Consider the following 139,398-nt stretch of genomic DNA (forward strand, 5'->3'; position numbering starts at 1 on the left):
TTAAGAAACAGATCACTCTCTTAAAATCACATTGGGTCAGGAGGCTGGATGAGGGCTGTAATCTGTGGATCTAGGCAGCTGAGGGTGTGTGGGGCCACTCTAACTCTGGTCCTGTGTGAAGTATAGGCTGTCACCCCTCTATGGACCCCCTCCAGAGCCATGCACTCCGAGGACTGATCGCCCCTGGGTCATTTTACCACCACACTCCCCGTCACTGTCTCAGTAATGTGACAGACATGGAGCTGTCTGTCAGAACATCTCTAGAGCTGCACCTGGGTACCCTCTCTGCTGTGTGCGGATCTGGATTTCGATTCAAAAGTGAGGCCATAAGCTACTTGATTAATTTATGTTGTACCTTTATTTTTAGGCGCATGATGAGGGAAGGGTCCTCCACAGTCCCTGAAAGGAGCACAGAGAGACCACATTTCCTTTCTCTGCCTCCTCACCTCTTTTTATCGCACCGAAGGTCTGTTCTGGAAGACCGCAGCTATCATGGGTTATATTAACAAATCATGGGGGAGCGTTAGGATTGCCTGAGGTTCTCATCTTCCTGTAACATGGGCGGATTTAATGTTATGATTCAGGCTTGTTTCCCAAGGGCACTGGAAACTAACCCCCGGTTAGCTGAAGTGTCCCTGGGGTCGGGAACCAGGCCAGGCCAACCTCGGCGGCCTTTGATCTCTAGGGGCCCAGAGATTGGCTTCCGCAGGAATCTGCTGAGAGAGAGACAAGAGTAGACCCTGCTCTGCCAGCTGGGAGCTGAGTCAGGGGCTGTGCTGGGGGCGGGGCCGAGAAGAGGGGCCCCTGCTTTCTGCCCGTTTTCTCCCGGATTCAGAAGACCAGTTTCAGCCCAACTGCACTGGAGCTTCTGTACTCTGAGCGTCATAACCTGCACCATGCCCATGATTCTGGGTTACTGGGACATCCGCGGGGTGAGTGGGGGTCCCCCAGGGTGGGGAAGGTGGAGGCGGGTGGGGAAATGCTGCGCCCCCTGGGAAAATGCTGCAAAGCTGAGGCCGGTTCAAACCAGAAACTTCCACAGGACTTGCTGCTGCGGAGCCCCTGTCCCCTCAGCCCGATCATCTTCTCTGGGTGCTGGCATGTGTGTGTGTGGCGTGGGTGGGCTGGTGCAGGTGACGGTGCTGAGGGAGTGGGAGGTGTGGAAGTGACCTGGAAGAGTGAGAGTTCTGCAGTCAAGACTGACGTCTGCCCTCTGTCCCACCATCTCTCGCAGCTGGCCCATGCCATCCGCCTTCTCCTGGAGTACACAGACACAAACTATGAGGAGAGACAGTACTCGATGGGAGATGGTAATGAAATCCTTTTTCTGTTGTAACTTCTGCTCAACTCATGCTGATTTGTTGCCAAGCAACCCATGTTCTGCCTTTGTTGCTCCCATCCCTTAAACTCCACCAGCTGGAAAAGGGACCTGCCTCTTGCCAAACCCTTTGTGGGTGCAGCTGTCCTCCAAAGCAGGCCATGAGAGCCCCTGTGGCAGCCTTGGGCTCCATTTAGTGCTTGCATTAGCTCTCTGTAAGCCTCAACTCAGGAAGGTTCCAAATCCTTCTACGTGTGCTTTCCCCCAAAGCTCCATGTGAGATTAGAATCCAGTTCAGAATCCATATCCATCAGTTCAGGGGGTCTTGCCTCTGACTCCTTGGTAGGTCCCCCGGGAAGGAGGGTTGGATTTGTGGGAGATTGTTTCACTGCATCTTCGTTTTCTCAGCTCCTGATTATGACAGAAGCCAGTGGCTGAATGAAAAATTCAAGCTGGGCCTGGAATTCCCCAATGTAGGTGCAGGGGTTGGGGTGCTGGGAGGGGGAGTGGACAGTGTCTCCATCCATCACCTTTCCTGGCTTAGAGGTTTCAGGAAGAGGTGCCTTCTGCTCTTGTCTCTCAGCTTCCTGGTTCTGTTTTCTCCCTTTCCATAATGCTCTGTATCCCAGCTCATCCCTCCATTTTGCAGCATATTATTTAGTGCCCACCATAGTATTTAGGCTCTGTGAGTGCCAGGTTTCATCCCTTGGTCAATGGAAGGGGGTACAGGGGAGTCTGGTGGTGCAAATAACAAGACTCTGTTATACTTCCAGCTGCCCTACTTAATCGATGGGACTCACAAGCTCACCCAGAGCAACGCCATCCTTCGGTACATTGCTCGCAAGCACAACATGTGTGAGTGGGTCTGGGGTTGAGGGCAGGGGTGCAGGTCGTCATGCCTGGGCTGGGCTGGAGGAGATACTGAGGTTGAGTCTCTGTTTTGTGGCCACAGGTGGGGAGACAGAGGAGGAGATGATTCGTGTGGACATTTTGGAGAACCAGGTTATGGATGTCCGCTTGGCCATGGTCAGGATCTGCTACAGCCCTGACTTTGTGAGTCCTCTCACTTGGGGGGACAGCGTGTGAGATGCTTGTCACAATCTCATCGACTGGTCTTTTAGATTTTTACTTCCTTAGAGCTACTTATCCACCAAGACATTTTCTTGGAAAATCTGATTCAGTTCCCACCAATCTTAAGAGTCCAGCTTCTCCTGGATGGAAATTCACTTCCTAGACAGGATATTTTCCTCCTTACCCCAATACCTCCTCTCTGCATCTAAGGCCGAAACACGTGTCCAGTGGGCAGCTCAGGCTTAGACTTTATTCCTCTCCCTCCTTCCTTTCAGCTTCCAGTTCTCTCCAACTATCCAGAAACTGCTCAGGCGTCCACACCATTCTAGTCTCCTACACTGGAACATAGGACTTCTTCCCTGGTCATTTTAGTGTTGATCAGCCTGAGGTCTGAGGCCCAAGCTCCGCCAGGTCTCACAGCACTGCTGGTCTGACCCAGGGCAAGTGTCTGGAGCTGAGTGGTGACAGGTCCAGGAACAGTCTGTTCTGCCCTTTGCCTTCCCATTGCTTCTCACAGATAGGAGATGGTTCCCATAGGAGTCTAGTGAACACAGGTGGGTTGAATAGCCCCTGGGCCCTGACTCATGTACAGTCAAGGGACATGAGTGGTCCCCTGACAGCTGGGATCAGACACAGCCCTGGGAGGACTGCTCTCTGCCGGGGGGTCTGTGTGTGAGGGTGGTGACAACTGTTTTGTGTCTCAGGAGAAACTGAAGCCCGGTTTCTTGAAGGAGATCCCTGAAAAAATCAAGCTGTTCTCAGAGTTTCTGGGGAAGAGGGCTTGGTTTGCAGGGGACAAGGTAAGTTGGCCGGCTGTGGGGGCGGGATAGCTGTCATTTTTTCCTGGTTCAGAGTTCAGTGCGCATTCATGCTTTGTCTTCCTGCAGCTCACCTATGTGGATTTCCTGGTTTATGACGTCCTTGACATGCACCGCATATTTGAGCCCAAGTGCCTGGACGCGTTCCCAAGCCTGAGAGACTTCATTTCTCATTTTGAGGTGATTCCCTTAAACCCCTTGTATTTACATTTTTCTTCTCTTCCTTATTTTCCCTGATTTTGTAGTTGGAACTACAATGAAGAATAGCATTTATGGAGAATCTTGTTTACCAGAATCTCTCCTCAGTTACTGATGTGTATTGTGTCACATTTAATCTTTATAACATTCCTACATGTGGAACAATTATCCTGTCCATTTTACCGATAAGGAATTAAGCTGAAAGGATAAGTAATTTCTGAAGGTCACACAACCAGTCCAGGCTGTGCTGGGCTCCCAGTCAGACCATCTGGCTTCTACAGGCAGCAGTCGGTGCCTCTCTGTTTCCTGTGCTGAAATGAAAAGCTCAGGTCCTTTTATTGTCTGGGTTCACAGTTCTGGAAAGTGTGTAGGAAGCAGAATATTCAGGAGATGGTATGCAGCTGGCATTAGTAGAATGGGACACAGTAGGATTGATATCAAGTACTAAAAACAGAGACGATATATTCTCCTGATCTCCAAAGGGCTCTGCAGCAATTGAGCCTCCACCTGTTGTTCTGAGATTGTCAGATCTGTAGTTGGTGCTGGGATTTGGGTACATACAGAGGAGTCCTGTGCAAGGATTTCATCTTGACACCTCTTATGGTGGGCAGTTCCTTTACTCCTCATCTCCAGTCCCTTTTTCCTTCCTGTTATCCCAGTTTCCTTCCCAGAGATGCAGTAGTACATCATTTTAAGTCACATTCACTGATCTGATCCTCTCCCCTGTAGGAGACACTGTGTCAGGCACAAGTGGGATACAGAAGTCATGTAGTCCTGGTGCCCAGCCTCTTGGGCTCAGTGCAGCTGGGGAACTATAGGAACCCTGAGCAGTGTGGTATGGGTGGAGCCACCTTGGTTCTGGAGGAGCACAGCCTGACCTCACCTCCCAGCTCATCATTCACCAACTGGAGAGCAGCAGGGTCTGCTTGGTGACAGATATGGGAATTTGGAGCTCTCGTCCAATAGGTTTTTTGGCCTACAATCTGTTTTGTATTCCTCCTTCCCATACTGAAATTTGCTTTCTCAGCTAGTTCTCATCAGCTCTGGTTTTGGTCCAAGGCTTGTTGCCTTGATAATTTTGCAAGAGCTGGGGTGACTGCCCAGCAGGGAGGATGGGGACTGATGTGGCCTGCAGTGTGGCCTGTTGGGCCCTGGGCTGTGGGGCACAGGCAGCCCTGGATCTTAGAGTCCTGGGCACTCTTGGGCACTGTCTGTCTTGGTAGAGTGGTGCACAGGTACACCTGAGTGTCTCACTGTCTGGTTGGCTGTAGCAGGACTGAGGATGATGTAGGCTGAGGCCAAGTGAGAGTGGACTCAGGTCCCATGCCAGGCAGTTGGTCTGTGTCTTTTAAGTGGACCAGTCTTGCTGCTCCACACCTTCCTATCAGGTTTCATCCATGTTTTGCTGAGTAATTGGGTGAAATGTGGTCTCCTCTTTATGTTGCCTGGCCGCTTTCTGAGCCCTTCAGTTTTGCTAGGCATTCATCCCTCTGTGGGCAAACCCTGTGAAGTAGGAGCCTTTTGTGAGGCAGAGATTATTTTTTGCTTGATGAGAGGAACAAATACTCCTATGATGAGATGTCAGTGGAGAAACATTTGACACCGCTTAAGAGGAGTGAGTTTTGACTTTATTTGGAGACCTTCAATTTTGTTTGGAACCCAGGAGACAGCTTCTGATAGAGCTCTGAAGATGTAGGGTAGGAGACAGTAGGTCTATGAATTTTTGGCTGAGATATACATATAGTCAAGCATGCATCTTGGTAAAAGATTAATGCTAATTATTGAAAAGCAAACATCTCAAGTCAATGATCTTAGTGCTTTTCTCTGTGTAGGAAGATGGGTAAATCTGGAGTCATGAAAATTCTTTTTTTGAGATGCATCCTAACTCTCTGGGGACCCCAGGTCTGAAACACAGAATGTTTCATCCTGGTTTTCTTCATCCTGAAATCTCCTCAGGGTGGACTGTCTGTGGTTGATGTGGTAGATTGAAGCTTACCCCTTTCTGTAACCAGTTAAGGGGGACTATCTTCAGGCTTTTACTGGTCATGGAAACGATGTAAGATTTGCATTCATTCTTTTATTTTCATAAATTTTTTTAAAGTTGTTTACTTAGTTTTGGCTGAGCTGGGTCTGCGTTGCTGGGCCTGGGCTTTCTCTGGTTGCAGGGAGCTCGGTCTACTTTCTAGCTGCGGTGCTCCGGCTTCTAACGCAGTGGCCTTTCTTGTTGCAGAGCAGCAGACTCTCAGCACTTGAGGTTCAGAGCTGTCGCTCTCAGGCTGTGGAGCACAGGCTCAGTTGCCCCGGGGCATGTGAAATCTTCCCAGACCAGGGATTGTACCCATGTCCCCTGTTTTGGCAGGCAGATTCTCAACCACTGAGCCGCCAGGGAAGTCCTTCATTCTTGACAAATCCTTTAAAAGGCTGTAAATTAGATTTTGGGTGAAGTTAAGTTAATCAGGCTTAGTCTCAGGTCATTTGTGCTATATTTACATATCTGACATGAAGAGATTTTTTAAAATATATAATGTTTTTGGCTACATTGGGTGTTGGTTGTGTCATGTAGAATCTTCCGTTGTGGCATCCGGCTTCTTCTGCTTGTGGTGCATGGGCTCCAGAGCACATGGGCTCAGTAGTTGTGGTGTGCGGGCTTAGTTGCCCCAGGGTATATGGGATGTTAGTTCCTTGACCAGGGATTGAACTGCCTTCACTGCACTGGAAGGCAGATTCCTAACAACAGGACCTCCAGGAAAGTCCTCTGATACGTGGAGATTTGCAAGACAAACACAGTTGCTTTCAATTCCCTGAAGAACTGGGCTGCTACCTAAATGATATCAAAAGATGGATTTGACCCACTACATTTATTAAAATTTTGCTTTCTTATATGAGTAGGTAAATTTCCAACTAAAGTGGAAATCAAAAGATTTCTATATTCTAGAACTTTAGGGATCAGTGTATCATGTGTTCAAATGTTTGCAGAAGGCCCTCTTTCTGAGTGCACAAGTCAAACTCAGTCCTGTTTACCCTAGGTCAAAAACAAAAGCAACCAACCAAACAAAACTCCCAAACCAAACTCCAGTATTGCTTTTATTAAGTACCAGGCACCAGCCTCAGTTGGATCCAGGGTATCGGAAGCATGGACGGCAAGGCAAGAGAGATATATAGATATAGAGAGAGATAAGGGAAGAATTTGCAGTTAAGAGAATAGAGGAGAGAAAAGAGGCTGATATTCCTTGGTTTATGCGGAAAGCCAATAAAGCCTCAGACAAGAGACTTGCTCTGTTCACATAGGCGGCAGGCGAACTCTCGAATAGCGGAAGGTGCCCTACCTTGGGCACCTTCTCGACTGGGTCTTAGAAGCCCAGGCAGGAAAATGAACTCAAAGGGCCCCTGCACTCCAGGGAATTTGCCTGAAAAAGAGTGAAAGAGAGAAAGAAAGTACGACATGGGGAGGCCAAGCTTGTGTAAGACCCGTAACTTTATTTTCAAAAGGAGCTTTTATACCCTAATTTTTACATAATGGAAGATGCAGAGTCATGCAGGGGCAGCAGTCCTGACCCTTATCAATACCAGGCTTTCTTTCTGCATACCTTTCTGTATACAAAAGGTCTCAGGTGATTTACATTATCTTCTGGCCAGGAGGCCTGTTAACATTTTATGGCTCTTTTCCTTGATAAATGTTAATCAACCAAAAACCTCATTTTCCCTTAAAGTGTTTTTTCTTTATTCTGCATCACCCTCAAAGTACTAAATAAAGTTACATTCCTAAAGAACGAAGGTGCAGTGGGTTACCACAAAGAAAGTACTTAACTCACAGATCTAATGTTGTTAATGCCAGGGCTACTACCTGTTTTTTCTATATACCAACTATATCAACAAATAAAAGATATGAAAACTTGGCAGCTAGTATTGGCTCAACAATGAAACTGTTAACCAGTTCTATTCTAATGATTTTTAACTTCTTGACAGGCTCTACATTCCTAGAGTATTTTAAGCTTCCTATGCCTCTTGCAGTTGGGAGGCTGTAAACAATCACATGCGTAGTTGTAAAAGTCTAGATAAACTTGTCAGGCAGGCTAGAAAGCCATCAGAGGGGTTTTTGGATTGAAACACTCTTATTATGCCCAGGAGACTTATTAACCAAAGCTCTAAGTTGATTTTCTCTGAGAAAGGTGGTCGGGGATAGCCCCCTGTTAATGTCAGAGGAGTTGGTGAAAGTCATAAAGTAGTAAGACAGACAGACTCTGGTTTTTGGGGTAGATGCTCGAGCAGTTCCAGGGGATCCCTTGAGTCCTGATCCGCCTTGCCCGTCAGGTCTCTCCACATAACCTTGTCATGGGTGGGATCTCCCGTGCTGGCTCCCGGCAATTAGGCCCTGAATCTTAGATTGCCTTTTTAACCTTATGGTGTGTGGGCTCAGGTAAGCCTGTTGGTTTCCTCTGTTATCTTTAATTAACATTTCCTGAGAGGCAGATGATATGCCCTGTCTTATGCCAGGCAGGGGCGCATTCCCCAGTGAGACATGTTTGTATATCCCCACAGTATAATCAGGTAACAGAGATATAACCATCTTACATAAGGCCTGTTCAAATATACCACTTTTTAGCATGTTACTGAGTCCATGTTTAGTCTGCTTGCTGCACAGTGGGCCAATCATCTGAGAGATGAGGTGCAGACTGAGAAGCTGGCAGACTAATGTCTCAAAATAACCATCTTATCAGGGTCTGATGCCAGGCTCTTTTATATAGCAGAGAAGGGGGAGGTGAGGAAGTAAAGTAAAAAGGTCATTAATATTGCAAACATCTCCTGGAATTGCCAGTTGAGGGGGGGGTGCGGGGGATATGTTAATTTTTTCCTTCCTGTAGCCATCCACATGTGGACAGGGTCCTGAACAAGGGCACTCTGGCTTAACATTCAGGCACAGGGGTAGGGTTCCCCAAGGCAGGCCGTTATGTATGGAGGGTATCCTTGTAGTGAACAAAAGCAATGGGAAGCAAGGTTTAAAGTAAAAGAAACAGATCTGGCCTTCTCTGTGGGTAGAGTGGGTAAGAATCTGCCTGCCAATGCAGGGGACATGGGTTCACTCCTTGTTCTGGGAAGATTCCACATGATGCAGAGCAACTAAGCCTGCACCACAACTCATGCGCCTGGCTCTCGGGCCTGAGAGCCGCAGCTACTAGTCTGTGTGCTGCACCTGCCTCCTGAAGCCCCGCACCTAGAGTCTGTGCACCACCACAGGGGGAGCTACGGCAATGAGAAGCCTGTGCATCATAATGAAGAGTAGCCCTCACTGGCTGCAACTAGAGAAAGCCCAGCTCATAGTGAAGACCCAGGGCAGCCAAAAGAAAAAAGATACAAATCTTAAAAAAAAAAAAGAAACATCCAACATGGAGGCAGATTTTGTTCTTCCCTTTAACAAATAAACTTTCATCTCAATTCTATCAACTATCAATATTTTACCTTTAACCATAGCCCTTGTAAGGATCCTGTTAACAAGTCTTGGTCTTACAAGGAGTCCCAGAAACCTTCGTTTTTATTCCCTGGCCATTTACCCAGTTCTGTCCCCAGTGAGGGGTTGAGCCAAGGGACCCAGGCTTTTTTTGTCAGTCTTTATTGGATTGTTTGGCATATTGCCCTGAGCAATTGCTGGTGAATTTTTGTACTTTCTTCCCTTTAAATTTTTCCTACACTGTGGTAAATAGAGTGGATTTGTTTGGGTCTCTTTAACATTTATGGGGACTGATAAGGGGTCTTTTTGGCTCGTCCAAAACATCTTTTTTGGTAGTGCTGTATCAAAATCTTTAATTTCATGCCATCAAAGTCTGTTTCATCTTTCATACCTCTTAATAGGCATCTAAATATTTTCATCCTATTGGGACCAGTCCCTTTAAAATTTCGAGTTTGTAGGAAGAACTCACTTGACTTTCCCCTCAGCTTTTAACTATTCCCTTGTTAATTAACCTAATGAACTTTAATTATTCTTTTGTTTTTATTAGCATCTGTAATATCCATTGAGGGGAAGCTGAGACCATAAATAAAACTCTAGGAACAATGTTTGTTGGTTGGTTGATTGGCTTGAAACTAAGGAAGTTCTTAAGTTTAGCCACCATTATATATCTGTGTATCCACCCTTTAGTTTGATTTTTCCATAGGGACCAGCTAAACAACTGTTTTCAATGAGAGATCTCTAAAAATTTACCAATTTGGCAGGTTTCCCAGTTTAAAGGATCCATTGTTAGAATTCTTAGTCATGATTCAAACCAATAAGAGGCAAGAGGAATCCCCACAAGAGAGTGCGAAGGATGCATCCTTCTCAAGAGCCAGGAAGCTTACTCACAAATATCGTCTAAGAGAGTAAAGGACTTTGTTGTGCAGGGAGACACAAGGAGCATTGAAATAACAAAGACCCTTTATGAACTGGGCCCCCTAATGACACATTTACCTAATGCTAGCGTAGCTGGACAAAAAGACCCTTGGAATCACAGTCTATGCAACTTGCTGCCAACCATACACCGTATGTGTGCCTTCACGATTAGAGAGACTAAGCTTTCAAAGTGCACTGGAAGATGCCTAAGAAGATGAGGTAGAACTTTTACGTCTCAAGGCTACAGGGAGACGATGCAAGTTCTTCCTAGAAGGACTTTTGTTCCCTTAAGGTCAGCATTTGAAAACAAAACTTTTTTTGGCCAAAATAATCACAGTTTTACCAGGCCTTCTAAATCATTCAGTCTTTTTGATCTTAAACCCCATTCCTCTAGCTGTGTACTAATAAAAAAACCCTAATTTTGAGTGTCAAAGAACCCCTTTTGACCATTTTTAGGATGAAATCTCCTTGGGATAGTTTGCCCAATTAAGTAAGTATCTGCAAGTATAAACTCCAGTCTTAGGTTGGCAATCTGTCACCCCTCTTTCTTTTGTTTATAAAGCTTTGTTTCCCATTTCACAGTATGTTTGTCAGGATAAATTTCTTCTGATAAGTGTGTGTGGTGGGCCGTTCGGCTGTTTGTGAGCTTAACTCTCCTCGTTGTCACCCTGTAGTCATTTCAGGTCTTTGATATGTCTCAGACAGTCTGAAAACATAGTGGGCATTGGGAACATAGGTTGGCCAAACCTTTGTGTGTGTCCCTGGATGAGCAAGTTTCTTTAGAAAGTGGGATTCCCTATGGGATTGCTGTGTGGTATGAGGACTTGCCTCCACCACTCCTGCAAGTTTCTCAATTGCCTGAAAAAGCCTTGCTTGGCCAGGAGGAGCCCTGTCCCTTATCTATGGAGCTAAGAGATCTCGTGTGGTATGTACACTATATTCCAGCCAACTCTGGTAAATTAGTCAGTCCAAGGAAGGACACCAACCAGTCCCTGACCTACGCACCCAACCTGAACCTGCCCAGTGTCTCAGCTGGGTACTTTCTCAGTATCTCTAAAATGAGATGGCAGGAAGCTTTTTCATGTATCAGTAAAGAAAACTCAGGACTGTCAACCAAGATGGTAAATGGCAGATCATGAGAGATTCACCTAAATTCATATGATCACATACAGAGGTGGACCGCACAATGGGCCTTGCTGGTACCAAGGCTCCAGCTCCTTGTAAGCTTCCAATCCCAGTAAGAAGTCTCATTTGAACTCCTTTGTGGTCACTATAACTGTCGACTGGAAACAAAGCCCACACAATGTAAGAGCAGTGAGTTTCCCTTTTAATTGGAGACCTGTATGCTAGGAGACACCCTCTCAGATACCTCAGATCTCTGGGAAACTGCGTTCAGGAGGTGGAGGAGGAGGTCTGGAAAATTGGAGTAATCAATTATACATCTTGGTAAAGAGTACTGCTAATCACCAAAAGCTAGGGATCTCAAGTTACTGATTTTACTGCTTTACTCTGCATAGAAAACTATACAGACCTAGGTTGATTATAGAGTACTTCTTTAGATGCATCTTAACTAACTGGTGTGTATCCAAACCAGAGAATGTTTCATCTGTTGTTTTCCCATCCTGACTTCCCCTACGGGCACACTGTTGGTGGGCAACTGTCAGGACTGGTCACTTAACTGTTTGTATAAGCGGATGATGAGTGAGTCTCCTTGTTTTTTTTTCCAACTATGAGGAAGGGGGTGCAGCAGAGAGACCTCAGAATTGAGAGGGAGAGCAAGCAGGCTGCATTCTAGCCATATTACTTCTGTGCAGTGTGAGCATGAGGGAGGTGCTTATCTTCTGTGTGCCTCAGTTTCCCATCTGATAAGTGGTCTCAGTAGAACCCATCTTGCAGGGGAGTCATTTAGAGATTCTGAACCTATGTCATCATCTCCAGCAACAAGCACTGGGTGGAGTCTCCAAATGTCCTGTTTTATCAAGATATCACTTGAATTACAGATAATTGGCAGAGCTAACGTTCCAGAGCTGGGGACACGAGGAGGATGGTATTTTGTCCCAATATTTGACTCCATGTGGAAGGGCTATATCTCGGTTGCAAACTTAGGGAGACCTGCATGAACCATAGTGGGGCAGTAAACCTGAAGCCTGACCTTTTTCCCACCCTCAGGGCCTGAAGAAGATCTCTGCCTACATGAAGTCCAGCCGCTTCCTCCCAAGCCCTCTGTTCCTGAAGCTTGCCATGTGGGGCAACAAGTAGTGCCCACAACCAGGAGATGGGCGTGAGGAGCCAGTGCCTTGGAGACCAGGTGGACCTTCCTGCCTGCGGAACCATCTGTCTTTTTCTTTCTCTTGTTCACTCTAGATGGTGCCTTAACCCCCTTATCTCCCTCCCACTCCCCCTTTCCATCCATCCTTTAATTCAGTTTCCCATTTTTTTTTTCTTTTTTCTTTTTTTTTTAGCAAAGATCCTCCCCCACCCCACATTATCCCTCGTGCACTAAAGCCATGTAGACTATCCTTCCCTTCCATGGTTGCTCCTTCATTGAGGAGCCCAGTCAGGTCCCTGGCCCATGGAGCTGTGTTCTGAGCTCCCAGCGTTGCCCTGAAGACCAGCACTGGCCTGGTGTGAAGTCCGTGCTTCCCAGTGTGGTTCCTGCCCAGCCTGTCTGATCCCAGTAAAGCCTTATCACACCTGCTGTGTCCTGTCTTATTCCCTCCTGACTTCCTGGAGTCATGACCTACTATGTTGGGTGTGTGGTGGTGTCCATTTTCCCTTCTGTTGTGCTCTGCAGGGCTGCATGGATGGGCGTGTGTGTGTGTGTGTGTGTGTGTGTGTGTGTGTGTGTGTGATGGGAGGTTGGGCACAGGTGGGATTATACTATTGCTTGTTCATTCCTATCTCCACTTCATGCACCTCTGTTTCTTGGCGTGAGGTGTCTACAGAAGGGGGGCCCTTCTGTGCCTGGTTCCCTCTTTAATTCAGCATTCATGGGCTGCCTCCTTTCAGCTTGTAGTACTCTGTGTCATGGTTCAGGGGGCTCTGGGGTGCTGGGGAGGTCTGAGTAGTCTACTGATGGAGTGGGATCCTGTTGGATTCACTTCTGTCACCTTCTCCTGGAAGTTTTCTCTGCTTTAGATACTCTTCATCTGTGTTCTTACAACATATATCAATAACATTTGCTTCCAGTGTATTATAATCATTGTTTTGCTTGTTTTTTCTCTAACTTGGTCATAAAGATATTGAGGAGAGAATCCATTTCTTATTTGACTTTATATCTCACATCTATTATACTGCCTTGCAACAGTAAATGTTCAATAAATGTTGGAAACGTGAAAGAAGTATCTCTAGTTAAAACCCTGGGCATCTCTAGAGGCATTTCATGGACTTAGAGCTCTGCATAGAGGTGCCTAGCTTCCTGGTGGTGCTAGTGGTAAAGAGCCCTCCTGCCAGTGCCGGAGATGTCAGAGATACAGGTGCGGCCCTTGGGTGGGGGAGATCCGCTGGAGGAGGGCATGGCAGCCTACTTTAGCATCTTTGCCTGGAGAATCCCATGAACAGAGGAGCCTAGCAGGCTACAGTCCATGGAATCGCAGAGAGTCAGACTCAACGGAAGCGACTCCACACTATATAGTTTCTTGAGCCACTTAATATAAAGAATGAACATCAGAAGATTTGAAATCTATAGGTCTATGGGAAAGCCATTCGGTCTCCCTAACTGAAGCATGTAGTGGGCTGTAGCTGGCCCTTAGATAACTTGACCTGAAATGAGCAGGGCTAGTGTGTGGACCAAAGTGTACCCGCTCTGTGCAGTCAGGAGGGAGAATGCCATTTGAGGTAAAGTGTAGGCCTCATCAGATAACAATATGATTGGCAGGTCCTTGAAAGAGTGGCTGGATGGTGAAGTTGGGCTTGTTATAGCACAGCCTCAAGTCTTGACTTGGCCTCAAGTCATCGCCCTCAGGTTCTTTGGAGAAGAGTCTTGTTGGGTATTTGTCTCAGTGGTCATTTCTTGTAGTTATTAAGCAAAAAATATTAAGCAAATGTAGGAATAATGTGAAATAAAGATTTTTTAAATAAATGTTTAAGTAAAACTGCTAACATAAAAAAGTCCAGTAAACTAATAGTTAATGAAACTTATAAGTCAGTAAATATTTTTGGTTTTGCAAGCCATGTGGTCTATATCATCACAATTGTTCACTTTTATAAATATAGTGTGAAAGCAGCCATGGGACATACATAAATGAATGAATGGGGCTGTATTTCAACAGAACTTCAAAAACAGGTGAACTTATTTCTCTGACTCCAGATTTATATGCTCAAATTGAGAGGGCATAGCTAGTGTGGGAGGGAGGGTTAAGACAGAGGGGACATATGTATACCTATGGCTGATTCATGTTGATTATATGACAGAAATCAACACAATATTATAAAGCAATTATCCTTCAAAAAAATAATAAATAACTATCTAAAAACTTAAATCTTAGACTCAGACGTAAGAGGTGACCATGAAAAAAACCCTAAAGAACAAAATAACTCAATCCTTTTTAAGAAATGAGGCAACATGTGATAATGAAGTGGAGAAGGCAATGGCACCCCCACTCCAGTACTCTTGCCTGGAAAATCCCATGGACGGAGGAGCCTGGTGCGCTGCAGTCCATGGGGTCTCAAATAGTCGGACACGACTTCACTTTCACTTTCACTTTCACTCTCATGCACTGGAGAAGGAAATGGCAACCCAGTCCAGTGTTCTTGCCTGGAGAGTCCCAGGGTTGGGGGAGCCTGGAAGGCTGCCGTCTCTGGAGCTGCACAGAGTCGGACACGACTGAAGTGACCTAGCAGTGATAATGAAGACAGTTGCAAATAAAGGTTGAACACATTTGTTTAAATGTGAAATATTTCTTCTTAATAGCATTTCTTGTTTTCCATACTGTTCATCGTAAACTTGGCTCCTTTTGTAAATTCTTGGAATCCTAGTTTGCATTTTGTTATTCAAAATGTTATAAGCAAGTGGAAAATTTTTGTCCCATATATAATTGGTATCTTGTCTGTCAGGAAGCATTTAACAGGAGGCTTGTAAGTTTTGATTTTATCTTTGCTGAAAATAGCTGCCTTGTAAGACAATACAAATACACAATGTTGAATAAAACACCTCTGCTCCATCAGAGCTTTGGTCCCCATGTCTTGCTTTCTCTCCCCACCCCTCTCTCCCTCCCACCCCCCCTCTCTTTTTCAGGCTGATACCCTGGAGCGCAGAGGCCTTCTGGGTTCACTTTCCTGCCCTGGCTTCCTTCCCCGCCTCGAGAGGGCGCCTGAGGCCTTCATGAACAGAGCAAGCCCCGTGGAAGGGTTTTTTGGCTTTCTGCATAAACCAAGGAATATCAGCCTCTTTCTCTTTCCTTTACTTTCTTATCAGTTGACTCTGGACCACCAGGTTCCGGTCCATTAAAGGACCTCAACATTTGTCAATGGTTATTTCTACTGTCTTCTTTTAAGATTAAAAAATGTTCTCTATAACCTAAAGTTACACAGACAACACTTACAAACTCAAAAAAAAAAAAACCAAAAAAACGAGCAAGATGAAGACACATTTAGATTCTGCTCTTTGTATTTATGATACTATTAAGCTTGTGTTCTGAGGCTATTTCATACAGAAACACTGTTAATTCACTGAGAATTCAGAAGGTCAGAAGTAGAGCTGGAGGGAATTATGGAAGACCGCACAGAAGAAAGACCACAGGCTAGACCTCTCAACTGGATACTGGACACTGTAAGTTTCGATGTCTTGCACAGTGTCCTCTAAAATATTAGAACCTGTCAACATTTACAGTCAAGAGAGAGAGCACATGTAAATCCAGAAGACGACCACACTGACACTGAATATCAGTGAGGCAACCACCAGCTGCATCAGGCCCTTCAGCCCCCTCTCCGATTTCCTGAGTCCCCCTGCCCCCTGCCCCCTACTGCCTTTCACACATCCACTGCCCCCACTGGTGGGACCCCTGAATCTGGAGGCCGAGTCTGAGAGCCTGCTCAGCAAGCCCTCCTCCTCCTCTTGCAGAACTGACCTCTTCCTCCTGACCCCATCCTCCTGATGGGCTGCCTGTGCTCGGGGCCCAACCCTGTGTCCCCAGCTCCTTGTCCCAGCAGGCACCGCCTTTTCTCCTGCCTTCAGCCTCCCTCCCTCTCAGTGCCCCTTGGGGTTTGAACACTGAAAATCTCTTCCATACTTAAAAATTCCTCCCTGTATTTCCCAGAAGACTTCCAGCCTTCATTACCCAGGATGGTCTTACTTATGGTGCTGCTATATGTCAGGATCATAGTGATTGTTTTTTCATAAAGGAAAACGATACATGGATGAATTAGACTGCATTATGTGTTACAGCATCTGCTTTACCTATTTTAAACATTCCTATTGTGCTTAATGTAGCTTTGGAAAGTCATTTTCTCAGTGAAATCTAGTGGTGTTTCTGTCAGTTCAAGATGCAGAAAGGTGAGAATTGTAATTCCTCATTATGTTATGAAATGTGTAACTATTGTGAAGGTCAGCACGTTTGGTGACCATAGTCACCATCGCTTCCCTGTGGGCAAAAGGACAAGAGAATCCACTTGACCCTGAGCCACATCCTGAGTCTGGAGCCAGAACTCATCCATGAGGACAGGCAAGGAGGGAATGGCTGGGACCATCCATAGAGGGACTGAGCTCTGCTGGTCTCTGCTGACACACTCTGTCTGCTTCCAAAATTAGCAGAGATGTGCAAACTCTAAGTCTGTGATTTAACAGGGATTTGAGAAGGAAATGGCAACCCACTCCAATACTGTTGCGTGGAGAATCCCAGGGACGGAGGAGCCTGGTGGGCTGCCGTTTATGGGGTCGCACAAAGTCGGACACGACTGAAGCCACTTAGCAGCAGCAGCAGCAGCAGAAAAAGTCTATCTGTCTTCCAAGCCCCACTCCATACTATCCCATGGTGATTTGAATCTTCTTGGAACAATGGTTCATGCCTTTCTATCCTACAAAGTGTGCTGTGCTGTGCTGTGCTTAGTCATGTTCGAGTCTTTGGGACCCCATGGACCGTAGTCCGCCAGGCTTCTCTGTCCTTGAGATTTCCCAGGCAAGAATATTAGAGAGCGTTGCCATTTCCTCCTCTAGGGGATCTTCCAAACCCAGGGATCGAAACCATGGCTCCTGAGTCTCCTTCACTGGCAGGCATATTCTTTACCACTGAGCCACTTGGGAAGCTCTGTTTTTAAACATCTATTTTTGTAGTATACCAACTTTGCGTTTTTGGAGAAAGGCATGGCAATCCACTGCAATATTCTTGCCTGGAGTTTCCCATGGAAAGAGCGCCTGATGGGCTTGTTGCAGGAAAGGGGACCCCTTCCAGGGCCTGTAACTGGGCTCTTGTCTAACTCTCGGAAAAGAATTGTCTGAGGAGACACGTGCTGACAAAGCAAGAGATTTGATTGGGAAAGGGCACCCGGGTGGAGAGCAGTAGTAAGGGAACCCAGGAGAACAGCTCTGCTGCGTGGCTCGCAGTCTTGGGTTTTTTGGTGATGGAATTAGTTTCCGGGTGGTCTTTGGCCAATCATTCTAATTCAGAGTCTTTCCTGGTGGCACACGCATCACTCAGCCAAGATGGATGCTAGTGAAAGGGATTCTGGGAACTGGACAGACATGCAGTGTCTCCTTTCGACCTTTCCTGAACTCTTCCAGTTGGTGGTGGCTTATTAGTTCCGTATTCCTTATCAGGATCTCCTGTCATAAAACACCTCATGCAGCTGGTTACTATGGTGCCTGGCCAGGGTGGGCAGTTTCAATCAGCGTGCTTCCCCTAACAGGGTTATAGCCCATGGGGCTGCAAAGAGCCAGAAATGACGAAGCAACTTAGCACATAACACATAGCACAGCTTTGTGTTTTAACTTATAAAATGTGTTTGTTTTTCAAAGTTCCTCTCATTTGTTTCCTACATCCACTACTTTGTAACATCCTTTCAATAAACAAAAGAAACCATATCCACCCAATGTCCTATTCTGCTAATTTTGAAATAACCTTCTTCCTCAAAGAGGAAAGTTGGCAGGTAGGACATTGTCCTCGTGTAGTTTGTACTGCAAGTCATAGATCACAGACTGACTTCAAAGGACACCGAGCCCACACACTGCTATATATAAGACAGATAATCGACAAGGACATAGCATACAGTACAGGAGCTCTGGGCGTCCCTATGGCTCAGATGGTAAAGAATCTGCCTGCAATGCAAGAGACCTGGGTTTTGATCCCTGGGTTGGGAAGATCCCCTGGAGGAGGGCATGGCAACCCACTCTAACAATCTTGCCTGGAGAATCCCCATGGACAGAGGAGCCTGGTGGGCTGCATATAGTCCATGGGGTCACAAAGAGTCAGACACAACTGAGCGACTGAGCACAGCACAGGGAACCCCACTCAGTGGTCTGTGATAGCCTAGAGGAGAAGAGAATCTGAAAAAGGATGAATATATGTTTATGTATAATTGAATCACTTAGTTGTACACCTAAAATAAACCAGGATTATAAATCAAATATACTTCAATAAAATATTTTTTAACAGCAAGCACAGATCACTCTCTTGAAATCACCTTGGGTCATATGTGTTATATGCTAACATATAACATATCCCAGGGTGAGGGCTGGGACTGCGGATCTAGGCAGCCAAGGGTGTCTGGGTCACTCTGACTCTGGTCCTGTGTGGAGTCATCCAGGCTGTCACCCTTCTCTGGACACCCTCTGGAGCCACCCACTCAGAGCACAGGTCTTCTCCCCTGGGTCACATTCCCACCACACTACCCCTCACTGTCCCATCAATGTGAGAGACATGGAGCTGTCTGGCAGGACATCTCTGGAGCTGCACCTGGGTACTCTCTCTGTTGTGCAGGAATCTGGATTTAGATTCACAAGTGAGGCCATAAACTACTTGATTAATTTATGTTATATCTTTATTTTCAGGCTCATGAGGAGGGCAGGGCCCTCCAGAGTCCCTGAGAGGAAGACATGGAGGGCACATTTCCTTTCTCTGCCTCCTATCTACTCTTCCTGCTGCACTGATACTCATTTCTGGAAGACTGTAGCTATCATGGATTGTAATCATGGGGGAGCGTTAGGATTGCCTGGGGTTCTCATCTTCCTGTAACCCGGGCCGATTTAATGTTATGATTCAGGCTTGTTTCCCAAGGGCACTGGCAACTCCCCCGGTTAGCTGACGTCTCTCTGGGGTCGGGAACCAGGGGAGCCCGACCTCGGCGGCCTTTGATCTCTAGGTGCCCAGAGATTGGTTTCCATAGGAATCTGCTGAAAGAGAGACAAGAGTAGACCCTGCTGCGTCGGCCAGGGGCTGAGTCAGGGGCTGGGCTGGGGCGGGGCCGAGAAGCGGGGCGGGTGCTTCCGGCCCGCTTCTCTGGGATTCAGAAGTTTCTAACCCGACTGCGCTGGAGCTTCTGCACTTTGAGCGTGATAACCTGTACCATGCCCATGATTCTGGGTTACTGGGACATCCGCGGGGTGAGCGGGGGTCCCCCAGGGCGGGGAAGGTGGAGGCGGTTGGGAAATGCTGCGCCCTCCTGGGAAAATGCTGCGCCCTCCTGGGAAAATGCTGCAAAGCTGAGGCCGGTTCAAACCAGAAACTTCCGCAGGACTTGCTGCTGCGGAGCCCCTGTCCCCTCAGCCCGATCATCTTCTCTGGGTGCTGGCATGTGTGTGTGTGGCGTGGGTGGGCTGGTGCAGGTGACGGTGCTGAGGGAGTGGGAGGTGTGGAAGTGACCTGGAAGAGTGAGAGTTTTGCAGTCAAGACTGACGTCTGCCCTTTGTCCCACCATCTCTCGCAGCTGGCCCATGCCATCCGCCTTCTCCTGGAGTACACGGACACAAACTATGAGGAGAGACAGTACTCGATGGGAGATGGTAATGAAATCCTTTTTCTGTTGTAACTTCTGCTCAACTCATGCTGATTTGTTGCCAAGCAACCCATGTTCTGCCTTTGTTGCTCCCATCCCTTAAACTCCACCAGCTGGAAAAGGGACCTGCCCCCTGTCAAACCCTTTGTGGGTGCAGCTGTCCTCCAAAGCAGGCCATGAGAGCCCCTGTGGCAGCCTTGGGCTCCATTTAGTGCTTGCATTAGCTCTCTGTAAGCCTCAACTCAGGAAGGTTCCAAATCCTTCTACGTGTGCTTTCCCCCAAAGCTCCATGTGAGATTAGAATCCAGTTCAGAATCCATATCCATCAGTTCAGGGGGTCTTGCCTCTGACTCCTTGGTAGGTCCCCCGGGAAGGAAGGTTGGATTTGTGGGAGATTGTTTCACTGCATCTTCTTTTTCTCAGCTCCTGACTATGACAGAAGCCAGTGGCTGAATGAAAAATTCAAGCTGGGCCTGGACTTCCCCAATGTAGGTGCAGGGGCTGAGGTGCTGGGAGGGGGAGTGGACAGTGTCTCCATCCATCTCCTTTCCTGGCTTAGAGGTTTCAGGAAGAGGTGCCTTCTGCTCTTGTCTCTCAGCTTCCTGGTTCTCTCCTCTGCCCTTTAGTGATACTCTGTCCCAGCTCATCCCTCCATTTTATAGCATGTTATTTAGTGCCTACCATGGGACAGGCTCTGTGCCTACTATGGGACAGGCTCTGTGAAAGCCAGGTTTCATTTCTGCCCTTGGTCAATGGAAGGGGGTACAGGGGAGTCTGGTGGCGTAAATAACCAGACCCTGTTGTTCTTCCAGCTGCCCTACTTAATCGATGGGACTCACAAGCTCACCCAGAGCAACGCCATCCTTCGGTACATCGCTCGCAAGCACAACATGTGTGAGTGGTCCTGGGGTTGGGGGCAGGGGTGCAGGTCGTCATGCCCAGGGCTGGGCTGGAGGAGATACTGAGGTTGAGTCTCTGTTTTGTGGCCACAGGTGGGGAGACAGAGGAGGAGATGATTCGTGTGGACATTTTGGAGAACCAGGTTATGGATGTCCGCTTTGCTATGGCCAGGATCTGCTATAGCCCTGACTTTGTGAGTCCTCTCACTTGGGGGGACAGCGTGTGAGATGCTTGTCACAATCTCATCGACTGGTCTTTTAGATTTTTACTTCCTTAGTAACTAAGACATTTTCTTGGAAACTCTGATTCAGTTCCCACCAAGAGAGTCCAGCTTCTCCTGGATGGAAATTCACTTCCTAGACAGGATATTTTCCTCCTTAGCCCAGCACCTCTTCTCCTCATAAGACCGAAACACATGTGTCCAGTGGGCAGCCCAGGGTTAGACTTTATTCCTCTCCCTCCTTCCTTTCAGCTTCCAGTTCCCTCCAACTGTCCAGAAAATGCCCATGTGTCCACACCATTCTAGTCTCCTACACTGGAACATAGGACTTCTTTCCTAGTCATTTTAGTGTTGATCAGCCTGAGGTCTGAGGCCCAAGCTCCGCCAGGTCTCACCTCACTGCTGGTCTGACCCAGCGCAAGTGTCTGGAGCTGAGTGGTGACAGGTCCAGGAACAGTGTGTTTTCCCTTTGCCTTCCCATTGCTTCTCACAGATGGGAGATGGTTCCCATAGGAGTCTAGTGAACACAGGTGGGTTGAATTGCTCCTGGGCCCTGACTCATGTACAGTCAAGGGACATGAGTGCTCCCCTGACAGCTGGGATCAGACACAGCCCTGGGAGGACTGCTCTCTGCCGGGGGGTCTGTGTGTGAGGGTGGTGACAGCTGTTTTGTGTCTCAGGAGAAACTGAAGCCCGGTTTCTTGAAGGAGATCCCTGAAAAGATCAAGCTGTTCTCAGAGTTTCTGGGGAAGAGGCGTTGGTTTGCAGGGGACAAGGTAAGTTGGCCGGCTTTGGGGGCGGGAGAGCTGTCATTTTTCCCTGGTTCAGAGTTCGGTGCGCATTCATGCTTTGTCTTCCTGCAGCTCACCTATGTGGATTTCTTGGTTTACGACGTCCTTGACATGCACCGCATATTTGAGCCCAAGTGCCTGGACGCGTTCCCAAACCTGAGAGACTTCATCTCTCGTTTTGAGGTGATTCGCTTGAACCCCTTGTATTTACATTTTTCTTCTCTTCCTTATTGTCCCTGATTTTGTAGTTGGAACTACAATGAAGAATAGCATTTATGGAGAATCTTGTTTACCAGTATTTCTCCTCAGTTACTGATGTGTATTGTGTCACATTTAATCTTTATAACATTCCTACATGTGGAACAATTATCCTGTCCATTTTACCGATAAGGAATTAAGCTGAAAGGATAAGTAATTTCTGAAGGTCACACAACCAGTCCAGGCTGTGCTGGGCTCCCCGTCAGACCGTCTGGCTTCTACGGGCAGCAGTCGGTGCCTCTCCGTTTCCTGTGCTGAAATGAAAAGCTCAGGTCCTTTTATTGTCTGGGTTCACAGTTCTGGAAAGTGTGTAGGAAGCAGAATATTCAGGAGATGGTATGCAGCTGGCATTAGTAGAATGGGACACAGTAGGATTGATATCAAGTACTAAAAACAGAGACGATATATTCTCCTGATCTCCAAAGGGCTCTGCAGCAATTGAGCCTCCACCTGTTGTTCTGAGATTGTCAGATCTGTAGTTGGTGCTGGGATTTGGGTACATACAGAGGAGTCCTGTGCAAGGATTTCATCTTGACACCTCTTACGGTGGGCAGTTCCTTTACTCCTCATCTCCAGTCCCTTTTTCCTTCCTGTTATCCCAGTTTCCATCCCAGAGATGCAGTAGTACATCACTTTAAGTCAGACTCACTGATCTGATCCTCTCCCCTGTAGGAGACACTGTGTCAGGCACAAGTGGGATACAGAAGTCATGCACTCCTGGTGCCCAGCCTCTTGGGCTCAGTGCAGCTGGGGAACTATAGGAACCCTGAGCAGTGTGGTGTGGGTGGAGCCACCTTGGTTCTGGAGGAGCACAACCTGACCTCACCTCCCAGCTCATCACTGACCCAACTGGACAGCAGCAGAGTCTGCTTTGTGACAGATATGGGAATTTGGAGCTCTCGTCCAATAGGTTTTTTGGCCTACAGTCTGTTTTGTATTCCTCCTTCCCATACTGAAATTTGCTTTCTCAGCTAGTTCTCATCAGCTCTGGTTTTGGTCCAAGGCTTGTTGCCTTGAGAATTTTGCAAGAGCTGGGGTGACTGTCCAGCAGGGAAGATGGGGACAAATGTGGCCTGCAGTGTGGCCTGTTGAGCCCTGGGCTGTGGGGCACAGGCAGTCCTAGATCTTGGAGTCCTGGGCACTCTTGGGCACTGTCTGTCTTGGCAGAGTGGTGCACAGGTACACCTGAGTGTCTCACTGTCTGGTTGGCTGTAGCAGGACTGAGGATGATGTAGGCTGAGGCCAAGTGAGAGTGGACTCGGGTCCCATGCCAGGCAGTTGGTCTGTGTCTTCTAAGTGGAATAATTAGAGTCTGGCCTGAGCCAGTCTTGCTGCTCCACACCCTCCTATCAGGTTTCATCCATGTTTTGCTGAGTAATTGGCTGAAATGTGATCTCTTCTTTATGTTGCCTGGCTGCTTTCTGAGCCCTTAGTTTTGCTAGGCGTTCATCCCTCTGTGGGCAAACCCTGTGAAGTAGGAGCCTTTTCAGAGACAGAGATTATTTTTTGCTTGATGAGAGGAGCAAATACTCCTATGATGAGATGTTGATGAAGAAACATTTGACACCACTTAAGAGGAGTGAGTTTTGACTTTATTTGGAGACCTTCAATTTTGTTTGGAACCCAGGAGACAGCTTCTGATAGAGCTCTGGAGATGTAGGGTAGGAGACAATAGGTCTATGAATTTTTGGCTGGGATGTACGTATAGTCAAGCATGCATCTTGGTAAAAGATTAATGCTAATTATTGAAAAGCAAACATCTCAAGTTAATGATCTCAGTGCTCTTCTCTGTGTAGGAAGATGGGTAAATCTGGAGTCACGAAAATTCTGTTTTTGAGATGCATCCTAACTCTCTGGGGCCCCATGTCTAAAACACAGAATGTTTCATCCTGGTTTTCTTCATCCTGAAATCTCCTCAGGGTGGACTGTCTGTGGTTGATGCGGATATTGAAGCTTACCCCTTTCTGTAACCAGTTAGGAGCGACTATCTTCAGGCTTTTACTGGTCATGGAAACGATATAAGATTTGCATTCTTTTATTTTGATAAATTTTAAAAAGTTGTTTATGTAGTTTTGGCTGGGCTGGGTCTGCGTTGCTGGGCCTGGGCTTTCTCTGGTTGCAGGGAGCTCGGTCTGCTCTCTAGCTGCGGTGCTCCGGCTTCTAACGCAGTGGCCTTTCTTGTTGCAGAGCAGCGGACTCTAGGCCCTTGAGGTGCAGTAGCTGTCGCTCTCAGGCTCTGGAGCACAGGCTCAGTTGCCCCGGGGCATGTGAAATCTTCCCAGACCAGGTACTGTACCCATGTCCCCTGTTTTGGCAGGCAGATTCTCAACCACTGAGCCGCCAGGGAAGTGCTTCATTCTTGACAAATCCTTTAAAAGGCTGTAATTTAGATTTTGGGTGAAGGAGCCTTTCCAATTGTTTGAATTTAAAAACACCTCTTTTCTGTTATTTTTTCCCTTTGGTGTTAGAGTCTATCTTGTTAAGTTAATCAGGCTTAGTCTCAGGTCATTTGTGCTATATTTACATATCTGACATGAAGAGGTTTTTAAAAATATGTAATATTTTTGGCTACATTGGGTGTTGGTTGTGTCATGTGGGATCTTCCGTTGTGGCATCCGGCTTCTTCTGCTTGTGGTGCGTGGGCTCCGGAGCACATGGGCTCAGTAGTTGTGGTGTGCGGGCTTAGTTGCCCCAGGGTATATGGGATGTTAGTTCCTTGACCAGGGATTGAACTGCCTTCACTGCACTGGAAGGCAGATTCCTAACAACAGGACCTCCAGGAAAGTCCCCTGATACGTGGAGATTTGCAGGACAAACACAGTTGCTTTCAATTCCCTGAAGAACTGGGCTGCTACCTAAATGATATCAAAAGATGGATTTGGCCAACTACATTTTTTAAAAATTTTGCTTTTTTATATCAGTAGGAAAATTTCCAACTAAAGTGGAAATCAAAAGATTTCTATATTCTAGAACTTTAGGGATCAGTGTATCATGTGTTCAAATGTTTGCAGAAGGCCCTCTTTCTGAGTGCACAAGTCAAACTCAGTCCTGTTTACCCTAGGTCAAAAACAAAAGCAACCAACCAAACAAAACTCCCAAACCAAACTCCAGTATTGCTTTTATTAAGTACCAGGCACCAGCCTCAGTTGGATCCAGGGTATCGGAAGCATGGACGGCAAGGCAAGAGAGATATATAGATATAGAGAGAGATAAGGGAAGAATTTGCAGTTAAGAGAATAGAGGAGAGAAAAGAGGCCGATATTCCTTGGTTTATGCAGAAAGCCAATAAAGCCTCAGATGAGAGACTTGCTCTGTTCACGTAGGCCGCAGGCGCCCTCTCGAATAGCAGAAGGTGCCCCACCTTGGGCACCTTCTCGACTGGGTCTAAGAAGCCCAGGCAGGAAATTGAACTCAGAGGGCCCCTGCACTCCAGGGAATTAGCCTGAAAAAGAGAGAAAGAGAAGCTTGTGTAAGCTTGTGTAAGACCCGTAACTTTATTTTCAAAAGGAGCTTATATACCCTAAGTTTTACATAATGGAAGATGCAGAGTCATGCAGGGGCAGCAGTCCTGACCCTTATCAATACCAGGCTTTCTTTCTGCATACCTTTCTGTATACAAAAGGTCTCAGGTGATTTACATTATCTTCTGGCCAGGAGGCCTGTTAACATTTTATGGCTCTTTTCCTTGATAAATGTTAATCAACCAAAAACCTCATTTTCCCTTAAAGTGTTTTTTCTTTATTCTGCATCACCCTCAAAGTACTAAATAAAGTTACATTCCTAAAGAATGAAGGTGCAGTAGGTTACCACAAAGAAAGTACTTAACTCACAGATCTAATGTTGCTAATGCCAGGGCTACTACCTGTTTTTTCTATATACCAACTATATCAACAAATAAAAGATATGAAAACTTGGCAGCTAGTATTGGCTCAACAATGAAACTGTTAACCAGTTCTATTCTAATGATTTTTAACTTCTTGACAGGCTCTACATTCCTAGAGTGTTTTAAGCTTCCTATGCCTCTTGCAGTTGGGAGGCTGTAAACAATCACATGCGTAGTTGTAAAAGTCTAGATAAACTTGTCAGGCAGGCTAGTAAGCCACCAGAGGGGTTTTTGGATTGAAACACTCATTATGCCCAGGAGACTTATTAACCAAAGCTCTAAGTTGATTTTCTCAGAGAAAGGTGGTCGGGGATAGCCCCCTGTTAATGTCAGAGGAGTTGGTGAAAGTCATAAAGTAGTAAGACAGACAGACTCTGGTTTTTGGGGTAGATGCTCGAGCAGTTCCAGGGGATCCCTCGAGTCCTGATCCGCCTTGCCCATCAGGTCTCTCCGCATAACCTTGTCATGGGTGGGATCTCCCGTGCTGGCTCCCGACAATAAGGCCCTGAATCTTAGATTGCAACTTTATCCTTATGGTGTGTCGGCTCAGGTAAGCCTGTTGGTTTCCTCTGTTATCTTTAATTAACATTTCCTGAGAGGCAGATGATATGCCCTGTCTTATGCCAGGCAGGGGCGCATTCCCCAGTGAGACATGTTTGTATATCCCCACAGTATAATCAGGTAAAAGAGATATAACCATCTTACATAAAGCCTGTTCAAATATACCACTTTTTAGCGTGTTACTGAGTCCATGTTTAGTCTGCTTGCTGCACAGCGGGCCAATCGCTCAGAGATAATGTGCAGACTGAGAAGCTGGCAGACTAATGTCTCAAAATAACCATCTTATCAGGATCTGATGCCAGGCTCTTTTATACAGCAGAGAAGGGGGAGGTGAGGAAGTAAAGTAAAAAGGTCATTAATATTGCAAACTTCTCCTGGAATTGCCAGCCTCGGGGAGGGGCTATGTTAATTTTTTCCTTCCTGTAGCCATCCACATGTGGACAGGGTCCTGAACAAGGGCACTCTGGCTTAACATTCAGGCATAGGGGCAGGGTTCCCCAAGGCAGGCCTTTATGTATGGAGGGTATCCTCGTAGTGAACAAAAGCAATGGGAAGCAAGGTTTAAAGTAAAAGAAACAGATCTGGCCTTCTCTGTGGGTAGAGTGGATAAGAATCTGCCTGCCAATGCAGGGGACATGGGTTCAGTCCTTGTTCTGGGAAGATTCCACATGATGCAGAGCAACTAAGCCTGCACCACAACTCATGCGCCTGGCTCTCGGGCCTGAGAGCCGCAGCTACTAGTCTATGTGCTGCACCTGCCTCCTGAAGCCCCCGCACCTAGAGTCTGTGCACCACCACAGGGGGAACTATGGCAATGAGAAGCCTGTGCGTCATAATGAAGAGCATCCCTCACTGGCTGCAACTAGAGAAAGCCCAGCTCATAGTGAAGACCCAGTGCAGCCAAAAAAGAAAAAAGATACAAATCTTAAAAAAAAAAAAAGAAACATCCAACATGGAGGCAGATTTTGTTCTTCCCCTTAACAAATAAACTTTCATCTCAATTCTATCAACTATTAATATTTTACCTTTAACCATAGCCCTTGTAAGGATCCTGTTAACAAGTCTTGGTCTTACAAGGAGTCCCAGAAACTTTCCTTTGTATTCCCTGGCCATTTTACCCAGTTCTATCCCCAGTGAGGGGTTGAGCCAAGGGACCCAGGCTTTTTTTGTCAATCTTTATTGGATTGTTTGGCATATTGCCCTGAGCAATTGCTGGTGAATTTTTGTACTTTCTTCCCTTTAAATTTTTCCTACACTGTGGTAAATAGAGTGGATTTGTTTGGGTCTCTTTAACATTTACGGGGACTGATAAGGGGTCTTTTTGGCTCGTCCAAAACATCTTTTTTGGTAGTGCTGTATCAAAATCTTTAATTTCATGCCATCAAAGTCTGTTTCATTTATCCTACCTCTTAATAGGCATCTAAATATTTTCATCCTATTGGGACCAGTCCCTTTAAAATTTTGAGTTTGTAGGAAGAACTCACTTGGCTTTCCCCTCAGCTTTTAACTATTCCCTTGTTAATTAACCTAATGAACTTTAATTATTCTTTTGTTTTTATTAGCATCTGTAATATCCATTGAGGGGAAGCTGAGACCATAAATATAACTCTAGGAACAATGTTTGTTGGTTGGTTGATTGGTTTGAAACTAAGGAAGTTCTTAAGTTTAGCCACCATTATATATCTGTGTATCCACCCCTTAGTTTGATTTTTCCATAGGGACCAGCTAAACAAATGTTTTCAATGAGAGATCTCTAAAAATTTACCAATTTAGCAGGTTTCCCAGTTTAAAGGATCCATTGTTAGAATTCTTAGTCATGATTCAAACCAATAAGAGGCAAGAGGAATCCCCACAAGAGAGTGCGAAGGATGCAGCCTTCTTGGGAGCCAGGAAGCTTACTCACAAATATCGTCTAAGAGAGTAAAGGACTTTGTTGTGCAGGGAGACACAAGGAGCGTTGAAACAACAAAGACTCTTTATGAACTGGGCCCCCTAATGACACATTTACCTAATGCTAGTGTAGCTGGACAAAAAGACTCTTGGAATCACAGTCTATGCAACTTGCTGCCAACCATACACCGTATGTGTGCCTTCACGATTAGAGAGACTAAGCTTTCAAAGTGCACTGGAAGATGCCTAAGAAGATGAGGTAGAACTTTTACGTCTCAAGGCTACAGGGAGACGATGCAAGTTCTTCCTAGAAGGACTTTTGTTCCCTTAAGGTCAGCATTTGAAAACAAAACTTTTTTTGGCCAAAGTAATCACAATTTTACCAGGCCTTCTAAATCATTCAGTCTCTTTGATCTTAAAACCCATTCCTCTAGCTGTGTACAGTCAAAAAAACCCTAATTTTGAGTGTCAAAGAACCCCTTTTGACCATTTTTAGAATAAGATCTGCTTTGGTATAGTTTCCCCAATTAAGTAAGTATCTGCAAGTATAAACTCCATATGTAGTGTCCCTGAACCTGCCTGTAGTGGCAGTCTTAGGTTGGCAATCTGTCACCCCTTTCTTTTGTTTATAAAGCTTTGTTTCCCATTTCACAGTATGTTTGTCAGGATAAATTTCTTCTGATAAGTGTGTGTGGTGGGCCGTTCGGCTGTTTGTGAGCTTAACTCTCCTCGTTGTCACCCTGTAGTCATTTCAGGTCTTTGATATGTCTCAGACAGTCTGAAAACATAGTGGGAATTGGGAACATAGGTTGGCCAAACCGTTTGTGTGTGTCCCTGGATGAGCAAGTTTCTTTAGAAAGTGGGATTCCCTATGGGATTGCTGTGTGGTATGAGGACTTGCCTCCACCACTCCTGCAAGTTTCTCAATTGCCTGAAAAAGCCTTGCTTGGCCAGGAGGAGCCCTGTCCCTTATCTATGGAGCTAAGAGATCTCGTATAGTATCTACACTATATTCCAGCCAACTCTGGTAAATTAGTCAGTCCAAGGAAGGACACCAACCAGTCCCTGACCTACATACCCAACCTAAACCTGCCCAGTGTCTCAGCTGGGTACTTTCTCAGTATCTCTAAAATGAGATGACAGGAAGCTTTTTCATATACCACTAAAGAAAGCTCAGGATTGTCAACCAAGATGGTAAATGGGAGATCATGAGAGATTCACCTAAATTCATATGATCACGTACAGAGGTGGACCGCACAATGGGCCTTGCTGGTACCAAGGCTCCAGCTCCTTGTAAGCTTCCAATCCCAGTAAGAAGTCTCATTTGAACTCCTTTGTGGTCACTATAACTGTCTACTTGAAACAAAGCCCACACAATGTAAGAGCAGTGAGTTTCCCTTTTAATTGGAGACCTGTATGCTAGGAGACACCCTCTCAGATACCTCAGATCTCTGGGAAACTGCTTTCAGGAGGTGGAAGAGGAGGTCTGGAAAATTGGAGTAATCAATTATACATCTTGGTAAAGAGTACTGCAAATCACCAAAAGCTAGGGATCTCAAGTTACTGATTTTAGTGCTTTACTCTGCATGGAAAACTATACAGACCTAGGTTGATTATAGAGTGCTTCTTTAGATGCATCTTAACTGTCTAAGGACTGTGTATCCAAACCAGAGAATGTTTCATCTGTTGTTTTCCCATCCTGACTTCCCCTACGGGCACACTGTTGGTGGGCAACTGTCAGGACTGGTCACTTAACTGTTTGTATAAGCGGATGATGAGTGAGTCTCCTTGTTTTCTTTCCAGCTATAAGGAAGGGGGTGCAGCAGAGAGACCTCAGAATTGAGAGGGAGAGCAAGCAGGCTGCATTCTAGCCATATTACTTCTGTGCAGTGTGAGCATGAGGGAGGTGCTTATCTTCTGTGTGCCTCAGTTTCCGATCTGATAAATGGTCTCAGTAGAACCCATCTTGCAGGGGAGTCATTTAGGGATTCTGAACCTATGTCATCATCTCCAGCAACAAGCACTGGGTGGAGTCTCCAAATGTCCTGTTTTATCAAGATATCACTTGAATTACAGATAATTGGCAGAGCTAACGTTCCAGAGCTGGGGACACGAGGAGGATGGTATTTTGTCCCAATATTTGACTCCACCTGGAAGGGCTGTATCTAGGTTGCAAACTTAGGGAGACCTGCATGAACCATAGTGGGGCAGTAAACCTGAAGCCTGACCTTTTTCCCACCCTCAGGGCCTGAAGAAGATCTCTGCCTACATGAAGTCCAGCCGCTTCCTCCCAGGCCCTCTATTCCTGAAGCTTGCTGTGTGGGGCAACAAGTAGTGCCCGCAACCAGGAGATGGGCGTGAGGAGCCAGTGCCTTGGAGACCAAGTGGACCTTCCTGCCCACGGAACCATCTGTCTTTTTCTTTCTCCTTCTGTTCTCTCTAGATGGCTTCTTGGCCCCCTTATCTCCCTCCCCCCCCTTTCCATCCATCCTTTAATTCAGTTTCCCACTTTTTTTTTCTTTTCTTTTTATTTTTTTTTTAGCAAAGATCCTCCTCCACCCCACATTATCCCTCCTGCACTAAAGCCATGTAGACTAACCTTCCCTTCCATGGTTGCTCCTGCATTGAGGAGCCCAGTCAGGTCCCTGGCCCATGGAGCTGTGTTCTGAGCTCCCAGCGTTGCCCTGAAGACCAGCACTGGCCTGGTGTGAAGTCCGTGCTTCCCAGTGTGGTTCCTGCCCAGCCTGTCTGATCCGCAGTAAAGCCTTAATCACACCTGCTGTGTCCTGTCTTATTCCCTCCTGGCTTCCTGGAGTCACAACCAGTTATGTTGGGTGTGTGATGGTGTCCATTTTCCCTTCAGTTGTTCTCTGCAGGGCTGCATGGATAGGCGTGTGTGTGTGCGTGTGTGTGTATGTGTGCATGTGTGTGTGTGTGTGTGTGTGTGTGGTGGGAGGTTGGGCACAGGTGGGATTATACTATTGCTTGTTCATTCCTATCTCCACTTCATGCACCTCTGTTTCTTGGCATGAGGTGTCTACAGAAGGGGGGCCCTTCTGTGCCTGGTCCCCTCTTTAATTCAGCATTCATTGGCTGCCTCCTTTCAGCTTGTAGTACTCTGTGTCATGGTTCAGGGGGCTCTGGGGTGCTGGGGAGGTCTGAGTAGTCTACTGATGGAGTGGGATCCTGTTGGATTCACTTCTGTCACCTTCTCCTGGAAGTTTTCTCTGCTTTAGATACTCTTCTTCTGTGTTGTTACAACATATATCAATAACATTTGCTTCCAGTGTTTTTTCTCTAACTTAGTCGTAAAGAAATTGAGGAGAATCCATTTCTTATTTGACTTTATATCTCACATCTATTGTACTGCCTTGCAACAGTAAACGTTCAATAACAGTTGGAAACGTGAAAGAAGTATCTCTAGGTAACCCCTGGGCAACTCTACAGGCATTTTATGGACTTGGAGCTCTGCATAGAGGTGCCTAGCTTCCCGGTGGTGTTAGTGGTAAAGAGCCCGCCTGCCAGTGCTGGAGATGTCAGAGATGCAGGTGCGGCCCTTGGGTGGGGGAGATCCGCTGGAGGAGGACATGGCAACCCACTTCAGTGTCTTTGCCTGGAGAATCCCATGAACAGAGGAGCCTAGCAGGCTACAGTCCATGGAATCGCAAAGAGTCAGACTCAACTGAAGCGACTCAGCACTAGATAGTTCCTTGAGCCACTTAAGATAAAGAATGAACATCAGAAGATTTGAAATCTATAGGTCTAGGAGAAAGCCATTCGGTCTCCCTAACTAGTGCGCTGTAGCTGGCCCTTGGATAACTTGACCTGAAATGAGCAGGGCTAGTGTGTGGACCAAAGTGTAGCCGCTCTGTGCAGTCAGGAGGGAGAATGCCATTTGAGGTAGAATGTAGGCCTCACCAGATAACAAGATGATTGGCAGGTCCTTCAAAGAGTTGATGGCTGATGGAGTTGGGCTTGTTATAGCACAGCCTCAAGTCTTGACTTGGCCTCAAGTCATAGCCCTCAGGTGTTTTGGAGAAGAGTCTTGTTGGGTATTTGTCTGGGTGGTCATTTCTTGCAGTTATTAAGCAAAAAATATTAAGCAAATGTAGGAATAATGTGAAGTAAATGATTTTTAAATAAATAAATGATTATTTCAAAAAGTAAAACTGCTAACATAAAAAAGTCCAGTAAACTAATAGTTAATGAAGCTTATAAGTCAGTAAATATTTTTGGTTTTGCAAGCCATGTGGTCTCCATCATCACAATTGTTCACCTTTATAAATATAGTGTGAAAGCAGCCATGGGACATACATAAATGAATGGATGGGGCTGTATTTCAACAGAACTTCAAAAACAGGTGAACTTATCTCTCTGACTCCAGATTTATATGCTCAAATTGAAAGGGCATAGCTAGTGTGGGAGGGAGGGTTAAGACAGAGGGGACATATGTATAACTATGGCTGATTCATGTTGATTATATGACAGAAATCACAATATTATAAAGCCATTATCCTTCAAAAAAATAATAAATATCTAAAAACTTAAATCTTAGATTCAGACGTAAGAGGTGACCATGAAAAAAAGCCTAAAGAACAAAATAACTCAATCCTTTTTAAAAAATGAGGCAATATGTGATAATGAAGTGGAGAAGGCAATGGCACCCCACTCCAGTACTCCTGCCTGGAAAATCCCATGGATGGAGGAGCCTGGTGCGCTGCAGTCCATGGGGTCTCAAATAGTCGGACACGACTTCACTTTCACTTTCACTTTCACTCTCATGCACTGGAGAAGGAAATGGCAACCCAGTCCAGTGTTCTTGCCTGGAGAGTCCCAGGGTTGGGGGAGCCTGGTGGGCTGCCGTCTCTGGAGCTGCACAGAGTCGGACACGACTGAAGTGACTTAGCAGTGATAATGAAGACAGTTGCAAATAAAGGTTGAACACATTAGTTTAAATGTGAAATATTTCTTCTTAATAGCATTTCTTGTTTTCCATACTGTTCATCGTAAACTTGGCTCCTTTTGTAAATTCTTGGAATCCTAGTTTGCATTTTGTTATTCAAAATGTTATAAGCAAGTGGAAAATTTTTGTCTCATATGTAATTGGTCAGTATCTTGTCTGTCAGGAAGCATTTAACAGGAGGCTTCCTGTGTGCTGTTTTGGGTCTGTCATGAATCTTCTAACCCTTATTAATTCTTGAATATTCAGGAATTAAGTGGAGCAGGAATCTACTCCTGGGGGCTGAAGTATGCATGCATTTCCATGCAGTGATAAGCAACTATTTACGACCCTCTTCCTTTTTATGAACCATATGGTAAAAGTGATTATTTACAACCTTCTCTCTTTCATATGGATGACCTCATGTTTCCTTGATAACTTGTAAGTTTTGATTTTATCTCTGCTGAAAAGAGCTGCCTTGTAAGACAGTATAAATATTCACACAATGTTGAGTAAAACACCTCTGCTCCATCAGAGCTTTGGTCCCCATGTCTTGCTTTCTCTCCCCACCCTTGTCTCTCACCCTCTCTCTCTCCCTCTCTCTCTATCTTTTTCAGGCTGATACCCTGGAGCGCAGAGGCCTTCTGGGTTCACTTTCCTGCCCTGGCTTCCTTCCCCGCCTCGAGAGGGCGCCTGAGGCCTTCATGAACAGAGCAAGCTCTGTGGAAGGGTTTTATTGGCTTTCTGCATAAACCAAGGAATATCAGCCTCTTTCTCTCTCCTTTACTTTTTCATCGGTCGACTCTGGACCACCAGGTTCCGGTCCATTAAAGGACCTCAACATTTGTCAATGGTTATTTCTACTGTCTTCTTTTAAGATTAAAAAATGTTCTCTATAACCTAAAGTTACACAGACAACACTTACAAACTCAAAAAAAAAAGCTTGAGCAAGATAAAGACATATTTAGATTCTACTGTATGTATTTATGGTACTATTAAGCTTGTGTTCTGAGGCTATTTCATACAGAAACACTGTTAATTCACTGAGAATTCAGAAGGTCAGAGGTAGAGCTGGAGGGAATTATGGAAGACCGCACAGAAGAAAGACCACAGGCTAGACTTCTCAACTGGATACTGGACACTGTAAGTTTCGATGTCTTGCACAGTGTCCTCTAAAATATTAGAACCTGTCAACATTTACAATCAAGAGAGAGAGCACATGTAAATCCAGAAGACGTGACCACACTGACACTGAATATCAGCGAGGCAACCACCGGATGCATCAGGCCCTTCAGCCCCCTCTCCGGTTTCACAAGTCCCCCTGCCCACTACTGCCTTCCACACACCCACTGCCCCCACCGGTGGGACCCCTGAATCTGGAGGCCGAGTCTGAGAGCCTGCTCAGCAAGCCCTCCTCCTCCTCTTGCAGAACTGACCTCTTCTTCCTGACCCCATCCTCCTGATGGGCTGCCTGTGCTCAGGGCACATCACTGTGTCCCCAGTTCCTTGTCCCAGCAGGCACCGCCTTTTCTCCTGCCTTCAGCCTCCCTCCCTCTCAGTGCCCCTTGGGGTTTGAACACTGAAAATCTCTTCCATACTTAAAAATTCCTCCCTGTATTTCCCGGATGACTTCCAGCCTTCATTACCCAGGATGGTCTTACTTATGGTGCTGCTATATGTCAGGATCATAGTGATTGTTTTTTCATAAAGGAAAACGATACATGGATGAATTAGACTGCATTATGTGTTACAGCATCTGCTTTACCTATTTTAAACATTCCTATTGTGCTTAATGTAGCTTTGGAAAATCATTTTCTCAGTGAAATCTAGTGGTGTTTCTGTCAGTTCAAGATGTAGAAAGGTGAGAATTGTAATTCCTCATTATGTTATGAAATGTGTAACTATTGTGAAGGTCAGCACGTTTGGTGACCATAGTCACCATCGCTTCCCTGTGGGCAAAAGGACAAGAGAATCCACTTGACCCTGAGCCACATCCTGAGTCTGGAGCCAGAACTCATCCATGAGGACAGGCAAGGAGGGAATGGCTGGGACCATCCATAGAGGGACTGAGCTCTGCTGGTCTCTGCTGACACTGTCTCTGCTTCCAAAATTAGCAGAGATGTGCAAACTCTAAGTCTGTGATTTAACAGGGATTTGAGAAGGAAATGGCAACCCACTCCAATATTGTTGCGTGGAGAATCCCAGGGACGGAGGAGCCTGGTGGGCTGCCGTCTATGGGGTCGCACAAAGTCGGACACGACTGAAGCCACTTTGCAGCAGCAGCAGCAGCAGAGAAAAAGTCTACCTGTCTTCCAAGCCCCACTCCATACTATCCCATGGTGATTTGGATCTTCTTGGAACAGTGGTTCATGCCTTTCTATCCTACAAAGTGTTGTGCTGTGCTGTGCTGTGCTTAGTCATGTTCGACTCTTTGGGACCCCATGGACCATAGTCCGCCAGGCTTCTCTGTCCTTGAGATTTCCCAGGCAAGAATATTAGAGAGCGTTGCCATTTCCTCCTCTAGGGGATCTTCCAAACCCAGGGATCGAAACCATGGCTCCTGAGTCTCCTTCACTGGCAGGCATATTCTTTACCACTGAGCCACTTGGGAAGCTCTGTTTTTAAGCATATATTTTGGTAGTATACCAACTTTGCGTTTTTGGAGAAAGGCATGGCAATCCACTGCAGTATTCTTGCCTGGAGTATCCCATGGAAAGAGCGCCTGATGGGCTTGTTGCAGGAAAGGGGACCCCTTCCAGGGCCTGTAACTGGGCTCTTGTCTGACACTCGGAAAAGAATTGTCCGAGGAGACCCGTGCTGATAAAGCAAGAGATTTTATTGGGAAAGGGCACCCGGGTGGAGAGCAGTAGTAAGGGAACCCAGGAGAACAGCTCTACTGTGTGGCTCCCAGTCTTGGGTTTTATGGTGATAGGATTAGTTTCTGGGTGGTCTTTGGCCAATCATTCTAATTCAGTCATTCCTGGTGGCGCACGCATCGCTCAGCCAAGATGGATGCTAGTGAAAGGGATTCTGGGAACTGGATGGACAGGCAGTGTCTCCTTTCGCCCTTTCCTGAACTCTTCCAGTTGGTGGTGGCTTATTAGTTCTGTATTCCTTATCAGGATCTCCTGTCATAAAACACCTCATGCAGCTGGTTACTATGGTGCCTGGCCAGGGTGGGCAGTTTCAATCAGCGTGCTTCCCCTAACAGGCTTATAGCCCATGGGGCTGCAAAGAGCCAGACATGACGAAGCAACTTAGCACATAACACATAGCACAGCTTTGTGTTTTAACTTATAAAATGTGTTTGTTTTTCAAAGTTCCTCTCATTTGTTTCCTACATCCACTACTTTGTAACATCCTTTCAATAAACAAAAGAAACCATATCCACCCAATGTCCTATTCTGCTAATTTTGAAATAACCTTCTTCCTCAAAGAGGAAAGTTGGCAGGTAGGACATTGTCCTCGTGTAGTTTGTACTGCAAGTCATAGATCACAGACTGACTTCAAAGGACACCGAGCCCACACACTGCTATATATAAGACAGATAATCGACAAGGACATAGCATACAGTACAGGAGCTCTGGGCGTCCCTATGGCTCAGATGGTAAAGAATCTGCCTGCAATGCAGGAGACCTGGGTTTGATCCCTGGGTTGGGAAGATCCCCTGGAGGAGGGCATGGCAACCCACTCTAACATTCTTGCCTGGAGAATCCCCATGGACAAAGGAGCCTGATGGGCTGCATATAGTCCATGGGGTCACAAAGAGTCAGACACAACTGAGCGACTGAGCAAAGCACAGGGAACCCCACTCAGTCGTCTGTGATAGCCTAGAGGAGAAGAGAATCTGAAAAAGGATGAATATAGTTTACAAATAATTGAATCACTTAGTTGTACACCTAAAATAAACCAGGATTATAAATCAAATATACTTCAATAAAATTTTTTTTTAAAGGAAGCACAGATCACTCTCTTGAAATCACATTGGGTCATATGTGTTATATGCTAACATATAACATATCCCAGGGTGAGGGCTGGGACTGCGGATCTAGGCAGCCAAGGGTGTCTGGGTCACTCTGACTCTGGTCCTGTGTGGAGCCATCCAGGCTGTCACCCTTCTCTGGACACCCTCTGGAGCCACCCACTCAGAGCACAGGTCTTCTCCCCTGGGCCACTTTCCCACCACACTACCCCTCACTGTCCCATCAATGTGAGAGACATGGAGCTGTCTGGCAGGACATCTCTGGAGCTGCACCTGGGTACTCTCTCTGCTGTGCAGGAATATGGATTTAGATTCACAAGTGAGGCCATAAACTACTTGATTAATTTATATCTTTATTTTCAGGCACATGAGGAGGGCAGGGCCTTCCACAGTCCCTGAGAGGAAGACATGGAGGGCTCATTTCCTTTCTCTGCCTCCTATCTACTCTTCCTGCTGCACTGATACTCATTTCTGGAAGACTGTAGCTATCATGGATTGTAAATCATGGGGGAGCGTTAGGATTGCCTGGGGTTCTCTTCTTCCTGTAACCCGGGCCGATTTAATGTTATGATTCAGGCTTGTTTCCCAAGGGCACTGGCAACTCCCCCGGTTAGCTGACGTCTCTCTGGGGTCGGGAACCAGGGGAGCCCGACCTCGGCGGCCTTTGATCTCTAGGTGCCCAGAGATTGGCTACCATAGGAATCTGCTGAGAGAGAGACAAGAGTAGACCCTGCTCTGCCGGCCAGGGGCTGAGTCAGGGGCTGGGCTGGGGCGGGGCCGAGAAGAGGGGTGGGTGCTTCCGGCCCGCTTCTCCTGGATTCAGAAGTTTCAAGCCCACCTGCGCTGGAGTTTCTTGCACTCTGAGCGTGATAACCTGCACCATGCCCATGATTCTGGGTTACTGGGACATCCGCGGGGTGAGTGGGGGTCCCCCAGGGTGGGGAAGGTGGAGGCGGGTGGGGAAATGCTGCGCCCCCCTGGGAAAATGCTGCAAAGCTGAGGCCGGTTCAAACCAGAAACTTCCACAGGACTTGCTGCTGCGGAGCCCCTGTCCCCTCAGCCCGATCATCTTCTCTGGGTGCTGGCATGTGTGTGTGTGGCGTGGGTGGGCTGGTGCAGGTGACGGTGCTGAGGGAGTGGGAGGTGTGGAAGTGACCTGGAAGAGTGAGAGTTCTGCAGTCAAGACTGACGTCTGCCCTCTGTCCCACCATCTCTCGCAGCTGGCCCATGCCATCCGCCTTCTCCTGGAGTACACAGACACAAACTATGAGGAGAGACAGTACTCGATGGGAGATGGTAATGAAATCCTTTTTCTGTTGTAACTTCTGCTCAACTCATGCTGATTTGTTGCCAAGCAACCCATGTTCTGCCTTTGTTGCTCCCATCCCTTAAACTCCACCAGCTGGAAAAGGGACCTGCCCCTTGCCAAACCCTTTGTGGGTGCAGCTGTCCTCTAAAGCAGGCCATGAGAGCCCCTGTGGCAGCCTTGGGCTCCATTTAGTGCTTGCATTAGCTCTCTGTAAGCCTCAACTCAGGGAGGTTCCAAATCCTTCTACGTGTGCTTTCCCCCAAAGCTCCATGTGAGATTAGAATCCAGTTCAGAATCCATATCCATCAGTTCAGGGGGTCTTGCCCCTGACTCTTTGGTAGGCCCCCCGGGAAGGAGGGTTGGATTTGTGGGAGATTGTTTCACTGCGTCTTCTTTTTCTCAGCTCCTGACTATGACAGAAGCCAGTGGCTGAATGAAAAATTCAAGCTGGGCCTGGACTTCCCCAATGTAGGTGCAGGGGCTGGGGTGCTGGGAGGGGGTCTCCATCCATCTCCTTTCCTGGCTTAGAGGTTTCAGGAGCAGGTGCCTTCTGCTCTTGTCTCTCAGCTTCCTGGTTCTCTCCTCTGCCCTTCAGTGATACTCTGTCCCAGCTCATCCCTCCATTTTGCAGCATATTATTTAGTGCCCACCATAGTATTTAGGCTCTGTGAGTGCCAGGTTTCATCTCTGCCCTTGGTCAATGGAAGGGGGTACAGGGGAGTCTGGTGGCGCAAATAACCAGACTCTGTTGTTCTTCCAGCTGCCCTACTTAATCGATGGGACTCACAAGCTCACCCAGAGCAACGCCATCCTTCGGTACATTGCTCGCAAGCACAACATGTGTGAGTGGGTCTGGGGTTGGGGACAGGGGTGCAGGTCGTCATGCCCAGGGCTGGGCTGGAGGAGATACTGAGGTTGAGTCTCTGTTTTGTGGCCACAGGTGGGGAGACAGAGGAGGAGATGATTCGTGTGGACATTTTGGAGAACCAGGTTATGGATGTCCGCTTTGCTATGATCAGGATCTGCTATAGCCCTGACTTTGTGAGTCCTCTCACTTGGGGGAACGGTGTGTGAGATGCTTGTCACAATCTCATCGACTGGTCTTTTAGATTTTTACTTCCTTAGTAACCAAGACATTTTCCTGGAAACTCTGATTCAGTTCCCACTAATCTTAAGAAGAGTCCAACTTCTCCTGGATGGAAATTCACTTCCTAGACAGGATATTTTCCTCCTTAGCCCAGCACCTCTTCTCCTCATAAGACCGAAACACATGTGTCCAGTGGGCAGCCCAGGGTTAGACTTTATTCCTCTCCCTCCTTCCTTTCAGTTTCCAGTCCTCTCCAACTGTCCAGAAAATGCCCAGGTGTCCACACCATTCTAGTCTCCTACACTGGAACATAGGACTTCTTTCCTAGTCATTTTAGTGTTGATCAGCCTGAGGTCTGAGGCCCAAGCTCCGCCAGGTCTCACCGCACTGCTGGTCTGACCCAGCGCAAGTGTCTGGAGCTGAGTGGTGACAGGTCCAGGAACAGTGTGTTTTGCCCTTTGCCTTCCCATTGTTTCTCACAGATGGGGATGGTTCCTATAGGAGTCTAGTGAACAAGGTGGGTTGAATTGCCCCTGGGCCCTGACTCATGTACAGTCAAGGGACATGAGTGGTCCCCTGACAGCTGGGATCAGACAGCCCTGGAGGACTGCTCTCTGCCGGGCGGGCGGGAGGGGGGTGGTCAGTGTGTGAGGGTGGTGACAGCTGTTTTGTGTCTCAGGAGAAACTGAAGCCCGGTTTCTTGAAGGAGATCCCTGAAAAGATCAAGCTGTTCTCAGAGTTTCTGGGGAAGAGGCCTTGGTTTGCAGGGGACAAGGTAAGTTGGCCGGCTTTGGGGGCGGGAGAGCTGTCATTTTTCCCAGGTTCAGAGTTCGGTGCGCATTCATGCTTTGTCTTCCTGCAGCTCACCTATGTGGATTTCCTGGTTTATGACGTCCTTGACATGCACCGCATATTTGAGCCCAAGTGCCTGGACGCTTTCCCAAACCTGAGAGACTTCATCTCTCATTTTGAGGTGATTCGCTTGAACCCCTTGTATTTACCTCTTTCTTCTCTTTCTTATTTTCCCTGATTTCGTAGTTGGAACTACAATGAAGAATAGCATTTATGGAGAATCTTGTTTACCAGAATCTCTCCTCAGTTACTGATGTGTATTGTGTCACATTTAATCTTATAACATTCCTACATGTGGAACAATTATCCTGTCCATTTTACCGATAAGGAATTAAGCTGAAAGGATAAGTAATTTCTGAAGGTCACACAACCAGTCCAGGCTGTGCTGGGCTCCCCGTCAGACCGTCTGGCTTCTACGGGCAGCAGTCAGTGCCTCTCCGTTTCCTGTGCTGAAATGAAAAGCTCAGGTCCTTTTATTGTCTGGGTTCACAGTTCTGGAAAGTGTGTAGGAAGCAGAATATTCAGGAGATGGTATGCAGCTGGCATTAGTAGAATGGGACACAGTAGGATTGATATCAAGTACTGAAAACAGAGACGATATATTCTCCTGATCTCCAAAGGGCTCTGCAGCAATTGAGCCTCTACCTGTTGTTCTGAGATTGTCAGATCTGTAGTTGGTGCTGGGATTTGGGTACATACAGAGGAGTCCTGTGCAAGGATTTCATCTTGACACCTCTTACGGTGGGCAGTTCCTTTACTCCTCATCTCCAGTCCCTTTTTCCTTCCTGTTATCCCAGTTTCCATCCCAGAGATGCAGTAGTACATCACTTTAAGTCAACTCACTGATCTGATCCTCTCCCCTATAGGAGACACTGTGTCAGGCACAAGTGGGATACAGAAGTCATGCAGTCCTGGTGCCCAGCCTCTTGGGCTCAGTGCAGCTGGGGAACTATAGGAACCCTGAGCAGTGTGGTGTGGGTGGAGCCACCTTGGTTCTGGAGGAGCACAGCCTGACCTCACCTCCCAGCTCATCATTGACCCAACTGGACAGCAGCAGAATTTGCTTTGTGACAGATGTGGGAATTTGAAGCTCTCTTCCAATAGGTTTTTTGGCCTACAATCTGTTTTGTATTCCTCCTCCCCAAATTGAAATTTGCTTTCTCAGCTAGTTCTCATCAGCTCTGGTTTTGGTCCAAGGCTTGTTGCCTTGAGAATTTTGCAAGAGCTGGGGTGACTGTCCAGCAGGGAAGATGGGGACAGATGTGGCCTGCAGTGTGGCCTGTTGGGCCCTGGGCTGTGGGGCACAGGCAGTCCTAGATCTTGGAGTCCTGGGCACTCTTGGGCACTGTCTGTCTTGGCAGAGTGGTGCACAGGTACACCTGAGTGTCTCACTGTCTGGTTGGCTGTAGCAGGACTGAGGATGATGTAGGCTGAGGCCAAGTGAGAGTGGACTCGGGTCCCATGCCAGGCAGTTGGTCTGTGTCTTTTAAGCGGAATAATTAGAGTCTGGCCTGAGCCAGTCTTGCTGCTCCACACCCTCTTATCAGGTTTCATACATGTTTTGCTGAGTAATGGGGTGAAATGTGATCTCTTCTTTATGTTGCCTGGCCGCTTTCTGAGCCCTTTAGTTTTGCTAGGCGTTCATCCCTCTGTGGGCAAACCCTGTGAAGTAGGAGCCTTTTGTGAGGCAGAGATTATTTTTTGCTTGATGAGAGGAGCAAATACTCCTATGATGAGATGTCGATGAAGAAACATTTGACACCACTTAAGAGGAGTGAGTTTTGACTTTATTTGGAGACCTTCAATTTTGTTTGGAACCCAGGAGAGAGCTTCTCATAGAGCTCTGAAGATGTAGGGTAGGAGACAGTAGGTCTATGAATTTTTGGCTGAGATATACACATAGTCAAGCATGGATCTTGGTAAAAGATTAATGGTCATTATTGAAAAACAAACATCTCAAGTTAATGATCTTAGTGCTTTTCTCTGTATAGGAAGATGGGTAAATCTGGAGTCACGAAAATTCTGTTTTTGAGATGCATCCTAACTCTCTGGGGGCCCCATGTCTAAAACACAGAATGTTTCATCCTGGTTTTCTTCATCCTGAAATCTCCTCAGGGTGGACTGTCTGTGGTTGATGCGGTAGATTGAAGCTTACCCCTTTCTGTAACCAGTTAAGGGGGACTATCTTCAGGCTTTTACTGGTCATGGAAACGATGTAAGATTTGCATTCATTCTTTTATTTTGATAATTTTTTTAAAGTTGTTTATTTAGTTTTGGCTGAGCTGGGTCTGCGTTGCTGGGCCTGGGCTTTCTCTAGTTGTAGGGAGCTCGGTCTACTTTCTGGCTGTGGTGCTCCGGCTTCTAACGCAGTGGCCTTTTTTGTTGCAGAGCAGCGGACTCTCGGCACTTGAGGTGCAGTAGCTGTCGCTCTCAGGCTCTGGAGCACAGGCTCTGTTGCCCTGGGGCATGTGAAATCTTCCCAGACCAAGGATTGTACCCATGTACCCTGTTTTGGCAGGCAGATTCTCAACCACTGGGCCGCCAGGGAAGTGCTTCATTCTTGACAAATCCTTTAAAAGGCTGTAAATTAGATTTTGGGTGAAGGAGCCTTTCCAATTATTTGAACGTAAAAACACCTCTTTTCGGTTATTTTTTCCCTTTGGTGTTAGAGTGTGTCTTGTTAAGTTAATCAGGCTTAGACTCAGGTCATTTGTGCTATATTTACAATATATCTGACATGAAGAGGTTTTTTAATATATAATGTTTTTGGCTACATTGGGTGTTGGTTGTGTCACGTGGGATCTTCCGTTGTGGCATCCGGCTTCTTCTGCTTGTGGTGCGTGGGCTCCGGAGCACATGGGCTCAGTAGTTGTGGTGTGCGGGCTTAGTTGCTCCAGGGTATATGGGATGTTAGTTCCTTGACCAGGGATTGAACTGCCTTCACTGCACTGGAAGGCAGATTCCTAACAACAGGACCGCCAGGAAAGTCCTCTGATACGTGGAGATTTGCAAGACAGACACAGTTGCTTTCAATTCCCTGAAGAACTGGGCTGCTACCTAAATGATATCAAAAGATGGATTTGGCCAACTACAGTTTTTTTAAATTGTGTTTTTTATATCAGTAGGAAAATTTCCAACTAAACTGGATATCAAAAGATTTCTGTATTCTAGAACTTTAGGAATCAGTGTATCATGTCTTCATATGTTTGCAGAAGGCCCTCTTTCTGAGTGTACAAGTCAGACTCAGACCAATTTACCCTTGGTCAAAATCAAAACCAACCAACCAAACAAAACTCCCAAACCAAACTCCAGTATTGCTTTTATTAGGCCCTGTTTATTAGATTGCCTTTTTAACCTTATGGTGTGTGGGCTCAGGTAAGCCTGTTGGTTTCCTCTGTTATCTTTAATTAACATTGCCTGAGAGGCAGATGATATGCCCTGTCTTATGCCAGGCAGGGGCGCATTCCCCAGTGAGACATGTTTGTATATCCCCACAGTATAATCAGGTAAAAGAGATATACCCATCTTACATAAAGCCTGTTCAAATATACCACTTTTTAGCATGTTACTGAGTCCATGTTTAGTCTGCTTGCTGCACAGTGGGCCAGTCGTCTGAGAGATGAGGTGCAGACTGAGAAGCTGGCAGACTAATGTCTCAAAATAACCGTCTTATCAGGGTCTGATGCCAGGCTCTTTTATATAGCAGAGAAGGGGGAGGTGAGGAAGTAAAGTAAAAAGGTCATTAATCTTGCAAACATCTCCTGGAATTGCCAGCCTCGGGGAGGGTGGGCGGATATGTTAATTTTTTCCTTCCTGTAGCCATCCACTTGTGGACAGGGTCCTGAACAAGGGCACTCTGGCTTAACATTCAGGCATAGGGGCAGGGTTCCCCAAGGCAGGCCTTTATGTATGGAGGGTATCCTCGTAGTGAACAAACGCAATGGGAAACAAAGTTTAAAGTAAAAGAAACAGATCTGGCCTTCTCTGTGGGTAGAGTGGATAAGAATCTGCCTGCCAATGCAGGGGACATGGGTTCACTCCTTGTTCTGGGAAGATTCCACATGATGCAGAGCAACTAAGCCTGCACCACAACTAATGAGCCTGGCTCTCGGGCCTGAAAGCCACAGCTACTAGTCTGTGTGCTGCAACTGCCTCCTGAAGCCCCACACCTAGAGTCTGTGCAACACCACAGGAGGAGCTACTGCAATGAGAAGCCTGTGCATCATAATGAAGAGTAGCCCTCCCTGGCTGCAACTAGAGAAAGCCCAGCTCATAGTGAAGACCCAGGGCAGCCAAAAGAAAAAAGATACAAATCTTAAAAAAAAAAAAAAGAAACATCCAACATGGAGGCAGATTTTGTTCTTCCCCATAACAAATAAACTTTCATCTCAATTCTATCAACTATCAATATTTTACCTTTAACCATAGCCCTTGTAAGGATCCTGTTAACAAGTCTTGGTCTATAAGGAGTCCCAGAAACCTTCCTTTGTATTCCCTGGCCATTTTACCCAGTTCTGTCCCCAGTGAGGGGTTGAGCCAAGAGACCCAGGCTTTTTTTTGTCAATCTTTATTGGATTGTTTGGCATATTGCCCTGAGCAATTGCTGGTGAATTTTTCTACTTTCTTACCTTTAAATTTTTCCTACGCTAGGGTAAATAGAGTGGATTTGTTTGGGTCAATGTAATAGAGGAAAATAACAGAATGGGAAAGACTAGAGATCTCTTCAAGAAAATTAGAGATACCAAGGGAACATCTCATGCAAAGATGGGCTCGATAAAGGGCAGAAATGGTATGGACCTAACAGAAGCAGAAGATATTAAGAAGAGGTGGCAAGAAACACAGAAGAACTGTACAAAAAAAATCTTTACAACCTGGATAATCACAATGGTGTGATACTCATCTAGAGCCAGACATCCTGGAATGTGAAATCAAGTGGGCCTTAGAAAGCATCACTATGAACAAAGCTAGTGAAGGTGATGGAATTCCAGTTGAGCTGTTTCAAATCCTGAAAGGTAATGCTGTGAAAGTGCTGCACTCAATATGCCAGCACATTTGGAAAACTCAGCAGTGGTCACAGGACTGGAAAAGGTCAGTTTTCATTCCAATCTTTAAAAGGCAATGCCAAAGAATGCTCAAACTACCGCACAATTGCACTCATTTTCATGCTAGTAAAGTAATGCTCGAAATTCTCCAAGCCTGGCTTCAGCAATATGTGAACTGTGAACTTCCTGATGTTCAAGCTGGTTTTAGAAAAGGCAGAGGAACCAAAGATCAAAATGCCAGCATCCACTGGATCATGGAAAAAGCAAGAGAGTTCCAGAAAAACATCTGTTTCTGCTTTATTGACTATGCCAAAGCCTTTGACTGTGTGGATCACAATAAAATGTGGAAAATTCTGAGAGAGATGGGAATACCAGACCACCTGACCTGCCTCTTGAGAAATCTGTATGCAGGTCAGGAAGCAACAGTTAGAACTGGACATGGAACAACAGACTGGTTCCAAATAGGAAAAGGAGTGTGTCAAGGCTGTATATTGTCACCCTGCTTATTTAACTTCTATGCAGAGTACATCATGAGAAACGCTGGACTGGAAGAAACACAAGCTGGAATTAAGATTGCTGGGAGAATTATCAATCACCTCAGATATGCAGATGACACCACCATTATGGCAGAAAATGACGAGGAACTAAAAAGCCTCTTGATGAAAGTGAAAGAGGAGAGTGAAAAAGTTGGCTTAAAGCTCAACATTCAGAAAACGAAGATCATGGCATCTGGTCCCATCACTTCATGGCAAATAGATGAGGAAACAGTGGAAACATTGGCTGACTTTATATTGGGGGGCTCCAAAATCACTTCAGATGGTGAGTGCAACCATGAAATTAAAAGACGCTTACTCCTTGGAAGGAAAGCTATGACCAACCTAGATAGCATATTCAAAAGCAGAGATATTACTTTGCCGACTAAGGTCCGTCTAGTCAAGGCTGTGGTTTTCTCAGTAGTCATGTATGGATGTGAGAGTTGGACTGTGAAGAAAGCTGAGCACCAAAGAATTGATGCTCTGAAATGTGGTGTAGGAGAAGACTCTTGAGAGTCCCTTGGACTGCAAGGAGATCCTAGCAGTCCATTCTGATGGAGATCAGCCCTGGGATTTCTTTGGAAGGAATGATGCTAAAGCTGAAGCTCCAGTACGTTGGTCACCTCATGCGAAGAGTTGACTCATTGGAAAAGACTCTGATGCTGGGAGGGATTGGGGGGAGGAGGAGAAGGGGACGACAGAGGATGAGATGGCTGGATGGCATCACGGACTCGATGGACGTGAGTTTGAGTGAACTCTAGGCGTTGGTGATGGACAGGGAGGCCTGGCATGCTGTGATTAATGGGGTCGCAAAGAGTCGGACACGACTGAGTGACTGAACTGAAGATCCATTGAGGGGAAGCTGAGACCATAAATATAACTCCAGGAACAATTTTTGTTGGTTGGTTGATTGGGTTGAAACTAAGGAAGTTCTTAAGGTTAGCCACCATTATATATCTTTGTATCCACAGGTTAGTTTGATTTTTCCATAGAGACCATCTAAACAACTGTTTTCATGAGAGATCTCTAAAAATTTACCAATTTAGCAGGTTTCCCAGTTTAAAGGATCCATTGTTAGAATTCTTAGTCATGATTCAAACCAATAAGAGGCAAGAGGAATCCCCACAAGAGAGTGCGAAGGATGCATCCTTCTCAAGAGCCAGGAAGCTTACTCACAAATATCGTCTAAGAAAGTAAAGGCCTTTGTTGTACAGGGAGACACAAGGAGCGTTGAAACAACAAAGACCCTTTATGAACTGGGCCCCCTAATGACACATTTACCTAATGCTAGTGTAGCTGGACAAAAAGACTCTTGGAATCACAGTCTATGCAACTTCTGCCAACCACACACCGTATGTGTACCTTCACGATTAGAGAGACTAAGCTTTCAAAGTGCACTGGAAGATACCTAAGAAGATGAGGTAGAACTTTTATGTCTCAAGGCTACAGGGAGATGATGCAAGTTCTTCCTAGAAGGACTTTTGTTTCCTTAAGGTCAGCATTTGAAAACAAACCTTTTTTGGCCAAAGTAATCACAATTTTACCAGGCCTTCTAAATCATTCAGTCTTTTTGACCTTAAAACCCATTCCTCTAGCTCTGTACACACAAAAAAACCCTAATTTTGAGTGTCAAAGAACCCTTTTTTGACCATTTTTAGAATAACATCTGCTTTGGTACGTTTCCCCAATTAAGTAAGTATCTGCAAGTATAAACTCCATATGTAATGTCCCTGAACCTGCCTGTAGTGGCAGTCTTAGGTTGGCAATCTGTCACCCCTCTTTCTTTTGTTTATAAAGCTTTGTTTCCCATTTCACAGTATGTTTGTCAGGATAAATTTCTTTGGATAAGTGTGTGTGGTGGGCCGTTCGGCTGTTTGTGAGCTTAACTCTCCTTGTTGTCACCCTGTAGTCATTTCAGGTCTTTAATATGTCTCAGACAGTCTGAAAACATTGTGGGCATTGGGAACATAGGTTGGCCAAACCTTTTGTGTGTGTCCCTGGATGAGCAAGTTTCTTTAGAAAGTGGGATTCCCTATGGGATTGCTGTGTGGAATGAGGACTTGCCTCCACCACTCCTGCAAGTTTCTCAATAGCCTGAAAAAGCCTTGCTTGGCCAGGAGGAGCCCTGTCCCTTATCTATGGAGCTAAGAGATCTCGTGTGGTATCTACACTATATTCCAGCCAACTCTGGACACCAAGCAGTCCCTGACCTACGCACCCAACGTGAACCTGCCCAGTGTCTCAGCTGGGTACTTTCTCAGTATCTCTAAAATGAGATGGCAGGAAGCTTTTTCATGTACCAGTAAGGAAAACTCAGGATTGTCAACCAAGATGGTAAATGGGAGATCATGAGAGATTCACCTAAATTCATATGATCACGTACAGAGGTGGACCAGCACAATGGGCCTTGCTGGTGCCAAGGCTCCAGCTCCTTGTAAGCTTCCAATCCCAGTAAGAAGTCTCATTTGAACTCCTTTGTGGTCACTATAACTGTCCACTGGAAACAAAGCCCACACAATGTAAGAGCGGTGAGTTTCCCTTTTAATTGGAGGCCTGAATGCTAGGAGACACCCTCTCAGATATCTCAGATCTCTGGGAAACTGCTTTCAGGAAGTGGAGGAGGAGGTCTGGAAAATTGGAGTAATCAATTATACATCTTGGTAAAGAGTACTGCAAATCACCAAAAGCTAGGGATCTCAAGTTACTGATTTTAGTGCTTTACTCTGCATGGAAAACTATACAGACCTAGGTTGATTATAGAGTGCTTCTTTAGATGCATCTTAACTGTCTAAGGACTGTGTATCCAAACCAGAGAATGTTTCATCTGTTGTTTTCCCATCCTGACTTCCCCTACGGGCACACTGTTGGTGGGCAACTGCCAGATCTGGTCACTTAATTGTTTGTATAAGCGGATGATGAGTGAGTCTCCTTGTTTTTTTTCCAGCTATGAGGAAGGGGGTGCAGCAGAGAGACCTCAGAATTGAGAGGGAGAGCAAGCAGGCTGCATTCTAGCCATATTACTTCTGTGCAGTGTGAGCATGAGGGAGGTGCTTATCTTCTGTGTGCCTGAGTTTCCCATCTGATAAATGGTCTCAGTAGAACCCATCTTGCAGGGGAGTCATTTAGGGATTCTGAACCTATGTCATCATCTCCAGCAACAAGCACTGGGTGGAGTCTCCAAATGTCCTGTTTTATCAAGCTGTCACTTGAATTACAGATAATTGGAAGAGCTAACGTTCCAGAGCTGGGGATACCAGGAGGATGGTATTTTGTCCCAATATTTGACTCCACATGGCAGGGCTATATCTAGTTTGCAAACTTAGGGAGACCTGCATGAACCATAGTGGGGCAGTAAACCTGAAGCCTGACCTTTTTCCCACCCTCAGGGCCTGAAGAAGATCTCTGCCTACATGAAGTCCAGCCGCTTCCTCCCAGGCCCTCTGTTCCTGAAGCTTGCTGTGTGGGGCAACAAGTAGTACCCGCAACCAGGAGATGGGCATGAGCAGCCAGTACCTTGGAGACCAAGTGGACCTTCCTGCCCTCGGGACCATTTGTCTTTTTCTTTCTCCTTCTGTTCTCTCTAGATGGCTTCTTGGCCCCCTTATCTCCCTCCCACCCCCCCTTTCCATCCATCCTTTAATTCAGTTTCCCACGTTTTTTTTTCTTTTCTTTTTTTTTTTTTAGCAAAGGTCCTCCTCCACCCCACATTATCCCTCCTGCACTAAAGCTACCCAACCTAACCTTCCCTTCCATGGTTGCATTGAGGAGCCCAGTCAGGTCCCTGGCCCATGGAGCTGTGTTCTGAGCTCCCAGCATTGCCCTGAAGACCAGCACTGGCCTGGTGTGAAGTCCGTGCTTCCCAGTGTGGTTCCTGCCCAGCCTGTCTGATCCCAGTAAAGCCTTAATCACACCTGCTGTGTCCTGTCTTATTCCCTCCTGGCTTCCTGGAGTCACAACCAACTAAGTTGGGTGTGTGGTGGTGTCCATTTTCCCTTCAGTTGTTCTCTGCAGGGCTGCATGGATGGGTGGGGGTGTGTGTGTGTGTGTGTGTGTGTGTGTGTGGGTATGGGTGTGTGTGTGTGTGTATGTGATGGGAGGTTGGGCACAGGTGGGATTATACTATTGCTTGTTCATTCCCATCTCCATTTCATGCACCTCTGTTTCTTGGCATGAGGTATCTACAGAAGGGGGGCCCTTCTGTGCCTGGTTCCCTCTTTAATTCAGCATTCATGGGCTGCCTCCTTTCAGCTTGTAGTACTCTGTGTCATGGTTCAGGGGGCTCTGGGGTGCTGGGGAGGTCTGAGTAGTCTACTGATGGAGTGGGATCCTGTTGGATTCACTCTGTCACCTTCTCCTGGAAGTTTTCTCTGCTTTAGATACTCTTCATCTGTGTTCTTAAAACATATATCAATAACATTTACTTCCAGTGTATTATAATCATTGTTTTGCTTGTTTTTTCTCTAACTTGGTCATAAAGATATTGAGGAGAGAATCCATTTCTTATTTGACTTTATATCTCACATCTATTGTACTGCCTTGCAACAGTAAACGTTCAATAACAGTTGGAAATGTGAAAGAAGTATCTCTAGTTAACCCCTGGGCAACTCTAGAGGCATTTCATGGACTTGGAGCTCTGCATAGAGGTGCCTAGCTTCCCGGTGGTGCTAGTGGTAAAGAGCCCGCCTGCCAGTGCTGGAGATGTCAGAGATGCAGGTGCGGCCCTTGGGTGGGGGAGATCCGCTGGAGGAGGACATGGCAACCCACTTCAGTGTCTTTGCCTGGAGAATCCCATGAACAGAGGAGCCTAGCAGGCTACAGTCCATGGAATCGCAAAGAGTCAGACTCAACTGAAGCGACTCAGCACTAGATAGTTCCTTGAGCCACTTAAGATAAAGAATGAACATCAGAAGATTTGAAATCTATAGGTCTAGGAGAAAGCCATTCGGTCTCCCTAACTAGTGCGCTGTAGCTGGCCCTTGGATAACTTGACCTGAAATGAGCAGGGCTAGTGTGTGGACCAAAGTGTAGCCGCTCTGTGCAGTCAGGAGGGAGAATGCCATTTGAGGTAGAATGTAGGCCTCACCAGATAACAAGATGATTGGCAGGTCCTTCAAAGAGTGGATGGCTGGTGGAGTTGGGCTTGTTATAGCACAGCCTCAAGTCATAGCCCTCAGGTTCTTTGGAGAAGAGTCTTGTTAGGTATTTGTCTCGGTGGTCATTTCTTGCAGTTATTAAGCAAAAAATATTAAGCAAATGTAGGAATAATGTGAAGTAAATGATTTTTAAATAAATAAATGATTATTTCAAAAAGTAAAACTGCTAACATAAAAAAGTCCAGTAAACTAATAGTTAATGAAGCTTATAAGTCAGTAAATATTTTTGGTTTTGCAAGCCATGTGGTCTCCATCATCACAATTGTTCACCTTTATAAATATAGTGTGAAAGCAGCCATGGGACATACATAAATGAATGGATGGGGCTGTATTTCAACAGAACTTCAAAAACAGGTGAACTTATCTCTCTGACTCCAGATTTATATGCTCAAATTGAAAGGGCATAGCTAGTGTGGGAGGGAGGGTTAAGACAGAGGGGACATATGTATACCTATGGCTGATTCATGTTGATTATATGACAGAAATCACAATATTATAAAGCCATTATCCTTCAAAAAAATAATAAATATCTAAAAACTTAAATCTTAGATTCAGACGTAAGAGGTGACCATGAAAAAAAGCCTAAAGAACAAAATAACTCAATCCTTTTTAAAAAATGAGGCAATATGTGATAATGAAGTGGAGAAGGCAATGGCACCCCACTCCAGTACTCCTGCCTGGAAAATCCCATGGATGGAGGAGCCTGGTGCGCTGCAGTCCATGGGGTCTCAAATAGTCGGACACGACTTCACTTTCACTTTCACTTTCACTCTCATGCACTGGAGAAGGAAATGGCAACCCAGTCCAGTGTTCTTGCCTGGAGAGTCCCAGGGTTGGGGGAGCCTGGTGGGCTGCCGTCTCTGGAGCTGCACAGAGTCGGACACGACTGAAGTGACTTAGCAGTGATAATGAAGACAGTTGCAAATAAAGGTTGAACACATTAGTTTAAATGTGAAATATTTCTTCTTAATAGCATTTCTTGTTTTCCATACTGTTCATCGTAAACTTGGCTCCTTTTGTAAATTCTTGGAATCCTAGTTTGCATTTTGTTATTCAAAATGTTATAAGCAAGTGGAAAATTTTTGTCTCATATGTAATTGGTCAGTATCTTGTCTGTCAGGAAGCATTTAACAGGAGGCTTCCTGTGTGCTGTTTTGGGTCTGTCATGAATCTTCTAACCCTTATTAATTCTTGAATATTCAGGAATTAAGTGGAGCAGGAATCTACTCCTGGGGGCTGAAGTATGCATGCATTTCCATGCAGTGATAAGCAACTATTTACGACCCTCTTCCTTTTTATGAACCATATGGTAAAAGTGATTATTTACAACCTTCTCTCTTTCATATGGATGACCTCATGTTTCCTTGATAACTTGTAAGTTTTGATTTTATCTCTGCTGAAAAGAGCTGCCTTGTAAGACAGTATAAATATTCACACAATGTTGAGTAAAACACCTCTGCTCCATCAGAGCTTTGGTCCCCATGTCTTGCTTTCTCTCCCCACCCTTGTCTCTCACCCTCTCTCTCTCCCTCTCTCTCTATCTTTTTCAGGCTGATACCCTGGAGCGCAGAGGCCCTCTGGGTTCACTTTCCTGCCTGGGCTTCCTCCCCCGCCTCGAGAGGGCGCCTGAGGCCTTCATGAACAGAGCAAGCCCCGTGGAAGGGTTTTTTGGCTTTCTGCATAAACCAAGGAATATCAGCCTCTTTCTCTCTCCTGTACTTTCTTATCGGTCGACTCTGAACCACCAGGTTCCGGTCCATTAAAGGACCTCAACATTTGTCAATGGTTATTACTATTGTCTTTTTTTAAGATAAAAAAATGTTCTCTATAACCTAAAATTACACAGACAACACTTACAAACTCAAAAAAAAAATTAGCAAGATGAAGACACATTTAGATTCTACTGTTTGTATTTATGATACTATTAAGCTTGTGTTCTGAGGCTATTTCATACAGAAACACTGTTAATTCACTGAGAATTCAGAAGGTCAGAGGTAGAGCTGGAGGGAATTATGGAAGACCGCACAGAAGAAAGACCACAGGCTAGACTTCTCAACTGGATACTGGACACTGTAAGTTTCGATGTCTTGCACAGTGTCCTCTAAAATATTAGAACCTGTCAACATTTACAGTCAAGAGAGAGAGCACATGTAAATCCAGAAGACGACCACACTGACACTGAATATCAACGAGGCAACCACTGGCTGCATCAGGCCCTTCAGCCCCTCCTCCAGTTTCCTGAGTCCCCCTGCCCCTTACCCACTACTGCCTTCCACACACCCACTGTCCCCGCCGGTGGGACCCCTGAATCTGGAGGCCGAGTCTGAGAGCCTGCTCAGCCAGCCCTCCTCCTCCTCTTGCAGAACTGACCTCTTCCCCTGACCCCATCCTCCTGATGGGCTGCCTGTGCTCGGGGCCCATCCCTGTGTCCCCAGTTCCTTGTCCCAGCAGGCACCGCCTTTTCTCCTGCCTTCAGCCTCCCTCCCTCTCAGTGCCCCTTGGGGTTTGAACACTGAAAATCTCTTCCATACTTAAAAATTCCTCCCTGTATTTCCCAGAAGACTTCCAGCCTTCATTACCCAGGATGGTCTTACTTATGGTGCTGCTATATGTCAGGATCATAGTGATTGTTTCTTCATAAAGGAAAACGATACATGGATGAATTAGATTGCATTATGTGTTACAGCATCTGCTTTACCTATTTTAAACATTCCTATTGTGCTTAATGTAGCTTTGGAAAATCATTTTCTCAGTGAAATCTAGTGGTGTTTCTGTCAGCTCAAGATGTAGAAAGGTGAGAATTGTAATTCCTCATTATGTTATGAAATGTGTAACTATTGTGAAGGTCAGCACGTTTGGTGACCATAGTCACCATTGCTTCCCTGTGGGCAAAAGGACAAGAGAATCCACTTGACCCTGAGCCACGTCCTGAGTCTGGACCCAGAACTGAGCCATGAGGACAGGCAAGGAGGGAATGGCTGGGACCATCCATAGAGGGACTGAGCTCTGCTGGTCTCTGCTGACACACTCTGTCTGCTTCCAAAGTTAGCAGAGATGTGCAAACTCTAAGTCTGTGATTTAACAGGGATTTGAGAAGGAAATGGCAACCCACTCCAATATTGTTGCGTGGAGAATCCCAGGGACGGAGGAGCCTGGTGGGCTGCCGTGTATGGGGTCGCACAGAGTCGGACTCGACTGAAGCTACTTAGCAGCAGCAACAGCAGAAACAGTCTGTCTTCCAAGCCCCACTCCATACTATCCCATGGTGATTTGAATCTTCTTGGAACAATGGTTCATGCCTTTCTATCCTACAAAGTGTGCTGTGCTGTGCTGTGCTTAGTCATGTTCGAGTCTTTGGGACCCCATGGACCGTAGTCCGCCAGGCTTCTCTGTCCTTGAGATTTCCCAGGCAAGAATATTAGAGTGGGTTGCCATTTCCTCCTCTAGGGGATCTTCCAAACCCAGGGATCGAAACCATGGCTCCTGAGTCTCCTTCACTGGCAGGCATATTCTTTACCACTGAGCCACTTGGGAAGCTCTGTTTTTAAACATCTATTTTTGTAGTATACCAACTTTGCGTTTTTGGAGAAAGGCATGGCAATCCACTGCAGTATTCTTGCCTGGAGTATCCCATGGAAAGAGCGCCTGATGGGCTTGTTGCAGGAAAGGGGACCCCTTCCAGGGCCTGTAACTGGGCTCTTGTCTAACTCTCGGAAAAGAATTGTCTGAGGAGACACGTGCTGACAAAGCAAGAGATTTGATTGGGAAAGGGCACCCGGGTGGAGAGCAGTAGTAAGGGAACCCAGGAGAACAGCTCTGCCGTGTGGCTCGCAGTCTTGGGTTCTATGGTGATGGGATTAGTTTCTGGGTGGTCTTTGGCCAATCATTCTAATTCAGTCTTTCCTGGTGGCGCACGAATCGCTCAGCCAAGATGGATGTGAGCGAGAGGGATTCTGGGAACTGGACAGACACGCAGTGTCTCCTTTTGACCTTTCCTGAACTCTTCCAGTTGGTGGTGGCTTATTAGTTCCGTATTCCTTATCAGGATCTCCTGTCATAAAACACCTCATGCAGCTGGTTACTATGGTGCCTGGCCAGGGTGGGCAGTTTCAATCAGCGTGCTTCGCCTAACAGGCTTATAGTCCATGGGGTTGCAAAGAGCCAGACAGGACGAAGCAACTTAGCGCATAACACATAGCACAGCTTTGTGTTTTAACTTATAAAATGTGTTTGTTTTTCAAAGTTCCTCTCATTTGTTTCCTACATCCACTACTTTGTAATATCCTTTCAACAAACAAAAGAAATCATAGCCTACCCAATGTCCTATTCTGCTAATTTTGAAATAACCTTCTTCCTCAAAGAGGAAAGTTGGCAGGTAGGACATTGTCCTCGTGTAGTTTGTACTGCAAGTCACAGATCACAGAGTAACTTCAAAGGACACCGAGCCCACACACTGCTATATATAAGACAGATAATCGACAAGGACATAGCATACAGTACAGGAGCTCTGGGCGTCCCTATGGCTCAGATGGTAAAGAATCTGCCTGCAATGCAGGAGACCTGGGTTTGATCCCTGGGTTGGGAAGATCCCCTGGAGGAGGGCATGGCAACCCACTCTAACAATCTTGCCTGGAGAATCCCCATGGACAGAGGAGCCTGGTGGGCTGCATATAGTCCATGGGGTCACAAAGAGTCAGACACAACTGAGCGACTGAGCAAAGCACAGGGAACCCCACTCAGCGGTCTGTGATAGCCTAGAGAAGAGAATCTGAAAAAGGATGAACATATGTTTATGTATAATTGAATCACTTAGTTGTACACCTAAAATAAACCAGGATTATAAATCAAATATACTTCAATAAAATATTTTTTAACAGCAAGCACAGATCACTCTCTTGAAATCACCTTGGGTCATATGTGTTATATGCTAACATATAACATATCCCAGGGTGAGGGCTGGGACTGCGGATCTAGGCAGCCAAGGGTGTCTGGGTCACTCTGACTCTGGTCCTGTGTGGAGCCATCCAGGCTGTCACCCTTCTCTGGACACCCTCTGGAGCCACCCACTCAGAGCACAGGTCTTCTCCCCTGGGTCACATTCCCACCACACTACCCCTCACTGTCCCATCAATGTGAGAGACATGGAGCTGTCTGGCAGGACATCTCTGGAGCTGCACCTGGGTACTCTCTCTGCTGTGCAGGAATATGGATTTAGATTCACAAGTGAGGCCATAAACTACTTGATTAATTTATGTTATATCTTTATTTTCAGGCTCATGAGGAGGGCAGGGCCCTCCAGAATCCCTGAGAGGAAGACATGGAGGGCACATTTCCTTTCTCTGCCTCCTATCTACTCTTCCTGTTGCACTGATACTCGTTTCTGGAAGACTGTAGCTATCATGGATTGTAAATCATGGGGGAGCGTTAGGATTGCCTGGGGTTTTCATCTTCCTGTAACCCGGGCTGATTTAACGTTATGATTCAGGCTTGTTTCCCAAGGGCACTGGCAACTCCCCCGGTTAGCTGACGTCTCTCTGGGGTCGGGAACCAGGGAAGCCCGACCTCGGCGGCCTTTGATCTCTAGGTGCCCAGAGATTGGCTTCCATAGGAATCTGCTGAGAGAGAGACAAGAGTAGACCCTGCTCTGCCGGCCAGGGGCTGAGTCAGGGGCTGGGCTGGGGGCGGGGCCGAGAAGAGGGGCGGGTGCTTCCGGGCCCCGCTTTCTCGCGGATTCAGAAGTTTCAAGCCGACCTGCGCTGGAGCTTTTGCACTTTGAGCGTCATAACCTGCACCATGCCCATGATTCTGGGTTACTGGGACATCCGCGGGGTGAGTGGGGGTCCCCCAGGGCGGGAAAGGTGGAGGTGGGTGGGGAAGTGCAGCGCCCTCCTGGGAAAATGCTGCAAAGCTGAGGCCGGTTCAAACCAGAAACTTCCACAGGACTTGCTGCTGCGAAGCCCCTGTCCCCTCAGCCCGATCATCTTCTCTGGGTGCTGGCATGTGTGTGTGTGGCGTGGGTGGGCTGGTGCAGGTGACGGTGCTGAGGGAGTGGGAGGTGTGGAAGTGACCTGGAAGAGTGAGAGTTCTGCAGTCAAGACTGACGTCTGCCCTCTGTCCCACCATCTCTCGCAGCTGGCCCATGCCATCCGCCTTCTCCTGGAGTACACAGACACAAACTATGAGGAGAGACAGTACTCGATGGGAGATGGTAATGAAATCCTTTTTCTGTTGTAACTTCTGCTCAACTCATGCTGATTTGTTGCCAAGCAACCCATGTTCTGCCTTTGTTGCTCCCATCCCTTAAACTCCACCAGCTGGAAAAGGGACCTGCCTCTTGCCAAACCCTTTGTGGGTGCAGCTGTCCTCCAAAGCAGGCCATGAGAGCCCCTGTGGCAGCCTTGGGCTCCATTTAGTGCTTGCATTAGCTCTCTGTAAGCCTCAACTCAGGAAGGCTCCAAATCCTTCTATGTGTCTTTCCCCCAAAGCTCCATGTGAGATTAGAATCCAGTTCAGAATCCATATCCATCAGTTCAGGGGGTCTTGCCTCTGACTCCTTGGTAGGCCCCCCGGGAAGGAGGGTTGGATTTGTGGGAGATTGTTTCACTGCATCTTCGTTTTCTCAGCTCCTGACTATGACAGAAGCCAGTGGCTGAATGAAAAATTCAAGCTGGGCCTGGACTTCCCCAATGTAGGTGCAGGGGCTGAGGTGCTGGGAGGGGGAGTGGACAGTGTCTCCATCCATCTCCTTTCCTGGCTTAGAGGTTTCAGGAAGAGGTGCCTTCTGCTCTTGTCTCTCAGCTTCCTGGTTCTCTCCTCTGCCCTTCAGTGATACTCTGTCCCAGCTCATCCCTCCATTTTGCAGCATATTATTTAGTGCCTACCATGGGACAGGCTCTGTGCCTACCATGGGACAGGCTCTGTGAAAGCCAGGTTTCATTTCTGCCCTTGGTCAATGGAAGGGGGTACAGGGGAGTCTGGTGGCGCAAATAACCAGACCCTGTTGTTCTTCCAGCTGCCCTACTTAATCGATGGGACTCACAAGCTCACCCAGAGCAATGCCATCCTTCGGTACATCGCTCGCAAGCACAACATGTGTGAGTAGGGCTGGAGTTGGGGTTAGGGACACCGGTGGCCATGCCCTGGGTTGGGCTGGAATGGGATGTTGAGAGTGAGTCTCTGTTGTGTGGCCACAGGTGGGGAGACAGAGGAGGAGATGATTCGTGTGGACATTTTGGAGAACCAGGTTATGGATGTCCACTTGGCCATGGCCAGGATCTGCTACAGCCCCGACTTTGTGAGTCCTTCCCACTGAGGTGGAGAGGGTGCTTGTCAGGGTCTCATCTAGTGGTCTTTTAGATTTTGATCTTCTTGGAGCTAGTAATCCACCAAGACATTTCCTTGGAAACTCTTACTCAGTTCCCTCTAATCTTAAGAGGAGTCCAGCTTCCGTTGAATAGAAATTCAATTCATAAACAGAATGTTTTCCTCCTTACTACATAGCCTCCTTCTTGGCATCTCAGGGATCAGGACATGTGTCCAGTGGGCAGCTCAGGCTTAGACTTTATTCCTCTCCCTCCTTCCTTTTGGCTTCCAGTTCTCTCCAGCTGTCCAGAAACTGCCCAGGTGTCCACACCATTCTAGTCTCCTACACTGGAACATAGGACTTCTTTCCTAGTCATTTTAGTGTTGATCAGCCTGAGGTCTGAGGCCCAAGCTCCGCCAGGTCTCACAGCACTGCTGGTCTGACCCAGGGCAAGTGTCTGGAGCTGAGTGGTAACAGGTCCAGGAACAGTGTGTTCTGCCCTTTGCCTTCCCATTGCTTCTCACAGATGGGAGATGGTTCCCATAGGAGTCTAGTGAACACAGGTGGGTTGAATAGCCCCTGGGCCCTGACTCATGTACAGTCAAGGGACATGAGTGGTCCCCTGACAGCTGGGATCAGATACAGCCCTGGGAGGACTGCTCTCTGCGGGGGGGTCTGTGTGTGAGGGTGGTGACAACTGTTTTGTGTCTCAGGAGAAACTGAAGCCCGGTTTCTTGAAGGAGATCCCTGAAAAGATCAAGCTGTTCTCAGAGTTTCTGGGGAAGAGGCCTTGGTTTGCAGGGGACAAGGTAAGTTGGCCGGCTGTGGGGGCGGGATAGCTGTCATTTTTCCCAGGTTCAGAGTTCAGTGTGCATTCATGCTTTGTCTTCCTGCAGCTCACCTATGTGGATTTCTTGGTTTACGACGTCCTTGACATGCACCGCATATTTGAGCCCAAGTGCCTGGACGCGTTCCCAAACCTGAAAGACTTCATCTCTCGTTTTGAGGTGATTCCCGTGAACCTCTTGTATTTACATCTTTCTTCTCTTTCTTATTTTCCCTGATTTCGTAGTTGGAACTACAATGAAGAATAGCATTTATGGAGAACTTGGTTTATGCCAGAATCTCTGCTCAGCAGCTCATATATGTTGTGTCAAATTTAATGTTTATATAACATTGCTATATGGTAGAAGAATTATCCTCTGCATTTTACAGGAAAGGGGTCAACCTGAAAGAACAAGTAGTTTCTGCAGGTCACAGAACCAGAACAGGCTGTGCTGGGCTCCCAGGCAGAGTGTCTGACTTCCATGGGCAGCATCAGTGGCTCCTCATTTCCTGTAGGAAAAAGAAACCTCAGGTCCCTTTCATGACTGTGTTGACAGCTCTGAAAAGTGTGGAGGAAGCAGAACCTTCAGGAGATGGTATGAAGCTGGCATTAGTAGAGCGAGACACAGTAGAATTGATATCAAGTAGTAAAAACACAGACAATATTTTCCCCTAATCTCTAAAGGGCTCTGCAGCAATTGAGCCCCCACCTGATTTTCTGAGATTCTCAGGGCTGTAGTTGGTGTTGGGATTTGGGTGCATACAGAGGTGTCCTGTGCAAGGATTTTATCTTGACACATCTTATGGTGGGCAGTTCCTTCACTCCTCATCTCCTGTCCATTCTTCCTTCATGTTAACTCCAGATTCCATCTCAGAGATACGATAGTGCATTCATTTTAAGTCACATTCACTGATCTGATCCTCTCCCCTGTATGAGACACTGTGTCAGGCACAAGGGGGATACAGAAGTCATGCAGTCCTGGTGCCCAGCCTCTTGGGCTCAGCGCAGCTGGAGAACTACAGGGACCCTAAGCTGTGTGGTATGGGTGGAGCCACCTTGATTCTGGAGGAGCACAGCCTGACCTCACCTCTCAGCTCATCATTGTCACCCTCAGTCAACTAATATGAGAGCAAAGAAGTCTGCTTTGTGATGGATTTGGGAATTTGATGCTTTAGCCGTAAAGGCTTTCAGCCTTCAATCTGTTTAGTACTCTCACTCCTCACCATGAAATCTGCTTTCTCAGCTAGTTCTCATCCACTCTGGTTTTGGTCCCAACTCTGGTTTTGGTCCAAGACATGTTGCCTTGAGAATTTTGCAAGAGCTGGGATTACTGCCCAGCAGAGAGGATGAGGACAGATGTGGCTGTAGTGTGTGGCCTGTTGGACCCTGCGCTGTTGGGAACAGGCAGCCCTAGATCTTGGAGTCCTCGGAACTCTTGGGCATTGTCTGTCTTGGGAAGGTGGTGCAGGTGCCTGAGTGCTGCTGCCTGATTGGCTGCAGCGGGACTGGGGATGAGGTAGGTTGGGGCCCAGTGAGAGTAGGCTGAGGTCCATGCCACGCAATTGGTCTGTGTCCTTTCAGTGGAATAATTAGAGTGTGGCCTGGGCTAGTCTTGGTGCTCCACACCCTCCTATCATGTTTCATCCATATTTTGCTGAGTCATTGGGTGAGATGTGGTTCTGCAGGTTGCTTGGGCACTTTCTGAGTGCCTTTGTTTTGCTAGGGGCCCTTCTGTCTATTTGCTAGGGGCCACTTCAGTATTCTACCTTGAGAACCCCATGAACAGTATAAAAAGGCAAAATGATAGGATACTGAAAGAGGAACTCCCTAGGTCAGTAGGTACCCAATATGCTACTGGAGATCAGTGGAGAAATAACTGTAGAAAGAATGAAGGGATAGAGCCAAAGCAAAACCAATACCCAGCTGTGGAGGTGACTGGTGATAGAAGCAAAGGTCCGAGGCTGTAAAGAGCAATATTGCATAGGAACCTGGAATGTCAGGTCCATGAATCAAGGCAAATTGGAAGTGGTCAAACAAGAGATGGCAAGAGTGAACGTCGACATTCTAGGAATCAGCAAACTAAAATGGACTGGAATGGGTGAATTTAACTCAGATGACCATTATATCTACTACTGTGGGCAGGAATCCCTTAGAAGAAATGGAGTAGCCATCATGGTCAACGAAAGAGTCTGAAATGCAGTGCTTGGATGGAATCTCAAAAATGACAGAATGATCTCTGTTCATTTCCAAGGCAAACCATTCAATATCACGGTAATCCAAGTCTATGCCCCAACCAGTAACGCTGAAGAAGCTGAAGTTGAACGGTTCTATGAAGACCTACAAGACCTTTTAGAACTAACACCCCAAAAAGATGTCCTTTTCATTATAGGGGACTGGAATGCAAAAGTAGGAAGTCAAGAAACACCTGGAGTAACAGGCAAATTTGGCCTTGGAATGAGGAATGAAGCAGGGCAAAGATAATAGAGTTTTGCCAAGAAAATGCACTGGTCATAGCAAACACCCTCTTCCAACAACGCAAGAGAAGACTCTACACATGGACATCACCAGATGGTCAACACCAAAATCAGATTGATTATATTCTTCGCAGCCAAAGATGGAGAAGCTCTATACAGTCAACAAAAACAAGACCAGGAGCTGACTGTGGCTCAGATCATGAACTCATTACCAAATTTGGACTCAAATTGAAAAAAGTAGGGAAAACCGCCAGACCATTCAGGTATGACCTAAATCAAATCACTTAGGATTATACAGTGGAAGTGAGAAATAGATTTAAGGGCCTAGATCTGATAGATAGAGTGCCTGATGAACTATGGAATGAGGTTCATGACATTGTACAAGAGACAGGGATCAAGACCATCCCCATGGAAAAGAAATGCAAAAAAGCAAAATGGCTGTCTGGGGAGGCCTTACAAATAGCTGTGAAAAGAAGAGAGGTGAAAAGCAAAGGAGAAAAGGAAAGATATAAGCATCTGAATGCAGAATTCCAAAGAATAGCAAGAAGAGATAAGAAAGCCTTCTTGAGTGATCAATGCAAAGAAATAGAGGAAAAGAACAGAATGGGAAAGACTAGAGATCTCGTCAAGAAAATTAGAGACACCAAGGGAACATTTCATGCAAAGATGGGCTCGATAAAGGACAGAAATGGTCTGGACCTAACAGAAGCAGAAGATATTAAGAAGAGATGGCAAGAATATACAGAAGAACTGTACAAAAAAGACCTTCACGACCCAGATAATCACGATGGTGTGATCACTAATCTAGAGCCAGACATCCTGGAATGTGAAGTCAAGTGGGCCTTAGAAAGCATCACTATGAACAAAGCTAGTGAAGGTGATGGCATTCCAGTTGAGCTATTTCAAATCCTGAAAGATGATGCTGTGAAAGTGCTGCACTCAATATGCCAGCACATTTAGAAAACTCAGCAGTGGCCACAGGACTGGAAAAGGTTAGTTTTCATCCCAGTCCCAAAAAAGGCAATGCCAAAGAATGCTCAAACTACCGCACAGTTGCACTCATCTCACATGCTAGTAAAGTAATGCTCAAAATTCTCCAAGCCAGGCTTCAGCAATATGTGAACCATGAACTTCCTGATGTTCAAGCTGGTTTTAGAAAAGGCAGAGGAACCAGAGATCAAATTGTCAACATCCACTGGATCATGGAAAAAGCAAGAGAGTTCCAGAAAAACATCTATTTCTGCTTTATTGACTATGCCAAAGCCTTTGACTGTGTGGATCACAATAAACTGGAAAATTCTGAGAGAGATGGGAATACCAGACCACCTGACCTGCCTCTTGAGAAATCTGTATGCAGGTCAGGAAGCAACAGTTAGAACTGGACATGAAACAACAGACTGGTTCCAAATAGGAAAAGGAGTGCGTCAAGGCTGTATGTTGTCACCCTGCTTATTTAACTTCTATGCAGAGTACATCATGAGAAACGCTGTGCTGGAAGAAGCACAAGCTGGAATCAAGATTGCCAGGAGAAATATCAATAACCTCAGATATGCAGATAACACCACCATTATGGCAGATAGTGAAGAGGAAATAAAGAGCCTCTTGATGAAAGTGAAAGAGGAGAGTGAAAGAGGAGAGTGAAACAGTTGGCTTAAAGCTCAACATACAGAAAACTAAGATCATGGAATCTGGTCCCATCACTTCATGGGAAATAGATGGGGAAACAGTGGAAACAGTGTCAGTCTTTACTTTTTTGGGCTCCAAAATCACTGCAGATGGTGACTGCAGCCTTGAAATTAAAAGACGCTTACTCCTTGGAAGGAAAGCTATGATCAACCTAGATAGCATATTCAAAAGCAGAGACATTACTTTGCCGACTAAGGTCCATCTAGTCAAGGCTACGGTTTTTCCAGTGGTCATGTATGGATGTGAGAGTTGGACTGTGAAGAATGCTGAGCACCGAAGAATTGATGCCTTTGAACTGTGGTGTTGGAGAAGGCTCTTGAGAGTCCCTTGGACTGCAAGGAGATCCTAGCAGTCCATTCTGAAGGAGATCAGCCCTGGGATTTCTTTGGAAGGAATGATGCTAAAGCTGAAACTCCAGTACTTTGGCCACCTCATGCGAAGAGTTGACTCATTGGAAAAGACTCTGATGCTGGGAGGGATTGGGGGCAGGAGGAGAAGGGGACAACAGAGGATGAGATGGCTGGATGGCATCACTGACTCGATGGACGTGAGTCCGAGTGAACTCCAGGAGTTGGTGATGGACAGGGAGGCCTGGCGTGCTGCGATTCATGGGGTCACAAAGAGTCGGACACGACTGAGCGACTGAACTGAACTGAAGAGCAGCAAGTTTAAGTTTTATTTGGGGACCTTACTGAGGACTGTAGCCCAAGAGACAGCCTCTCCGAGAGCTTTGAAGATGTAGGGTAGGAGACAGTAGGTATATAAACTTTTGACTGGGAAATACATGTAGCCAAGCATGCATCTTGATAAAAGATTAGTGCTAATCATCGAAACACCAACATCTCAAGTTAATGATCTTAGTGCTTTTCTATGTGTAGGAAGATGCATGAATCTTAGGTCACTGTAATTCTTAGCTTGGGATGCATCCTAACTCTCTATAGGACCCAAGTCCAAATCAAAGAATGTTTAATCCTGGTTTTCTCCATCCTGAGCTCTCTTCAGGGTACAGTGTGAGTGACTGCAGTTGCTGGCAGCTCACCCCTTTCTATAACCAGTAATGAAGGAAAATCTTCAGGCTTTTTACTCCTCATGGAAAGAACAAGATTTGTATTCATTCTTTTTTTTCATAGATTTTTAAAAATATGTATTTATTTTTGTCTCAGCTGGGGTCTTCGTTCCTGGGCACAGGTTTCTCTAGTTGCAGCTAGCTGGGGCTAATCTCTAGTGTGGTCATCTGGCTTCTCTTGTCATGGAGCATGGGCTCTAGGCGTGCAGACTTAAGTAGTTGCTGCTCTGGCTAGCGCCCAGGCTCAGCAGTTGTGGTTCATGGGCCCAGTTGCACTGGGGCATGTTGAAACTTCCCAGTCCAGGGTCAAACCCACGTCCCCTGCATTGGCAGGAAGATTTTCAACCACTGGACCACTAGGTAAGTCCTTGCATTCATTTTTGACAAACCCTTAAAGAGGCTGTTAAGTATATTGTGGGAGAAGGCAATGGCACCCCACTCCAGTACTCATGGACGGAGGAGCCGGGTGGGCTGCAGTTCGTGGGGTGGTGAAGAGTCGGACACGACTGAGCGACTTCACTTTCACTTTTCACTTTCATGCATTGGAGAAGGAAATGGCAACCCACTCCAGTGTTCTTGCCTGGAGAATCCCAGGGAAGGGGGAGCCTGGTGGGCTGCCGTCTGTGGGGTCACACAAAGTTGGACACGACTGAAGTGACTTTGCAGTAGCAGCAGCAGCAGCAAGTATATTGTGAGTGAAAAAGCCTTTCCAACCATTTGAGTTTAAAGAGGCCTCTTTGTTATTTCTTCCCTTTGGTGTCAGGTTCTACCTTATTAAGTTAATCCTGCTTAGTCTCAGGTCATTGTGAGCTGTATTTACATTTCTGATATGTGGAAATTTTTAAAAAACATCTATTTGCTTGACTGCATAGTGTGTTACTTGCGTCATGCAGGATCTTTCATTGTGGTACTCGGGCTTTTTCCAGCTGTGGTGTGCAGGCTCTAGAGCTCATGGGCTTAGTGGTTGTGATGTGAGAGCTTCATTGCCCCAGGGCATGTGGGATCTTAGTTCCTGGACCAGCAATTGAACCTGAGTCTCTGCTTTGGAAGGCAGATTCCTAACCACTAAACCACCAGGGAAGTCCCTTGATATGTGGAAATTTGCAAGACAAACACAGTTGCTTTTAATTCTCTGAAGAACTGGCCTGCCACCCAATTGATGTCAAAAGATTTCCCAACTATGTTTTCTTTCATTTGCTTTTTTATATCAGTAGGAAAATTTCCAACTAAACTGGAAATCAAAAGAGTGATGTATTCTAGAACTATAGGGATCAATGTATCATGTCTTCAAATGTTTGTAGAAGGCCATCTTTCTGAGTGCACAAGTCAAACTCAGGCCAATTCATTGTAGGAACAAAGATAAAACCAGCCAAACAAACCAACCTCCCAGACCAAACTCCATTATTGCTTCCATTAGGCCCTGAATATTAGACTGCAGTTTTTATCTCATACTTTGTCGACTTACGTAACCTTATTCGTTTTCTTTGTTATGTTTAATTAAAATTGTTTGTCTGCTCTTTCTTATGCCAGGCAGGGGAGCATTCCCCAGTGAGACATGTTTGTATATTCCCACAGTATACTTAGGTAAAAGAGATGTAACCATCTTACATAAAGCCTGTTCAAATATACCACTTTTAAATATGTTACCAAGTCCAAGCTTGGTCTGCTAGCTGCCCAACAGTCCGATAATCTGAGAGACAAGGTGTTGAGGGAGGGAATGTGACTTTATTCAGAAAGCTGGCGGACTGAGAAGATGGCAGACAAATGTCCCAAAGTAACCAACTTATCAGGGTCTGGATGCCCATATGCCTCAGTTTTATAGAACTGAGAGTGGGTAGGTGAGAACGTGAAGTAAAAAAGCCATTAATCTTGCAAATGTCTTCTGGAATGGCCAGCCTCATGGAGGGGATGTGTTAATTTCTTCTTTCCTGTAGCCATCCATAGGTAGCCAGGGTCTTGAACAAAGGTACTTTGGTTTAACATTAAGGCAGAGGGGCAGGGTTCCCCTGTGTAGGCTATTATGTATAGACAGTGTCCTTTTAGTGAACAAAAGCAATGGGAAGCAATGCTTAAAAGAAACAGATCCAACATTGCATCAGATTTTGTTTTTATCTGTAACAAATCTCAGTTCTATCAACTGTTAAACCTTTAACTGTAGCCCTTGTCAGGACTCTGTTAACAACTCTTGGTCTTATAAGGAGTCCTAGAAATGTCACGCGAGTGTATGTTCCTCGATTCTTTGTCTCGTCACAACAAAGATTTGGAGTGACGGACATTAAAGCCCCCCCTCGGCGAGTCACAGCTCTCAGGTCCTGGATAGACCGTGTTATAGCTCTCAGGTCTCAAATGGACCATGTTACAGCTCTTACACAAATCAGTGTTACAGCTCAGTGTTACAGCTCTATTTTATTTAGAAGATAGCAGGAAAATCCATCTTTGAGGCATGAGGGCACGTGGATCTAAAGACACAAGGAGAAGAGCGCCCCAGTGCGCGGGAGAGAGAGAGCTGGCTCTGGCTCCTCTGTTTATATGCTTATCTCTCCCTGGGCCTGTCCTATGTAAATTGGGCCAGCCAGGAGTGGTGTTTGTTTCACCTGAGGTCCTCACTCCGGTCCTCGGACCTTCTTTTGTTTCATTTTCGTGGGCTTTTCCCTTCCTTTTCTGTAGCCACCACCATTTTGGACTCCTCTTCCCTGTTCTACCTACCTAACAGAAACTTCCCTTTTTATTTCCCAGGCCATTTAAACCCAGTCCTGTATAAAAGGTTTTGGGCTCCAGTGAGGGGTTGAGCCAAGGGATCCAGGCCTTTTTGTCAGTCTTTAACTGGATTGTTTGGTTTATTGCCCCATGCAATTGCTGATCAAGTATCTCAGTGTAATTTTTTTTTACCCTCTTACCTTTAAAGTTTTTCTAAACTGGGGTAAGTAGAGTGGACTTGTTTGGGTCCCTTTAATATTTGGGGGACTGATAAAGGGGTCTTTCTGGCCCATCAAAAACATCATTTTTGGTAGTGTTGGTTGTATCAAAACTTTTGTTTTCATGCCATCAAAGTCTGTTTCATTTATCTCATCTCTTAATAACCATATCAAGATTTTTATCTTATTGGGACCACTCCCTTTAAAATTTCCTACTTTTAGGAAGAAATCGCTTGACTTTCTCCTCAGCTTTTATCTATTCCCTTGTTTATTAACCTAATTAACTTTAGTTATTCTGTTGTTTTTATTAGCACCCATAAGATCAATTGAGGGGGAAATGTGAGACCACAAATAAGGCTCTATGAAAAACTTGTTTGTTGGTTGATTGATTTGAAACTAAGGAAGTTCTTAAGGTTAGCAACAATTATATTTCTTTGTGTCCATCTTTAATTAAAAAAAATTTTTTTTTAATTTAAACTTTTAATTTTCTATTGGGATATAGCTGATTATCAATATTGTGAATATCCACCTTTTAATTTTATCTTTCCATGGGTACCAATAAAACAGCTGTTTACAATGAGAGGTATCTAAAAATTTGCCAATTTAGAAGTTTTTCCAGTTTAAAAGATCCGTCGTTAGGATTCTTAGTTGTGATTCAAACCGGTAAGAGGCAAGAGGAATCCCTGCAAGAGAGTGCAAAGGATACAGCCTTCTCAAGAACCAGGAAGTTTACTCACAAATATAGTCTAAGAAAGTAAAGGCCTTTGTTGTACAGGGAGACACAAGGAGGATTGAAACAACAAAGACCCTTTATGAACTGGGCCCCCTAATGACACATTTACCTAATGCTAGCGTAATGAAGTGAAAGTGAAGTTGCTCAGTCGTGTCTGACTCTTTGCGACCCCGTGGACTGTAGCCCACCAAGCTCCTCTGTCCATGGGATTCTCCAGGCAAGAGTACTGGAGTGGGGTACCATTTCCATAGCTGGACAAAAGGACTTGGAATTGCAGTCTATGCAGCTTGGTGCTGAGTGTTCACCATATGTGTTCCTTCACAGTTGCAGAGCCTAGTCTCTCCAAATGCACTAGAAGATGCCCCAAGAAAATGAGGTAGAACACTGATGTCTCAAAGGCACAGGGAGATGAAGCAAGTTCCTTCTATAAGGCCTTTTGTTTCCTTAAAGCAAAAAAACCCACAACGTTTTAAAAACTATTTTTGCCAAAATATTAACAATTTTACCAAGTCTTCTGAATTATTGTTGCTTCTGTGGGAATCAATTTTGGTGTTATAAAAAGGAAGTTCAGAGAGAGTTGAATAGCATGAAGGAGAGCATTGCAGAATATACTTAGAGGAGCAGGGAGGAGCAGTAGAGAGCAGGGCCAGCTTCAGGGGCCTTTTAAAAATTCGGATAAAATTTCAAGCAATTTTTTGTTGGTTTTCTGCAAAAGTTACTTTCTCATTTCCTCTTTTAGAAACTTCTAAATACAAATTGAAACAGACCTTCTGTTCAGTCTGTTGGATCTTGTAGTCCATTTCTTTAGCTGTGTACACGAAAAAACCCCCAATTTTGTGATGTCAAAGAACCCCATTTTGGTGATTTTTAGGACAAGATCTCCTTTAGTATAGTTTAAGCTTTATATGTGATGTATCCAAACCTGTGGTGTTAAGTCACTGGTTAGCAACTGGTCACCCCTCTTTCTTTTGCCTAGAAAGTTTGATTTCCCATTTCAGAGTTGGTCTGGACAACTTGCTATTGATAAACTGGTTGTAATGGGCCCTTCTGCTGTTTGTGAGCTTAACTCTCCTAGTTGTCACCCTATAGTCATTTTGGGTTTTATACATGTCTCAGTTTTTCCTTCTGACAGTCTAAAACCACCATGGGCACTGAGAACCCAGGATCGCCAAACCTTTTGTGTGTGTCTCCCAGATGGGCGAGTTTCTTTAAAGAGTGGGTTTCCCTACGGGACTGCGGCACGGTATGAGCACTGGCCTCCACCTCTGCTACGAGTTTCTCAATTGCCTGGGAAAGCCTTGCTTAGCCAGGAGGAGCTCTGTTTCTTATCTAAAGAGCTAAGCGCTCGCCTGTAGTATTTTCACTATATTCCTACCAGCTCTAGTAAAGCGGTCAATTCAAGGAAACACACCAGCCAACCCCTGGTCTATTCATCTTGACCTGTTCTCTCCACTGGGTACCTTCCCAGTATTTCTGAACTGAGAAGTCAGGTACATTTTCACCTACCACTGAAGAAAACTCAAGATTGTCAGCCAAGATGGTAAATCTGAGATCACTAGAGAACTCAGCCAAATTCGTATTCATATGTAGAGAAGTAGAAGGTGTGTGCTGAGAAGCCCCCAGCACAAGGGGGCTTGCTGGTACCAATGTTCCACCTCTTTGTAATGTTCCGGTGAGGGGAAAAGTCTTCTCTGGGCCCTGTTGGAGTCACCAAACCTGTCTACTGGAAAGGAAAGCCCACACAATGTAACAGCATGGGGGGCAGCTGCCCTGCGGGTCACTTAACTGTGTAAGTGGCTGATGAGTGAGCCTCCTTGTTTGCAGCTGTGGGGAAGGGGGTGCAGCAGAGAGACTCAGAATGGAGAGGGAGAGCGAGCAGGCTGCATTCTGGCCGTATTACTTACGTGTGGTGTGATCGTGAGGGAGATGCTTATCCTCTGTGTGCCTCAGTTTCCCTTCTGATAAATAGTCTCAGGAGAACCCATCTTGCAGGGGGTCGTGTAGAGATTCTGAACCTATGTCATCATGTCTAGTGGATATGTAGCCCCTAATACAGTATAGAGTCTCTGTATGTGGTGAGTCTGGATGTCAGATGAATTACAGGAATTCGGAAGAGTTAACTTCCCAGAGCTGGGGACCCCAGAAGACTATCTTTTGCCCCAACATTTGACTCCCACATGGAAGGGCTGTACCCCAGGTCCCAAACTTGGGGAGAGCTGCCTGGGTTCCACTGGGGCAGCAGGAGGCCTGGTGTTCTTTTTCCCACCCTCAGGGCCTGAAGAAGATCTCTGCCTACATGAAGTCCAGCCGCTTCCTCCCAAGCCCTCTGTTCCAGAAGCTTGCCGTGTGGGGCAACAAGTAGTGCCTGCAACCAGGAGATGAGTGTGAGGAGCCAGTGCCTTGGAGACCAGGTGGACCTCCTGCCCATGGAACCATCTGTCTTTTTCTTTTTCCTTCTGTTCACTCTAGATGGCTTCTTGGCCCCCTTATCCCTCTCCCACACCCCTTTCCATCCCTACTTTAAAGATCCAGTTTCCCACTATTTTTGAGCAAAGTTCCTCCCCCACTGCACATTATCCCTCCTGCACTAAAGCCACCCAGACTGTCCTTCCCTTCCATGATTACTTCTGCTGTGAGCAGCCCAGCCAGACCCCTGGCCCACAGGGCTCTGCTCTGAGCTGCCAGCGCTGCCCTGAAGACCAGACCTGGCCTGGTGTGCAGGCCCTGCTTCCCAGTGTGGTTCCTGCCCAGCCTGTCTGATGCCCAGTAAAGCTTTATCACGCCTGCTGTGTCTTGTCTTATTCTCTCAGGGCTTCCTGGAGTCATGACTGAGTCTGTTGGGTGTGTGTGGGTGTCTGTTTTTCCTAGTGTTGCCCACTGCAAGGCCGTATGGATGGGCATGCATGTGTGTGTGTGTGTATGTGATGGGAGGTCGGGCACAGGTGGGATTATACCATTGTTTGTTCATTCCTATCTCCACTTCATGCACCTCTGTTTCTTGGCATGAGGTGTCTACAGAAGGGGGGCCCTTCTGTGCCTGGTTCCCTCTTTAATTCAGCATTCATGGGCTGCCTCCTTTCAGCTTGTAGCATCTGTGTCATGGTTTAGGGGGCTCTCGGATGCTGGGGAAGGGGTCTGAGTAGTCTACTGATGGTGTGGGATCCTGGTGGACTCATTTCTATAACCCTTTCCTAGAAGCTTTCCCTGCGTTCTTATAACATATCTCAATAAAACCCACCCCCACTGTGTTATAATTGTTGTTTTACTTGGTTTCCTCTGTAACTTGACCATAAAGACACTAAGGAGATGATCAATATCTTATTTGACTTTAAATCTCATATCTGTTACACTGCCTGGAAAACAGTAAATATTCATTAAAATTGGAAATATAAAAGAGTTGTCTCTAGGTAAAACCCTGGCAAACTCTACAGTCATTATATGGATTTACTGGTCTGAATATGGTTATAGCCATATGAGATAAAGAATACATTTCAGATTTAAAATCTGTAGGTCTGGCAGAAAGAGATTAGGTCTCACTAACTTAAGCATTTATTAGGTTGTAGCTGGGCCTTGGATAAGTTGACCTGAAACGGGCAGGTCTAGTGTGCTGGGGCAGAGTGTAGCCTATCTGTGCGATCAGGAGGTGGTGTGCCATTTTATGTTAGGAGACCTGCAAAGCGTAGCACTCATTAGATAACAATACGATTAGCGGGCTCGAAGAGCGGCTGGTTGGTGGAGCTGGACCTTGTTATGGTGTGGCCTTAAGTCTTGACTTGGCCTGAAGTCTGACAGGCCTTGAGCGTTCGAGAAGAGTCCTGTTGGGTGTTCGTCTAGATGGTCATTTCTTGCAGCCACTGAATGAAAAGGGAGCAAAGGAATAATGTGAAATACATGATTATTTTAAGACATAAGAATCACATGATTATTTTAAAAAGTGAAACTGCTAACAAAAAAGTCCAGTAAACTAAAAGCTAATGAAACTGATAAGTCAGTAAATGTTTTTGTCTGTGCAGGCCGTATGGTCTCCATATGGTCTCAGTTGCTCACCTTTATCTCTGTAGTGTGAAAGCGGCCACAGACCATACATAAATGAATGGATGGGGCTGCATGACAACAGGACTTCAAAAACAGATGGACTTATTTCCCTGACTTCAGGTTTAGATGCTCGAATTAAAAGGGCATAGCTATATTAAAACTTAAATCTTAGATCCAGATGTAACAGGTGACACTCAAAACAAGGCAATATGTGATAATGAAGACAGGTGAAGTGTAAACACATTTCTTTAAACATGAAATTTTTTTCTTAGTATTCCTTGTTTTTCATATGTTTCATCTTGAACTTGATTCCTTTTCTAAATTCTTAGAAACCCTAGTTTACCTGTTCTTATTCAAAATACTATGTCAGTGGAAAAACTTTGTCTTATATATAATTTTGTAGTATCTTGTGAGCAGTTACTTCTATTATTTTCAGGTTAAAAAATATTCTCTATAGCCTGAATATTCTGTGCTTACACAGACAATATTTAAAACCTTAAAAAGTTAACAAGATGAAGGACACATTTAAATTCTACTGTATTTATTTACACTATATAATTTTGTATTCTGAGGCTATTTCACATAGAACTTCTGTTAATTTATTTGAGAGTTGAGAATATCAGCAGTAGAGCTGGAAGGATGGAATGCAGTGTAGAGTCAAATCACAGGCAGAATTCTCAACTGGATACTGGACACTATATGCTCTGATGTCCTGCACAGTATTCTCTAAAATACTTGTTAATATGTACAGTCAAGTGAGCACTTGTAAATCCAGAAGACGTAGCCACACTGACGCTGAATATCAGCGAGGCAACCACCGGCTGCATCAGGCCCTTCAGCCCCCTCTCCGGTTTCCCGAGTCCCCCTGCCCCCTACTGCCTTCCACACACCCACTACCCCCACCAGTGGGACCCCTGGGCCTGGAGGCTGAGTCTGAGAGCCACCTCCACCAGCCCCCTCCTCCTCCTGCAGGACTGACGTCTTCCTCCTAATGGGCTGCCTGTGCTCGGGCCCATCCCTGCATCCCCGGTTCCCTGTCCCAGCAGGCACGGCCTCTTTCTCCTGCCTTCAAGCTCCCTCCCTCTCAGTGCCCCTCGGTGTTTGAACACTGCAAATCTCTTCCATACTTAAAAATTCCTCCCTATATTTCCCAGAAGACTTCCAGCCTTCATTACCCAGGATGGTCTTATTTATGATGCTGCTATATGTCAGGATCATAGTGATTGTTTTTTCAAAAAAGGAATGAAGGATGGATGGATGAATTACATTATAATCATTTTCTCAGTGAAATCTAGTTGTGTTTCTGTTCTAAGCTCAAGATGTATGAGACTCAAGATGGCAGCTCCTTAATGTATTGTGAAATGTGTAACTATAGTATGAGCCAGCGCTTTTGTGTGACATAGATACCATCACGTCCCTGTGGGCAAACAAAAACAGTAATCTACCTGAGCCTGAGCTGCGTCCTGAGCCTGGACGCAGAGCTGAGCCCTGAGGACTGGCAGGGTGGGAATGGCTGGGAGTATCCATAGAGGGACAGCTCTTCTGGTCTCTGCTGACACACTCTCCCTGCTCCCCAGCTAAGCAGAGATGAGCAGACTCTGAGTCTGATTTAACAGGGATTGGAACCCCACTCCACACCATATCTTAGTTATTTGAATCTTTATTCAACACTGGTCCAGACCTTTCTATCCTAACAAAGTGTTACCTATTTTTAAACATATTTTTTTAAATCGTGTACCAACTTTGTATTTCAACTTACAAAATTCATTTTTTTAATGTTGCTCTCATCTGTTTCCTACAGCTGTTACCTTGTAATATCCTTTCAATAAAGAAAAGAAATCATAGTCCACCCTATGTCCTATTCTCCTAATTTTGAAATAAACTTCTGCCTGCAAAAAGGAAAGTTGGCAAGTAGGACATTATTCTTGTGCATGTTGTACCACAGGTCACGGATCGCAGAGTGACTTCACGGAACACTGAGCCCACACACTACAATAAATAAGACAGGTAACCAGAAGGGACCTAGGGTACAGCACAGGGAACTCTACTCAATATTCTGTGATAACCTATATGAGAAGAGAATCTGAAAAAGAGTGAATATATATATATATATATATATATATATATATATCACTGAATCACTTTGTTGTACACCTGAAACTAACACAAGATTGTAAATCAACTATACTTCAATATAATTTTTTTTAAGGCACAGATCACTCTCCTAAAATCCCAATGGGTCAGGAGGTGGGATAGGGCCTGGAATCTGTGGATCTAGGCAGCCAAGGGTGTCTGGGCCACTCTGACTCGTCCTGTGTGGAGTCGTCCAGGCTGCCACCCGCCTCTGGCCACCCTCTCTAACCATCTACACAGAGGACAGGTCTTCTCCCCTGGGTCACATTCCCACCAGACTCCCCATAACAGTCCAATCAATGTGAGGGACATGGGGCTGTTTGTCAGGACATCTCTGAAGAGGGTACCTGGGTACCCTCTCTGCTCTGAGTGAATCTGGATTTAGATTCACAAGTGAGGCTATAAACTACTTGATTAATTTATGTTGTATCATTACTTTTAGGCACATTAGGAGGGCAGGGACATCCGTAGTCCCTGAAAGGAAGACACAGAGACCACATTTCCTTCTGCCTCTTCACCTCTTCCTATCTTGGGCTTCCCTGAGATACCTTGGGCTTGCCTGATAGCTCAGTTGGTAAAGAATCTGCCTGCAATGCAGGAGACCCCCAGTTTGATTCCTGGGGCGGGAAGATCCCCTGGAGAAGGGATAGGCTACCCACTCCAATATTCTTGGGTTTCCCTTGTGGCTCAGTTGGTAAAGAATCCACCTACAATGCAGGAAACCTGGGTTCAATCCCTGGGTTGGGAAGATCCCCTGGAGAAGGGAGAGGCTACCCACTCCAGTATTCTGGCCTGGAGAATTCCATGGACTACAGTCCATGGAGTCGCAAAGAGTCGGACATGACTGAGCAGCTTTCACTTTCACCTCTTCCTATTACAGTGATATTCTGTTCTGGAAGACTGCAGCTATCATGGGTTATATTAGTAAATCATGGGGGAGTGTTAGGATGGCCTGGAGTCTTGATCTTCCCCTAGTAGGAGCCAGTTTTTAAAATATTTATTAATTTGGGCTTGCCAGTTCTTAGTTGAGGCACTGGTGCTCTCAGATCTTTGTTGAGACATGCAGGCTGTTGGACAGCCACGCAGAAACTCTCAGCTGTGGCTTGTGTGATCTAGTTCCCTGACCAGGGGTCCAACCTCATTCCCCTGCACTTGCAGTGGGAAATCCTAGCCACTGGATGACCAGGAATGTCCCCAGGGACCGATTTAATGTCTCCATTTCAGGCGCGTGACTCCTAGTCTCCTGGCAGTCAGAGCTGCCTAGAGCCTGCAGGAACTCTGCAGCCCAGAGTCAAGGCTGAGCTGAGCCAGAGAGGGGAGTGGAGAGGGAGGAGCCTCGCTCTCGTTAAGATTCAGGCTTGTTTCCCCGAGGGCACTGCCGGCTCCCCTGAAAAGTCAAGGGCTGACTGGAGGCAGGAGCCTGGTGAGCTCGACCCAGGCGGCCCTAGTCGTCTGGGGCCCAGAGCTTGGCTTCCAATTCCTTCTGCTAAGAGACAGGAATAGTCCTTGCTCTGCCTGTCCGGGGCTGAGTCAGGGTCTGTGCTGGGGGTGGGACCGAAAAGAGGGGCTGGTGCTGCCAGGCCCGCCTTGACCCCTGGGTCACAGGAGAAGTTTCAAGTCCAGCTGTCCTGGAGCTTCTGCACTCTGAGCATCATAACCTGCACCATGCCCATGATCCTGGGTTACTGGGACATCCGTGGGGTGAGCGGGGATCCACAAGGGCTGGGAAGACGGAGGCGGGTGGGGAAATCCCGGGCAGTGGGACTGGTTCAGCCAGAAGCTTCCACAGGGCTTGCTGTAGCAGAGCCCCTTTCCTTAGCCCCACCATCTTAGCTGGGTGTTGGCATGTGTCTGTGTGGGTGGGTGGGTGGGGGGCGCCCATGCAGGGTTGGGGGTGGTGGTGAAGGGAGAGTGTTGGGAGTGTGGAAGCGACTTGCAGCAGTGAGAGTTTGGCAGTCAAGACCTGACAACTGCCCTCTGTCCTGGCATCTCTCCCAGCTGGCCCATGCCATCCGCCTGCTCCTGGAGTATACAGACTCAAACTATGAGGAGAAGAAGTACACGATGGGGGATGGTAATAGCATCCTTTTCATGTCCGGACTTCTGGCCAAGTCATGTTGATTTGGTGCCAAGCCACTCATATCCTTGTCCCTGTTGCCTCTGTTGCCCTCCACCAGCTGGAGCAGAGGCCTGCCCCTTCCCAAACTCTTTGAGGGTGCAGCTGGCCTCCAAGGAAGGACATGAGAGCCCATAGCTAGGCTCTGTATCAGTCATGGGCTCCTGTTAGTGTTGCACACACTTTCTGTAAGCCTCACTCAGGTAGGTTCCAAATCCTTGGAAGTCTGCTTTCCCCCAAAGCTCCAAGTGAGATCGGTGATTCTGAATCCACATCTACCAGTTCAGGGAGTTTTGCCTCTGACTCCTCGGTGGGTCCCCTGGGAAGGAGGGCTCTACTCGGGAAATTTGTTTCACTGTGTGTTCTTTTTCACAGCCCCTGACTATGACAGAAGCCAGTGGCTGAGTGAAAAATTCAAGCTGGGCCTGGACTTCCCCAATGTAGGTGCAGGGGCTGGGGTCTGTGGGAAGAAGTAGACAGTGTCTCCATCCATCTCCTTTCCTGGCTTAGAGGTTTCAGAATCTGGCACCTTCTGCGCTGTCCCTCAGTTTTCTGGTTCTCTCCCCTGCCCTTTTATGATGCTCTGTGTCCCAGCTTATCCCTCGATTTTACAGCATATTATTTAGTGTCTACCATGAGCCAGGCTCTGCGAGTGCCAGGTTTCATCTCTACACTTGGTCAAAGGAGGGGGTGCAGAGGAGTCTGGTGTTCCAAACACAGACTCCTGTCTGTTGCACAACAAAGGCCATGTTGTTCTTCCAGTTGCCCTACTTAATTGATGGAGCTCACAAGCTCACCCAGAGCAACGCCATCCTTCGCTACATAGCTCGCAAGCACAACATGTGTAAGTGGGGCTGGAGAATACATGCCTATTCCCCTGGGCTGGGCTGGAGTGGGACGCTGAGGGTGAGTCTCTGTTGTGCGGCCACAGGTGGGGAGACAGAGGAGGAGAAGATCCGTGTGGACATTTTGGAGAACCAGACGATGGACGTCCGCTTGCACATGGCCAGGATCTGTTATAGCCCTGACTTTGTGAGTCCCCTCCCACTGGGCTGGGTTGCACAGAGTTTAAATGCAAGACAGGGTCCCAGGTACACTGGTCCTTTTGCCATTTGAACCATTTGGTGCTATTGATCCACCAAGCTTGTCCCTACAGAGTCTCCAGAGTGACTCTCAGAACCCCTAGAACATAAAATGCAAACTCTAATTCCCACCAATCTTAGGAACAGTCCAGCCTCCCCTGGGTGGAAATTCAGTTCCTCGATGGTATTTACCTCATTATACCAGGTCCTCCTTCCTGGCATCTCTGCTCAGGATGTGTGTCTTGTAGGCAGCCCAGGGCCAGACTTTGTTCCTCTGCCTTCTTTCTTTCAGGCTGTCAAATTGTCCCCAACTGTCCAGAAACTGCTCAGGCATCCATACCATTCTTGTCACCCACACTGAATGTAGGACTTCTTTCCTAGTCATTTTAGTGTTGATCAGCCTGAGGTCTGAGGACCGAGCTCCACCAGGTCTCAGAGCACTGCTGGTCTGACCCAGGGAAGTGTCTGGAGCTGAGTGGCGACACGTTTAGGGAGAGCGTGGTTTTGCCCTTTGCTTTCCCATCGCCTCTCACAGATGGGAGGTGGTACTCATAGGAGTTTAGTGAACACACGTGGGTTGAATTGCAGTGTGGGCACAAACCCAGGTGCAGTCAGGGGACGTTGCTGCTCACCCGCAGCTGGGATCAGACACAGCCCTGGGAGGCCTGCTCTCTGCCAGGGAGTCTGTGTCTGAGGGCGGTGACAGCTGGTTTTTGTCTAGGAGAAACTGAAGCCTGGTTTCTTGAAGGAGATCCCTGAAAAGATGAAGCTCTTCTCAGATTTTCTGGCGAAGAGGCCTTGGTTCGCAGGGGACAAGGTCAGTGGGATGGCTTCAGAGGAGGGAGAGCTGGTATTGTTTCTTACTCAGAGTTTGGTGCGCATTCATGCCTTGTCTTTCTGCAGCTCACCTATGTGGATTTCCTGGCTTATGATGTCCTTGACCGGCACCGCATATTTGAACCCACATGTCTGGATGAATTTCCAAACTTGAAAGACTTCATTACCCGTTTTGAGGTGATTCCCCTGGTCCTCCTACTATTTGTATCTCTCTTCTCTTCCCTCTACTTTCTGATGCTTTCCTAGTTGGAACTACAATGAGAAATAGAATTTATTGAGAACTTGGTTTATTCCAGGATCTCTGCTCAGCAGCTGACATACATTGTGTCAGATTTAACCTTTATAACATTCCTACATGGTAGAATAATTATCCTCTCCATTTTACTGATAAGGAATTAAGCTGAAAGGATAAGTAATTTCTGACGGTCACACAACCAGTACAGACTGTGCTGGGCTCCCAGTCAGAGTGTCTGGCTTCTACGGGCAGCAGTCAGGGGCTCTCTGTTTCTTGTATGAAAATGAAAAAAAGCTCAGGTTCTTTTGTTGACTGGGTTCACAGCTCTGGAAAGTGTGAATGAAGCAGAATCTTCAGGAGTTTGCATGCAGCTGGCATGTGTAGAGTTGAAACACAATAGGGTTGATATGAAGTAATAAAAACACAAACAATATTTTCTCCTGCTCTCCAGAAGGCTCTCTGGCTATTGGCTCCCTCTCTGGGGTTGTACTGAGATTTCCAGGGATGTAATTGGTGCTGGGATTTTCTTCCATATGTAGGTGACTTCTTCGGAAGATTTTATAAGGACGCCTCTTATGATGGGCACCTTCCTTCCCTCCATGTCTTCCTTCTTTCTTCCTTCTGCTTACCCAAGATTCCATCTCAGAGATGGGTAGTACCTCATTTTAAGTTAAATTCACTGATCTGATCCTCTTCCCTCTATGAGGCATTACGTCAGGCATAGGGGAATGCTGACGTCACATGGTCCTGTCACCTAGCCTCTGGGGCTCAGTGCAGCTGGAGAACTATAGGAACTCTGAGCTGTGTGGTGTGCATGGAGCCACCTTGGTTCTAGAGGAGCATGGTCTGACTGTGCCTCCCAGCTCATCATTCACCCTCAGTCTACCAACTGGAGAGTAAGAAATCTCTTTATGATGGATTTGGGAATTTGAAGCTCTAGTCCAGTATGTTTTTCAGCCTACAATTTTGTTTTGTATTCCCAGGCCCATCATGAAATCTGCTTCCTCAGCCAGTTCTCTTCAGCTCTGGTTTTGGTCCAAGGCTTTATGACCTGAGATTTTTGCAAGAACCGGGATGACTGCCCAGCAGGGAGGATGTGGGACAGATGGGGGCTCCAGTATGCGGCCTGTTGGGGCCTGCACTGTGCAGTACAGGCATGGTCTTTGGAGTCCTGGGAACTCTCGGGCACTGTTTGTTTGGGGAGATGGTGCACAGGTGCGCCTGAGCGCCTCACTGCCTGGTTGGCTGCAGCAGGATGAGGAAGGTTGGGGCTCAGTGAGAATGGGTTCAGGGCCTAGGCCAGGCAGTTGGTCTGTGTCCTTTAAGTGGAATAGAGTATGGTCTGGCCTAGTCTTGCTGCTCCACACCTCCAATCACCTTTCATCCATGTTGAAAGGTGAGATCTGGTGTCTCTTTCAATCTGTTTATCTACTCTCTAAGCCCCTTTGTTGTGCTTGGGGTCCACCTGTGGTCAAGCCCTGGGAAGCCAAGAGCTTCCTTCTGACAAAGAGAATTGTTCTGCAGAATGAGAAGAAGTTGTTCTGTAGGGAGATGTCCCCTGAGGAGTGGGGGAGGAGACAATAAAAAACTACAATGTAAATGTAGTGAGTTTCAGTCTTATTTGGGGGTCTTACTGAGGACTTGTATCCTGTGTGACAGCCTCTCAGAGAGCTCTGAGTAACTGCTATGAAGAGGTAAGGTAGAAGACAGCAGATATATACATTTTCACCTTGAAAATACATATAGTTGAGAATGAAAAGTTTGCCTGCCAAAGGCAGTAAACAAAGGTTGTTGCAACCATCAAGCCATTGCATTATAGTTGTCCCCTGTGGTGGGCCCTGGGGGAATTCAGGATGGAAACCCAATACCCACCACCTAGCCATCAGCCACTGCAGCCGCACCCAGCAGTGTACAGCAGAGACTCAGGATGGGAAAACACAGGATACTGGCCTCAGATAGCGGAGGTACGTATCAAAGTAACGATTTCAGTGAGCCCAGACTTTTGTAGCTTCCTATACACAGAACAGTGCTAAATTCATTAACCTGAGATGTCTGCTTTTCTTTAATTAACAGTAATCTTTTGATATTCCAACTACTTGGTTTTGTTACAAAACTCCTATATATCCTGGCTCCTTCCTTACCTCTTCAAGCCCAGGAAGCAGCCTCTCAAATAGCTCGAAGGGACTGCTCTGAAGTCCTCAGAGAATTACAGTATAATTCTCAACTTTTAGGTTGTGCATTTTTTTCATGACATCGTCAAATATACATGTTGGTAAAAGATTGCTGCTAATCATCAAAAAACCAACATCTCACGTTAATGATCTTAATGCTTTTCTATGTGTAGGAAGATGGGTGAATCTCGGGTCTGTGTAATTCTTCATTCAAGATGCAACCCAACTCTCTAGGGGACCCTGTGTCCAAAACAAAGAATGTTTCATCCTGGTTTTCTCCATCTTGAACTCCCCTTAAGGCACACAGTCTGTGAGTGATTGCGGTGGGTTGTAGCTTAGTCCTTTCCTTAACCAGGTAGTGAGTGAGACTCTGTTCTTTTTGTTTACAGCTTCTCTAGGCCATACATTTGACCAAGGTTTGGGAGGCAAATTTCATCACCAATTTGTCCCATCGTGCTAGGAAGGCTCATTTCTAGGTCAGACAAGGACTTCATTGATAGGTCATTGCTGTGCTATATCTGGACACTGTTAATATACTAAAACTTCTCTGGATCATCTGTCTTACTAACTAGTCTATTATGACCCAGAATATGTTTCCCTTTGTCACTTCTTCCCATATCTAGAGTTGCACCATTACAATTAATTTTATATAGAGCTGTGTGTGTGCTAAGTCTCTTCAGTCGTGTCTGACTCTTTGTGAGCCCATGGACAGTAGTCTGCTAGGCTTCTCTGTCCATGGGGATTATACAGGCAAGAATACTGGAGTGGGCTGTGAAGCCCTCCTCCAGGAGATCTTCCCAACTGAGGGATCGAACCTACATCTCTTATGTCTCCTGCACTGGCAGGCCAGTTCTTTACCACTAGGGCCACCTGAAAAACCAATGTGGAGGTAGGTATATATGTGATTATAGAGGTTTACCATCATTAATTTTATCAGAGACCTGGCTGCACAGAAGGTAATGCAAGAAACAATAATCTTATAAAATAATTAAGGTATAAGTAACATACCTAGTAACATTTTTAAGGTCATAGTACAACGAAGGAAACAAAGCATGAATAGTTTGAAAACAACAAACAGAGAATAAATTAAAACAATGATTAATATAACTGGTTGCGGTCTAGATCACGAGAAGCCATCAAGTCCAGAGAGGGGCCAGTTGGAGAGGCCAAATGATGGAGGGATTAGAAAGAAAGAAAAAGATAAATGCTCCATCTTTGTTTGCAAAATACTTTATCAACTTGCTTCAAGTTAGTAGGCATAAGAGGAAATGTTTCCTCATATTTGGAGAACAAAGATTAAAAGCCAGCAATATTTCAAACAGCCATAAAATTATAAATTCACTTCATTCAGTGCCATGGAATTAAATCTTGTTGACCTTGACTTTTTTTTGTTAGTAGTTTTATGAAGCCATCAGGTTTTCCATTTACAGTTTTGTAAATTTTTCACTCAGTTCAGTGGGCTCATTTAAAAGTTACCGGAAAAAAAAAAAAAGATAAAAGTTACCAGAAATGTGTATTTGTAAAAAGGTCCTTTTTATGAATCTTCAAGATCTACATTCTTTTAAAAAGAATCAAAGTAAAACAATAAATGTCAAAAGACAAATGATCTGATTACAATATAACTGTCAGTGAAATTTGGTTATTTCTGTGGCATACAAAATTTTAATATAATAACTAGAATTATGACACATAAGATGCCAGAATACTTTTAGTAATTTTATACAATAATAATTACCTATAGAGTATAATCTAAAAGTGTTCATTATAACTCATTTGACAACATTTCCCATGTTACTTAACATACCTCAAAGTTTAATTAGCATCTCTCTTTGAGTTATTTTAGGGCCCTCTGAGAAGGCAATGGCACCCCACTCTAGTACTCTGCCTGGAAAATCCCACGGATGGAGGAGCCTGGCAGGCTGCAGTCCGTGGGGTCGCTGAGCTGGACACGACTAAGTGACTTCACTTTCACTTTTCACTTTCATGCATTGGAGAAGGAAATGGCAACCCACTCTAGTGTTCTTGCCTGGAGAATCCCAGGGACGGGGGAGCCTGGTGGGCTGCCGTCTATGGGGTTGCACTAAGTCGGACAAAACTGAAGCAACTTAGCAACAGCAGCTGAAGCATTCCAAAGTGAGTTAGATGTCAAAAGAACTTCATTTAGAATTTGACTTGGGGAAGGTTTATCAAAGATATCAAGTTTTTATAGCAAAGTAGGATAAAGTAGGATCATAGGTCCCAGTAAATACTTATTCACTTAACCAAAGAGACAGTAAAAGATTTTAAAGTCTAAATATATGAAATTATAATAGATCACTTAAGAGGTAAAGAAACGTTTTACAAAAGATCAATATTTCAAGAAAACTTTGTCCTCTCAATGGAAAGAAAAATCAGATTCCACTTTTGCACCACCGGACATTTAATACTGAACTTTATTTACTTAGTTAAACTCATTCTAATCTTAGCCAGACTGGACCACACATAGAATTCCTTTCTAAAGTTATCCTTTCTTTCTCACAAGCCTTTTACAACTTTCTATATCCATATTAGTTTGTCCCTCATTTTCTTTCCCATTTAGAAATAACTAACCTTTTTTTTAAAAAACAGAAAAAAAAGAGAAATAATCAGCTTTAGCACAAAATCACTTTATTTTCCCTTAACAAAGTACATTTCCATTTTATTTTTAAATTGAAGTATGTTTGATTCAAGTGTTATACTGTTTCAAGTGTACTGCAAAGCGTTTCAGTTATATATAATTCAGAATGTATATATATACACTTTTTCATATTCTTTTCCATCATAGTTTGTTACAAGATATTAAATATAGTCCCTGGTGATATTCAGTAGTTCCCTGTTGTTTACTTTTTATATGGTAGTGTGTATCTGTTAGTGGCACGCTCCTAATTTATTCCCCCTCTTTCCCCTTTGGTAACCATAAATTTATTTTCTATGTCTGTGAGTCTGTTTCTATTATGTGAATAAGTTCATTGTCATCATAATGTTAGAGTCCATATATAAGTGATACATATGACATTTGTCTTTCTCTGTCTGACTTATTTCACTTAGTATTATTATCTCTAGGTCCATCCATGTTGCTGCAAATGGCATTATTTCATTCTTTTCTATCCCTGAGTAGTAATCCGTTGTGTGTATGTATACATATATACACACATCCCCCACATCTTCTTTATCCGTTTATGTGTTGATGAATACTTAGGTTGGTTCCACGTCTTGGGTATTGTAAATCATGCTGCTGTGAACATAGGGGTGCATGTATCTTTTTGAATTAGAATTTTCCTTGGATCCATGCCAGGAGTGGGATTGCTGGATCATATGGCAACTCTATTTTTTGTGTTTTAAGGAACTTCAATGCTGTTCTCCATAGCATCTGCAACATTTCATATTCCCACCCCACTGTAGGAGGGTTCTCCTTTCTCCATCCTCTATTATTATTTACAATTTATAGACCTTTTGATGATGGGCATTCTGACTTGTGTGAGGTAATGTATCATTATAGTTTAGATTTGCATTTCTCTAATGATTAGCAATATTGAACATATTTTCATGTTCCTGTTGGTCATCTGTATATATTCTTTGGAAATGTCTAAGTCTTCTGCCCATTTTTAAAAAACCTTTTATTTTATATTGGGGTATAGCTGATTAACAGTGTCATGATCGTTTCAAGTGAATAGCAAAGGGACTCAGCCATACATATGTATGTATCCATTCTCCCCCAAACTCCCCTCTCTACGCTGCCATATAACGTTGAGTAGAGTTCCATGTGCTATACAGTAGATCCTTATTGGCTATGCATTTTAAATATAGCAGTGTGTACATGTCCACCCCAAATTCCCTAACTTTCCCATCCCCCCGTCCTTCTCCTTGGCAACCTAAGTTCATTCTCTAAGTCTCTGAGTCTCTTTCTGTTTCATAAGTAATTTTATTCGTATCATTTCTTTTCAGATTCCACATATAACAGATGTCATACGCTATTTCTCCTTCTCTGTCTGACTTACTTCACTCAGTATGACACTCTCTAGGTCCATCCATGTTGTTGCAAATAGCATTATTTCATTCTGTTTAGTGGCTGAATATTCCACTGTATGTATGTACCTTGTCTTCTTATTCATCTGTCAATGGACATTTAGGTTGCTTCCACGTCTTGGCTATTTTAGACAGTGCTGCAATGAATATTGGTGTGCATGAATCCCTACAGATCAAGTTTATTTCTGGATATATGCCCAGGAATGGGATTGCAGGGTCATATAGTAGCTCTATTTTTACTTTTTAAGTTACTTGCATACTGTTCTCCAGAATAGCTGTACCAGTTTACATTCCCACCAACAGTATAGGAGGAGTCTCTTTTCTCCACACCCTCTCTAGCATTTATTGTTTGGATTTTTTAATGATAGCCATTCTGACTGGCGTGAGGTGATATCTCATTGTAGTTTTGATTTTCATTTCTTTAATAGTTTTTCACGTGCCTCTTGGGCATCTGTGCATCTTCTTTGGAGAAATGTCTATTTAGGTCCTCTGCCCATTTGTTGACTGAGTTGTTTGTTTTGATGCTGTTAAGCATCATGCACTGTTTATAAAATTTGGAGACTAATCCTTTGTCAGGTCACATCATTCACAAATTTTTCTCCCAATCTGTGGGTTGTCTTTTCATTTTGTTTATTGTTTCCTTTGCTGTGCAAGTTTGCAGTGGTCTCATTTGTTTATTTTTTGTTTTTATTTCCATTATTCTGAGAGTCAGATAAAAAAAATGTTGCTGCAATTTATGTCAGAGTGTTCTGCCTATGTTTTCCTGTAGGAGTTTTATAGTGTCCAGTCTCACATTTAGGTCTTTGGTTCTATTTTGAGTATTTTTGTGTATGGTATTAAAGAATGATCTAATTTCATTTTTTTACATGTAGCTGCCCAGTTTTTCCAGCACCATTTGTTGAAGAGACTGTCTTTCCAACATCATGTAGTCTTGTTTCCTTCGTTAATTGATCGTTAATTGATATGTTAATTGATCATAGGTGTGTGGGTTTATTTCTGGGTTTTCTATCCTGTTTATTTCTGGGTTTTCTATCCTGTTCTAGTGATCTATAGTTCTACTTTTGTGTCAGTACCATACTGTTTTGATGACTATAGCTTTATAGTATGGTCTGAAGTCAGGGAACCTGATTTCTCTAGCTCCATTTTTCTTTCTCAAGATTCTTTTGGCTATTTGGGGTCTTTTGTGTCTCCATACAAATTTAAAGATTTTTTTTGCTCTAGTTCTATGAAAAATGCCATTGGTAATTTGATAGAGGTTGCATTGACTCTGTAGATTGCCTTGAGTAATATGGTCATTTTGACAATATTGATTTTTTCAATCCAAGAACATGGTATATTTTTCCATCTGTTTGTATCATCTTTGATTTCTTTCATCAGTATCCGATAGCTTTCCAAGTCCATGTGTTTGGCCTCTTTGGATAGATTTATCCTAGATATTTTTTATATTCTTTTCGATGTGATGGCAAAAAGGGTTGTTTCCTTATTCTCTTTCTGATAGTTTCTTGTTAGTGTATAGGAATGCAAGAGATTTCTGTTTATTAATTTTGTATCCTGCAACTTCATTGACTTCGTTGATGAGCTCTACTAGTTTTCTGATAGCATCTGTAGGATTTTCTATGTATAGTAACAGTGACAGTTTTACTTCTTCCTTTCCAATTTGGATTCCTTTTATTTATTGTCTGATTGCTTGTGGCTAGTACTTTCAAAACTATATTGAATAAAAGTAGTGAGAGTGGGCATCCTTGTCTTGTTCCTGATGTTAGAGAGCATGAAGATCACTCACCTAGAGCCAGACATCCTGGAGTCCGAAGTCAAGTGTGCTCTAGGAAGCATCACTACAAACAAAGCTAGTGGAGGTGATGGAATTCCAGCTGAGCTATTTCAAGTCCTAAAAGATGATGCTGTAAAAGTGTTGCACTCAATATGCCAGCAAATTTGGAAAACTCAGCAGTGGCTGCAGGACTGGAAAAGGTCAGTTTTCATTCTAATTCCAGAGAAAGGCAATGCCAAAGAATGTTCAAACTACCACACAGTTGCACTCATCTCACCCCTGGAGAAAGGAATGGCAACCCACTCTAGTATTCTTGCCTGGAGGATCCCATGGACTGAGGACCCTCATGGGCCACAGTCCACGGGATTGCAAAGAGTCAGACATGACTGAGCAACTAACACACACACACACACACACACGCACACATGCTAGCAAAGTAATGTTCAAAATTCTCCAAACGAGGCTTCATCAGTACATGAACTGAGAACTTCCAGATGTTGAAGCTAGATTTAGAAAAGGCAGAGGAACCAGAGATCAAATTGCCAACATCCACTGGATCATAGAAAAAGCAAGAGAGTTCCAGAAAAACATCTACTTCTGCTTTATTGACTACACCAAAGCCTTTGTGTGGATATCTGAATGGTCTAGTGGTTTCCTCTACTTTCTTCAAATTAAGTCTTAATTTTGCAATAACGAGTTCATGATCTGAGCCACAGTCAGCTTCCAGTCTTGTTTTTGCGGACTGTATAGAGCTTCTTCATCTTTGGCTGCAAAGGATAAAATCAATCTGATTTCGGTATAGACCACGTGGTGATGTCCATGTGTAGAGTTGTCTCTTGTGTTGTTGGAAGAGGGTGTTTGCTATGACCAGTGTGGTCTCTTGGCAAAACACTGTTAGCATTTGCCCTGCTTCATTTTGTTCTCCAAAACCAAACTTGCTTGTTACTCCAGGTGTCTCTTGACTTCCTACTTTTGCGTTCTGTCCCCTATGATAAAAAGGACATCTTTTTTTGGTATTAGTTCTAGAAGGTCTTGTAGGTCATCATAGAATCATTCAGCTTCTTTGGCATTAGCAGTTGGGGCATAGGCTTGGATTACTGTGTTACTGAAATCTTTGCCTTGGAAATGAACAGAGATCATTCTGTCATTTTTTAGACTGCACCCAAGTACTGCATTTCAGACTTTTTTGTTGACTATGAGGGCTACTCCATTTCTTCTAAGGGATTCTTGCTCATGATAGTAGATATAATAGTCATCTGAATTAAATTCACCCATTCCAGTCCATTTTAGTTCATTGATTCCTAAAATGTTGATGTTCACTTTTGCCATCTCCTGTTTAACCACTTCCAATTTACCTTGATTCATGGACCTAACATCCTAGGTTTGTATGCAATATTGTTCTTTATAGCATCAGCCTTTACTTCCATTACCAGTCACATCCACAACAGGGTGTTGTTTTCGTTTTGGCTCCGTCTCTTCATTCTTTCTGGAGTTATTTCTCCACTCTTCTCCAGGAGCATATAGGGCACCTACCGACCCGGGGAGTTCATCTTTCAGTGTCATACTGTTTTGCCTTTTCATACCACCTCAGAGAGTATGGGTAGGTCTCTGCTCCACTGCACAGTATGGGATGCCCTTGGGCTTAAACCTTCAGGCCCTGAAGCCACAAGACAAAGTCAGGGCTTCTATCCAGAGTCCTTGAATTCTGTTTTCTCAGAATTAGACAAGGCTGTGGTCAGTGTGATCCATTTGGTTATTTTTCTGTGATTGTGGTTTTCATTCTGTCTGCCCTCTGATGAATAGGGATAAGAGGCTTAGGAAGTCTTCCTGATGGGAGAGACTGACTGTTGGGCAAACTGGGCCTTGTTCTGCTGGGTGGGGCCATGCTCAGTAAATCTTTAATCCCATTTTCTGTTGATGGGCAGGGCTGTGTTCCCTCCCTGTTGTTTGGCCTGAGGCCAAACTGTCCACCCAGGCCTCCACTGGACCCTCAGGGCAAGTCTGACTCAGTCTCTTGCGGGGAGTCTCTGCTCCTTTCTCTCCTGACTCCTGGTGTGCACAAGGATTTGTTTGTGCCCTCCACGAGGAAGCCTCTGTAATGTTTCTGTATTTTATTTTGCTTGAGAATGACCTAGCTTTCTAATAAATTTCCATCATTTAACTTAATGTAGTAAAGCTTCAAAGTTTCAAGTTATCAAAGATCTGGAGAAACTATTTTTAAGTAGATATACCATAAATCATTAGTATTCTTAAAGAGTTCACTTTAAAGGTCTTACCCCACTTATCATCTTTTTACTTTACTTGTTATTTAGATTACCCATGAAAGTTTCATGAGAAATCAGACCAAGTAAGCCATCCTCACAAGCTATTTTTCTTGCTGATGAAAATTTTAAAAGAGATTATATGACCTTATTTGGCTTTTAGTAAACCTAGGTGCAGGCTTCCCTCATAGCTCAGTCGATAAAGAATCTGCCTGCATTGCAGGAGACCTGGGTTTGATTCCTGGGTTGGGAAGATCTCCTGGAGAAGGAAATGGCAATCCACTCCAGTATTCTTGCCTGGAAAATCCCATGGATAGAGGAGCCTGTTGGGCTACAGTCCATGGGGTTGCAAGAGTCAGACATGACTTAGTGACTAAACCACCACCACCAAACCTAGGTGCAGTAAAGTTGACATGTCTGTATTAATTAAACCAACAAACACCCCTTGACAAGGCCCTGCCCACCAGAGGGATAAGACCCAGCTCCACCCACCACTGGGCAGGAACCAGTCCCCCCAACCAGAAAGCTTACACAAGCCTCTTTGACAGGCCTCATCCACCAGGGAGCAGACAGCAGAAACAGGAATAACTACAGGCCTGCAGCTCGTGGAATGGAAATTGCAGTCACAGAAAGTTAGACAAAATAAGATGGCAGGGGAGTATGCCCCAGACAAAGGAACAAGATAAAACCCCAGAAGAACAACTAAGTGAAGTGGAGGTAGGCAGTCTACTCAGAAAAGAATTCAGAGTAATGACAGCAAATATGATCCAAGATCTTGGGAAAAGAACAGCGACACAAACCAAGAAAGTATTATAAAAGAAACGTTTGCTAAAGAGTAGACGGTCTAAAGAACAAAGATGAACAATATGATAACTGAAATGAAAAAATACACTAGAAGGAATCAACAGTAGAATAAATGAGGCAGAAAGAATGGATAAGTGATTTTGTGGAACATAATAAAGAAAACAGAGTGAAAAGACGTTGAGGACAGTCTATGTGATCTCTGAGACAATATCAAACATACCAACGTTCGCATTATATGCTTCCCAGAGGAGAAGAGAGAGAAAGGACTGGGGGAAATATCTGATGAGATAATAGCTGAAAATTCCCTAACATGGGGAAGGAAACAGTCTTACAAGTCCAGAAAATGTGGAGCGTCTCAGGCAGGATAAACCTAAAGGAGAAACATGTCAAGACACGCTGTAGCCCTGGAGGAAAAATAAACAAGCAGAAACCCCACTCTATCATTTAATTAAATATTGGCCTCAGTTTTTACTGCATACTCTGTGAAGAAGTGAAGTGAAAGTGAAGTGAAATGTTAGTTGCTCAGTCATGTTCGACTCTTTTCGACCCCGTGGACTGTAGCTCGCCAGGCTCCTCTTTCCATGGAATTCTCTAGGCAAGAATACTGCAGTAGGTTGCCATACCCTTCTCTGGGGATCTTCCTGGCCCAAGGATTGAACATGGATCTCCTGCATTGCAGGCGGATTCTTTACTGTCTGAGCCACGAGAGAGGTCCAAGAATACTGGAATGAGTAGCCATTCCCTTCTCCCTTCTCCAGGGGATTTTCCCAATCCAGGGATCAAATCCAAGTCTCCTACATTACAGGTGGATTCTTTAGCATCTAAGCTGGCAGTGAAGCCCTCATACTCTGTGGGTTCATGTAATCCTGTAGGTTTCCTTGTGATGTTTAACTAGCATAGTCTGAGGGGTAGATTTATATGCCCTGTCCAAGCATGGGAAGCATTCCTCAGTGAAATATATTGTACATTCCTATAATATAACTGGATGAAATAGATATAACCATCTTATATAAAGTCCATTCAACCACATTGAAAGTGAAAGTGAAGTCGCTCAGTCGTGTCCGACTCTTTGCAACCCCATGGACTGTAGCCCACCAGGCTCCTCCGTCCATGGGATTCTCCAGGCAAGAATACTGGAGTGGGTTGCCATTCCCTTCTCCAGGAGATCTTCCCGACCCAGGGACTGAACCCAGGTCTTCCGCGTTGCAGGCAGACACTTTAACCTCTGAGCCACCAGGGAAGCCATTCAACCACAGTAAGTTTTTATAAATTTTCATCCCAGTCCTTCCAACTCTTACTTAGACTTTTAACCATAGACCTCCTTAGGACCCTATTAACAAGTCTTGGTCTTACAAGGAGTCCCAGAAACTTTCCTTTTTATCCCCCAGCCATTTTACTCATTTCTGTATAAAAGGCTTTGGGATACCCAGTGAAGTGTTGAACCAAGGGACTTTAATTGGCCTCTTGCCCAAGCAATTGTTTGTCTGGTAATTTGGTCAGTGTAATTTTTTTCTCTTACAGACAAAAATTTTTCTTAACTGGGATAAATAGAGTGGCCTTGTCTGAGGTCCTTTAATGTTGAGGTGACCAGTGCAGGGTTCCTTTGGCCCACAGAACATTAGGTAGTGTTGTATCAAAACCTTGGTTTGAATCCCATCAAAGTCTGTTTTATTTATCCCACTTCTCAATGATCATCTAAAGATTTTCATGCTGCTGAGACCAGTCCCTTTAAAATTTCCATATTGTTAGGAAGAAATGAATTACCCTCAGCTTTTATTTATTTTCTTGTTAATTAACCTAATTACCATTAGCTATCATATTGTTTTTATTAGCATCTGTAAGACCCATTGGGAGGAAGCTGAGACCACCAACCCTGTTTGTTTATTTTAAACTAAGGGAGTCCTTAAGGTTAGCTGTTACATTTCTTTGTATCCACCTTTTAACTTGGTCTGTCCATAGGTATTAGACTTCCCTTATAGCTCAGCTGGTAAAGAACCCACCTGTGATGTGGGAGACCTGGGTTCAATCCCGGGGTTGGGAAATCCCCTGGAGAATGGAGAGGCTACCCTCTCTGTATTCTGGAGAATTCCATGGACTGTATAGTCTATGGGGTCACAAAGAATTGGCTACGACTGAGCGACTTCCACTCACTTCCATAGGTATTACCAGTAAAACAGCTGTTTACAATATAAGCTCTCTAAAAGTTTAATGACTTAGAATTTTTTTCAATTTAAAGTCTCAGTTTTTAGGATCAGTTGCTCAGTCGTGTCTGACTCTTTTTGACCCCATGAACTGCAGCACGCCAGGCCTCCCTTTCCATCACCAACTCCGAGTTTACTCAAACTAATGTCATTGAGTTGGTGATACCATCCAACCATCTCATCCTCTGTCGTCCCCTTCTTCTCCCGCCTTCAATCTTTCCCAGCATCAGGGTCTTTTCAAATGAGTCAGTTCTTCGCATCAGGTGACCAAAGTATTGGACTTTCAGCTTCAATATTAGTCCTTCCAATGAATATTCAGGACTGATTTCCTCTCAGATGGACTGGTTGGATCTCCTTGCAGTCCAAGGGACTCTCAACAGTTCTCTCCTCCTTTTGAACACCATAGTTCAAAAGCATCAATTCTTTGGCACTCAGCTTTCTTTATAGTCCAAGTCTCACATCCATACATGACTATTGAGAAAACCATAGCCTTCACTAGATGGACCTTTGTTGGCAAAGTAACGTCTCTGCTTTTTAATATGCTGTCTAGGTTGGTCATAACTTTTCTTCCAAGGAATAAGCATCTTTTAGGATATCCCAATAGTAACTTATACCACTAAGATGCAAGAGGCATTCTCACAAAAGAGAGCAATTATGCAGCCTTCAGAAGACCCAGAAAGTTTACTCCCTAATATAAGCTAAGAAAATAAAGGTCTTGTTGTATAGACAGATACAAAGTAGGTTGAGACAGTAAAGGCCCTTTACAGACTGGAACTCCATACAACACATTTCCCTAAACCGGGCCTAGCTGGACAGAGACTGCTCAGAATCCCATTCTACTTGACTGGTTGCCAAATATGCATTATATGTGTACTTATCTGATGGTTGACCAAGCTCTCGAAACAAAGTAGAAGGTGCCCAAGATTAGGTAGAACATTTGTATCTCAAAGGCACAGGGAAATGATTCAAGTTCCTCCTAGAAGGGCTTTGGTTTTCTTATTGTCAGAATTTTGAAAAAAAAAAAAGGCGGGGGGGAGGGTGTTTAAAACTTTTTTGGCCAAAATAATTACAACTTTACCAAGCCTTCTGAATTATTGTTGCTTTCATGGGAATCAATTTTGGTGTTACAAAAAGGAAGTTCAGAGAGAGTTGAACACCATGTCGGAGAACACTGAAAGAGATGCTTAGAGGAGCAGGGAGCAGTGGAGAGCAGGGCCAAGCAAATTCAGGAGTCTTTTAAAAATTCTGGTACAATTTCAAGCAATCTTTTGTCAGTTTTCCGTAAGAAGTTACTAACTCATTTCCTCTCTTAAAATCTTCTAAATACCAATCGAAAGAGGTCTTCCATTCAGCAGATCTTATAGTCTGCTTTCTCTAGCTGGTGTTCATGGAAAAAAACAAAAAACCCTCAATCTTGAAAGGGCAAAAGAACCCTATTTTGGTGATTTTTAGGTTGAGATTTCCTTTGGTATAATGTCCCAAATTAAGTAAAGTGAAAGTGTTAATAGCTCAGTCATGTCTGACTCTTTGTGACCCCACGGATGGTAGCCCTCCAGGCTGTTCTGTCCATGGAATTCTCCAGGCAAGAATACTGGAGTGGGTTGCCATGTCCTTCTCCAGGGGATCTTTCCAAACCAGATATTGAACCCAGGTCTCCTGCATTGCAGGCAGACTCTTCACTGTCTCAGCTACCAGGGAAGCCCTTTATCCCAATTAAGTATTTGCAAGTATAAGCTCCATATGTAATGTACCTAAAACTGACTGTGATGTTAGTCATTGGTTAGCAATCTGTCATTGCTAACCAATCCTCTTTCTTTTGTCTAGAAAGCTTTTCCATTTCAGAGTCTGTTAGGATAAATTGCTATTTGTAACTGTATGTGGGGGGCCCTTCTGCAGTTTATGAGCTTAACTCTCCTAGTTGTCACCCTGTAGTCATTTTAGATTTTTTACGTGTCTCAGGTTTTCTCTTTGACAGTCTAAAACCATGGTGAGCACTGGGAACCCAGGATTGCCAAACTTTTTGTGTGTGTTCCCTAGACAGGCAAGTTTCTTTAAAGAGTGGGTTTCCCTACAAGACTGTTGTGTGGTATGAGGACTGGTCTCCACCTCTGCTGCAAGCTTCTCAATTGCCTGAGAAAGCCATACGTGGCCAGGAAAAGCTCTGTTCCTTATCTATGGAGCTAAGAGCTCTCAAATGGTTCTGTTCATTTCAGTCGCTCAGTTGAGTCCGACTCTTTGCGACCCCATGAATCGCAGCACGCAAGGCCTCCCTGTCCATCACCAACTCCCGGAGTTCACTCAGATTCATGTCCATTGAGTCCGTGATGCCATCCAGCCATCTCATCCTCGGTCGTCCCCTTCTCCTCCTGCCCCCAATCCCTCCCAGCATCAAAGTCTTTTCCAATGAGTCAACTCTTCACATGAGGTGGCCAAAGTACTGGAGTTTCAGCTTTAGCATCATTCCTTCCAAAGAAATCCCAGGGCTGATCTCCTTCAGAATGGACTGGTTGGATCTCCTTGCAATCCAAGGGACTCTCAAGAGTCTTCTCCAACACTACAGTTCAAAAGCATCAATTCTTCGGCGCTCAGCCTTCTTCACAGTCCAAATCTCACATCCATACATGACCACAGGAAAAACCATAGCCTTGACTAGACAGACCTTAGTCAGCAAAGTAATGTCTCTGCTTTTGAATATGCTATCTAGGTTGGTCATAACTTTTCTTCCAAGGAATAAGCGTCTTTTAATTTCATGGCTGCAATCACCATCTGAAGTGATTTTGGAGCCCAAAAAAATAAAGTCTGACACTGTTTCCACTGTTTTCCCATCGATTTCCCATGAAGTGATGGGACCAGATGCCATGATCTTCGTTTTCTGAATGCTGAGCTTTAAGCCAACTTTTTCACTCTCCTCTTTCACTTTCATCAAGAGGCTTTTGAGTTCCTCTTCACTTTCTGCCATAAGGGTGGTGTCATCTGCATATCTGAGGTGATTGATATTTCTCCCGGCAATCTTGATTCCAGCTTGTGTTTCCTCCAGTCCAGCATTTCTCATGATGTACTCTGCATAAAAGTTAAATAAGCAGGGTGACAATATACAGCCTTGACGCACTCCTTTTCCTATTTGGAACCAGTCTGTTGTTCCATGTCCAGTTCTAACTGTTGCTTCCTGACCTGCATACAGATTTCTCAAGAGGCAGGTCAGGTGGTCTGGTATTCCCATCTCTCTCAGAATTTTCCACAGTTTATTGTGATCCACACAGTCAAAGGCTTTGGCATAGTCAATAAAGCAGAAATAGATGTTTTTCTGGAACTCTCTTGCTTTTTCCATGATCCAGTGGATGTTGGCAATTTGATCTCTGGTTCCTCTGCCTTTTCTAAAGCCAGCTTGAACATCAGGAAGTTTACGGTTCACGTATTGCTGAAGCCTGGCTTGGAGAATTTTGACCATTAGTTTAGTAGTATGTGAGATGAGTGCAATAGTGCGGTAGTTTGAGCATTCTTTGGCATTGCCTTTCTTTGGGATTGGAATGAAAACTGACCTTTTCCAGTCCTGTGGCCACTGCTGAGTTTTCCAAATGTGCTGGCATATTGAGTGTAGCACTTTCACAGCATCATCTTCCAGGATTTGAAATAGCTTAACTGGAATTCCATCACCTTCACTAGCTTTGTTCATAGTGATGCTTTCTAAGGCCCACTTGACTTCACATTCCAGAATGTCTGGCTCTAGATTAGTGATCACACCATCGTGATTATCTGGGTCATGAAGATCTTTTTTTGTACAGTTCTTCTGTGTATTCTTGCCACCTCTTCTTAATATCTTCTGCTTCTGTTAGGTCCAGACCATTTCTGTCCTTTATCGAGCCCATCTTTGCATGAAATGTTCCCTTGGTATCTCTAATTTTCTTGAAGAGACCTCTAGTCTTTCCCTTTCTGTTCTTTTCCTCTATTTCTTCGCACTGATCGCTGAAGAAGGCTTTCTTATCTCCTTGCTATTCTTTGGAACTCTGCATTCAGATGCTTATATCTTTCCTTTTCTCCTTTGCTTTTGGCATCTTTTCTTTTCACAGCTATTTGTAAGCCCTCCCCAGACAGCCATTTTGCTTTTTTGCATTTCTTTTCCATGGGGATGGTCTTGATCCCTGTCTCCTATACAATGTCATGAACCTCATTCCATAGTTCATCAGGCACTCTATCGATCAGATCTAGGCCCTTAAATCTATTTCTCACTTCCACTGTATAATCCTAAGTGATTTGATTTAAGTCATAGCTGAATGGTCTAGTGGTTTTCCCTACTTTTTTCAATTTGAGTCTGAATTTGGTAATAAGGAGTTCATGATCTGAGCCACAGTCAGCTCCTGGTCTTGTTTTTGTTGACTGTATAGAGCTTCTCCATCTTTGGCTGCGAAGAATATAATCAATCTGATTTCGGTGTTGACCATCTGGTGATGTTCATGTGTAGAGTCTTCTCTTGCATTGTTGGAAGAGGGTGTTTGCTATGACCTGTGCATTTTCCTGGCAAAACTCAATTAGTCTTTGCCCTGCTTCATTCCGCATTCCAAGGCCAAATTTGCCTGTTACTCCAGGTGTTTCTTGACTTCCTACTTTTGCATTCCAGTCCCCTATAATGAGAAGGACATCTTTTTTGGGTGTTAGTTCTAAAAGGTCTTGTAGGTCTTCATAGAACGGTTCAACTTCAGCTTCTTCAGTGTTACTGGTTGGGGCATAGACTTGGATTACTGTGATATTGAATGGTTTGCCTTGGAAACGAACAGAGATCATTCTGTCATTTTTGAGATTCCATCCAAGTACTGCATTTTGGACTCATTTGTTGACCATGATGGCTACTCCATTTCTTCTGAGGGATTCCTGCCTGCAGTAGTAGATACAATGGTCATCTGAGTTAAATTCACCCATTCCAGTCCATTTTAGTTTGCTGATTCCTAGAATGTCAATGTTCACTCTTGCCATCTCTTGTTTGACCACTTCCAAGGCCAGGAAGAAAGCTTGGCACTCAGTCACCTTCTCGGAGGTGGGAGAATCTCTCATAATTTAGGGGGGACAGTACAGTATATTCCAGACAACGGTGTTAAAGCTGTCAGTTCAAGGAAAGACAGCAATCAGCCCTTGACCTCTTCACCCAGCCTGAAACTTCCCAGGGTCTCTCCACTGGGTACTTTCTCAGTATCCCTGAACTGAGAAGTGAGTTACCTTTTCATCTACCACTGAATAAAATTCAGGATCATCAACCAAGATGATAAATCATCATGAGAGATTCACCCAAATTTGTACGCACATGTAGAGACGTGGACCAGCACAAGGGGCCCTGCTGGTAGCTAGCAAGGCTCCAGATCCTTGTAAAGTTTTGTTGAGGGGATGGAGTCTCCTCTGGGCCCCTCTGTGGTCAGCTGCCGGGAGCCAGCACGGGAGATCCTGCCCATGGCAAAGGTCATGAGGAAGAGGCCTGACCGGCAAAGGCGAGATCAGGCCTCGAGGGGCCCTCCTTCTCGAGCATCTATCCCAAAACCAGAATCTGTCTGTTTTATTATTTCATGACTTTCACCAACTCTTCTGACATTAACAGGGGGCTATCCCCGACCACCTTTCTCTGGAGAAAATCAACTTAGGGCTCTAACTAATAAGTCTTCTGGACATGGGAGGAATATTTCAAATCAAACCCCCTGTGTTAGCATTCTAGCTTGGTTGGCAGGTTTATCCAGACTCTTGCAGCTACGCATATGATTGTTCACAGCCTCTCAACTGAGAGGCACTGGAAGCCTAAAACATAGAGCCTTTCAAAGAGTTATAAGTTATTAGAGTAGTGATGGGGTGTAAGATTTCATTATTGGGCCAATGCTTGTTGCTAAGTTCCCATATCTCTTATCCACTGTGCACCTGGGAGTGCGTTAGTTAATATAGTTGGAATGTAAGAAAAACAAGTGTAGTCTTGAAATTAACCACATCAGACCTTTGAGCTAATTGGTTCTTTCTTGTAACTCACTGCACCTTTGCTCCATGAGAAATGTAACTCTGTTTAGCATTTTCTGAGGTTGACATAGCTTAGAAATATAAAGAAAAAACACTTCAAGGGAAAATAAGTTTTCTGGTTGAGCAGCCTTTATCAAAAGAGGGTCATAAAATGTTCACAGGCCTCCAAGGCCAGAATGTATACAACATTGTTTATGGCAAAGGTATGCAGAAAAAATCCTGGTTTTGATAAAGACAAAACAGATGTAATGTTTGGGCTGACTCTGTATAGACTTTGCATCTTTCATTTCCCTCTATGTACAAGTCAAGGTATAAAAGCTTCCCTGAAAAATAAAATGACGGACCAGGATCAGTTCCACAAAAGCCTAGTTCCCCCGTGTTTTTCTTTCTTTCTTTCTCTCCTCTATTTTCTTATCTGCAACATTCTTTCCTTATCTCTCTCTAAATCACTTTGCCAACACTGTTTCTCCTTCGGATTCCCCTGGATCCTGTGGGGGCTGGACCCCGGCAGTCAGCAAAACTGTCCACTGGAAAGTAAAACCCACATAATGCAAAGCAGTGAGTTTCCCTTTTATTTGGGGACCTTACTGAGGACTATATCCTAGAACAAAGCCTCTCAGATAGCTCTGGGGGAACTGCTTTCAAGAGGCAGGGGAGGAGGTCTGGGAAATAGGAGTAATCAACTATATATCTTGGTAAAAGATTACTGCTAATCACCAAAAACCAGGGATCTCTAGTTAGTGATTTTAGTGCTTTTCTATATATGAAAAGATCTTGGGTGTGTGTGTATGTGCAAATCTTGGGTGATTAGAGTTCTTCCTTAGATGCATCTTAACAGTCTAGGAACCATGTGTCCAAAACACAGAATATTTCATCTTTTTTTTTTCTCCCCATCCTGAATTGCCTTCCTGGCATACTGTTGGTGGGCGACTTCCTTGAGTAGTGACTTAATTCTTTGTTTAACTGGATGATGAGTGAGCCTCCTGGTTCTTTTTGTTTTCAACTTTGAGGAAGGGGGTGCAGCAGAATAGGGGGAGAGAAAGTGGGCAAGAGGGAGCAGGCTGCATTCTAGCCATATTATTTATGAATTGTGTGATCATGACAGAGGTCCTTAACTTCTGTGTGGCTAGTTTCCCTTCTGATAAATGGTGACAGTAGATCCCATCTTGCAGGATAGTGGCATAGCGATTCTAAACCTGTATCATCATCTCTAACACCCAGCAGTGGGTGGAGTCTCCATTTGTGATGTCTTATCAAGATATCACTTGAATTACAGGAAATTGGAAAACTTAACTTTGCAGAGCTGGGGACACCAGAAGGACTTTATTTTCCCCCAATATTTGACCCCACATGGAAGGGCTATATCTAGGTTCCAAACCTAGGGAGAACTCCATGAACACTACTGGGGCAGCAGACCTGAGGCCTGACCTTCTTTTTCCCACCCTCAGGACCTGAAGAGGATCTCTGCCTACATGAAGTCTAGCCGCTTCCACCCAAACCCTATGTTTCTAAAGCTTGCTGTGTGGGGCAACAAGTAGTGCCTCCAACTAGGAGACGGACGTGAGGAGCCAGTGTCCTGGAGACCAGATGCACCTTCCCGCACACAGAACCTTCTGTCTTTTTCTTTCTCTTTCTGCTCACTCTAGATGCTCTCTTGGCCCCCTTATCTCTCTCCCACACCCCTTTCCATCCCTACTTTAAAGATTCAGTTTCCCATAATTTTTGAGCAAATTTCCTCCCCCACCCCACATTATCCCTCCTGCACTGAAGCCACCCAGCCTGTCCTTCCCTTCCATGGTTGCTTCTGCTGGAGGAACCCATCCAGACCCCTGGCCCATAGCGCTCTGCTCTGAGCTCCCAGCACTGCCCTGAAGACCAGACCTGGCCTGGTGTGCAGACCATGCTTCCCAGTGTGGTTCCCGCCCCGCCTGTCTGATCCCCAGGAAACCCTTATTCACAGCTGCTGTGTCTTGTCTTATTCCCTCCTGGCTTCCTGGAGTCGTGAATGACTGTGTTGGGTGTACAGGGGTGTCCATTTTCTCTTCTGCTGTCCACTGCAGGGCCACATGGATGGGCATGCATGTGTGTGCAGAGGGGGTGGGGCTTGCTTGTTCATTTCTATCTCCACTTCATGCACCTCCGTTCCTTAGCATCAAGTCTCTAACAGAAGGAGGGCCCTTCTGTGCCTGGTTTCCTCTTTGACTCAGCATTCATGGGCTGCCTCCTGTCAGCTTGCAGTACTCTGTGTCATGGTTCAGGGGACTCTTGGGTGCTGGGGAAGGGGTCTGAGCAGTCTGCTGATGGTGCGGGATCCTGGTGGATTCGCTTCTGTCACCGTTTCCTGAAAGCTTACCCTGCTCTAGATACCCTTCATGTGCATTCTTAAGACATATCTCAGTAAAGTCTGCCCCTACTGTGTTACAGTCGTGTTTTACTTGTTTTCCTCTCCAGCTTGACCATAAAGTCCCTGAGGAAAGAATCCATGTCTTATTTGACTTTATGTCTCTTATATCTATTTTGCTGCCTGGCACATTAAATATTTAATGAAAGTTGGAAATTTGAAAGAATTATCTCTAGTTTAAGCCCTGCAAAGTATACAGGCATTATATGGATTTCAAGGTCTGGATATAGTTATCTCAGCCACTTGAGGTAAAGAATAAATTGCAGAAGATTTAAAATCTACAGGTCTGGGGGAAAGCCATTAGGTCTCATTAACTTAAGCATTTAGTAGGCTGTAACTGGCCCTTGTATAACTTGACCTGAAATGGACAGGTCTAGTATAGCCACTCTGTGCGGTCAAAAGGTGGAGTGCCATTTTATATCAGGATGCCTGCACCTGCAAACTGCAAAAGTACTGCCTCAATATCTGAGGCATAACCTCAAGTCTTAGCTCAGAACAAGGAGTATCTTTAGAGAAGTTTCCTGTTGAGCAGTTCTCCAGTTGGTCATTTATTGCAGTTTAAATAAACGGAGAACAGTAAGAATACTTGTAAAGTCTTTAAGAATTATATGATTAAAGAGAAAACTGGTATGACAGAAAAAAAAAAAAAAAAGCCCAGTAAAAGAGAGCAGCCAAGATGGTGTAGTATTAAGACTCTGAGCTCACCTTCTCTCATGAGCACACCAAAAGTCACAACTATCTGCAGAAGATGCATCAATCAAAAAATACTGGGACCTACCAGGAAAGATCTTCTATAACTAAAAGACATAAAGAAGGAACCACAATAAGACAGGTAGGCAGGGAGGACTTCTGCTATCATGAAATCCCATACCTCCCATAGGGGTGACCCACTAACCTGAGAATCAATATATTGCATAGGTTCTTCCATGCGTGGGCTAAGTAACTTCAGTCGTGTCTGATTCTTTGTGACCCCATGAAGATCATGGCATCCAGTCCCATCACTTCATGGGAAATAGATGGGGAAACAGTGGAAACAGTGTCAGACTTTATTTTTGGGGGCTCCAAAATCACTGCAGATGGTGCCTGCAGCCATGAAATTAAAAGACGCTTATTCCTTGGAAGAAAACTTATGACCAATCTAGACAGCATATTCAGAAGCAGAGACATTACTTTGCCGACTAAGGTCTGTCTAGTCAAGGCTATGGTTTTTCCTGTGGTTATGTATGGATGTGAGAGTTGGACTGTGAAGAAGGCTGAGTGCCGAAGAATTGATGCTTTTGAACTGTGGTGTTGGAGAAGACTCTTGAGAGTCCCTTGGACTGCAAGGAGATCCAACCAGTCCATTCTGAAGGAGATCAGCCCTGGGATTTCTTTGGAAGGAATGATGCTGAAGCTGAAGCTCCAGGACTTTGGCCACCTCATGCGAAGAGTTGACTCATTGGAAAAGACTCTGATGCTGGGAGGGATTGGGGGCAGGAGGAGAAGGGGACGACAGAGGATGAGATGGCTGGATGGCATCATGGACTCTGAGTGAACTCCGGGAGATGGTGATGGATAGGGAGGCCTGGCGTGCTGCGATTCATGGGGTCGCAGAGTTGGACACGACTGAGCGACTGAACTGAACTGAACTGTAGCCCACCAGGCTCCTCTGTCCATGGGATTCTCTAGGCAAGAATACTGGGGTGGGTTGCCATTTCCTCCTCCAAGGGATCTTCCCAACCCAGGGATCAAACCTGCATCTCCTGCATTGGCAGGAGGGTTCTTTACCGCTAGCACCACCTGGAAAGCCCAGTTCTCCTATAGGGGAACTGTTTTTGTTCACTGCTGCTGCTACTGCTAAGTTGCTTCAGTCGTGTCCGACTCTGTGAGACCCCATAGACGGCAGCCCACCAGGCTCCTCTGTCCCTGGGATTCTCCAGGCAAGAACACTGGAGTGGGTTGCCATGTCCTTCTCCAATGCAGGAAAGTGAAAAGTGAAAGTGAAGTCGCTCAGTCGTGTCTGACTCTTCGTGACCCCATGGACTGCAGCCTACCAGGCTCCTCTGCCCATGAGGTTTTCCTGGCAAGAGTACTGGAGTGGGTTGCCATTTGTTTACTAGCAATATAATGTTATTGAAATATGGAATGTAAACAGGTTTTATTTAAAAAAAAAACAATCTAACCTTATAGAAATGTATGACATTATTAAAAAGTTAATAAAGATTCTAAAGGGTGATGGGGTAGACACATTGAGCTCCACCCTAGTGGAGCTCTAGTGGAGTTCTAGGTCCCCAGAACTGTGGCATGACGCTGCAGCTGGGGGTAGGAGACTGCTTGTAGAGCATGAGTGAGGATTGAGCCCCACAACAGGCTCCCAGCCTGGGAGTCCAGCACTGGGAAGATGAACCCCTAGAGAGTCTAGCTTTGAAGGCCAATGGAGAGTAACTGCAGGGGCCCCATAGGCCTAGAGGGAATGGGATTTCACTCTGAAAGGGTTTACACAAACCAGAGGGACCCCTGAAGCACTGGCCTCAGCCAGTTAAGAGGCTGGGACCCGCAGTATCACAGATGCCCAAGGACTCTTAAAGCAGAATCAAGGGGCACAGTTAGGAGGTGGTCTGTGTCAAGTCAAGAGACTGGGCTGCACTACAAGAAGTTCCGGGCTTACCCCTGGATCCTGACCATCAAGTGCATTGGTATCTCCCGCATTGACCTGAACTTACCTGCTAATAATACAAGTTCCATGCCTAGTATTCCTCCATCATTGTTGTATCAGCAGAGAAAGATGAAGCTGATAGAGATCCCAAGCTAGCAGCCTACAGAAAATGGAAGTGTATTCTTTCATGTCCCATGACGAATAGGCCAGGCTGTTGAGGCGGCTCTGCTCCATGAAGTTATTCGGGAACTGAAGCTCATTTCATCCTGTGGCTCTGCCTTTAGCAAGGTTGCTTCCTCATTTCCTTGGTAGCAGATGTACCATGGGTGTGGGAAAGAAAACAGAGCAAACCTAAGGAGGCAACTTCCCAGTATACAAGTGAGGCAGAAGTTGCAAACATCACAACTGATCACATTCCATTTGTGATCAGAGTCACAAGGGTAGACCGATATTTCAACAGAAAAATAAATTTGGTGGCCAATTTCAGTCTGTCCCACACCCAGGAGAGAGAGGATAAAGGTTAAACCCAAGACAAGGAGAAACCTGTAAGGCAGTGGTTTCAAGCAGGGAGAATAGAAAGCAAAGTATTAAAGATAAGATCTTTATCTTCAGATAGACCAAAGGGGAGTGGAGTATTCTTTAGTGCTTCTTGTTGAAACAGGAAAATAATTTTTTAAAGGTATTGGTAGCTCACTAAATCTCTGGGGAGGCCATGGAGTTGGCATTGGAAGCTGGGTAACTAGGAAGTGTGCCTAACCACATGGGGGGCTGTCCTGGAGACGACCCCATAGCCACTGCGGGGCACAGATGCTGGAGCTGCTGCCTGTGTCCTGCGGTACCGGATGTGAAGGTCTCATCACTGCTGCCTCCAGCATCCTGATCCCTCCACTACCTGTGCCAGATAAATGCTCAGGGTCTGCTTCTTTAGAACTGAGGTCCTGTACTACCGTGTGCAGTTAACAGAACCTGGGTCACAGGCCTTTACCTCAGCCACAAGGGAGGCTGCAAAAGCAGGTGAATTCATTAGAATTAAGTTCTGCTGTGTATAACTAAATAATAACAATGGCTTATAGACTTCCCTGGCAGTCCATTGATTAGGAGTCCACCTACCAGTACAGGGGACATTGGTGTGATCCCTGGTCTGGGAAGATGTCACATGCTTCAGGGCAACTGAGTCCATATACCACAATTACTGAGCCTGCGCTCTAGGGTCCAGAGGCTGCAACAAGAGAAGCCACCGCAAGGAGAAGCCTGAGCACTGCGACTATAGAGTAGCCCCCCTCACCACCACGAGAGAAAGCCCACTCACAGCAACAAAGACTCTGCACAGCCAAACATTATATGCATATGGATAAAAACAGTGGCTTGAATAGGAGAGAAGTTTATTTCTCATGTGAAAAAAGCTCTGGAGGTAAATAGTTAAGCACTAGGAATGCTGGCTTCATAGTAGTCTTAATGACTCAGCTTTTTAACTTTATGCTTCATCATCCTGAATGGGTGTTTTCCATTCTCTATGTCGCCTCATAGACACAAAACAGCTGCTAAAGCCCTGTCACATCTGCTTTGCAAACAGCAGGAGGGAGAAAGAGGAGTGGGTCTTGCTCTTTCCCTCTCACAGAAAAACTTTCTGGAAGTAACATAACACTTCTATTTATATCTCATTAGTTAGAACTTCATCATTTTGGAAATGACATCTTCTGCCTGCAAAGTAACATGCCCAGCAGGAGTGGAGATTCTGTGACAGCAGAAGATGGGGACATGGATATCGAGAGTCAACTAGCAGTCTTCTACCTGGGTGAGGTGGGACCTGTAGTCTGAGAAATTCCCCACCTGTGAGAAGGATGTTTAAAAGATGCAGAGGACGGACACCTAACAGAAACATCCTTTTGCACATGTGCGTTTTCAATCATCACTACCATCACCACAACAGAATACTCACGCCTACTGTAATACAAGCATCCCTGTACAAACAAAAATACACCCACCCTCTTTCACCAAAACAGGGACAACCCAGTGTCATCAACTACTGCATCCAGCTCCAAGTCTGGCATTTTGGGATAACATTCATATTGATATTCTGAAAATGCCAGACTAAAGCATAAGGTCAATGACTCCCAGTTCAGTCCATACGAAATATTAAGGGAATGGGAGGTAGAAAAAAGGCAAAACTAGATGAGCTCTGTAATTTAATAGAAAACAGCCTATACTCACATTGGCAAATAAGCTGTTTTGCCTTCATCTACCACACATATAGGGGCTTCCCAGGCAGCTCAGTGGTAAAGAACCCATCTGCCAATGCAGGAGATGTGGGTTCAATCTGTGGGTGGGGAAGATCCCCTGGAGGAGGAAATGGCAACCCATTCCAGTATTCTTCTCTGGAAAAATCCCATAGACAGAGGAGACTGGCAGGCCACAGTCCATAGGGTTGCAAAGAGTTGAACATGATTGAGCACTTGTTTTTTTTGTTTTTTTTTAACCACACATATGCCCTTCTATGGGCTTCCCTCATAGCTCAGTTGGTAAAGAATCTGTCTGCAATGCAGGAGACCTGGGTTCGATCCCTGGGTCGGGAAGATCCTCTGGAGAAAGAAATGGCAATCCACTCCAGTATTCTTGCCTGGAAAATCCCATGGACAGAGGAGCCTGGTGGGCTACAGAGTCGGACCACAAGAGTCAGACACAACTTAGTGACTAAACCACCACATGCCCTTCTATGGCGAGAGATTCCAAAGAGATACTGCATAATAAAGCTTTTACACTAAACATCTATATCTGCAAACTAAAGTTACTCCCTGGATCGGCTCTTGTGTCCATCCCTCTGGTGACCTCACTTTCAGGTTCGCTGTTATCCCACTTTCTTAGTCTACCACCTGACTGATGACAGACACACAGAGACCAGCCTGCTCTATATAGCAACTCAAGACTTGGAAGCAAAGAAGAAGGTCCAGTCCTGGTGGATTCCATAACAAGTCTTCCAGAATATGCCCATTATTCTATTCCTGTTAATCAGACCTGGCTTTTCCCAACTCTTCCCAACACAATCCCCCGACAAAGCACAGCACTGTCTAAAAGATCCAATAGCCACTCTGCATTTCCTACATTCTACTTTCCTTCCCATTTTAAACATAATTCTGGAAAGAAGCAGATAGGGTTTCAGTCATGGTTTACAAAAATCTGTTAGTACTATTGGAAACATTTCACCACAGAAGATAAAATATAGATCTAGCCTCATTTTCCTTCAAACGTCTCACCCGGCATGCAAATTAGCCTGTTGGTTCTAGCCCCACCTCTCCCCACCTCTGTAAACACTCCTTCTAGTGACAATACCTCAGGTTGGCCCTCTGCCTCTATGTGTCTTCTGCACAGCAGCACCCATTCGTTTGAAATTCAAACATACATACGTCTATTTAATCTTTTCTTCTGGATTTAAGTCTCACGTGTGACACACCTATAATTATTTTTATTGAAAATCCTCCCTAAACACAAAGAGCTCATACCTGCTGGTCCTCAGTGATGTTTCATTGCAACCTGGCCTAAGCAAGCAGCAGACCAGGCCATGAAATCTCATCACCCACTCTCTAGCCTCAGAGTTCTTGGCTGATCTCTGGAACCTCCCTGAACCTGATCTTCTGTGCTCCCTCCAAGCACTACTGCCATCTACTTCAAGAACAGGGCATTCTGTGTTGCGTTTTATCTCCCAACCAGAACAGAGTGAAATTCTTAAGGTTCCTTGAGACCATTAAGCACTTTTCTGAAGCAAACTCTTCTTTATTCTTTCCATTTTCATTAGAAGGGAATCAATGCGTTGTGTCTACTCTGAGTCAGGCTCTACACAAGCTCCAAATAAAATTTGCTTAAGTCACTGTCCCTGCTCTCAGGCAACATATGGTTCAATGGCAGAGATAGACATTTAAGCCAGCAACTAGAGTTCAGTAAGTGCTGACAGAGGAAAACGTTGAATCCTATAGACAGGGATTTAAAGTCAGTGCACTGAAATTAGCTGGGTGGAAGGTGGAGGAACGTCACTCAGGAGAAACCAAATCTCAGTGGCTTAATGCATGTTTATTTCTTGCTCACCCTTCCTGTCCACTGCGGTCAACAGCCCCTGGTTTTCCTGGTCTGTCAGAGACCCAGACTGATAGAGGCTTCCACAGCAGTCTGAAGTAGATATGTTCACTCACACAGTGGCTTTTAAATTTTTTGCCTGGAAAATGTGTAATTTCCACTGCGTTTAATTGGCCAAAGCAAGTCAGAATGTTACATGTAAGTTCAGGAGGGAAGTAACACCTCTCTAAAAGGGAAACAATCATAAATCATTGGTGACAATCACTAATACTTCCCAGAGGGATTATCATTGTGGCTCCCTCAGGTAGGGGCTTCTCAGCTTACCTTATATGGTGAATAGGCATTAGGCAGGCTTAGCTGGCCAGAACAAAAGCATTCCAGGCAGAGAGAACAGCAAGTGCAAAAGCGTGAAGATAAAAGAACATGGTACTTTTAGATAATTCGTAAGTTTATGTAACATTCATCCATTCTAAATGCTTTGGAAATACTGGCTTATTCCTGACAAGGTCCAGTGGCCGGGGCTGGAGGTGGTGGTGGGCGGGGCGTGGGGGTGGGGGGCGCTGGTTTGTCAGAGAAGGCACAGGAGGCCAGAGTTTGCTGTAGCAAGGCCAGGATCTCAACACAGGCAGCCTGACTCTGGAGTCTAGGGTATTCAGAAAAGCTAGAACCCAATGCTCCAGGGAAAGGGATGGACATCTGCCAAGAGATGTAGCTGGAGAGGAAGCAGAGGTCAGGCTATGACGGGTTTTGCAAACTGGAGGAGACTGTCTTTTTCTGAAGGCCTAAGAAGCCATTAGCCATATTCAAGCAGCAGTGATGTGAGCAAACTTACATATTAGGAAAATCACTGGCTAAATGTTACTTCCCTCCTCTACCATCCACCTGGACTCCTTAAATCCCTTTGATCCACATGGCTTACTGTACCACCTAGTCCTGCAGCTGAGGGATAAGGAAAATGCAATTTCTGTACCAAGTCCAGGTGTTTTAATAAACTGTTAAACTACTTTTAAAGGCAGATCCATTTCTGTACACATCACCTATTCCATCCATGAAATAACTCTACAAATTTTTCTTGACTCACATAAGCTATTTCCTTCTGAACTGGAAATGTCTTTATCTAGCTGCTCAATAATGAATACAAATGAGGTTCTCTACTTTTGGCAGAACTTCACCACATTCAGCTACCACCAGTTAAAAGTTCTGACTGATGCTACCCGCACAGACCCATCACTAGTCGCCTAGCTTCACATTTGTGCGATCTCTGTGCCCCTGGGGTGACAGGGTGTCCACTTTCCTTCTCTGCTTGAAGGCAGCCATTGTGAGAGCATTCTCTTCTTGCCCATCTTAGAACTAGAGTCAGGGGCAGTTGGGACCTGGGGGAGCCACATCTCCCCATTGTATGAATTTTGCTGTAGTTTATTAGAAGTCATAGGTCCTGCCCACACTCAAAGGGAGAGGATTTCACAAGAGCCTGAGTACCAGGAGGTGGGATTATGAGGGCCATTTTGAAGTCTGTTCACCAAAGAGGCAAAGAAATGAAAAGCTGGCCCTTCAGTCCCTGGAGAAAGGAATCCTTAGGAAAAGTGTCCACCAGCAAGAAATCCTTGTCAATTTCCCAAGCTTTTCCAATACTTCATAATTTGTGCATCTGAAAAATGGTCCTCTTACTGGTATAAATTTCAATTTCTTGAATTATAAACATCTTTTTAACTTTGGGGCCATCAATATTTCTATTTCCATAAGTCATCTGTCCATAGCTTTTGTTCACTTTTATAAAACTGAGTTACCTCCATAATGATATCACCTCACACCAGTCAGAATGTCATCATTAAAAGTCTACATATAATAAATGCTGAAGTGGGTGTAGAGAAATGGGAACCATCCTGCACTATTGGTGGGAATATAAATTGGTGCAGCCACTATGGAGAACAGCATGAAAGTGTTAGTAGTTCAGCTGTCTCCAAGTCTCTGTAACCACATGGACTGTAGCCCACTAGGCTCCTCTGTCCAAGCAATTCTCCAGTCAAGAATACTGGAGTGGGTAGCCATTCCCTTCTCCAGGGGATCTTCCCAACACAGAGGTCAAATCCCATCTCCTGCATCACAGATTCTTTACTGTCTGAGCCACCAGGGAAGCCTAGAGAACAGTATGGAAGTTCCTTAAAAAACTAAAAATAGAGCTGCAATATGATCCAACAATATTACTCCCGGGCACACACCCAGAAAAGATGAAATTTCTACTTTGAAAAGATACATGCACCTCAGTGCTCCTAGCAGCACTATTTACAACAGCCAAGACATGGACACAAACAATTCCACTGACAGATAAATGGATGAAAAAGATGTAGTACATATATATATATACACGGTGGAGTATTACTCAGACATAACAAAAGAATGAAACAACACTGTCTGCAGCAACATGGATGGACCTAGAGATTATCCTACTAAGTCAGAGAAATGATACTACTTATATGTGCTGCTGCTGCTTTGTGTACATCTAAAAAATTGATACAAATGAACATAAAAAATAAATTTATGGTTACCAAAGTGAAAAGGTAGGGTAATGGGAGGGAATAGATTAGGAGTTTGGGATTAACTGACAGACACTACTATATATAAAATAAATAATAATGACCTATTGTATGGCACAAGGAATTACGTTTAAGGAAGGCCTTGATGATTGCAGTTCAGTTCAGTCGCTCAGTCGTGTCTGACTCTTGGCAACCCCATGAACCACAGCATGCCAGGCCTCCCTGTCCATCACCAACTTCCAGAGTTTACCCAAATTCATGTCCATTGAGTTGGTGATGCCATCTAACCATCTCATCCTCTGTCATCCCCTTCTCCTCCTGCCTTGAATCTTTCCTAACACCGGGTCTTTTCAAATGAGTCAACTCTTTGCATCAGGTGGCCAAAATATTGGAGTTTCAGCTTCAACATCAGTCCTTCCAGTGAACACCCAGGACTGATTTCCTTTAGGATGGACTGGTTGGATCTCCCTGCAGTCCAAGGGTCTGTTTCTGATCTCCAGTTTGAGTCCATAGTACCACACAATTTTACTTGAAATCTTCTACAACTACCCCCCACAATTTTACTTGAAATCTTCCCAAATCTACCACACAACTTTACTTGAAGACTTCACCAAGTCTTCACAGGGGGTACAGTCTCATTTAGCAACCTGTTATCTAGGCTGTGAAATCTCACCTTACTCTCAAGGTGTGGGCAAGAGCTTCTAGCCCTTGAACTCAGGTGTAGGGTAGGCGAATACCAATTTGCAGTTGCCGGGGTCCAGCCCCGGTGGATCCAGGGAATTCGAAGGGTGGACGGCGTTGGCGTGGAAAGACTTGTTTATTTATTAATATAAGATTAGATTAAGAAACTATAGTGTAGTAGGAAGATTAAGTGGAGAAAGAGGGCTGAATAGCTTGGTTTACGCGGAAGACCAATAAAATTCCAGACAAGGAATTTGCACCATCTACGTTGGGCCCCCGGCGCTCGCTTGAATATCTAAGGGTGCCTCACCTTAGGCTCCCTTTCGCGCGGGTCTTAACAGCCAGGGCAAGTAAGTAGACTTGGCGGGCCTCCACGCCCCAGGTGGAGATTCAGCCTGAAATTAAAGAGTGGAGGGAGGGAAAGAAAGAGAGAGACACGGGGGGAGCCAGATTCCCAAGAAACCAGGCCGAGAGACTAGCCCGAGAAACTGGTCCAATCCTTTATTGTTCAGAAGGCCTTTTATATTTTTGATAAAACATGGAGATCAATGGGTAACACAAAATTATGTAGTGTTCGCAGCCCAGACTCTTTCTATACATCATTTTGTATACAAAAGGTCTCAGGTGATTTACATTATCTTCTGGCCAAGAGGCTTGTTAACACTTTTTGGCTCTCTTCCTTAATGAATGTTAATTTTGTTTCCCCTGAAGTGTTTTTCTTTAATCTACATCTCCTTAAAGCGCTAAAGTTACATCTCTATAGAACAAAGGCCCAGTGGGTTATAACAAAGAAGGTACTTAACTCAAACATCTAATGTTGCTAATACCAGGTCTACTACTTGTTTTTCTATATACCAACTATATCTAAAAATAAAGGATATGAAAATTTAGCAGCAAGCATTGACTCAACAAATGAAACTTTTAATCAGTCCTATTCTAAAGATTTTGACTCTTTGGAAGCCCCTACATTTCTAGGAAGTTTTAAGCTTCCTGTGCCTCCTGCGGTCAGGAGGCCTCAAACAATCACATGCACAGCTGTACGAGTCCTGCAGGCAGGCTAGAAAGCCATCAGAGGGGTTTTTGGATTGAAACACTCTTTCAAATGCAGAAGACTAAAGCCCTGAATTGACTTTTCCAGAGAATGTCAGAAGAGTGGAAAAGCAGAGCACAAAAACCAGCAGATTTTTGTTGGGGTACAATGCTTAGGAATTTCCAGAGGGGCCCCTGAAGTCTGAGCAAGCCTTGCATATGTCAGCTTCCTTCCTCATGACCTTGTCACGGGCGGGATTCCTCACACTGGCTCCCGGCATGCAGTGATTGAATTCACATGTCCTTACTCCCCTTTGGCCTTTATTCCCAACAGAAATCAAGCTGGACACCAGTAGCCTGAATGCTATTTATTGAAAAGAGCAGGAAAGAGGGGGTACAAGTATCCTACGGACGGAATGGAACAAAACAAGCAGTACAAGCCTGCCTCCTGCTCAGCAGATTCTCCTGTTGCCCCACTGGGCCATCTTGTTGTTGACAGGCATCTTAAGGAAGCGGTCAGACTGCATGTAGGTAGCTATTTTCTCCAAAGCCTGAAGGGAAAGCACACCAAATCTTATAAAGACTCTAACCCAGGCCAAAAGACCCATTTCAAAACAGTAGCATTCGCATGCTGCCTGCCCCATGTCCCTCATCCCCACCACTTCTTAGAGACAGTGACTTCAAGGTATAGAAGGAAGCCAGGACCTTCCCAAGACTTAAAGGTTTAGAGGTGTCCAACCACTGATCCCTTTAGGCAAAAGCTGATGTTAGGCAAGACTATACAACAATGGGGTCCCTTGAGGGCCCAGGCCAGCCTGTGTTTTTTATGAGAAAGGTGCAAGAGGCATTACCTCAAAGCGGCACATGAAAGCCTTCAGATTCGGAAATTCATCCAGGCACTTGGGCTCAAACATACGGTTCTGATCTAAGACATCATAGGTGAGGAAATCCACAAAGGTGAGCTACGGGGACAATAAGATCATCAGGTCTGGGGAGTTCATTAATACCTGCAGAGACAGAAAAGGATCCCCTCCCTTTCCTTTCTTCTACCTTTTCCCCTGCAAACCATGAGTATTTCCCCAGGAACAAGGAGAACTGTTTCAGTTGTCCAGGTAGCTGTTCCAAGTACCGAGGCTTCAGCTTTTCCTGGGGGAGAAGTAAAAGTGAAAGTGAGAGCAGCTGCCATCATCTCCATGAATCAGGGCATGGGCCAATGATGGACTTAGCAGCCCTTTCTCCAGGTGCCTTTCTCCATGCCTTCAGGAAGAGGTGGCAGATGGAAAGGAGGGATGTGGAAAGAAGGGCCAACACCAGAATTACATGACAAACAAACCCTCCAGAAATAAGAGTTCTGTTTCTTATTCTGACAGACTTGGTGGGAAGGTAGCAGCAGCAGAATGGGGCAGATTTAACCCTTGAGTTCCTAAAGGCTCCTTTTTCTTGACGCCTTCCTGTTCAGGAAACTCACATGGTCAGGGTTGTAGCAGAGTTGTGCCAGTTGCATGCGAAAATCCATTATTTGGTTCTCCATGATGTCCACTCGAATCCTTTCCTCTTCAGTGTCACCGCCTGTAGACCAAACGACAGGAAATCACCCTTGGCCTTATCCATTCACAGGGGAGCTCCCCTCACAACACCAGCCCTACCCCACTCACACATATTGTGCTTGCGGGCGATGTAGCGCAAGATGGCATTGCTCTGGGTGAGCCTGTTCTTACCATCCATGAGATAGGGCAGCTGGAAAGAAAAGGACAGGCCAAATGAACAACCTCTCTCTTGCCTCCCTGCCTCTCTCTCTTGGAAAAGAAGGCTTGCAGGGAAGAGAACAGTAGAGAGAAAATGCTGTGTTAGAAAGAAAGAAAGAAAGAAAGTAAAAGGTAGCAACTGAGTCTACACTTGATTCTAGACAGGGGTGCTTTACTCTGTGTGTTTGTGTACGGGTATGTGCACGCTATGCACTTTTTCTGAATTAGGCTTTTAAATGCATAAAACAAATTACACATGTTACATAATTTATATGACATTAAAAGAACAAAATTCTAAGAGTAATATGTGCCAATGAATGCATTAAATTACAAGAAGATGTAATGACTATCATACTTTCAAAGTATGATAAGTGTAAATAATATTTATTTATAATATCTGCAGCACGTATAATACAAAAATACCCAGTCACAGGCTTGGCTAATAATCAAGGTCACATTGCCTACATTCACAACAGAAGGAACTGTTCACTTTTAGCTAGTGGTTAGTAGAAATGCAAATATAATTTTTTCTCCATCCAAGTCTAAGGACCCCCTGAATTCTATCTATTCTATTGAGATGAAGAGCCCTTATTCTACAAACCACTAGCGGAGAGAGGAAAGGAGCAAGGATATAGTTGAAGCCCTTCCCTTCTGCCCCCTCTTCTCCTAAAACCACCTACGTTAGGAAAGTCCAGGTCTAGTTTGAATTTCACATCCAGCCACTGGCTCTTATCATAGTCAGGAGCTGTAAGAGAAAGAATGAAGTGCGATCCAACCAGCTTAATATCCCACCTGAGGAGCGTGGAAAGATTTAGAGACACACTCTAGTTCCAATTCCTCCCAAGTGTGCTAAGTCGCCTCAGTGTGCTGACTCTGCGACCCTGTGGACTATCGCCTGCCAGGCTCCTCTGTTCGTGGGATTCTCCAGGCAAGAATTGGAGTGGGTTGCCATGCCCTCCTCCAGGGGATCCTCCTGACCCAGGGATCAAACCCACATCTCATGTCTCCTGCATTGTCAGGCAGGTTCTTTATCACTAGCGCCACCTGGGAAGCCCAATACCTCACATACCCAGACCCCAAAAGCTTAGCCATTACCATCAGTGTTAAAGCAGAGTTGAGCTAGGCAGGAGGAAAATTCCCAGCTCTCTCCCCACACTAAACACAGCAGGGAGCTCCCAGGTGACTGGTGGCAGAAGTCCCACCCGACCTTAGCGTGATGCCACCCTCTAGGCACAAGAAAACAGCAACAGTAGGAAGACGTGCTCGGCTCAACGCGGCGTCGCACCGGCACCTAGTGAAGCATTACCTTCCCCGCACGTGTATCTTTTCTCTTCATAGGATGTATCCGTGAACTCCAGGAGCATGCGGATGGCGTGCGCCAGCTGATGGGTCGGGGAAGAGGGGTGGGGGTGGGGAAAGCTCTCGGTCAGCACCTGCGCAGTTTCCCCCCACCCCATCCCCAACATCCTCCACCCCTCACTCGCCAACGTCCCTGCTAGGGCTGCCGAGACGCCGCATCCCGCCGGGATGGGGTGGTTAAGCAGCTCCCGAGACCTACCCCGGGCTGGCTTGCTGCCCTAAGCCCCTCTCCCCCAGGGCCAGCGTCTCCGCGGCCCCGGAGCTCGCAGCGGGCAGGCCGCGCACCGTTGCGCAGCGCGGCGTAGGAGGTTTGGCCTCGGAGAACGCTGACCAAGAGGACCCCCCGCTACCTCCGCGTCAGTCTCCCAGACCGAGTGGCTTGGCCGCTGAGACCGCACTCACCCCGCGAATATCCCAGTAACCTAGAACCATAGACTTTGACGAAGCCATGTCGATATCGCCCGTGTGCCTTCGCGCACTGGTGGTAGACGGCCACCGGGAGGGGCTTTATACCCGTCGTAGGTAGGGGGTGCCAACGTGCGCGCCCTGACTCCGCCCCCCCGTCGTCCCCACCCCCTCCCCGCCCCTCCCCGCCCCCTCCCCACCCTCCGAATGTCCGCTTGGCTGTGCCCGCGCGACTTCCGCAGTTCATGGGGCTGGGGGAGGATACTCCCGAGGCTAGACCGGTGAGGAGAATGGCCGGGCCCTGTGATTGAGTCTCTGTACTTTCCGCGCGTGAAGCCGCACTCTGTTTAATAGTTCAGTTAGGGTGGGATGGGGCTGAGCCCTAGCAGTCCAGGCCGTGAGGACCGTTACCCGTTGCCATATTTATCTAGTCGGGATGGGAGGTTTGGGGGGTAGCGGGCAAGCGCCAGGAGTCGACAGAGCCTGACCATCAGGAATCGCTCTCTTTGGCGTGTGCACAGAGTGTGGATGGCAAGGAGTTCTGAGCTACTGGGTAGGTGCCTCACCTGGCCTCTGCAGCACAGACACTTAGGACAGAGCCCCTAAACCCCTTAGGCCATGCGTGGGAAAACACATTTCCCCCTAGTTTGGGTATAGTAAAGATGAAACTTTTTAAAAGGACAGTTCACTAAAAGAAGAAAGGAAAAAAGTACAAATGCATGGGGACCAATGAATTTATAATGTTTGGATTTCTCCTCCTAAGATAACAGGCCAGTCACAAACTAATTTGGGATATAAGACTAATGCTTATTGAAAACCTACGATATGCTAGTCAATAGTCTAGGTATTTCATGTACGCTAGCCAATTTATTCCAATTTAAGCTTCACAACAACTTCGTGAAGTAGCTGTTACACCAATTTTATAGAAGATTAGTGAGGTGTGGAGAGGTAGGGTGAGTTGCCTTTCTAATTTCAAGTGTCCATGGGTGGCCTAGAATTCACAAATAGGTCTGTGTAATAGCCTAACTTGTGCTAGGCCCTCTGCACTTGGATATTCAAACAGTCTCACCTCATCTCAGTCTTTGCTGGGAAATCTGGGGAGCCTTGGGTTAAAATACATGTTTACCTGGTTCTGGAAGTTTTCCCTGTTTCTAGGACTCCTTCAGCTCCGTGAAGGCCCAGAAGACAATGTGTCAATATCGCCTCTCCGCATTCCCTCAAATTAACTTTTCTAGTTAACTTTTGCTCTTGACAGTCAAACCTTAAGGGTCTCACCTTTGTTCTATTTTGTGACGGAGAGTATTTGCTGTCTTATGCAGTGTTACCAGCTAGGAGAGATGATTTTCTGAGGCTAGGAACTTGAGGGAATGAGATAGGCAGGCAAAAAATAGGATATTTTGGCAGTATTAGGGTCCTGGACAGGTTCAACTGAGTGACTATGGGAAGATCTTTTCTTCTTCTTTTATTGCAGCATAATTGCTTTACAATGTTGTGTTAGTTTCTGCTGTAAAACAGGGTGAATCAACTATATGTGTATAGATCCCCTCTGTCTTAAGCCTCCCTCCCATCCCACCCCCACCTCACCCCCTAGGTCATCACTGAGCACCAGGCTGAGCTCCCTGTGTTGTACAGCAGCTTCCCACTAGCTGTCTGTTTTACACGTGATAGTGTAAATATGTCAGTTACTCTCTCAGTTCGTCCTGCCCTCTGCTCCCCACTGTGTCACAAGTCCATTCTCTACATCTGTGTCTCTGTCTGTGCCCTGTAAATAGGTTCATCAGTCCCATTTTTCTAGATTCCATATATATACATTAATATTTGTTTTTCTGCCTTTGTATGACAGACTCTAGGTTCATCCACCTCACTACAACTGACTCAGTTTTGTTCCTTTTTATGACTGAGTTACAGTCCTTTCTGTCTATACGGCAACTTCTTTATCCATTTACCTGTTGATGAACATCTAGGTTGCTTCCATGTTCTGGCTGTTGTACTAAGGGAACATCTTAAGGACTCTTGCTGCTGCTGCTAAGTCGCTTCAGTCGTGTCCGACTCTGTGTGACCCCGTAGATGGCAGCCCACTAGGCTCCTCTGTCCCTGGGATTCTCCAGGCAAGAGTACTGGAGTGGGTTACCATTTCCTTCTCCAATGCATGAAAGTGAAAACTGAAAGTGAAGTCGCTCAGTCGTGCCCGACTCTCAGCGACCCAATGGACTGCAGCCCACCAGGCTCCGTCCATGGCAGTGGGGTGCCACTGCCTTCTATGCCGAGGACTCTTAAAGGGCCCTTAATCCATATGTACATCAAACCTTATCTGCAGACTAACTGAATGAAAGTAGAACCTCTGTTATATAAGGAGGGGAGTCTTGTGACTGTTCTGAGATTAAAGAAGGCTATGTATCCTAAATATTAGAAGCCACAGATAGTTCAGACTCTTCACTTAACATTTGAGAGGAAAAAGAGAGCCAGAGAGTGACATGATTTGCCCTGAGTTCACATAGCCAGTCCCAATGTTCCCTATGTTCCACCACTAAAGAGACAAGCTGGGGAGGGGGGCTCAAAATTAGCTCAGTGCAACAAGAAGTGACAAAAGTACTAAAAGAGGAAGTTGCCAAGTAGAGCCTGGAGCACCTAACATGCCTTTTAGTGTGTCTTTGCATCATCAGCCAGTGTGGCTGATCAAAACCTGCAATTGTCAGCCTCAGTGCTCCTTGCTCTGATGTTCTGCCCTCAGCTGTACTGGGTGTCTTGGAGAATATCAGGAGAAATGTACACAGAAGGATAAAGATGTAGAGTATAGCCTTATTTTCAAGTTTATTTAGAATTTAAGGAGAGTTGGGCCATAATCATTGAATTCTGACTCTGCTCCAGTGAATTCCCACTTATAGTCTGGCCCAGTGATGGATGTAGGGCTGCTGCTGTTTCATGCCCAGTGTCCTAGCTCTTCCTGATTCCCTGCCTTTGGCCTCCACCAGGGCCAGAGGAAGCTGCAAGAGAGGCACATGATAAGCTTGAGGATACCTTTATTGGGGAGGAGAGGGTCTAAACAGAGTCTTGACAAATCTAGGCCTAAATGCTCTAAGCTCAGGAGAGAGATGCAATAAATAGGTGGCAACTGGGGAGACCTCTCCGCACAGCAAGAAGGGGCATGGTTTGTTTCAACCTGGTCTTGTTCATCCTCTTTGCTGTGTGAGCTGGGATGTGGGGTTTGCTGCAACCTGGGGGCTTGAAAGAGGAATTCTCAGGGCTCTAAAGAGTATCAGATCCGCCATCTTGCTTGTGAGAAAGTCTTGGTCTTGGAGGTGTCTGAATTGCTGCCTAAGGGCTTATCTGAGGAAGGAAAAGGTTGAAGTGAGGCCAGTGCCAGATGAGGGCAGTGCCAGAGCTCATGCCAGCAGTTAGGAGCTTCAAGGTGTGCCTGTGCACATGAAGTCAAGCCCCTGGGGGACGGTCCTGTACCAGACCTGCCGCAGTGAGCGCCGCCCCAGGGTTGGGCCTGCTGGCCTGCTGACCGGGCACGCTCATGCTCACTCAGGGAGCACCCCACATTTCCAGCAGGGCTTGGGGCTGCTTCATATCCTCACCCCCAGCATCCTTCTGACAGCCTCCAGCCGTGAGAGGACCCGGGGGGCCTCCTGTGGACACAGCATCCGTAGCTCTCCAGGTCTCATGTGAAGCAGCTGGCTCCCTGTCATGGACCCAAGGGTCTTCACGGTCCTGGAAACAAAAATAGCAGAAACTGCCAGTGGTGGGGTGGAAGGACCCAGCCCTGGATATCTGGGTGGAGAAGGGGCTGTTTGGGCTTGGAGGGCTGGGGTGACAGGAGAATTCACAGAAAGAGTGTCTGGAGGTCAGGGAGTAAGATAAACATACTGGCTTAAAGCAACTCCATAAACTCCTGGGGTTGAAGGGACAAGTGCCCTGGAAGAGACGCTGTGGAGGGGTGGGGGCAGTGGTTATCGGTGCCCTTTACAGAGTTAAAGCTGTGGGACTTGGCACTCACACAGTGGAGAAATTCTCTGCCTGTAGCCAGGCTGTGACCTCCTCAGGCCTTGAGCTAAGTCGAAGCATCGGAGCCTAGAACCAGGGGAAGTGGGAGTCAGAAGCCATCTCATCTCAGAGCCACCCACAGCCCCTCTCTCATCAGTGTCCCTTCTCTGGGCTTTCATCAAACCACGTGTCTCACTCCATGGTTTGCTTGTCCAACAAGCACAAGGTTTGTTCTCTGCTCTGGCCCCACAATAAACTTGGCAGACAGTAAGCACGTGATAATACTGGTTCAGTTGAACCAGGGCCATCTCCTCCACTTGTCAAAGAATCCTCCCTGGCCCCACCTCTGATTCAGGCTTTATAGCTTCTGAAGTCTAGGCATGGTAGTACCCGAGTGGGTGACTCGCTCTGGCTCCTGGGGGCTCCTGACTCTAGGGGCTCCAGGATGTTGCTGGGGATGTAGCCACTCCGTCCCGTTGCATTCTTCACCAGCCACCACCGCTTGCTCTGGTCCAGAACCTGCCAGGGAGTCACTATGTCAGTGACCCGAGCCTCTCTCCAGCCAGCCTTCCCCTCCCCCACCAGACTTTCTCTCTCTGGGCCCTTCACAACCTTCCTTCACCTTCTCCAGGCCAATCCCTCCACCCCCCATGCTCTCAGTAGCTCCCATCAACCACCAACCGCCGCCTCCTTTTCTCAGCTCAAGTCCATGCCTCACCTCCAGCACCTCTCCTTGGACCACCGTCAGTTCCTGTGGGTTCCTAGCTTCAAACTCATAGAGGACTTGCATTTTCAGGGCTGGCTTGACAGGTCCGGGTCTGGAGGGCACAGGGCTGGGGCCATGGTTGTGTGTCTCCTCTTGAGCAAAGTGCGAGGTGCTGCTTAACCTAGGGCTTTCCCCCCTTACCCCCCAGAGACAGAGTCAGGATGGCTTGAGAGTGGGGCCTCAGAGATCCGGCCCCTGTCTCAGCCCCAGATGTCTCCCCCTTGGAGTCTAGCAATGACTTTTGGGGTTTCTACAGAGCTTGAGGGCAGGTCACTGTTAGAGGGGCTTGGGGTGTGGGTCTCTGCAGGCAGAAAGGCTCTAGATGTTGGTGATTTCTCAAGACTCTTCTGGCAGTGGAGTCTTCTGTATCTGAGCACTCCTTTGAGCACTTCATACTCAGTCTCTGAGAAATCAGAGCTATGTGTGGAGAATATTGAAAGAAGAGGGATCGTATCCTAGGAAGGTAAAAAACTGCTTTTTCACCCAGAGTAGGAGAGAGATGTGCACATGTCTGACTAAAAGAGAGCCTAGAGGTCAGTGGGGTGTAAAATCTGCAGATCCACAGGATCAGCCCGGTCCTTCCCTCCCCAGAACCACACTGTCCTGACAAAGCCTAGGGCATACCGGATGGAAGCAGGGTCTTGGTGTCTTGAGAGCGCCTGTGGGGGCAGAACAAAGTGAGAGCAGGACATCAGCTGCATAGTGGTGGAGAGCAGGGGTGTGAGGCCACAGGCCTGCCTGCGCACAGCTGCCTCATATCCCCTTGCCTGCCTGCTTTCCACACAGAACCCACCTACCACTTAGGTATCACGTGACCATGGCTGGACTGAGACGATGGAAACTAGCGAGAGTCTAGGGCTTTGATTCGGGCTCTGTGCTAAGCTCCCCTTACCTGGTAGGAAGTTTCTGGAAGCTGCCAACCATCATAGAATGTGGGTTGGTAGGGCAGGGGCTCGCTTCCTGTCCAGTTGGCCCTAGGGAAAGAACAGGCCTGAATCCACTCTGTGCCAGACTGTGGGATGTGGAGAAGGCGGAGATGACAGCAGCTGGCCTGGGGGATCTTCTAGGTAATGGAGAAAGTGGCCCATGTGCACAGATGAAAGGCCCCAGGACATAGCGAACAGCTAAGCACATACAGGTCTCACAGTGCAGGTATCTGTGGGCCAGCCTCACCTCTGCCTGTGAACGTGCAGACATATCAACACCCTAAGATATGAGTACTTTAACTCACTGATGGGGAGTTTAAATGAACGTGGCAGAACTGCAGTGTTAAGGCTGGAAGACACTCCTGGGGTCTAACCTGTTTCTGTTCCCCAGCAGCGTTGTCTTTCTTTCTAGCTGGTTCGTGTGTGGACCTCCCCCTTGTGATCACCACAGAGCACTCTGGCTGGCTCTAGGGTGGGGGCTGGTACTTGCCTCTCAGCCTGCCCCCTCACCATTGCCCAGGACGCCAGAGGAGCAGCCCTGCCTGTGGCCTCCAGGCTGGCTCTGCTTGCCTGCCTGGGGAACGCGGAGGCCCCTCCTGGAGGAAGTCTCTCCCTGCCTCCCAGAGACAGATGTGAATGCTGCTTCTTTGCACTGTGCACGCACATCCTGAATTGCGCATGATTCTCACTTATCCGTGTTTCTTTTTATGTTGATCTCCTTGATAGCTGTCTCCAGAGCATAGTGCACAGGGACAGAGGAGGCAGTGAAAGTGAAAGTCGCTCAGTCGTGTCCGACTCTTTGAGAATTCCATGGGATTCTCCAGGCCATGACTATACAGTCCATGGAATTCTCCAGGCCAGAATACCGGAGTAGGTAGCCTTTCCCTTCTCCAGGGAATCTTCCCAACCCAGGGATTGAACCCAGGTCTCCCGAATTGCAGGTGGATTCTTTACCAGCTGAGCCAAAAGGGAACCCCTAGTAAATATGTACTCAATGGGGACAAATTATTCCCTCTTCTGAATCTTTTTTTATTGGCTCCTTTTCTTTCTTTCCTTGTTTGATGTGGACCCTTTAAAAAACCTTTATTAAATTTGTTATAATATTGCTTCTGTTTCATATTTTGATTTTTTGACTGGGAGGCAAGTGGGATCTTAGCTTCTGGACCAGGGATAGAGCCCTCTCCTCTGTGCATCAGAAGATGAAGTCTTAACCACTGGACCGCAAGGGAAGTCCCCACTGGCTCCTTTTCTTTGCCTTAAAAACACGCTCAAGTCTTCCCTTGACTCTGTTACTATGCTTTTTAAGATGCCATCCTATTACCTTATCTTTATCAAATTTTTTGAAGATGTGTCCATATGCCCTGCCTATATTTTCTTACCTTTGGATCTTTCTTTATTCCTTACCACATGACTTTTACTCTGTTGAAACTAGTTCTTCTAAAGCCCTGATGATTTCTGATTGCCAAATCCAAATGGCCTTGTATGATCTCTATCCTTCTATCGCCACAGAATTTAGTGTCATTTATAGTTTTGGGTCAGTTTGCTTCAAGCCAAATAGTTTGAATAAAATTTGCCTGAAATTTAGCTCTTTTGAAGGTTTTTACGTCCTTTTAGTTAATTCTGTTCTCTGTGTTTCTGTCTTTCATTTCATTCATTCATTCATTTTTGGTTGTTTTAAGAAATGAGAAAACATTTCAGGGCACACCTGGCTTCAATCTTACACTTAAAATGATAAGCAGAAACAGAAAATAGAATAGAGGTTACCAGGGGCTGGGGAAAGAAAGGAATGGGTAAAGAGTTTTGTTTGGTTGTTTAAAGGGTATAGAGTTCCCATTTGGGATGCTGAAAAAGTTCTGGAAATGAATAGGAGTGATGGTTGCTCAATATTGTTAATGTACTTAATGGCATTGACTTATACACTTAAAAATAGTTAAAATAAAATTTATCCTATGTATATTCTACCGCAATAAAACAAATAGATTATGTTAAGTTATATGTTATGTTTTTAGATGAAATGGACACAGACATCCTTTAATGGGGCTGAACTGAAACACAAAACACAGCCGCTCATTAGGCAAAAAGACTCCCAGAACCACTGGCTTTTCCCCCAGTTGATTTCTCTTTCTAAAACCCTCTTCTCTCTTGGTCTTCATGCTTCTGCTTTTTGTTTCTCCTTTTTAACTCTCCGGAATTTCTTTGCCTCCTTTGCCTCCTTATCTCTGTTTCTTTTTGCCACCTCGGAGTTTCCCGAGGCCTGTCTCTCGTGGGGAGAACAGGCCAAGCTTTTTAAAGTGAGCTCTGCTTGCTTTACTGCAATGCTTACCTCCAGGGGGTCCCAACTGTTACTTCTGTACTGACTGTTCTCAAACCCTCGTAGCCAGGTTAGACCTCTCCTTACAGGGCCAGACCACCCAGTCTCTGCAGACACCTCAGCTCAGGGTATCCAAACTGATTTCCCATCCCACCCCCACCCCCACCCCACCTGCTCTCCTCAGCTTGGCCTTGCTGCCCAGCTGCCTTTGTCACTGTTCCACCCACATGAAATGTATCTTCTCTTAGCTCCTCCGCCAGCTGGTTGCAAATCTTATTGATGTTACATTTGCAGCATCTCTTATGTCAGTGATTGTTAAAATCTGGGCTGCATTGAGACAAAGTTTTCACTTCATCCTTGACAAAACTGAGAAAAATTTTAGTAGAAGGTTGCCAGTGCTCCTTTCTTGGGAAGAATTGTTCTATTTTCTGAGATAATGCTTTCCTGCAATGGTGGGCAATGGTAAGTGTGTTGGGTTTTTTTTTTTTTTCTCCTGTTGTGCTTAGCCTAATTAAATGTTGGGAACTCGATGTAGATTTCCCTGATTTGTTTTTAGATATTTCATAGAGTAGAGGTTACCAGGAGCTGGGGAGTAGAGGAATGGGTATAGTTTTAACGGGTATAGAATTCGTTTTAAAATACAACGTAGAGCTTGTCACCTCCTGCCCTACGCCCCCATGTTGCTTGCCTCCAATTCATTCAGGCCTTATTGTCACTTACTGGCTGGTGGTCCAGGCTGGGCCCAGCCCTTTCCAGAGGTTATTCTCTGATGGGCTTAGACAGGACTGCAGCAGCTCGATGGCCTTGGTGGTGAGGAGGGGTGAGATCACTTGGGCTGCTAGGCCAGACTCAGGGCACTGGGTCTGGATCTGGGGAAGGATGAAAAGTGTCAGGAAGCCTGGGCTTCTTTGGGGCCAGGCAGCAGTGGGAAAGGGCTCGGGGTCCGTGGCTTCCTACTTTGCCCCAGGCCTGCTCCTTCCTGCCCTCACTGGTGTCCGTGGCTCCAACCCCAGCGCACCTAGTCTGCTGAGAGATGCTTGCTGTGCACAGTGGGGTAGTGTCTTGAGTCAGAAGAGGGTGTGCTGGGGGTGAGCAAGGAGCAGACCCGTACCTCCCTCTGCCCCCTCCCTCCCACCCTGGCCTGTCTCCTCTTAACTTCAGCACGTCCCTCTGTACCACCTTGCTCCCCCCTACCCCCACCAACCCTGCCCTGACTCACGGAGTCCAGAATTTTGAAGATGATGTGTACAAACTCAGGGGCACTTGTATCCCGTAGCCTGGTGGCCAGCCTTCCCTGAGGACACAGGGTGAAGCCTGTCACCAGCCTTCCTCCCATCCCACCTTCACCAGGACCCCAGGGCCCCATAACTGTTCTGGGTCTTGGTGGGGAGCCTGGCATTCTCCCAAAGTAACCCAAGAGTGGGGAGGGGCGGTTCCAGGGGGAGAAGCTGGAGCAGCATGGGGTGTCCTTGGAGAGAAGGGAGAACAGGATTGCTGCAGGGAAGAGGGGAGGGAGTGGAGGGGATTGCTGCGGTGGAGGAGGGGAGGGAGGGGTGAAAAGAGCTGGGAAACTTGTGGGGAGTCACGTACTAGGAGGTTGAAGCTGTACTTGATCTTCTGGAAGCAGTCGATATAATGTGCCTCTGTTATCTCTATAGCAAGAAGGGGGTAGATGGCGGGTCGTGTATCATCCCAAGACTTCCCCCCCTCCCCCAAACCCCGACTCCTCTCCCCTGGCCCTCCGTACTCACCTCCCTTATTCTTTTTCTTTTTCTTCTTGTGACTCTTCTTCTTATGACTGGTCTTTGACTGGGCCTCGTCCAGCTTCCCCACAAACAGCTCGATGTCCCTTAGGACATGGTCCAGCACCTCCTGGGCCCCAAACAACCCCTGGCTGAGTAGCCAGTTAGACCCACCCTGGAACTCCCAACCCTGCCTCCCTCCACCACAAACCTGAGCCTCAGCCCCAGCCCAGGGCCTGACCAAGCCTCTGTGTCCCCTCTCAGGCCAGGCCCTGCCTTGGTCGACCTGGGACCTGGCTCCTTGAGGTGAGGGAGACAACTGGTGTCCTCCCTTTAGCTAGACCACAAGAGCCTCAACAAGCCCAAGACAGTCTGTGGTTACCTTATCCCATTTTGGGTCCTTGGGGGATGGGGACCTCCTTGAAGGAGACCGTGAGAAGGTGCTTGGCTCTCGGACGCTGGTGTGGTGCGGCAGGGGCCTCGGGGACGGTGGTGGGGTGTCTGCAGAGGAAGGGGACCATGGCCCAAAACTTCCTTGATGGGAACCTTTCTTCCCACTGGCCCCCATGCCCAAACTTACCGTGCTCTGGGCTCATCAAGTAGTGCTGTTCCGGAAGGGGTGCCCACTCCAGAGGAGGTGCCTGCTCCTTAGGGAGCGGCCTTTCCAGAGGAGGCCCCCTCCATCGGTCCTGGTCTGAGCGAAGGGCTCCGAACCGGGGCCTGTTGAGCACATGACAGGGACGCAGCTTTGACTGGGTTCTTGGGGCAGAGGCTCTGCCCACACTTCTGCCCCAGGACCCAGGGGGTACTACTGCCCCTCTCCAGGAGCCCCAGCAGCCCTGCCCCCTGGTCTCCATCCAAACCCTTCCCTGACTCTCCCCTGCGTCATCGGCCTGCCCTCCGGGACCAGTTGGTCCCACGTCAGTCTCTGAGGATAGTCTCCAGTGGCCCTTGGGCCCCTGGGCCCATTTGCACCCTGCTTCCAGCCTCGCCACTCCCCAGGTCAATGTCTGTGTTATTGGGTCACAGGCCCCTGAGCTCCCCCAGGTGTGTGGCAGAGTTTAGCCCACCCAGACCTGAGCTCTGGGGTTCTGCAGGTGGGCTGGGGTAGAGGCTGCCTACCTTTGCTCCAGCTCCTCCTCCAGAGCCTTCTCCAGGCTGGTCTTCAGTCGCTCTGCCTGGAGGAAGCAGCAATCAGACAGGCTTGGGGGATGGGGGAGGGGAGGGGTTAGGTGGGGGGTGGTGATGGTTGTTAGATCTCACCCCCACTTCCTGGCACTGGAAAAGCAGAGTGCTAGTGCCTCGCAGGTCCAAATCCTGCACGGTGATGGACAGGACAGAGTTGTAGGAGCCGATGTTGAGCGCCACGTCTATGACCTTGATGCTGTCCAGGCGGTAGGACTCTAGTTCCTCCTGGGCCAAACAGAGAGGCTGGCTGTGAGGTCACTGAGAGCCCGACAGGCCCCTAGGAGCTCCGGACCTGGGTTGCTCCACCCTTCCAATGGCTTGGGATGGGGTGTCCTTTCCCCTGACCCCTGTGCCTCTATCTCCTGTTTCTTCCTAGTCCTGGGTATGTGTTCTGTGGGGGGGAGGGATGGCTGCCGTGTGGGGCATGGTGGGATGGTGTTCATGCCCCAGGGCTTGCTTTCCCACAGCCCAGGTTAGCTATGACCTCTTTCAGGGAATGGTGGGAGGCTGACCTTGGTCTCGATGTCCAGCAGTTGCAGCCAGCCATCCCTGACCTGCAGGAGCAAGTCCTGGCTCCACACCCGACCCTGAGCATCCATCTCCTGCAGCTTCTGCAGAGCATCCTTGGGCTCCTGGATTCTCTGTGTCCCCAGCTTACATGTCATCAGGTGCTGAGGGGACAGGAGGAGATGGGCTGGGAGAAGGTCTGGAGAGGGGGCTCACAGGTGGGAATGGACAGGGGTGGGGGTGGGGGAAGAGCAGCAGAGGGGGATGACATGTCCCTGGCCTCCTCACTGGGGAGGCCCCAGGCAATGCCCATAAAGTAGCCTTCAAGAGACAATGTGAGGGCTGGCAGTTTGTCAAGGTGGGGACTGACGGGCTGTAGGAGGGGATTTAGAACTCTGGAGGAAGGACAATCATGGCCTGTAACAGTCTAGATGGTGGTAAATGTGGGGAGGGGGCGTAGGCTTCAGCTATCTAACAAATAAGTCTCAACTTCTCCAGGTAGGTTACACGATGCTCCAATTCTGTCCCCTAGTTTTCTCTGCTCTCTTTGAGAATCGCCCACCCAGCCTGGTCCATCTCTTCCCTGACCTAGCTTTCCTGTCTCATGCTGCACCCCACGCCTGGCATGCGTGTCCCCTTTCTGATAATCCACTACCTCCCAGTCTCTCAGGAATAAGTCGAGCCCACCACCCTTCTCCCTGATTCTTTCTCAGAGAGGTCCATACTGACCTCAGTCTCCACTCAGGCCCTTGTCCCCTGCTAGTCTGATCACTATAGCAGGCTTTTGCTGTTATTCTCTCTTCTCAAGAATACCCTTCGCTTCTACCATCCATGTTCAAAAGTCACAGTCCTGCCCCCTGTGCTCCCCTCCAGGCCCTTGCTGGGAGGATGCCATCTGCCTCCTGCCCCTTGACCACACTCACTGCCCTGTCCTCTGCATAGCTCCCAGCTCTTCTACAAGTTCACTCAGCCAGCATATTCAGGAGCCCTGATATCATGGGCAAATGCCCTGGCACCCTGGACACGCCTCCCCTGCTCTTGCCTCCTAGACCTAAACAAAGCCAATTCCCAATCCTCATTCCCTCCATGAAGCCAAGGGATCTTAGTCCCAGCTCAGCTGACTGGGGAAGCCTGACTGTTTCTAGATGGTTGCTCCAGCATCCCTCCCTGCCTTTTCTCGGGGTGAGTGCTAAATCTGCTGCTGCCTGGGGGTGGTTTCTACCCAGACCTTCAGCCTGATGCAGTGTCTGCTCTTCCCTACCACACCCTTCCAGTCTGAGCTTTCACGTGGTGTCAACAGCTGTCCTGGCAACTAGATCTGGCAGTGCCAGTGTCGTTCTCCCAGGCAGCGCCAGAGCCTCCATCCAGGCTCCAAGCTGCGCACAGGAAACTCAAGCCCAGATGGCTCCCCTCTCAGACTGTGGTCCTTTCAAGTCCCTGCACAAGGACCGCTGGCTGACCTCACATGTTCTGTCCTCCAGCTGTACCAGATCCTGGGCAAAGAGCAGTTTCTTGGGGCCGGGGATGAGCCGAGAGACAGGAAGGGGTGGGAGCGAGTGGTGGCAGGTGACTCCAGGCCCATCCCTCCGCTTCTTGGGGATGGGATGCCCACTGGCTTAGCTTCCTCTGCCCATGCCCAGCTGCCCCATCCTCCTCCCCTGCACTTAGCAAACGCTCAGGTAGGCTTGCTGGACCTGAGCCCACCTACTCTGGCCGGGTCAGGCCATTGGCTTCTGTGGCAGACTTATCTCAGATATCTGCTTTTTGTCAGGGTGGGGGCACATAGGAGAACTTGGCTTGAACCAGGAAATTGTATGGGGCCCTAGGGGTACTCACCTCCACCCTGTGCTGCAGGTGGGTGGGCTCTAAGGCGAGATTCTGCAAGTACTCCTTCCGGTGCACTGCCAAGGCATGAAGCAAGGGGGTGAGGGCAGAAGAAGGAGTTGAGACAGGCACTTCTATAGGAGGTGGTCAGTGTGGGGAGGGAGTGACTGGAGGCAGGGGTTTCAGGAAACCCAGAGGGAGAGAAGGGGACCACTTACAATAAATGGCTCTGCTGCTTGGCCGGGACATTCTGACGCTGCTGAGACAACTCCCTGAAACCCAAACTGAGCAGAAAAGACAGCGATCAGGGCTGGGGAGAGGCATGAGCAGGCAGAGCTGGGTGGAAGAGCTGCTGTCGCAGCCCATCCCTGACCTGCGTCTGGGGCTCAAATCACGGTTCCTTCTGGATCCATCTCCAGCTGAGACCTCTGCAAGGAGCCCTCCATCTTGGCTGGGCCTCGGAGGCCCCCAGGCAGGCTCCCAACTTCCCATTATTTGGCCAACAACGCTCATCCTGATGGCCCCAGGGAAGCTGTGTGGACAGGTACCTGGGACCAGATCCCATCCTGGGCCCAAGTGTAAAAGATGCTGGATGGGTGTGCCTGGCTTCTGGAGGGGAGGCATGAGGGTCAGCAGCCTTCCCTGTCACAGCAAGCCTCTTGTCCAAGCCTGTTTCAACTCTGCAAATTGGGAGGAGGCCAGTGTTGGCTCTTATGCGGGGGAGCCACTCAGGAGGGTGTACGTGTGTGCGTATGCACACACAAATGTCTGCACGTTTATGATGGAGCTCTGTAGGATGTGTTAGTGACTTGAACTTCCCCAAATGTCTTACTAAATCTGCTCTCTTTGCCTTTTCATACTCTGAACCCTCTGCCCAGAGCCCCTCCCCACCGAATCCTATAAATTCCAGCTCAAGGGAATAGATGTTTTTTCTAAAGAAAACATACAGATGCCCAACAGGCACGTAAAAAGATGTTTAACATCAGTAATTCTTAGAGAAATGCAAGTCAAAAATCACAATAAGCTATCATCTCACACCTGTCAGAATGGCTATTATCAAAAAAGAAGCAAGAAATAAAAAATGTTGGTAAAGAAGAAAAGGGAATTCTTGCACACTGTTGATAAGTAAAATGTAAAATGGTGCAGCCACTGTGTAAGATAGTATGGAGACTCCTCAAAAAGCTAAGAATAGAACAATCACATGATCCAGCAATCCCACTTCTGGTTATTTATCTAAAAAATATGAAAATATTCATTGAAAAAGACACCCACACTCCTATATTCATCATGGGGGCTTCCCAAGGGGCGCGTTGGTAAAGAATCTACCTGCCAGAGCAGGAGTCCCAAAAGACGAGGGTCGATCGCTGGGGGGAGATCTCTTCCTTGGAGAAGGAAGTGGCAACCCACTCCAGTATTCTTGCCTGGAGAATCCCATGGACAGAGGAGCCTGGGGGGCTACAATCTAGGGGGTCCCAGAGAGCTGGTTGTGACTGAGCACACTCACAGGCATGTTCATCCTGGCCTTTACAATAGCCAAAATATGGTCACAACTTAAATGCCCATCCACATGGGAATGGATAAAGAAGATGAAGTATATTCAAAGGAATGTTAGCCATAAAAAGATGAAATCGTGTCATTTGCAATGACATGCATGGACCTTGAGGGTGTTATGCTAAATGAAATAAGACAAAAGAAGAAACACAAATGTCATATGACTCCACACTTATGTAGAATATAAGAAATAAAATAAATGAATAGACTAAACCAAATGAAAATAGAGACAATAGGTACAGAGAACAGAGTAGAGGTTACCGCAGGGGAAGGGGCAGGAAGGAAGGTGAAATGGGTTAAGGGGATCAACTGTGTGATGACGGACAAAGTAAATTTCGATGGTGAGCATGTTATAGTGTGTACAGAATTAGAAATATAATGTCATACGCATGAAACTTATACAGTGTTATAAACCAAGGTTAATGCAATAAAAAAATAAGTTAAATGTATTTACAGTTTAAGGATCACCTCCTCACTGAAGCCCTCCTTGATCACCCCACTAAACCCTGCCCGTTTTCCTGATGCCACACCGAGTCTTATAAGTTCCTCTCGAACAACAGCACCACCCTGGTTAGTGCTGTGAACCTAGTGTCAAGTGCCTTATGAACTGTATGTCATTTAGTTTTCACTATCATCGCTTATGCTTCCTTGGTGGTTTAGGTAAAGAATCTGACTGCAATGTGGGAGACCTGGGTTCGATCCCTGGGTTAGGAAGATCTCCTGGAGGAGGGCATGGCAACCCACTCTAGTATTCTTGCGTGGAGAATCCCCACGGACAGAGGAGCCTGACTGGCTACAGTCCATGAGGGTCGCAAAGAGTCAGACATGACTGAGCAACTAAGCACAGCACAGCACCATCACTTATACTTCCTTGATCCTATGTGCTGAGTGCTGTTCTACAGATGTTACACCCAACAACTCATTTAATCCTCAAAACAACCTTGCTGGGTGGGTACTGTTATTACCCCTTTGACCAGATGAGGATGATATGGCAGTTCAAAGAGGATCACAGGTCTGAGATCCCAAGTAAATATTTTATAGAGAATGGACTCAGCCGGGTCTGACTACAAGCTCCGTGCTTTAGCTGTTTATGTATGTGCCTCTGTCACTGGGCTGTGCCCTCCTGAGAGTGGGCTTATGTTGCTCCTGCTGTTCCCCCAGTGCCTTCCAAGCACAGAGGGAGTCTAGAATATATACATATATTGAAATGGAATGGAGGCAAATGAGATGTGTGGGGGTGTGGCGGGAGTTAGCTGAGTGTGGGGGTCAAGGGTATGTGTTAATTTAATGACGTGTGTATGCATCATGGATAGGTGTCAGTTCTGCGGGTGTCCTTGCATTTCCGTGATGCATCTGAGTTATACAGAAATCCTGGAATATCCTGGGCAAAGTATCAGAGAGCAGCCCACGCCCCTGTAACTAGGACTGCTATGAAAATAGCAGAAGATCTGATAAGATGACTCAGTGTTGGGGAAATGAGTTGCTAGTAAACAAGGGATTCTCTATGGGTCTGTGTTTTCCACGTTTGGAAGGATCCCTTTCCTCTCCAAGGGTAAGGGATTCTAAAGGCCTGCTCCCCCTCTCCCCAGCTGCACCCCACAGGCTGCAACACTTCCTGCTTCTAGATCCAGAAGATAAAGAAGAGAAAATGAACTTTGTTTCTGTTAGCACCCCTCCCTACCTGCCAGCCCCTTCACACAGGATGGTCCCTGTGGGTCTTATTGCAGCAAAACAGAAATGAGCGAACAGCCTGTGGCACATACCAGCCAAACAGGCCGACAAGAGTTAAACAATCTTGGTTATTCTTTAGCTGTTACTAGTAACAAACACTTGTAGCTGGACTTGTCCTTCACAGGGCCGATTACTCTCTGACTCCATATAGATTATACTCAGCACCTGGCATCCTTCTCCCCCTCCACTCTCTTGTAGCATCCTGCATTTCAGAAAGAAGGCCAAGGGCTGATAACTTCAGGAACACAAGACCCGGTTGCTGAGTTGCCTGATGGCAACTGTGGCCGTTTTGAAATGTTACAAAAGAAAAAGAAAACGCAAGACCTTCAAGAGGATATAAAACCTCTCCCTATCCCGGAGAAAGGGGGGACATTTTTCTTGAGGCGCTAGCCTGCTGTTTCCCTTTTGCCTGGCAAAAATAATAAAGCTCTTCTTTTCTATTTTCTCCATACTCTTTCTCCTTATTTCTATCTGGCATTGGTAGACAGGGAACCAGGATTTTGGCAACAGTCTCTCTTGGCAGGTCCAAGCAACATCTGCTCCACATCGCAACAAGGAGGTGGGGTGGGGATGGAGGATGAAAGGTAGGGGGTGGAGGAACGGGGGCTGACTTTGGTCTGTCTTGCCTCTGCGGGGGGGCAGAGGGGGGTTGGGGAGAGAACCTATGGCAGCCCAGTTTTCCCATTTATCCCCTCCCCAAGTTTAGGGAGCTGAAGCAGGGAAGAAGTTCATGTCTGCATCATGGGCCCTGGAGAGAAGCAGCCCAGAGGTGCTGCTGGAGCCCGGCCTGCCCCACTCTCTGCTCCCTGGCCCGCTAGCCTGTGGCTGAGTCCCAAGCCCTCCTTAGGACCACCACATCGAGAATGGGCTGGAGACCCTGGCCTGGGAAGCCACTGAGCTGTCCCCACTATGTTGGGACCTCCTGCGGCTTGGCTGGGCCCTGATCTTCCTGAGGGTCAGGCCCTTACCTGGGCTCCAGTGAGGCCTGGAGGCTGGTGCCCCAAAAGGGGCAGGTGTCTGAGCTGGTGGCCTGGTGCCGGTGGTGGGAAGACGGTGGCTTCTCTGCTAGTGGTGCAGTCCCAGGCAGGGGCCCTGTGGTCAGGCAAGCCCTGAAGCAGGCCGGTCTTATGGTGCAGAGGCCAGGAGGCAGCCACACCTGTGCTCTTTGGACTCTCGGTGGGTGGGGCGGCCTCCAAGGCTACCACCTGCCCAGTGCCAGAACCCAGGCCTGTGCCCGGGCCTGTGCCGACAGGTGACCCTAGCTTAGACAGAGCCCCTTGCTTCCAGGCTTCCTGCTTGACTTGCCTCTGCCGTTAGCGTAACCCTCTTCCCTTTGCCTGTGGGTGCCTCCCCTGAGGCCCCAGGTCAGCATCAGGCACTAGGGCAGGAAGCAGGAGAGGGCACCCTGGGCACAGGTGGGTGGAGGTGGACCCAGGCTTGGGGGCAGTGTGGGCTGGCATGTGTGCCTGTGTGTACCGCCTATGAAGGTGTGTGGTCATGGATGCCCAAGTGGTGCCTGTGAGCAGGATGTGGGGCTCATAAGAGTTGATGGGGGCTGGGAGCTGGGACTACTATGGGCATTAGGTGGAGGACTGAGATTTCTTCCCAGCAGGCGCCCACCTCATCCTGCCCTTTCTTCTTTCCCCTCTGACCCAGCAGGGAGCCCTTCCGTCACCATTCTCGCTCTTCCCTCACCATTCTTGCTCTTCCACTCTTTCCTCCCCACCTGACCCATGCCCTCAGACTTCTGGTTGAGCCTGGGCAGCTTCAACAGAGATGGGAAACTGAGACCCCCTCTGTCCCTGTTTGTGATCCAGTCTTCATGCTTCATGATATTTAAAAGTCTTCCTTGGCATCCAGGCTGCCTGCCCTCTAGGGGCTCACAGTCTAACAAGAGAGGTAGGACAGAAACAGGGAGTGAGGCAGGAGGGGAGAGTCAGTCAGTTCAGTCGCTCAGTTGTGTCCAACTCTTTGTGACCGTATGGACTACAGCACACCAGGCTTCCCTGTCCATCACTGACTCCCAGAGCTTACTCAAACTCATGTCCATTGAGTCAGTGATGTCATCTAACCATCTCATCCTCTGTCGTCCCCTTCTCCTCCCGCCTTCGATCTTTCCCAGTATCAGGGTCTTTTCCAATGAGTCAGTTCTTCACATCAGGTGGCCAAAGTATTGGAGCTTCAGCATCAGTCCTTCCAGTGAATATTCAGGACTGATTTCCTTAGGATGGACTGGTTGGATCTCCTTGAAGGCCAAGGGACTCTAAAGAGTCTTCTCCAACACCACAGTTCAAAAGCATCAATTCTTTGGTGCACAGCTTTCTTTATAGTCCAGCTCTCACATCCACACATGACTACTGGAAAAACCATAGCTTTGACTAGGCAGACCTTTGTTGGCAAAGTAATGTCTCTGCTTTTTAATATGCTGTCTAGGTTGGTCATAGCTTTTCTTCCAAGGAGCAAACATCTTTTAATTTCATGGCTGCAGTCACCATCTGCAGTGGTTTTGGAGCCCAAGAAAATAAAGTTTTTCACTGTTTTCATTTTTTCCCCATCTATTTGCATGAAGTGATGGGACAGAATGCCATCATCTTTGTTTTCTGAATGTTGAGTTTTAAGCCAGCTTTTTTTCACTCTCCTCTTTCACTTTCATCAAGAGGCTCTTTAGTTCTTCTTCGCTTTCTGCCATAAGGGTGGTGTCAACTGCATATCTGAGGTTATTGATATTTCTTCTGGCAATCTTGATTCCAGCTTCTGCTTCATCCAGCCTGGCCATTTCACATGATATACTCTGCATTTAAGTTAAATAAGCAGGACACAATATGCAACCTTGATGTACTCCTTTCTCAATTTGGAACCAGTCTGTTGTTCCATGTTTGGTTCTAACTGTTGCTTCTTGACCTGCATGCAGATTTCTCAGGAGGCAGGTCAGGTGGTCTGGTATTCCCATCTCTTTAAGAATTTTCCACAGTTTGTTGTGATCCACACAGTCAAAGGCTTTGGTGTAGTCAATAAAGCAAAAGTAGATGTTTTTCTGGAATGCTCTTTGTTTTTCGACGATCAAGAGGATATTGGCAATTTGATCTCTGGTTCCTCTGCCTTTTCTAAATCCAACTTGAACATCTGGAAGTTCATGGTTCACGTATTGTGAAGCCTGGCTTGGAGAATTTTGAGCATTACTTTACTAGCGTGTGAGATGAGTGCAATTGTGCAGTAGTTTGAGCATTCTTTGGCATTGCCTTTCTATGGGATTGGAATGAAAACTGACCTTTTCCAGTCCCGTGGGCCACTGCTGAGTTTTCCAAATTTGTTGGCATATTGAGTGCAGCACTTTCACAGCATCATCTTTCAGGATTTGAAACAGCTCAACTGGAATTCCATCACCTCCACTAGCTTTGTTCGTAGTGATGCTTCCTAAAGCCCACTTGACTTTGCATTCCAGACGTCTGGCTCTGCGGAGGGAGTCGTGAAGGAGGAGAAGTTTCCACACAGTAGGAAACTGTCTCACAGTGGGGTCTGTGGGGAGTTTTGGAATCTCAGAAGGCAACATAACTGGGAGGAAAAGAACCCAAAACCCACAGAAGACATGCCTAACTGCAACAGTGGAAGAGAGAACTTTCCCGTGAAAGGCTCTAACCTAACTGCCTAACCCGCAGCCTAGCCTGCTCAGAGAACAAAGGATTGAGCAAATACCAAAGGAGAGCTAGCTGCGTACCTGTCCCTCTCCACCTGGAGGCAGAGAGGCAGGCTTTCGACAGCCAGAGCCAAAGGGCAAGGGGTTTCTGCAACCTCATCCCCAGAGAAGGCTGTGAGCAGGCTCCCAGCTGCTAACCATATCTTCCTGAGATCCTGGATGGTTGACATCCGCCAGGAGGGTCACAGCCTGAGATTAGCTCTCCAGAGGAGACATACAGCACACTTGGGATGGTGCTCTTGCAGCGCATCCAGGAAACTGAGTGACCAGGACCAGGGAGGTGTTTAAGATACACAGCCCACCTGGGACAGTGCGCTCACCAAGCATCTGATCACCTGAGCTGCTCAACCTGGAAAGGGCACAAAACGCATGCCCAACCCACAGACACTGAGCCAGAACTGTGTCTGAGTGTCTCCTGTGGAGGTATGGGTCAGCAGAGGCCTGCTTCAGGGGCAGGGCTCTAGGTGAAGCATAAGCCATCTTGGAGGAGGTCTCTATTAACCCCACCATAAAACCACCAGAACTTACACAGGACTGGGGAAACAGACTCTTGGAGGACACAAACAAAGCCTTGTGTACACCAGGACCCAGGAGAAAGGAGCAGTAGCAACCCCACAAACTGACCCAGACATGCCCCTGAGTGTCCAGGAGCCTCCAGCGGAGGCATGGGTCGGCGGTGGCCTGCTGCAGGGTCGGAGGCACTGAGTGCTGCGGTGCATGCATGGGACCTTCTGAAGGAGGTCGCCATTCTCTTCATTACCTCCACCAGAGTTTGGCCTCAGGTCAAACAACATGGAGGGAGCACAGCCTGCCCATCAACAGAAAACTGGATTAAAGATTTACTGAGCATGGCCCTGCTCATCAGAATAAGACCCAGTTTCCCCCTTGTCAGTCTCTCCTATCAGGAAACTTCTATAAGCCTCTTATCCTTATCCATCAGAGGGCAGACAGAATGAAAACCACAATCACAGAAAACTAACCAAACTGATCACATGGACCACAGCCTTGTCTAGCTCAATGAAACTGGGAGCCATGCCATGAAGGGCCACCCAAGATGGACGGGTCATGGTGGAGAGTTCTGACAAAACATGGCCTACTGGAGAAGGGAATGGCAAACCACTTCAGCATTCTTGCCTCAAGAACCCCATGAACAGTATGAAAAGGCAAAAAGATAGGACTCTGAAAGATGAACTCCCCAGGTCAGTAGGTGCCCAGTATGCTACTGGAGAAGAATGGAGAAATAACTCCATAAAGAATGGAGATACAGACCCAAAGCAAAAACAACACCCAGTTGTGGATGTGACTGGTGATAGAAGCAAGGTCTGATGCTGTAAAGAGCAATATTGCAGAGGAACCTGGAATGTTAGGTCCATGAATCAAAGCAAATTGGAGGTGGTCAAACAGGAGATGGCAAGAGTGAACATTGACATTTTAGAAATCAGTGAACTAAGATGGACTGGAATGGGTGAATTTAACTCAGATGACCATTATATCTACTACTGTGGGCAAGAATCCCTTAGAAGAAATGGAGTAGCTATCATAGTCAACAAAAGAGTCCAAAATAGAGTACCTGGATTCAGTCTCAAAAACAACAGAATGATCTCTGTTCGTTTCCAAGGCAAACCATTCAATATCACAGTAATCCAAGTCTATGCCCCAACCAGTAACGCTGAAGAAGCTGAAGTTGAATGTTTCTATGAAGATCTACAAGACCTTCCAGAACTAACACCCAAAAAAGATGTCCTCTTCATTATAGGGGAATGGAATGCAAAAGTAGGAGGGGAGAGAAGGGAGGGAAATACCTGTGTTTGTGGGTCTCGTGGTCAGAGACTCGGCCCTGTAGGGTTAGGATCTGTGCTTGGACAGTCCTGTGGTCTGGGAGCAGAGCCTGTGTCCAGCCCCCACCCTTGGCTTCCTTGGGGCCATCCCAGGAGATCTCAGCCTACTCCCCTGCCCCCGCCCCAGCCAACAGAGCCCTGGATTGCCTGGAGTCCAGGGATGGGATCTTGTCCACAGGCCTTCCAGCAGAGACAGTCCACTGGGCAGCCAGCGTTAGAGGCCCAGGGGTCATGGGGCTGCTGAGACAGCCCCAGCCGTGGCCTCATGGATCCAGCTCTCCTGACCTCCCCGGCTGCTCTGTTCCCTGGGTCTGAGGCTCTTGGTCCTCCAGCTTCTCTCAGGACAGGACAGCCTGTCCCTTCCTTGCCTCCCCAAACCCCAGCCCCAGTCCTGGTCCGAGTGCCCCGCCAAGACTGCGTTCCTGTCCAGCTCAGGCTGGGCCCTGTCCTTCCCACAGGCCTCCCCATGCGTTTGGGAGGCAAGCACTGCAGGTGCTCCCATGGAGCCTGGGAGCAGAGGCTGGGAGAGGGGCCTGGCCCGCTGCAGAGACCCCTGTGAAAGCTGCAGGTGGAGAGACAAGGAGCCCCTCTTGCATCCTCAGCATCTTGCACCTTCAGGGCTCTGTAGGAGTGCCCTCGAGAGCAGGGCAGGTCTCCTCAGACAGGAGCCCTTGGCAGCTTGGGTGGGGCTGGACCTGGGGCTGCTTCAGTGCCAAGCATCGTGGAACCACTCCAGGGAAGGGGGCATTTGGAGCAATGGAGAGGCCAAGCCCCTCATCCCTGGGGACCGGGGGGACATAACTGATGCTTCCACAAAGAAAGCTCCAGGTGTCAAAGAAATTCTTTGGCAAAGTAATCCTGACTGGGACACCAGGAGCCGGGCTGCAGGTGTGAGGGGAAGGGATTAGAGGCTCAGAGGCATCTCCTTGAATTACAAGGCTGTGAAGCCTGGAGGACTTTATTCATTCATCCCTTTGTTCACTTATATATTCACTCCACAGCCATATCCTGAGGACTTCCTGTCTGCCAGACACTGTGTTACATGCTAGGAGACACCTTGGAACTCAGCTTGAGTTCAGTATCTCCCTCCAAACCACCCAGCCTCTCCTCCCATGTTGCCGGCTCAGCAAAGGCACTATCACTGGTCAAGTGTCCAAGCGGGGCACAACCTCTGCACCTGGCCCATCACCCATCCTGTGAGTCCCGTCTCCTTAGCAACTTCCTAAGCAACCAAAACAACACCACCAACAACAGGTCCACCGTCCTCCCATCCCGCCTCCGCGGCCTGAGTCCTGCCCACTGTCAGACTGTCTGCCTGTGAAGGCACCGTAGTCTCCTACACCCCCTGCCTCCAATCTTGTTCTTATTAGTCCCCCTCGTCCTTGCAGGCAGGGGATCTTCCTTAGCTGGAAATTTGATCATCCACTCCTCTGTATAAAAACCATTACTAACTCCCCACTGATCTCAGGACAAGATCCAAATTCCTTATCACGGCACTTAAAAAAGATGCAGAGACTTATTAAAACTTTGGAGATATCTAACAAGTTATTGGATAAATTCTTATCTTTAGGAAATCTAGAATCTGAGGGATTGGATTTCAAAAGATTTAGAAAGAATTCGTTCTAAAAGCTTTCAATATTATATTCTTCATTAAACTGGGACTTGGACCCACTTTAGGCATCCTTTTGTCTCTGAACCATCGCTTTGATAAACTTGTCAGCAGCAGCACATGAAATGGTGGCTAGATGAGAGACTGGTATTCTCCCTCACCCAGATACAGCAAACAGCGCCGCAGTTCCTACTTAATGGAGTAGGAGCTTTGTGAACTTGGGGCTCCAGCCTCCGAGTTCAGCCCTTATCTCCCCTCTCTTTGTGCTGCTTGTACTTTACTCTCAGCTTAGAGACTGGTTCATGGGTGAGTCCTAGATGCGTCATGACCTGGTGCCTGCTGTCCCCTCTGCCCAGGGGAAACGCCCACTGTCCTTCGTGTCCACCTGTAAGCTCCTCCTTCTCTAGAAGCCTTCCCACTGCCTGAGACTGCTGGGGACCGGGCCCTGGTTCCCACGTCCCTCCACTACTGCATGTATCACGTTGAGGGAAAGTCCACATCAGAGACCTCAGGGCAGAGAAGGACCTGTGGAAAAATTCATGAACTACGGCACCCCAGGCACAAAAGACCATATACCGTTTTGGGGGCATCAGGGAAAATTTCCCAGAGGAGGGGATGCTGGGGCCAGAGCTTCAAAATCACACAAGAGTCGGGCCCAGAGATAAAGTGGGAAGGGAATGCCAGGTGGAGGGAGTAAAAATCCTGTTGGAGGCATGAGTGGAATGGAGTGGTAGACATTGGGAGTGGCCAGTGTGTGTGTGTGAAGATGGTGATAGCAGGTGACAGGGAATATCTGTGTCTTTATCACCTGGTGGTAAGTGGAGTCACTGAGTGTCACAAAGGTGTGACAAGGATGTCGCTGTTCCCTGCCCCAACCCCGCCCCCTCCCATGCCCCTGACCCCTGGGAGAACCTTGCCACTTGCTGGTTCTCAGGGCCTAGAGAGAGGCTACTGAAGCATCAAGGTAGAAATGGACCCAGCTGCACAGGTTTTAGGCTAAAGGGGCCAAGGAGCCCCTCCAGGCTACCCTGGCCTGGCTGTGGAAGCTGTCCTGGGCTTCTTGGAAACTCCAGAGCAGATCCTGGTCAATAGGGGGCAA

At 46.4% G+C, this 139,398-nt stretch overlaps 7 protein-coding genes across 10 annotated transcripts; 5 read left to right on the forward strand and 2 right to left on the reverse strand.

Moving 5' to 3' along the window:
* The first annotated feature begins 775 nt into the window (after nt 1-775).
* On the forward strand, nt 776-12,464 carry LOC138445580 (glutathione S-transferase Mu 1-like). The gene is made up of 9 exons (XM_069599488.1): nt 776-932; nt 1,235-1,310; nt 1,727-1,791; nt 2,092-2,173; nt 2,271-2,371; nt 3,094-3,189; nt 3,277-3,387; nt 11,936-12,074; nt 12,229-12,464. Exons 1-8 carry the CDS (start codon nt 897-899, stop codon nt 12,023-12,025), a joined length of 657 nt encoding a protein of 218 aa, XP_069455589.1. The 5' UTR covers nt 776-896; the 3' UTR covers nt 12,026-12,074; nt 12,229-12,464.
* A 6,409-nt stretch (nt 12,465-18,873) lies between these two features.
* LOC138445601 (glutathione S-transferase Mu 1-like) lies at nt 18,874-30,971 on the forward strand. Its single transcript, XM_069599528.1, has 8 exons — nt 18,874-19,301; nt 19,625-19,700; nt 20,117-20,181; nt 20,506-20,587; nt 20,686-20,786; nt 21,494-21,589; nt 21,677-21,787; nt 30,442-30,971. Exons 1-8 carry the CDS (start codon nt 19,266-19,268, stop codon nt 30,529-30,531), a joined length of 657 nt encoding a protein of 218 aa, XP_069455629.1. The 5' UTR covers nt 18,874-19,265; the 3' UTR covers nt 30,532-30,971.
* Nucleotides 30,972-37,213: 6,242 nt separating this feature from the next.
* On the forward strand, nt 37,214-49,850 carry LOC138445604 (glutathione S-transferase Mu 1-like). Its single transcript, XM_069599548.1, has 8 exons — nt 37,214-38,034; nt 38,338-38,413; nt 38,830-38,894; nt 39,187-39,268; nt 39,367-39,467; nt 40,193-40,288; nt 40,376-40,486; nt 49,327-49,850. Exons 1-8 carry the CDS (start codon nt 37,999-38,001, stop codon nt 49,414-49,416), a joined length of 657 nt encoding a protein of 218 aa, XP_069455649.1. The 5' UTR covers nt 37,214-37,998; the 3' UTR covers nt 49,417-49,850.
* Nucleotides 49,851-55,381: 5,531 nt separating this feature from the next.
* LOC138445585 (glutathione S-transferase Mu 1) lies at nt 55,382-70,883 on the forward strand. 3 transcript variants are annotated; one of them, XM_069599507.1, is made up of 9 exons: nt 55,580-55,624; nt 56,366-56,922; nt 57,226-57,301; nt 57,717-57,781; nt 58,106-58,187; nt 58,287-58,387; nt 59,110-59,205; nt 59,293-59,403; nt 70,369-70,883. In XM_069599507.1, exons 2-9 carry the CDS (start codon nt 56,887-56,889, stop codon nt 70,456-70,458), a joined length of 657 nt encoding a protein of 218 aa, XP_069455608.1. In that variant the 5' UTR covers nt 55,580-55,624; nt 56,366-56,886; the 3' UTR covers nt 70,459-70,883. The 3 variants fall into 3 exon arrangements, with proteins under 3 accessions (XP_069455600.1, XP_069455608.1, XP_069455614.1); XM_069599513.1 differs by lacking the exon at nt 55,580-55,624 and adding an exon at nt 56,223-56,274; XM_069599499.1 differs by having other exon boundaries at nt 55,382-56,922.
* A 3,190-nt stretch (nt 70,884-74,073) lies between these two features.
* Nucleotides 74,074-100,250, forward strand: LOC138445605 (glutathione S-transferase Mu 1-like). Of its 2 annotated transcripts, none has more exons than XM_069599572.1 (9): nt 74,074-74,138; nt 74,707-75,965; nt 76,263-76,338; nt 76,756-76,820; nt 77,143-77,224; nt 77,312-77,412; nt 78,184-78,279; nt 78,366-78,476; nt 79,518-80,134. In XM_069599572.1, exons 2-9 carry the CDS (start codon nt 75,930-75,932, stop codon nt 79,587-79,589), a joined length of 639 nt encoding a protein of 212 aa, XP_069455673.1. In that variant the 5' UTR covers nt 74,074-74,138; nt 74,707-75,929; the 3' UTR covers nt 79,590-80,134. The 2 variants fall into 2 exon arrangements, with proteins under 2 accessions (XP_069455673.1, XP_069455664.1); XM_069599563.1 differs by lacking the exon at nt 79,518-80,134 and adding an exon at nt 99,220-100,250 and having other exon boundaries at nt 74,082-74,138.
* An 11,219-nt stretch (nt 100,251-111,469) lies between these two features.
* Nucleotides 111,470-114,863, reverse strand: GSTM3 (glutathione S-transferase mu 3). Its single transcript, XM_069573686.1, has 8 exons — nt 114,623-114,863; nt 114,168-114,243; nt 113,542-113,606; nt 112,772-112,853; nt 112,585-112,685; nt 112,167-112,262; nt 111,968-112,078; nt 111,470-111,667 (listed from the first exon to the last, which is right to left on the reverse strand). The coding sequence occupies exons 1-8, from the start codon at nt 114,668-114,670 to the stop codon at nt 111,569-111,571; spliced, it is 678 nt and encodes a 225-aa protein (XP_069429787.1). The 5' UTR covers nt 114,671-114,863; the 3' UTR covers nt 111,470-111,568.
* A 2,641-nt stretch (nt 114,864-117,504) lies between these two features.
* EPS8L3 (EPS8 signaling adaptor L3) lies at nt 117,505-128,125 on the reverse strand. The gene is made up of 18 exons (XM_069569353.1): nt 128,095-128,125; nt 127,889-127,953; nt 126,058-126,216; nt 125,621-125,770; nt 125,480-125,535; nt 124,938-125,077; nt 124,740-124,858; nt 124,367-124,487; nt 124,206-124,267; nt 123,835-123,909; nt 123,336-123,484; nt 120,271-120,352; nt 120,003-120,037; nt 119,331-119,514; nt 119,003-119,131; nt 118,626-118,699; nt 118,207-118,339; nt 117,505-117,609 (listed from the first exon to the last, which is right to left on the reverse strand). The coding sequence occupies exons 1-18, from the start codon at nt 128,123-128,125 to the stop codon at nt 117,505-117,507; spliced, it is 1,869 nt and encodes a 622-aa protein (XP_069425454.1).
* Between the last annotated feature and the right edge of the window lie 11,273 nt (nt 128,126-139,398).

The sequence above is a fragment of the Ovis canadensis genome, chromosome 1, assembly GCF_042477335.2.
Source record: "Ovis canadensis isolate MfBH-ARS-UI-01 breed Bighorn chromosome 1, ARS-UI_OviCan_v2, whole genome shotgun sequence".
Taxonomy (NCBI): domain Eukaryota; kingdom Metazoa; phylum Chordata; class Mammalia; order Artiodactyla; family Bovidae; genus Ovis; species Ovis canadensis.

What these genes read in the sequence shown, in the direction of transcription:
- LOC138445580 (XM_069599488.1), top strand. Translation starts at nt 897, where the DNA reads ATGCCCATGATTCTGGGTTACTGGGACATCCGCGGG. An exon ending in TGGGCCTGGAATTCCCCAAT is followed by an intron (nt 1,792 to 2,091) that starts GTAGGTGCAGGG and finishes TTATACTTCCAG; the next exon opens with CTGCCCTACTTAATCGATGG. An exon ending in TGCTCGCAAGCACAACATGT is followed by an intron (nt 2,174 to 2,270) that starts GTGAGTGGGTCT and finishes TTGTGGCCACAG; the next exon opens with GTGGGGAGACAGAGGAGGAG.
- LOC138445601 (XM_069599528.1), top strand. Translation starts at nt 19,266, where the DNA reads ATGCCCATGATTCTGGGTTACTGGGACATCCGCGGG. An exon ending in CGCTCGCAAGCACAACATGT is followed by an intron (nt 20,588 to 20,685) that starts GTGAGTGGTCCT and finishes TTGTGGCCACAG; the next exon opens with GTGGGGAGACAGAGGAGGAG. An exon ending in GTTGGTTTGCAGGGGACAAG is followed by an intron (nt 21,590 to 21,676) that starts GTAAGTTGGCCG and finishes GTCTTCCTGCAG; the next exon opens with CTCACCTATGTGGATTTCTT.
- LOC138445604 (XM_069599548.1), top strand. Translation starts at nt 37,999, where the DNA reads ATGCCCATGATTCTGGGTTACTGGGACATCCGCGGG. An exon ending in GTTACTGGGACATCCGCGGG is followed by an intron (nt 38,035 to 38,337) that starts GTGAGTGGGGGT and finishes CATCTCTCGCAG; the next exon opens with CTGGCCCATGCCATCCGCCT. An exon ending in TGCTCGCAAGCACAACATGT is followed by an intron (nt 39,269 to 39,366) that starts GTGAGTGGGTCT and finishes TTGTGGCCACAG; the next exon opens with GTGGGGAGACAGAGGAGGAG.
- LOC138445585 (XM_069599499.1), top strand. Translation starts at nt 56,887, where the DNA reads ATGCCCATGATTCTGGGTTACTGGGACATCCGCGGG. An exon ending in CGCTCGCAAGCACAACATGT is followed by an intron (nt 58,188 to 58,286) that starts GTGAGTAGGGCT and finishes GTGTGGCCACAG; the next exon opens with GTGGGGAGACAGAGGAGGAG. An exon ending in TCTGCTACAGCCCCGACTTT is followed by an intron (nt 58,388 to 59,109) that starts GTGAGTCCTTCC and finishes TTTGTGTCTCAG; the next exon opens with GAGAAACTGAAGCCCGGTTT.
- LOC138445605 (XM_069599563.1), top strand. Translation starts at nt 75,930, where the DNA reads ATGCCCATGATCCTGGGTTACTGGGACATCCGTGGG. An exon ending in GTTACTGGGACATCCGTGGG is followed by an intron (nt 75,966 to 76,262) that starts GTGAGCGGGGAT and finishes CATCTCTCCCAG; the next exon opens with CTGGCCCATGCCATCCGCCT. An exon ending in AGCTCGCAAGCACAACATGT is followed by an intron (nt 77,225 to 77,311) that starts GTAAGTGGGGCT and finishes GTGCGGCCACAG; the next exon opens with GTGGGGAGACAGAGGAGGAG.
- GSTM3 (XM_069573686.1), bottom strand. Translation starts at nt 114,670, where the DNA reads ATGGCTTCGTCAAAGTCTATGGTTCTAGGTTACTGGGATATTCGCGGG. An exon ending in CATGGTTTGCAGGGGAAAAG is followed by an intron (nt 112,079 to 112,166) that starts GTAGAAGAAAGG and finishes TTGTCCCCGTAG; the next exon opens with CTCACCTTTGTGGATTTCCT. An exon ending in CTTTCATGTGCCGCTTTGAG is followed by an intron (nt 111,668 to 111,967) that starts GTAATGCCTCTT and finishes CTTTCCCTTCAG; the next exon opens with GCTTTGGAGAAAATAGCTAC.
- EPS8L3 (XM_069569353.1), bottom strand. Translation starts at nt 128,125, where the DNA reads ATGTCCCGGCCAAGCAGCAGAGCCATTTATT. An exon ending in AGGACCCAAAATGGGATAAG is followed by an intron (nt 124,488 to 124,739) that starts GTAACCACAGAC and finishes TTTGGGGCCCAG; the next exon opens with GAGGTGCTGGACCATGTCCT. An exon ending in GCAGAGAATTTCTCCACTGT is followed by an intron (nt 118,340 to 118,625) that starts GTGAGTGCCAAG and finishes TTTTGTTTCCAG; the next exon opens with GACCGTGAAGACCCTTGGGT.